Source organism: Vanellus vanellus (assembly GCF_965231255.1).
Source record: "Vanellus vanellus genome assembly, chromosome: 10".
In the NCBI taxonomy this organism is placed as follows: Eukaryota; Metazoa; Chordata; class Aves; order Charadriiformes; family Charadriidae; genus Vanellus; species Vanellus vanellus.
The window spans coordinates 20507949-20645151 of NC_138915.1; the positions used below are offsets into that span (position 1 = coordinate 20507949).

General features: G+C 56.1%; 8 protein-coding genes across 13 annotated transcripts in view; 3 read left to right on the forward strand and 5 right to left on the reverse strand.

Moving 5' to 3' along the window:
• Positions 1-4891: 4891 nt before the first annotated feature.
• PCDH19 (protocadherin 19) lies at positions 4892-61158 on the reverse strand (the record flags this gene model as incomplete). Of its 2 annotated transcripts, none has more annotated exons than XM_082488249.1 (5): positions 4892-5521; positions 29660-29829; positions 32853-32911; positions 55567-55894; positions 59018-61158. In XM_082488249.1, 5 exons carry the CDS (start codon positions 61156-61158, stop codon positions 4932-4934), a joined length of 3288 nt encoding a protein of 1095 aa, XP_082344375.1. In that variant the 3' UTR covers positions 4892-4931. The 2 variants fall into 2 exon arrangements, with proteins under 2 accessions (XP_082344375.1, XP_082344374.1); XM_082488248.1 differs by having other exon boundaries at positions 29660-29832.
• A 25858-nt stretch (positions 61159-87016) lies between these two features.
• Positions 87017-95747, forward strand: TNMD (tenomodulin; the record flags this gene model as incomplete). The annotated part of the gene is given in 8 exon segments (XM_082488383.1): positions 87017-87037; positions 87040-87132; positions 87260-87394; positions 90720-90860; positions 91654-91755; positions 93627-93780; positions 94973-95145; positions 95538-95747. Coding segments are annotated over 8 exon segments (1029 nt in total).
• A 2813-nt stretch (positions 95748-98560) lies between these two features.
• On the reverse strand, positions 98561-104030 carry TSPAN6 (tetraspanin 6). 2 transcript variants are annotated; one of them, XM_082488106.1, is made up of 8 exons: positions 103890-104030; positions 103597-103785; positions 103321-103395; positions 102643-102741; positions 102240-102395; positions 101461-101544; positions 99521-99620; positions 98561-99309 (listed from the first exon to the last, which is right to left on the reverse strand). In XM_082488106.1, exons 1-7 carry the CDS (start codon positions 103974-103976, stop codon positions 99552-99554), a joined length of 759 nt encoding a protein of 252 aa, XP_082344232.1. In that variant the 5' UTR covers positions 103977-104030; the 3' UTR covers positions 98561-99309; positions 99521-99551. The 2 variants fall into 2 exon arrangements, with proteins under 2 accessions (XP_082344232.1, XP_082344233.1); XM_082488107.1 differs by lacking the exon at positions 103321-103395.
• Positions 104031-105751: 1721 nt separating this feature from the next.
• On the forward strand, positions 105752-111219 carry SRPX2 (sushi repeat containing protein X-linked 2; the record flags this gene model as incomplete). Its single annotated transcript, XM_082488202.1, has 10 exons — positions 105752-105821; positions 107693-107779; positions 107872-108063; positions 108180-108356; positions 108735-108861; positions 108965-109086; positions 109204-109383; positions 109528-109661; positions 109741-109862; positions 110167-111219. The coding sequence occupies 10 exons, from the start codon at positions 105752-105754 to the stop codon at positions 110345-110347; spliced, it is 1392 nt and encodes a 463-aa protein (XP_082344328.1). The 3' UTR covers positions 110348-111219.
• Positions 111220-111432: 213 nt separating this feature from the next.
• SYTL4 (synaptotagmin like 4) lies at positions 111433-119331 on the reverse strand. Of its 2 annotated transcripts, none has more exons than XM_082488235.1 (17): positions 119298-119331; positions 118406-118562; positions 118033-118248; positions 117415-117524; positions 117139-117253; positions 116867-116974; positions 116487-116610; positions 116290-116380; positions 116023-116126; positions 115848-115931; positions 115327-115505; positions 115032-115134; positions 113939-114100; positions 113056-113161; positions 112555-112654; positions 111834-112042; positions 111433-111713 (listed from the first exon to the last, which is right to left on the reverse strand). In XM_082488235.1, the coding sequence occupies exons 2-17, from the start codon at positions 118513-118515 to the stop codon at positions 111571-111573; spliced, it is 2064 nt and encodes a 687-aa protein (XP_082344361.1). In that variant the 5' UTR covers positions 118516-118562; positions 119298-119331; the 3' UTR covers positions 111433-111570. The 2 variants fall into 2 exon arrangements, with proteins under 2 accessions (XP_082344361.1, XP_082344360.1); XM_082488234.1 differs by having other exon boundaries at positions 115848-115934.
• Positions 119332-120375: 1044 nt separating this feature from the next.
• On the reverse strand, positions 120376-123499 carry TRMT12 (tRNA methyltransferase 12 homolog). 2 transcript variants are annotated; one of them, XM_082488285.1, is made up of 7 exons: positions 123386-123499; positions 123077-123224; positions 122808-122997; positions 122569-122719; positions 122382-122491; positions 121388-121545; positions 120376-121315 (listed from the first exon to the last, which is right to left on the reverse strand). In XM_082488285.1, exons 1-7 carry the CDS (start codon positions 123478-123480, stop codon positions 120866-120868), a joined length of 1302 nt encoding a protein of 433 aa, XP_082344411.1. In that variant the 5' UTR covers positions 123481-123499; the 3' UTR covers positions 120376-120865. The 2 variants fall into 2 exon arrangements, with proteins under 2 accessions (XP_082344411.1, XP_082344410.1); XM_082488284.1 differs by having other exon boundaries at positions 122382-122997.
• A 664-nt stretch (positions 123500-124163) lies between these two features.
• On the forward strand, positions 124164-131344 carry CSTF2 (cleavage stimulation factor subunit 2). 2 transcript variants are annotated; one of them, XM_082488315.1, is made up of 14 exons: positions 124164-124246; positions 124392-124470; positions 125215-125384; positions 125691-125827; positions 125944-126063; positions 126166-126321; positions 126456-126579; positions 126897-126959; positions 128947-129088; positions 129454-129605; positions 129899-130176; positions 130601-130726; positions 130871-130996; positions 131128-131344. In XM_082488315.1, the coding sequence occupies exons 1-13, from the start codon at positions 124189-124191 to the stop codon at positions 130991-130993; spliced, it is 1728 nt and encodes a 575-aa protein (XP_082344441.1). In that variant the 5' UTR covers positions 124164-124188; the 3' UTR covers positions 130994-130996; positions 131128-131344. The 2 variants fall into 2 exon arrangements, with proteins under 2 accessions (XP_082344441.1, XP_082344442.1); XM_082488316.1 differs by lacking the exons at positions 128947-129088; positions 129454-129605.
• Positions 131345-131985: 641 nt separating this feature from the next.
• The window catches only part of NOX1 (NADPH oxidase 1), a 6251-nt gene continuing 1033 nt past the window's right edge, over positions 131986-137203 (reverse strand). The window contains exons 1-13 of the mRNA XM_082488420.1: positions 137010-137203; positions 135899-135994; positions 135126-135236; positions 134961-135045; positions 134738-134883; positions 134478-134659; positions 134104-134242; positions 133906-133998; positions 133501-133736; positions 133258-133420; positions 132982-133128; positions 132655-132779; positions 131986-132462 (exon numbers count right to left, since the gene is read on the reverse strand). The exon at positions 137010-137203 is cut by the window's right edge and continues 1033 nt beyond it. Coding sequence (XP_082344546.1) covers positions 132336-132462; positions 132655-132779; positions 132982-133128; positions 133258-133420; positions 133501-133736; positions 133906-133998; positions 134104-134242; positions 134478-134659; positions 134738-134883; positions 134961-135045; positions 135126-135236; positions 135899-135994; positions 137010-137054 — 1695 coding nt within the window. The 5' untranslated portion in view covers positions 137055-137203 and the 3' untranslated portion in view covers positions 131986-132335. The remainder of the gene's footprint in view (positions 132463-132654; positions 132780-132981; positions 133129-133257; positions 133421-133500; positions 133737-133905; positions 133999-134103; positions 134243-134477; positions 134660-134737; positions 134884-134960; positions 135046-135125; positions 135237-135898; positions 135995-137009) is intronic.

Below are 137203 nucleotides of genomic sequence, written 5' to 3' on the forward strand. Positions count from 1 at the left end.
GCTCCTCACCATCTCTCCACAGCTTCCAAAGTGCCCTCCTGAAACCCTACGGAAAATAAGTGCCCAGCGGAAAAGAAGTGTGTGTTGGAGGTGTTCCCTACCCACTCGGAGCTGTGTTTCCCCCAAAGGTGAGGGGCTGGCGGTGCGAAAGACCAACACCGTGCCCAGTTTCGCGGGGGTGAGAAGAGGGGCTCTGCCACAACCAGAGCCGTGACGGGGCTCTGAGCCTGCCCACCCCAGTGGGTCACCCACGGGGACAGTGACACCCCCTCCACGTGGCTGGGAAAGCTCTGCCTGAGGTTTGCAGCATCTCGGACGCCGAAGTGGATCAGCCGTGGGAGAAGCGGACGGGGAAAGGGCTGGGGTGGCACCCAGGGGACCACGCGGGCGCCCAGCCATGCTGGACCAGCACCTGCAGCCCGTCAAAGCAAACCCACTTAGGCGTATTTAACCAAACACTTACTTTCCATTTTATTCAATAATTGCTTTAATACTAAAATGCATTAGATGCTCAAAGCAGAGAAACGAAAAAAAAATCACATTTAGGTGGAAAACAAAGTTCTCATCAGATGAAAAAAACCCAATGTGGCAGGTACACCATTTTGAAACAGAATTGTAATAATTTAATAAAGCTGCTTTATCATCTTCATAAAATAGACAGAATGGTGATTCTTTTTTTTTTTTTTTCCTTTTTCCATTTTGTTGTTTACAATGATTCAATCACTGTGAAAATGTACATAACATACATATCAGCATATACAACAATTTATTCTTCATATACTCGGCAACGGAGACACCATGAGGAGAGGTACCGCGCTCAGTGCCGCGGCAGCCCTGCCTGCTGCCGGCAGGCCAGCGGCACCGGCGCCGGCGTTACGGTGCGAGACCCGCGGCTCCTACCTGCAGGGCTGCAAGGAGGTGCGTGCTGCTGGAAACCAGTTTGCGTTGGGTGTGTTTGAAGCTTATATCCCAGTTTAGACCAGCTGAACATCAGCTGGTGCCGCTAAAGGATCTGTCTCAGCAGCGCTTGCAGCGGGATCGGTTGGGCTTCTCCCCGATGGGAACCGCAACTCCCGGGTTGGATCAAGGATTACCCAGAGCTGCAAAAGCAGCTGTAGCAACGAGATCATCAATTTTCCCCAATGACAGACAAATGTGTTTCCATTCATAATTAGATTATTCCCCGCCCCCCCAAGAATAATTTCAACATATTCATCAGACAGTGTGTTCTTTACAAAAGCAACTTGTTTCCTATTTGAAAAAAAAAAAAAAAAAAAGAAAAGAAAAAAAAAGGGAATTCACTTCTGCACAACGTGTGATCCACAGGCCACTTCCAGCGTCACAACAAACAGGGGACGGCGACAACCTCAGCAGGACGGTGCTTGGGGGGGGGGGGGAGGAGGGGGAGATTTTTCCGGCCATCAGTTGTTCCCCCCAGCTCTCCATCATCCCTCCCGGCGCAGCCCGGCAGCCCCGAGGGTGGAAGAGCCCTGGGGCTCCCCCGGGAGCAGGGAAGGGTCCCTGGGCCAGCACAGGGTGGGGGGCACACACACACACACACACACACACACACACACACTCTCCCGGTCCCCAGCCCCGGGGCTGCTCCAGATCGGGTCCCCGTCATGCTCGGGGGAGAATCGCAGGCGGTTGGGGCTCCCTGGATAAAGAGGATAAACAGGGGAGCAGAGCAAGCTTGCCCGGGGGAAACCAACAGATCCCAGCGATTTTTCCTAAACCGAATCTGAGGGCAGGTTTAAGTTATTAAAAAGCACAATAATTGCATCTGGAACCCCCCTCTTCCCCCCGAGAAAAACCAACCCAACCCTGCCCGCCCTGCAGCCTTGAATGTTTTTGCATGGCCAGTTTTGATGCAACTAGGAAAAAAAACCCGAGAGAGACTGGGATTTGCCCAGGAGCCCTGAACTCATCTCTAGTGACACAGAGGGACAGTGACAGGAGTAGCGAAATATTCAGGAGAGGGCCGCGGCGGCGGTGGAGCCGGTCGCTCTCCGGCTCTCCCCTCGGCCCCGCGCAGCGCAGACGTGCCAGGGAAGGGCCCCGCGCTCAGCATCCCTGGCTGCAGCCCGGGTCAGCCCAGAAAACTGGTGTTTAAACGATTTTCTTGGAGGCATAAGGGTTTACTGACCTCTTTAATGCCCCCTTTTAATACAGAATTATTTCACATTCCTTCTCAGCTGCGCTTTTATTCAGAGTGGCAAGGAACGTTTCCTCTGGGTAAATTAGAGAAATGTTTCTTTTTTTTTTTTTTTTTTTTTCTTCCTCTTTCTTCCTTTTCAGTTAGCATCTATTTTTCATCCAAATCGCCGGGGCTGGTGGTGGCAGCTCTGCAGGCAGAGGGCAAACGCTCGGCAGAAATTAATGGCTGGTGCTTTCCGGGCAGCTGGGGATGATAATGATGATAATGATGATGAAGATGATGATGATGATGATGGGGCAGCCGGGGACAGGGGGGACCCGCGCTCCCCATCCCTGTGATGGAGGAACGGAGGGACCTGGGTCCCATCCTGCCAGGAGATGGGGTCTGATGATGGGGCGACGTGGGGCCGTTGCCCAGCAAAGCCAGGAGGATCTGGCAGACGGGGTATCGCAGGCTCTGTCGCTCAGCAAACACATACAAGAAGCTTCCCCCCCCAAAAAAACCCCACCCAGAGCTGACAAAAACAGGTAACATCAGAATAAACCCAGCCTAACAATTACAGAAATTCCCATTACTCCAACAGTCCCAAGCCAACCCCTTTCTTCTTTGCTTGCGTTATAATAATACACACATTTGGGGGGGGGGGGGGGGGGGGGGAAACAAAACAGAAATAAATGACAGCAGTAACAGTATGCAGGCAGGAAACACCGCTGGAGCAGAACTAACATATCCCTGAAAAATGGGCTCAGACTCCAGAAGAGAGGGGAAAATCCCCAGTTCGCCTTCCGGAGGGATGCAGGACATCACGTCAACGCGTGGGATGGGAGCTGAATGAGGTAGTCATCAACACCAGCGAGGGAAGCGTCACAAGTTTCGTTAGACGACCATTTTTCGTCGGTTCTTTCCCAATTCCTGGCCCTAGCAAGCGGCAGGGGGAACAGACTGACGGCGGACCTGTCTCAGACCGGCTGTGGCTTCAGGCAGGATCAATCCGCCCTGAAGAAACAAACGGCTGGAGCTTAATTTTATTTTGAGGATAATAATGACTGGAGCTTCTTTTCTTGTTGATGTTTTTAATTTAAATAAATCAAAGTAACAAATATTTTATCATGATATGTAGAGCTAGAAAGCCTATTTCTCTAGAAACCACTAATTTCAACTTGCTGGTACAGCAAACATTGGCAAGAGCTATATATTTTCCCTTCCATAATCAATTTTAAATTCTAGGAAACATTATTTAGGGTAGGAAAACCTGTCCGGTGAAGGGTTAATAATAATAATAATAATAATACACTAACTGAAATCCTCCTACTTTTCTCATACCTCACTGAAGAATTATCACTGCAAGCGAGCAGAGAGCTGTGAAACCCCTTCCCTCTCTCCCTTCTACAAAATGGCTATTAAAGTAGCTCAATTTTAAAATCAATTTTATATGAGTAAATTTGTACCCCCACAAAAAAGTCCTTAATTATGAGAAAAAAATAATGAATTGCTTTAATTTTTTCTCCATTAAGAAGGCACATTAATTGAATTAGTAGCGTTGTTACCTATCACCTGTCTGCCCCTAAATTAACATCACTATTGCTCATTCCATACTTATTTATGATGCAGGGATAGGAAGAAATCAGAACAGTCTAAAATCCATGCCATGGCGACATACAAACACACTTGGCATAATCACGATTGGGAAATGCTGACGTGGAAGTGTGTGTCTAATTGAGAAGGTAATTTAGACCTCTTAAATAATTCCATCGCTTTGACTTGGAAATGATTGGAGACGGGGGATGTCTGAATCTGGGAACTAGAGAAAAACCAACCCAACCAACTTGTGGAGAAACTTTCCATGCATTGCCTTGAAATTATGCAAAAGAAACGGGTAAGGGAAAAATCCAGCGCAGCGCATCTGACAATTGCAATCCAGGCAGAATTTTCCCCAAAACGTCTTCCCGTAGTGCCCTCTCGCTGCCCCGCAAGAGCCGGGGGTGGCTGCAGGCGATGGTGGGGGCTGGAAGAAGCGCTTGCTCCACCGGGTCTGAAACCTGCAGGTTCCCCAAGGTTTAAGTAAGATGATTGTGATTTTTTTTTGATTTATTTTTTTTTTAAGCTTGAAAGCCTTTTGCCATCACTGGACATACAGTAATTTGCAATATCAAATACAATAATAGTACAGATAAGCGTGTGACAGCAAAAGGATTCCTAAATGCAGGGGTGTCCATAGCAAAATAGCAACATCTTAAAATACAAACAACCTCGTGTTGGGCGAATATTAAAACTCACCCGACTGTCACCTCGAACAGTCGCACGCCAGAAACGGCCGCTATTTTGTCTAAGACTACAAAACCGCCGGGGTGATTATTAAAGATGTCCGAATAAGGAATTTGCCATTCAATTCTTTTCCAGGAATGGAAATTTTATCTTCGCTTTGGAGATATAAAAATATACGAACTCCGAGGAGGGGGACACCGAGCGCTCCTGAGGACCAGGGCAAGGGGGGGGTTCGCCTCTGCCCCCGCCGGCCACCGCCTCCCGGCAAAAGCCAAACACCCGCTACTTTGCTCCGGCTGCACACCCCTGCCGCCTGTTGAGACAAGTGGGATTGTCACATTAACGATAGCTTCATTTATAAACAATACATTTAGGGAAAGCTTTTAAATACAGCAATCTGTGAACCATTGGTAAGCGATAAAAACAATCTGCGCTGGGAGTCGTGCGGTCCCTCATCCTCCTCCTTCCTCCTCCTCCTCCTCCTCCTCCTCTCGCCGGGTGCTGCTCAGAGGACGATGTCTTTTAGTCTCCGGGCGCCGGGCGAGTCCTTTTCCCGGCGTTCCTGCAGGAGCGGGTTGCCCTCCTGCCCTCCGCTCTCGCTGTCCGCCCCGCGGGGCTCTGCCTCCGTCGGCCGGGAAGGACCACTGTTCCCAAAGGGCTCCCGGTCCCGGTTGCCGGCGCAGTGCCCGGCGCCGTAGGGTGCCGCCGGCTTACCAGACAAAGGGCTCTTCAGGTGGAGGGGCGAGGTGACGGGGCTGACGGCCTCGCAGCCGTTGCCCGCCTCGCGGACGGCGCCGCTCACCTTGGGGCTGCAGGCGGCCGGGTCCACCGTTCTTTTGCCTTTGGGGTTGGCGAGCCGCTCCTCGGCCAGGGGCTCGCCCCCCTCCTTGCCGAAGGTGGCGAAGGTCCTTTTTGTGCTGCAGTCTGCGTAAGGCTCCGCGTCCACCGCCGTCGCCTCGATGGAGAGGGCGATGACGTTCCTCCCGTGCTCGGGGGACTTGGCGCGGCTGGGGACGGCGCCGCGGGGCATCCAGCACCTGTCCGAGTGGCCCAGGATGCGGCACTCCTCCCTGCAATGAAATCCTTCGCTCTGATCTGCGTGGAGAAAACACAAGGGATGGTCAACATGGGGTGCCCACCACCCCCCAACCCTGCCCGGGGTGGGGGAGCCCCCGCCGAGCCATCGCTCCCGCCCAAGCAGCCGTTACCCTACCCCGAAACAACGACCGTTTTTAAGGCAAGGTTCGGAAGAGGCGTTTTTTTTGGCTTTTTTACAGTTATTTCTCTGCTGCTCCAAAGACTGGCGTTCAAGTTCCAACAGGTTGTGTGGCATCTGCCACCACCAGAACCTGCCACCTGGGCAACGGAGTTGGGGCTGCCAACCCACCCCGCTGGGCCGTGCCACGTGGCACGCTGCCGCGGGCCAGCGCTCTCTGGGGACGGCAACCAGCGCCCAAAGCCACCGCGTTTGAAGCTTGGTTTGACGTGACTTATAAGCTTGACTTTTTGCAGTGGGGTGAAGGGAGCGGAGAGAGGAAGGTGGCTTTTTTGGCGTGTTTGTGTTTTAACTTTTCGCTTAATCCCCGCTGACCTCCCACACGACAAACGATGCCTTTATAAATCTCCAAGACTGCCCACTCCACTGAAGATTAAATGTGTCATTCCCAGTGCTGGGGCTGGATTCATACGAGAGCAATAAAGATCCCTCCTCTCGACTCGGCGCTGTCCCCACACCACTCTGCGGGGCTGAAATACGGCGCAGCGGCTTAACCCTTCCCAAGGACCTTCCCTGCCCAGGTCTGCGCGCTCCCCGGCGGGTGCAAACCCTCCTGCCCGGTGCTCCGCGCATCCCCGCGCCGCCAGCCGGCCCCAGGGGACTGCAGGCCCTCGCCTCCCCAGCGCGGACGGACGAACCGGGGACCAGGGAAGCAGCCGGGCTCTGCCAAGTGGGAAGCTGGAGAGCAAATCCCGGGCTCTCAACATCCCCAGCCTTTGCTGAGCGTCCCACCGTGGCTCCCGCCGAACACCGCAGGCTCCCGGCTGCTCTTCAGCCTCAGCTTACGCCTTTTCCTTCATTTGCTAAGAACTTATAGTTGCAGCTAGCCCTCACCGAGCACAGCCTTTCCCTACGCGGAGACGTAGCTCCTTCCTATCACAACCTATATACACGCAAAGCAGCGTTAAAGCACTAATGCCATTACCCGTACAAGACCGCGCCGGGTGGGTGCCGGTTTGATGGATCAGAGCCTGCGAAGGTGCAGACTCAGCCTGGGTTCGCTTCCCGTCCGTCTGCAACCCCTTCATTCTGATGCTTTGTACATCTGTGTGCATAACCTCCGCTCCTCAGACGCATTGGTATTTCCACCACATTCGAGCGCTAGGGCGGCTGATAAAAATTCTCAGCACATAACACAATGCACCAAAATATGAGCAGCTTAACACTTACAGAGAATAAACGAGTAAAAGGCAGACCTCAAAAAAAAAAAAAAAAAAGAAAAAAGAGGGATTTTTTTTTAAAGGAGAAGAAGCCAATTAATTGAAAAACGTATGGGTAAAATATACGCTTTTTCTCTACATTAGAACAGGTACCTGCTGGTGTGGAGCGTGGCACCGGGTGGCTGTGCAGGTGGTCTACATTTCGGCAGCCGCCTTTACAGCCGTTTGAGAGAAGGATGCTCTGAGCCTTACGTGTAGAACAACCTGCACCCACATCTAAAAGCCTGTGCTCTTATAGTTTGATTCTGTTACTTTCAAGTACTCCAGCAAAATAAAATAAAAAAAAAAAAAAAAGAAAGAAAAATTGCCCTGAAAGTGTTGCTGTCTGCCTGTTTATCCACAGCTTAACTTCAAAAGGATGCTACAGGCATACAAAGTTGTGTAGTCTGGCTGTGATAGCAGAGGACTTGGTGATGGCTGGAGGGGCTACGGAAATATCTTGGGTTCCCATCCCCGACGAGACACTGATTTGTTGTGCTGTGTGACCTTGGGCGCGTTGCTGGAGCACACATCACTTCAGCCTCTCCACAAACACGAAAGGCCAAATCTGGGCACGCGCTGGGCTGGCTGGTCCAGTGCGGGAAGGCAGGGGGGATGCTGCTCCTCACCTTCCCCGCACAGCCCCGGCTCCACGGGACCGCTGCAGCCCCGGCAAACCACGCTCCGGACGGAGCACAGGCAGCTGTGTGGTGCCTTGACCCATTTATTCCAAGCTGGCACATTTCACGGTTAAAAACGAATCGAGGACTTCACCAGCTACCGCACCGCGAGTGGATATCCCTCAAGCCCTAGAAAGGGACCCGTGCTTTACGAGCGGTTTTACTAAAGACCGCTGGCGCGGTGCCTGTCTGCCGGGGAGATGATCCGCTTTGGACACCAAGATGCTCGTCTGCGCGTCGCACCAGCGGCAGCTGAAATGCCGGCAGAAGAAGAGATGAGAAGCAGCACATTAAATTACACCGTTTCAATCTTTTATTTTATGAAGGGAACGTACCAAGTAAGAAGGCCGCCAGGCTGACAGGCAGGGGGACAGGAGTCACCACCCGTCCGCAGACCTGAAGACAACAGGTAGCTCCACGGCACATCCTGCCTCCCTGCTCCTGTCGCCACCGCACGTCTCAGCTTTGGTCCGCAGTGACCACGTCCCACAGCCAGAAATCATCCTGCTCTCGAGGACAACGCGTGTCCGGGCTGCCCAAACCAGGCAGCAGACCCAGGGACCAGCACAGGGCCCTGAGCAGCAGCCGCTTTGCCATGGCAGAATGAGGATCTCCAGCTACCCACCCATCACTGTCTCAACCCTGCCGTTGACATAAAATACGATTTGTACACCACAAGCATGCCCTGTTGATACACACGAATGCCACACCACTCCTCCCCTATGCCAGGTCCAAAGGCGAGCTCAGAGGGCTTTGGGGTCCTCCAGCGGGCTGATCCCAGGGCTGTCACCTTGAACACTCCTCCTCCTCCTCCTCGGTGGGAGCATCTCCTGCTTCAAAGCAGCGGCCGGCACGGAGCCACCGGCCACTGCTTCCCACGCTGCCCTTTGCAGCCAGGTCTGACTCACCCAGCCCTAATGGCACCCGGGACGGCCATTCACGACCACGGGCTCGTTATTGTACTGTTCTGTCTTTTTTTTTTTTTTTTTTTTTTTTTTTACCACTTTAACAATCGGAAATGGGACAACAGGAAATTCTTTTACAGCCCCAGACCTGCCCTAGTCAATACGGCAGTTAACTGTCTGCACTAAAAAAAAACGTTCTTAATGCAAGGGGCAAAGCCCGGGTAATAACCAGCGCCGCACCGCCGCAGGAGGTGAGGAGTGGCAGGCAGCCACCACGGGCGGCTTCCCACCGACGCCAGGGGCTTGAGCCCAAAATCTCCTTTCAGAGCGCCTGAGGGCAAGGTCGCTTTTAAAATTACTTCTCCCCCCCCCCACCTCAGATGCAAAACATCCTGGCAGAAGCCTCACCGCCAAGAGGTGAGCGGTTACCCTGAAGTCAGGCTTGGCAGAAAAAACGTGTCATTGCTACACATAAGCTCTCACGTAGCGAATACCAAATAAAATAAAACCAACAGCCACCTCTGGCATAAATACGCTCCTCGACAAGTACGGCAAAACCCACGCTGAGCTCCAGATTTCAAACCTTCTCTACTTGCACCGTGGGGGACCAGCACAAAGGCAACTAATAATGACGCCCAGCCAGCCCCGTGCGCTGCCTGCCCTGCCTGCCCTGCCTGCGGGGTCTGAGCCCCGAGAACCAGCGGCTGCAGGAAAACCTGGTGGGAGAGACAACGACACCCGCGGCTCACCTGCGGGCAGATGTGCAGCCATCATCGCTGGCGGGGAATGGGAGCCGGGGACAACGGCGCGGGGACACCAAGAAGCAGGGAGGGGACATTAAATGCCGGGACTGCCCTCAATACTGCCCTCAATTTTGGGCACCTCAATACAAGAGAGATATGGAGGTGCTGGAGCGAGTGCAACGAAGCTGGTGAAGGGCCTAGCAAACAAATCGTATGAAGAGCGGTGGAAGGAGCTGGGACTGTTTAGTTTGAGGAGGAGGAGGCTGAGAGGAAACCTCATCACTCTCTACAACTATTTGAAAGGACACTCTAGAGATGTTGGTGCTGGTCTCTTCTCACAGGTAATTAATGACAGAACAAGAGGGAATGGCTTCAAGCTCCAACAGGGTAGATTTAGACTGAACATTAGGAAAGAATTTTTCACAGAAAGAGTGGTCGGGCATTGGAATAGACTGCCCAGGGAGGTGGTTGAGTCACCATCCCTGGATGTGTTTAAGAGACATTTAGATGTGGTGTTGGGGGATATGGTGTAGGGGAGAACTTTGTAGAGTAGGGTAGATGGCTGGACTCAATGATCCCAAGGGTCTCTTCCAACCTAGACAGTTCTATGATTCTATGATTCATTCCCAGGGCTGAGCCCAGCACAGCACCCTGCTGCCCGCACCCCCAGCACTTCCCAATCCTACCATGGAAGCCCTTGGCCAGGACAGCATGGAGATGGGACGGATGCCCAAGGATGGAGCTGAGAGGAGCCCAGAAGGAGCTGGCAGAGGACATGGGGCGGGCGCCGGAACAACGGAGCCTCCGGCTCGCCCCTGCACGGGGCCTTCTCTCGTTACAAGGAAGGATTAATGAATGTCCGGAGCGTACAAGTGCTTTTGGTCTCCTGTTCCAAGCCTGCGCACCTGCGGCAGAGCAACACGAAGCCGGCGCGCAAGGCGCCCGTTCAGCTCTCGGAGAAATTGAATTATCTCCAGTGGAATCGCAGCACTGGCCAAAGAGACAAAGTTAAATCGTAGCAAGGTGCAAGTGCCTGGGAATGTAATATTCCTGATAAATGGCCAGATGACATGTGCTGTTATACAATCTAAGGTGCAATTTGGGCGATGACAATAGTCCCTGGAGTTTCCATTTTCAAACAGCCGCTCCGTTCAATCCAATCCATGTCAGAGCGGCTTTGCCGAGGTGAGTAAGTAGAGCTCATTTGTGCTATTACATGGGGAGCAAGGAAAAGGAGCGGAGGAGTCGCTTGAAAATGAAAAATAAGAAAGAAAAGGACGACTGGAAGAATCGCAGCCCGGCTGGGACATGCAGGGAGCGGAGGGTGCGTGGGTGAGCATCCCGCTGACGTGCGGGACACGCGTGCCCGGACCTGGGCCGGTACCGCGGGTACCCTCCTGCGGCAGCCTGGCTTTATCTCCACATTTCGGTGTTTCTTCGGCAACCCTGTGATTATACTGTAATCACGATGACACTGCTCCTGGGTACAGCAAACAGCACGATCATTAAAAAATTCATTTCAAAATCTTCCTGGAAGCTAATAAATTTTACAGCAGTTTCAATCCTTTCTCATTGCAACAAAGAAAAGCTTAGTTCCAGACAAATTAAAAGTAAATTGATTGCCTTAGGGGAATCTATTCAAATATCACTTTTCCATGTTAGAAATCTCTTCCTGAAACAAGAAGAGGAAAGCCGGGGAGAGCCAGCATGGGAACGGTGTGGAAAAGCAAAATCATTAAATCTCAGTCCCCAAAACTAAGTGGGGGGGTGGGGGGTGGGGGGGATCAAACTTAAAATAAAATGCAAATGTCTCACTGGGGTGCGGGCCTAACATTTGTGACGGAATTTATGAATAATAAATATGAATAAATAGTAAACATGAAGGGATCAAACACTGCTGTTGATGTTTACTCATGGTTAGCCATCTTTCATGGACAACGCGCAACTGCATTATTTAACACTCCTCTTTCCAGCTACTTTGGGGTTTCTTTTCAACTCCAGCACCTTATTTTTCTCAGGGACGTACACCGCAAGGTGTGAGGCACATCCCCGAGCCCCCGCGCAGCACCCAGCACCCCCGGCCCACCCGCCGGCGGAGCCCACCTCCCCTCCACCCCACCGGGAACGGCAGTTCCTGGCTCGGGAGCAGCCATCCACCCAATTACGCTCCAGATAAAATAATAAGCTCCGGCAAAATATAAACAGTCCCCAGCCACGGGTTCATCATTTGCTTGTAAATTAAGACTCTGCACCTCTCCCTTATCTCCCGTAATAGCATAATATCAGGAAACAAGAGGTGGGGAATAGTGCATTATATTTTTGACCTATGGGCTTTTACAGAGCCTTCTTCGCCTTTCCTAATAAGAAATCTCCAGTCTATGCAGAAATGTAATCCTGGCGTGGCTTCCCTTGCACAATGCTCAGAGGATACTAATAACCAGGGACAGTGACAAATGCTCTTTACCGCAACGAGGAGCCTTTCTTTTCCTCTCCTTCGCCATTGTTCGGGATTTATGCAAGCTAAAAAATGCTGCATTTTTAATCCTGGATTGTCTGTCCCGACACAGGAGGTCAACAGCGCTTGGACAAAGCAAATGCCTGCAAGGAATTATTTTAACGAAACAAGGGATGTGAATTAGATTAATTTATCAGGCAATTGCTGATAAGGACCCATGGCTGAATGCGGCTCATGGGCAGCGCTTTTGTAATGGTCAACGGAGAGATGCGCCGGGGCTCGCTCCCGGCTGCTGCAGACACACGTGGCTCCCGGGAAGCGCCGAGGACCAGCTCTGATTTACACCAGTGGGGGGGTTGGCCCGTTTGCCTCCTCCCCTGCTCTGTATTCCCATTAACGACGCCCTTTCTTCTACAGAATGGTCACAAATGAGGACTGACGCACCGACACATCCGGGGCGCCCGGCCGGCTACCCGCTGGAGGGATAAGGATAGATGTGATGCAAAAGATTTTCTCCGGGAAACCGCCTTCCCAGGCACACCTTTGGAATGAGAAGGCGGCTGTGGGAAGGAGGGCGATCACCCGAAGCAAGAGGAGATGGTGTTTGGGCACGCCGTGCACGACGGCGGAGCCAGACCCAGAAGGTATCACGGGCTGGGATGCAATTTAATGCTGGCTGCCCCCCTTTAGCCCGGACCGCGGGCCAATCCCCATCTCATTCACCCGGCAAAATTAATTCCCCTTCACAGGGCTGGTGGAACACACCATTATAAACTCCAATTAATCCTTTTCTGAGGACTTAAGTGGTCCATAGAGCTCGTGCCGGCCCCTAAGCGGCAGGGATTTCACCTCCAAAACTGCTCTACTCACGCCTCAATACAGGGCTCATTAACATCCGAACCGATGTTAGGATGCCGGATCCGGCCCTCAGAGAGGAGAGCACTCTGGGATCCGATAGACCTTTTCCATCTCGAACCATCACGGCTCCGTAATTCATAGGCACAGCTCCCATTAATGCTAATGGCAGTTACAGTGCTGCCTACATGAGTGCAGAATACAACCCTTCGACTTCATTACTGGAATTCAATTTCATTAACACTGGATACAGAGGGATTGTCCTAAATACACTCTTTCTTATATTTTTTTCATGTTAATGTAACCATTTGAGTATATTATACCCTGCAGAGATGGAAACATTTCTAGTCTGTTTAAACACATTTCCCACAATTGGGAGCAAAACTTTGTCTCCATTTACGCCTTTGACACCAGCTGCCTTCCATTTAATGGGACTTTAGTCACTAAAGCAAATTAATCCAAAGGTTACTTTTAGCCGCTATTGTCGAATCCGAAAACAGAGAAATTCACATATTCCGTCGGGGTAACGTGGGACCAGCCAGGCAGCCCCATTCCAACGGCAGCAATAAATCGAATTATTACCCCGTCCCGTTCAAAATTAGGCGTTGCTCAGAAAATAGCTGCTCGACGATTCTGATAAAAATCCAACAAACCAGAAATTACAGTCGGGAGAGATAAGAAGCAATTCCCAGCCGCCTGTACCCGGCCAGCTCCTGGCCCAGCGCCTGCCGGAGCAGCATCCCTGCCCCTGCTGCATCCCTACTGATGTACACCCTTTGGGGGGCTCACGGCGAATCTGTCAAAGCAACCAGCACCTCCCTTGGCCAGGATGAAGCAGACCAGCCCATCCTCATCCTCTGCCCGCAGGGACACGGAGGGCCAGGGTGGCGGCAGGAGCAGGGGGGATGCAGGCGAGACCCCCTCCTGCGCACCCGCCCAGCGTGGCTCTCCCGTCCCTGCGAGGTTTCTGGTGCTTCCACACAACAAGTGAGAAATAAAGGAGCCGAAGTTATAAACGCTGATACATAATTTACTCCTATTATCAAGATTAAACATATCTTTGCATGCTTAGCATAAAACAACTGCCTTTCCCCAGATTTCTCAAGGACATGCATAAACTTCATTATTATCTAAATAATCAAAAGAGTATTTCAATAGAATATTTAACTGTCTGCCTACTGGAACAGCCTTAATCTAACACTGATCCTCTGTTGTCCTTCATGTAAATATTGTTGGGACGTCAGCCAAAGCCTAGGGAAGTGAGCTTCATCTTGGTGGATGGGAATCTCCCGTGTCAGATACAGTCAGCCTGACTAATGAGACCTACAGCTTGCCAAAACCTACAGCCTCGCTGTCTGTTCCAGCCATTGAACGCGCTCAGAAACCCAGTGGCACCAGCCCAGCAGTCTACAGATCCCAATCAACTATCAATAGCTTAAGTGTAAGTGATTGTGTATGAAGTACGAGCCAAATGTGTTTCCTTTTTCAGTTTTAGGACCTCCAGTATTGTTATTGCACCAGTAATGCTTGCACGGAATTAATCATAGACGTACCCACAAGGCAAAACATTATGAGAAGCTCTTTGTACTTTCTAGAAGTGCGCAGCTCTGAAGAGCGGAGGGAGCTGGAAGGCTTCCCAGCACGATGGGGCGTTCCCCACCATCGGGAGATAGCTAGGGAATTTTTCCCTTTTTTTCTAAACCAAAAGTGTTGGTTGCCGGCCATCCTTCATCATGACATTGACCTCTCGCTCCTCCACCCTGGAGCCCGGCGTTATCTCCTGCCTGGTGTTCTACTTTAACTCTTTCTCAGATGAACACAAGGCTTTTCCGTGCTGGTGGATGCTCTCCGCTGAAGCACAGGGATGTCCCACCATGAGATGCTGGCCTAGGGTGGCGGGTGCATCAGAAAGTCCCATGGGGAACTGGGATGGCCATGGGGACAGGTCTGCAAAAGCTGCTCTACATTGTCCAGCACCCAACAGCACCCACGGCCTGATCCGGCACCATGACTCACTGCGACACAGGGACGCTCCTGGTCCTCTCTGCCCCTGCCACGGTCTACAGGGAGGGCTCAAAGGAGGCTCCAGCTCCACACTGAGGAGGGACAGCAGTGATCCCAGGGGAACACCAGCTGCAGGGTAGACTGGCCCCATGGCCACCAGAAGAGATCACGTCACTGCCAAAGCCTGGGAATCTGGACCATTTAATTCAGCCGAAACTTTGTTCTGGCAGTTAAGTTTACCTTCATTAATTAAGAGAGTGACCACAGTGCATAAATACGCGCATAAAATTACTCTAAGGTCAAAAGTAAAGTCTAAAACCTCATTATAAGCCTAGGGAAATTATATTGCCTGCGAGTCATGGACAAGCTCAATTTCTAGCAATGCAGGTAGGGTCCCATCCCATCTCATTCCATTGCATCCCATCCCATCGGCCCCCAGCCGCGGGGGAGAGATAGAAAACGAGCCCTCGAGTTTGTGGGGGGCTGTCAGCTGAAGAGCTGCAGGGAGACGGCTGAACAACAGGAATGGAACACGACCATACTTCCATGACCTGTGTAAGCACTGCAAGGGAAGCAGTGGGCTCCACGGCTCCGGCCAACCCCCAGGCGCCCGGGCACCGATGCTGAGTCCGACGTGGAGAGTCTGCACGCCGCCCTGGGGTCCTGCCACGCGCTGCCGTCCTGTGGCTCCAACGCCGGGGGCAGGAGGCTCCCGCCCCCCGAGGAGGGCTGCTCCAGCGCTGCTCCAGCACGGCGGACGTCTGGCCCGAGCTCTGCCTGCGCAACCGCCCAGGATTCCCCCGTTTCTGCAGCGCTGCCCCGAGGTCGGGCTTGGGTTGTGCTGGCTCCCGGCGCCGGTTCACAGGGCTGTCAGCTAAACTGCACCACAGCATCGTTACTCCCGGTGGTGGTGTGACAGACAGACAGAGCCCAGCTGCATTTTCAAAAGCTGAGCACTTTACAAGGCATGACAAAAAAAAACCCAACCACCAACCCACAACCCTCAGCCTGAGCAGGTTTTACCTGGAAATACCCAAAGCTAGCAGGTGTAAGACCCCACAAATTCATTCCTTCTGAACCACTTTTCTGACCAAACCTTTTAACTGTCACCGGGAAATAAAGAGCGATAGGTACCAGCCCGAGCCGGCGGTACCTGATTAGTCTAGTCCCCACCGCATCCTTAACGCGGCCTTTCTTCAAAGGGATAAAGCGACGCTGAAATGACTGATGTAATTTGGTGCTTTCAGACAGAGTTAGCGCGAGGAGGAGAGTCAAGTTCATTACATTGGAGTTCACCACAGGGCTGTGACAGCTGCGAAGATGCAGCCGGTGCCGGGGCTGAGCCGCCAGCCGGGCGCCCGCTTCCACGGCAGGAGCGCGAGATGCACCGTAAGCGGGTAAGATTAACCCAAATGCGTCCCTCTGCGGTGGGAATCTGCCTGATTTCCCCCCCGGCCTCCCCCAGTGAGCACAAGGAGGGGATGCAACGGGAAGGCAGGCAACGCGGTCCCACAGTCATTCTGCCGGAGCCTCTCTACAGGGATCCACCCTCGCTGTCTGCGGCACACAGATGTAATGCTGCCTCTTTGCCACTGCACGCTCGCCTCATTTCTAAAACACTTACACATGCAGCATGCATTAGAATTAAAAAACCATTAAACCTCGGAAAGGAAAAACTTTGACAGGATGCGTAATATACTAAGTATAATTAATTAAATTGGATGAGGCACTGGGGGACAAGAGAAGAGTGGATGGAGACTGTTCTTGGAAAAGGGATGGTAATGCACTAATGTTCAGTGTGTGCCATTAAGTAAGAAACAGCCTTGGAAGAGGCGAGGATGAGCGACGGGAGCTTTGAGAGACGGCACCAGCCAGTTGGGCACCTTGGATGCATAGCAAAGAAGGTGACAGCACAAAATGCGGCCATTAGGGCTCTAAAAAATAATGGTAACAGAGGTGGAAAAGGCACCCGAGAGATGGAGGAGCAAAAATGGCATGAAGGCTGCTACACGGCAATACCCTAACCAGTGATATCCTCCTCCAGAGAGCATCTCTCGACGCCCCGCAAGGGCTCGGGGCCATGGACCGCCTTCACCGCCCAGCACCAGGCTCCTCAGGGCAGGCAAAAGGAGGTCCATCCTGGAAAGCGTCTGGCTCTCCGTGAGGTTATTCTTCAGTTATTTGTACCCTCAGGCGCGGTTCCCTCGCGTGGGCAGCACCCTGCTGCCTCCGTCCACCTCGGCGGGCACCGGCAGCAGCAGCCAAAGCCGTGGCCGGGGAGGGAGTATCAAAGGTGGCCCCAACCGACAGAGCAGCAGCAGGCACAACATGATGAGACAGCCACAGCCTGGCTGTTCAGCAGGACAAAGTTTTAACAGGCTTAACAACAGCATCAGCACTGATCATTAGGCAATTACAACTGCTGAAAGTTGACAAAGCACCGGGACCAAATGAATTATCTCCCCGAATCCTGCAGGCAGGAGCATGGAAAAGAGAAAAGTCGTCGTCAACAGCCTCTGATGGCTCACCGGGTGTAGAAGCAGTAACTAAAAACTAAAGGGCTGCTCGTTTACTTGCTGTTTGGAGAGATAAAAGGGAAAGTCCAGGAAATGAGATCTTCAAAAACACTCTCATCATTTAGGGAGCGGTGGGAGGGAAGGTCCTGGAAACACTGATACAGCCAGGATTGCTCAGCCCTTGGAGACGTCTGATTCAGCAAGGAAGGGGCTGCGTGTGTTCGGAAAGGGAAGGCAGGTTTTGGCCGGGGGAGTTCACGCCTGAATCATCCCCGGCGCGGTTACTTGCTTAATCCCGCACATTCTTGCACGGCCGCCAGCGCCGGCCGAGGGGACGGTCGTGAGCTCTCTTCCTCGAGGACATGCCAAAACCCACTCCTCTGGGGATCTGCAGAGGTTAATCCACACGGGACCACGGCGACTGCCTTGCAAACCACGGGATGCTCAGCTTTGTCACGCCGTGCTTCTCAAGCGCGGCCCTTCACTTTGAGTGACGAGGCACGCTTTTAGGAAAAACATGCAAATGTGATTTAAAGACTCTAAGTGATACAGAATATATCACATCCCTTGGGAACCTGTTCCAGGGGGTAATTATTCTAATTCCTAAAATCACGCGTCTCATTTGCAGCTAGAATTTTCCAAGGCAAACCTCCATCCTCCGGCAGCGGCTCTGCCTTGTTCGCTGGATTAGAGCGATGCTCAGCAGCAGCAATCTTCTCCCTGAGTTCCCTTCTGCACACAGGCTTAGACGACCGATGTCTCAAGCAAAGTTCAGAGCACGTCCCCCGAGGATGCTGACTCTCTTGGGTCCTATTTCAAGCCCAATGGTCTCAGCTGAAAGAGTCCTGCTGGATTCAACGAGCTTTGAGTCAGGTCCTAAACCTCCAGACAAAGTAGGAAGCCAATGGACGTGTTCGGAGAGCAAAAGCCAATGCCTTCAGCTGTACCCACATGCTCCTGATGCAGAACAGTCCCCAGAAAGCAAGGGGACATTTCTGCACTGACAAAGCATCTCCTCTCCGCCTGCCGTGCCAGAGCGCGGTGGTTCCTGCAAGGCGCGTCTGCCCAGTGAAGGGCTTGCGTGGATTTTATGGCGAATTAATCGGGACATATCTACCCGATAACAAGGGAGGAAGGCTGACAAAGCAGAGGTCAGGCGATGAGGGGACTGCAGGTGGAATTGTTCATTTTAATTACTGCTCTTCATTAATATGAGGGTCCCAGATCCTATAGTGATGACTAACGGGTCAAAATATTTGCATGAGTGAATGTACTTCCACAAAAAGACACGTGGCTGAAGGGTGGAACAGATAGAGAATTTTCTTTGTATTTCACAAGGATGTCTCCACCACAAGACAAAGTGACTTCCCAGAGCCCAGGAGCACACCAGGGGGAGCAACCCCGGATGCAAGTTAAACATCTTTATGAGGCACAAAAGCGCCCAGAAAAAGTACGGCTGAAGGTGGAAATAAGTGATGAACAAGGTAAAACAGGGGTTATACTCGAGCTGTTTGTGTCTTCCTGGCACTGGAACGAGTTGGATACAAGCGTCACAGCTACCTGTTCTGACAGCACTGAAAGGAAACAAAAGTTTGGAACAAGCCAAACACATTCAATTTACCTGAATAATTTAGGCTGCTGAGTTATCATGTGCTTCATGGACTGTCATCGAGAAAAGCTGTATTGCAGAGGAAAGGTCTGTAAATCAATGCATCCGAGGGACCAAAACTAATCAGAGAGCGGCTGCGAAAGCACCGCCTGTCAGAACAGATGCCGGCCATGGAAGTCAGCCCAGTGTGCGCTGCCGGCAGCCCGGTGCTCCCAGGGACGGCTGCTCGGGAGCCTGCTGGAGGACACGCAGCGAGGCCGGGCAGAGCGGAGCAGCAAGAAGACACGGCTCCTGTTGAAACACGCTGAAGAACAGCAATGTCAGCAGCACAAATAGCTCAGCTGGTCAGTGCAGAGTGAAAACCAAATGAAAGTCCAGTGCGTGCATAGTGCCCAGCCAGGGACCCCCCTGGCTGCACCAGAGCCTCCCCAAGGGCATTTATCATAGAATCGTAGAATGGTTTGGGTGGGAAGGGACCTTAAAGATCATCTAGTTCCAACCCCCCTGCCCTGGGCAGGGACACCTCCCCCCAGCCCAGGTTGCTCCAAGCCCCGTCCAACCTGGTCTTGAACACCTCCAGGGATGGGGCAGCCACAGCTTCTCTGGGCAACCTGCGCCAGGGGCTCACCGCCTGCACAGCCAAGAATTTCTTCCAAATATCTCATCTAAATCTCCCCTCTTCTAGTTTGAAGCCATTCCCCCTCATCCTATCCCTACATGGCCTTGTAAAAAGTCCCTCTCTGGCTTTCTTGTAGGCGCCCTTCAGGTACTGGAAGAGGCTATAAGGTGTCCCCAGAGCCTTCTCTTCTCCAGGCTGAACAACCCCAACTCTCTCAGCCTGTCCTCACAGCAGAGGTGCTCCAGCCCTCTGATCATCTTTGTGGACTCCTCTGGACCCGTTCCAACATTTACGTTCTTCTTGTGCCGTTGGTGTCCCCTGAGCTGGACGCATCACACCAGATGGGCTCTCCCCCGAGTGGAGCAGAAGGGCAGAACCCCCTCCCTCGCCCTGCTGGCCACGCTGCCGGGGATGCAGCCCAGGATGCCAGTGGTTTTCTGGGCTGGCAGCGCATATTGCCAGGTCCTATTGAGGTTCTCATCCACCAACAATTTATACCCTCCACTAACTCACCTACTGCTCCCCAAAACACTTCTGGCTCTCTGACCTTTCCTGAATTACTACTGTGCACAGTTTTGACTTCAGGTTTCTGGCCAAATGCCTCTTCCCAAACAGGAGCTGCCCCTCTATAACTTCTCACTGAGCCATATCAAATCCAGAAGCCCAGTCGGTTGGTTGCACCAAGAAAGCCGTTCCTCGCGCAGGGCGAATCCGGAGGCTCCTCACCCAGATGAGGAGCAATTTGCCTGTTAAACCAGAACGTGCCCGAGCAGACGAGGCGGCACCGTCTGCTGTACTCGCACCAGCCACCCTCCTGCCTTCTATCTTTAATGAAGCTGACTCTTCCAAAGCCATCAGAGGAAATCAACTGCCCGACCTATTTTGGTTTGGGAGCGATGTGGATACCCACCGTCCGCGGGCTTCTCCCAAAAATTCCCAACCGACGCTGTTTGCTCTTTCATTTCTCACCTAAAACGGTGCAAGAACAACCACAAAACCCACTCTTCTCCCGAGAAAGGGCCCAGAAGCTCCTCGCCTTTCACCCCCACCAGCCGCAGGTGCTCAGCACCCCGCAGGAGGTGGCACCCCCCAGCGTCCCCCCCATCACCGCAGGGACCCTCCAGTGACTGTCCCCGCAGCTCCCGCCGCGCGCCAGGGAGGCTCTGCAGCGTGCAGCTCTCGAGCGCTTCCCGAAGACGCAAGGTAGCATCTGTGGTGACATCTCACCAAATGATCCAAGATCGTTTGCTCCAGCTGGGACTGATTGAATATAGCCCGGGCACCGGATGATGTGGGAAATCAGTCGTAGCCGAGCACAAATTGCATGCATAGAGGTAATTACTGCAGCACAAGGTTGGTAGCACCACTACCCACATGACAGTATATCTCAGCAATTTTCATTTCCTATTGCTTCAATTCAGAGATGGTTTTTTTCATCTTTTTTTTTTTTTTTTGTGGTTTGATTTTCTCCTTTTCCTACAGGGACAGATGTTAACCCAGGATTTCTCCTGCTTTCGCTGTATCTAGTCGTTCCATATATATCCAGATGTTCTCCTATTTACAACCCCCGGACCTCGAGCCCAACCCATGTCGACCCGACTCCACTCCCCTGCCCCGGGAGTGACTGTCACTGCCTGAAGGTGAAGCGACACAGTGGTGACCACCGGTCACCCGCTGCCACGGGCTGTCACCCGCAGCCGACTGTGGGCATCGGTAATGAAACACAACGTGCGGGCAGCTAATGAAGCTGGTTACAAAGCAAGTCATTCTCCACACTTGAAAAAGGGTGAAAATACGATAAGGAAAATGGAACAAAAAAGGGTTTCTGCTGAAAAATAAAAACACTAAGAGAGCTAATGCTGCGAGTGGGGAAGCTGATCATTACTATTACAGATACTCGGCAAAACCGGGGCCACATTATGCTTACTGTGATTATACACATTGTGGCTAGCGTATATCTATAATACATTTGCTATAAAGAACTTATTTTCCAAACAGACGCGGGGGTTAAATGCAGGATGGAAAGGGAAACGACTGAGCAAAGGCAAGCCCAAAGGCAGCCGGAGCCCGGCCCAGCCCCGCGCTCCTGCTTCCCATCCCAGCCCGCTCCGCTGCCTACCCGCCTGTCCGCCGCGGGGAAAGGCTGCCGAACCTCCGAATGATTCTGTGACCCCTTTGAAAATATCTCCTCACTGACATTCATGTATGCCGTATGAGAAATAAAACATAGCGCTCGCGAGCTTTGAGTGGCAGCACTTCCCTTAAGACGGATAAAAGCTGCAAGTTCTCTTTGCTGTTTGGTGCCAATTACTAGAGAGTTTTGACTTATATATTATTACCTAGAGCATTTAGTAAAACAACCTACATACAAACCCAGCGGTATGTCTCCCTTCAGCAGTTATCTGCTGGAACCGGAGCAGTTTAGATATTCACTCGTATACACCGTAGGTCCGAGACAGGTGGGCTCCTTGCCCTGCACCCAGGGGAGATGCACCCCCTGCCCCATGGCGCTCAGCAGCGTGCAAGCCTAATTAAGAGAAGTCCAAACGATTTACCTCTATTGCACTTACAAAGTTAATTGCACCACTTTTTTTGAGGGTGGAAAAAGCCAGGCACCCAACTTGTATCACCCCCCCCCAGAGATGCGGGTCCAGCGCCATACCTGAATTTACCCCCCCGCTGAGCTGCCGGGGGCACGTTTGGGTGCAGCAGGACAGGATTGAACACGATGGCAACCGCCCGGGGCCCCGAAGGCTGCTCCGAAACTCACCGTGCCGCCCGCCCCGCGCCCGCAGAGCCGAGGGTCAGCCCGCTGTTTGCCGTGATTATGCCTTTAATAAAGGCCCCTGTATTTTCCAGCGGCTGCAAAATTGATGCAGGTTGCCATGGTAAGCACACACTTTCCCATTTAGTAGAATAATAGACAGCTTTGTATAATTCACTGATTTCAGATGATTTCTCACCCCAAGAGCAAGTCGCTCAAGTTACATAAGTCACCTGTTGTTTAGTCAATCTGGCAATTTTAATTAGAATAAATTTTTATGATTCCTCTTTGCAACACTTCGAGCTGCTCTGCCACCAGAATGCCGAGATGTCTGTGAATTATACGGGCTCCAATCACATCTTTTTTTGCCATTTTAATTACAGTAACACTGCAGCATTAATCATGTAAGCCTCTGTTAAACAAGTAACAGCCATCCTCCATCATAATTAAAAAGAAAGGCCAAGCAAACAGGAGCTTTGGAGTTTACCATATTTCCTCTGAAAATTGTATTTTAACTTAAGAGTTTCACAAACAGTAGTTTTATTTGGCTCTAATTAGTGTTGTGAAGGAAACACCGAAAGGTTAATAAGAGACGGTTAGTTTGTAATGCAAGTTTCCCGGTGCCAGCCCCAGCAGTTCAGTCTGTTTTCAGAGTCATTAACGATGTAGATTGATTACAGGAGGAGATCAGGAAGTGCTGCCTTGCTGCGCTAGCAGAAGGTTCACTTTTATTCATATACCTTCCCCACTGTTAAATATGATGGCCATTACCTTGACCACTTTGCTGGTCTTAACTGCTGTGAGACAGAAAGTGTTAACGGTTTCCTCAGAGGTTACTGGAAAAGGGAAAAAAAAAAGAAAAAAGTCCACGTGAGCCTTTTTTCGGCTTGTTTATAAGGGAAAAGGAAGCTGCAAGCTTGACTGGACTGTTTATTTATCTCAGAAATATTTGAAAATCCAAGTATTGTGCGGTGGTTTTGGAAAAGGATGCTTTGGGAGAGCCAGGGTTAGCGCCGCCCCGTCCTTCAGCTGAACCCCGACAGAGATCTCCTCTGCAAACCTGCTGCTGGGGCGGCAGTTTGGGAGCAGTTAACAGAACCGCGCACAAAGAGCAGCCGAAACTCTCTAATCAGAAATACCACTTCTTCATATCTCCTATAAATTGCTCTCCAGTCACTCAGCAAAAATATGGATAAGCAATAACTAAATTTGACAAAATCTCATTAAAAAGTACAATGAAACACCAGAATCCCTCCAACTTTCTGGGTTGATCATTCATCCATTACAAACCTACACAACGGGGCACGGATCCAAGTTTGAATTTTCCTCTCAGAGTTGCCAAAATGTTCACATCTGGCGAGCGTTTGCTGTGCTTAGATGGAAAGGACTGGAGGATCTAAAGGTTGTAACTCCCGTGACCCCGGACTGAGTAACTTCGGTGGTGGAGACACTGCAAGAATTATCTTTGATGGAAGGAACCTGAAAGCCAAAGAAAGAGTGCCAGGAACTCCGGGGATATATGATAATGCTTCTTGTGCAAACAAAGGAGATTACACATCTGTTTGTTATTTAGTTCTGCTGTTGCAGAAAGGGGATCGGCGCTCGTTTATTGCTGTGGATGTGACTTCAGCGTCACCCCTGCCCCACCATCAGGTTCCAGCGAGGACCTCTCCAAGCTGTGCTCAACGCTGCGGAGCTACGAACCTAAGGCAGAAGCAACAGGAGGGATCCATCCGTGCGTGGATTAAACCTCCCCGAGCGGCCCTGCCCTGCTCTGCTGCGACGCGACGCGGCGGCGAAGGACCGAGCCCATCGGTGGGGCAGCCCGACCCAACTCCGCCTGTCCAGATCACCCACTGACGGTGGACCTGAGCACCGCATACCTGGCAATGATAAGGGTCAACCCGAAGAGGGGCTCGCCAGTCCGAGTGCTTGACAGCTTTTCTTCCAGTGACACCCACTGGTCCAATAAGAGATGTCGCGCCCCCCTGCGAGCCCGGCTGGGCCACGCGGGCAGGAGCGGGCGCTTGGGGAGGATGGACAAAGCGCGCACAAAAGCCTCAGTAGCCACCACGCAGCCATCCGCGAGCTGACTTAGATGCTCAAGACGTAATCATCAGGAAGCGTGGGAAGCGTAAGACAATCGGCTCCTCTTCCCAAAGCCCTGCTTTACCCACTCATCATGAAAATCCTTCTCCGGGGCTTCGAAGCTGACTGCTCCCTCCAGGCTGGCCACTGCAGGAGCACCGCTGAGCTCCCCGAGGCTGCTTTGCTGAGAGATCCAGGCAATAATACAGAAATCAGAAGAGCTGTAATAATTGACATTGCCCTGTAAAGAAAGCTTACAGCGTTTATCCATCTTAAGGGATGTGCTGTCACTCACATATGAATGTTACACTTTATGACTTGTGCTGCATATATGAATAGAAGAAAGTAGGTATTTTTATTAATTTGCAGAAACTTCCAGAGAAATGCAGCTGTATTTCCAGCCTCCAAAGCCCTCGAATATGTCACCTAGGTCTTCACGTACATACAGCTCTACAGAAAGGCTTTTCTGCAGAGTGAAAGGGAGTTGCAGGTGGAACGACTGCTGGAAATCAGCTTAAAAAATCAACAGTTTCTAATACCTGTGTTTGCCTCCAGTTAATACCATTAGTCATGTTCTCAATTCACGACTGAAATGCGCCCAGATACTATGGAGATGAGCATAAGAACCAATTGGAATATTCTAGATAAAACCTGATCCCCTAAATGGCTATGTATCTGAATAATTTGGGATGCAACCAGCGAGAAAAGTTGCGGTGAATATCATGCGCCCGGCTCTCCTTTACATTCAAGCCTATTTCTATACTGTGTGATGGTATAAAGAAGACTTAACGTAAGCATTTAAATATAACCCATTTCTATTCAAAAGAGCCCTTCGTCTTGCTGGAGTTTATGAGACTCAGACACAATTAAACCACCTATGCGAGCAAAGTTACTCAAATGTGGAAATGTATGCAGGATCAGGTCTTTCCAGATGACATTTCACGCCAACCTTTACTGCTGATCTGGCACCAGAAAAATGGAAGTGATGCTTTTAGAAGCAATTCTCTGTAGAGACACATTACTGACATTGCTTAAAAACCCTCTCACTTTGATTTTAAAGCTTTTTCACCATTTTATGGCCGTGGTGACTATTTCTAACGCTGGCTTTTTTTATGATCAGTGTGTTTATTATTTTCGTATTTTCTTTCGGATTCTATCTTTAGCTTAAACAGCAAATCACCGCTTTATTGGGCCAACGATTTTCCTCCTACAACTGATGGTAAAAATACTGTCCGGCACTGGGAATTAAGACAAATTTGAAATCTGTTGCTTCTAACATTACAAACACATTATTTGAAATAATTCCTTCCTGATTTCTATGCTGGCAAGAGCTCCTATGACTTATGGCTCTGGCTCAAGGCAAGGTGAAAAAGGTAACAGAAAACATTTAAGCAGATCTAGGTGCCCGTTTACATCCACACAAAGAAAACAAGCCAAACCTGCACGAACACTATGCTTGGAAGAGGGCGAAGGGATTTAAAAAAAAAAAAAAAAAGAAGTCTCAGTACTCAGTATGAGCAAAACCAAGGGAGAAATAACTACCTGAATCACAAAACGGAGTATCTAGCCTCAAAGATGCTAATTCAGGTCTTGAGGGATCTAATCAACCTCTTTGTTGAAGTAAAGATAAAACTTTTTGACAGCAAATGCTTTCTGATAAAATGGAATTTTCAATTACCCTGCGAAACATCTGGTCCGCGCTGCCATTTCCCGGGAAAAGCACCACCACGCTCGGCAGTGTTGGAAAACATTTCACGCTGAGATTTCCCCCCGTTGCTGGGAGGAACAGGCGTTAGGAGCTTCAAACCCGACGGCAAAGCTCCTGCAGCCGCCGGCATCACCCACCGAGGCGGCATCCATGGAGGCGATGCCGGTGGTGGGTCTCCCGCCCAGCACCACCGCGCACTTCACCCCCTTGCTGGAAATTTGGACTAGATGATCTCTAGAGGTCCCTTCCAACTCTGATAATTCTGTGATTCTGTGAAATCAGAGTTTCCTCCAGTGCTGGACTTCGAGTCAAGGTTCCACCAGGACATGGAGAAAATCTACCCCATATAGCGGTGAAATAGGCCAAGGTACAATGGGGGACCCCAGGATTTACCCCCATCCTCCAATAGACTTCTCCAGCCAACCCAAAACGTCGCTGAGATCCAACAGCCGCTTCAAAACCTCCCTTTCTCAAACAAATCCATTTGGAAGTTCAGCTGAGGACGCCGTTATGATAGGAGCGCACATAAACTTCTAGCAGTGCTTAACACCTCCACAAATAAACAAACAATTAAAACGGCAGCGAGGCAATCACGAAAGGTGGAGCGGCGCCGGTGCCCGCCTTCCTCAGCGTCCCATTTGGTATCAATTAGTAGGGGAAGGAAAACAATTCTGGGCGATAATGAACTCCAAATTGGGTACATATTAGAGCAATTAAAGCCATCTTTTCAACTGATGAATTTATAATCAATAATTAAGATCCTGAGGTAAAGAGGGACTGGGCAGAAGTCCTACTCCCAAAATAAGCGACGTGGCTGAGCTCCAGGCAATATTTCTGATGACCCGCTGCTGCCCACTAAAGCTCGACACCCTCCATGCTATGGTTTGCCATTTTTTTTCTGGAAATCTAGGTCATTTCCAAAGGAAGAGCAAGGGCTCCTGCCAGCAGGGCCGGCAGCTGATGTCACTCCCACCCAAGAGTGTCACCAGGGCAGTGGAGGGGTAGAGGGGCCCGGAGACCACCTGAGCATCTGCAGAGGGTCCCTGGGGATGGCCACATACTCACCCGCAGTACTGGGCTCACGCACTGGTTTAAGAACACTAAAGGAGCTTGGACTCATCCATGCCTACCCCGTGCCTATCTCTTTCTGCAGGAAATCCAGCGTCCCACCAGGTGAAGGCTGGCCAGACAGGTCCACGCTGACCCCCCAGTGCCACCACGGAGGGACCGTCCTCTACCACCGAGCTGCAAGGATTTCTGCCAACCAGCATCTTGCCTTGGCAGGTCCGGGATTACCCACCAAGAAGATAAAGACTGCCCCGTTATCTGGATGAAGTCTGAGAGTTGGCCGCTGACAAAGGACTCGTGGTGTGCCAAGCCGAGGTCCAAGCCCAGCAGAGCCCGGCCATGGGGGCACCTGGCCGGGCTCCCGGGCAGGATCATTAACATCAACAAGCAAACGACGGCGACTCTCCAGACGCACCTCTCCGGGATTACGCGAGAAGCGGATGGGGCAGGGACGGCGAGCAAAGGCAAAACGTGGGGATGCGAGCTGCCAGGCTGCCCTTCAGCCACGGGCTGCGTGCTGGGGGCGGCGGTCAGCCCATTGCCCCCGCGCATCCTGCGCACTGAACTTGCTGTGTTTTCTTCCTTCCCCGCCACTCTGACCCAAAATTGGGTAAAAAATTACCATGCCAAACCCATCACTTTAATCATGCGGGAACCGCTGTTATCACCATCATCTCAGCGTCTTGATTTTCCTGATTATTTTCTGCAGTCCCCGCTCAACAAATCAGCTCAGAAAATAGTCTCTTTAACCTTTTTTTTCCAGCTTCTGTGACAGTCACTGCTAACCCCCCCGCCTGTGCTGCTCCTCTCGTTGCTCCACAAACACCCCGACACCCTCGCAGGCGAGCACCCCCTCCCTGCCCCTCCGCAGCGGGCAGCCTGGGTCCCGCAGGACAGGAGAGCTGCCCCCCGGCACACCCGCCCGCCCACAGGTCCGGCGGGATGGCAACGCAGCGCCGGCATGCCATCTTCCTCCCCAAAATAACCCAGAGCCAAGAGCACCAAGCCTCTGGCCGCGCCGGGACTGGGAGCCAGGCACACAGGTTGCCTTTGGAAGTCGCTTTCTGGAAATTCTCTTGATTTTTGGGGGGTATTTTACATGCAAGAAGGCGCTCTTGTTACAATGGATCGGACCATATTTATTTCCACGTGACTCCTCCGACGCGCTCTGCCTCCAACTCATACTCTTTAACTTATTTGCATTGTTATCTGGTGCACAACAGAGCCGGCACGCAGACTTATCTGAAATGTAATCTCTGTAAAACCCTATCCGCAGTCCATTGAGATTGTTTTCGGGTTTTTTTTTTTTTTTCCTGAAGAAATGTGACAAAAAATTAACAGATGTTGCTCAGACCATTCAATGGGACGGGAATCAATTATGAACATTTTTGCTCCTACAGTCATCCCTTACTGCAAATGCATCTTAGGAAACCCTCTCCTGATCGAAATGAAAAAGCATTTCTTTGTAATAGAAGAATAATAAATGATAGCTATCAGCCTGCATTCTCTGACACGGCACCGGTCCGCGGAGAATTAAACTGCCACTGTACAGTTATATAAATGTTTAATTTTTTTCATCTTTGGCCGCAGTAGGGTTGTCTGGAAATACATTATCGCTGTGGATGCCATCCCTCTCCAATTAGCGTGGCTGGCAGCGTGGAATGGGTAGGTGACCTCCGCGTTCCCCTCCTCCCGGAGTCTTACAGGGTTAACTACGGCTATTTAACAGACTCTATCGAGAATTAATACAGCGATCAGCTTCTCTCCAGAAAAAAAAAACCACCACAACACATTCGGCGGCACAGATGGCAAGAACTCTCTCTCCCCCGTTTGACTCTTTTATGACAGCAAAACAAAGGCTTTTAATGATGTTTACCATGAATTGAATTAAACAGCTGAAGACCAGTTCATAATCACAGCATTTTGTTTTCATATCCTTAAGTCTTTTAGCAGTGGGGCTTCCAGTGGAGCCTCGGCTACAGCTTATCTCAAGATATAGCCAAGCGCCCCGAGGCTCCCCTGCGCCCGAGCACCAAACCGCACTCAGCCTTCTTAATTGAAAAAGACAGGATGTTTGCATAGGATGTTTGCATCAGTCAGACATTAAAAGCGACATTCATGCCCGAGTACAAACGACGGCTTGGGCTCAGCTGAGCTCCTCTGACTTCTTTCCTCCAGCTAATACCACTCTGGTTTCGGAGCAGGACTTCATCCCTGCACGCGGGGATGGGCGAGAGCTGAAACCGCGCTGCCTGTTGCGGGGAAAAGATGCAAACCCTCGCCCACCGGCCTGAGCTAATCCCTCGTGGGATGCCGGACTAATTGCCTACACGCTCCGCTGACCTTTTGGAGAAGTCGCCCGCGACAGCGCCTGCGCGCGAGCTCCGGAGACGGTGAGCAGAGAGCGCAGGAGGGGCGCACCGGCCGCGCTGCGGAGAGGAGCGCCGGCAGGGACCAGCCCCGGTAATTCCCGCCCTAATCCCAACTCCGCCGCTCGCTCGCTGTCAGGCGAATGCCTTGGGTTTCCCGCCTGTGAAACAGAGGATAATCCTAACCGCTCGCTTACCTGACAGGCATGGCGTGAAGATTAATTTCTATCATCTGCCCAGCACTCTGACGAAGCACAGCGTTATCCCCAGCATCCCTAAGCATCCTTATTGTGCGCCCACCCGAGCCACCGGATGGGGCACGTGGGGACCAGGGGGGTGGTGGGCAGCCCCCCAGGACGCACGGCGGTGGCTCACCTTGCTCGGGGCCCTGGGACCCCATGGAGGGGACGCTGGTGTTCAGCACGTCGTTGACGGCCGTGTCGCAGTAGAGGCCCCGCTGCACGTCGTGCTCGCTGTCCGTCTGGTCGCTCTCCTCATGCCCGCTGTCCTTCAGACTGTTCCCCTCCAAGTCCTTGAACGTGGAGCTGCTGGGGGAGACACAGCCGTGACTTACTGGGTTGGGACGAGGTGGCCCCTCGCGGTGAGACCTGACCCCCTCAGCCTCGCGCCCCGCAGGGACGGGGAGGTCCCCCGGCACCCCCAGCGCCCAGCGGCAGGGCTGGGACTGCTCCTCCAGTACGGAGAGCTGGGGAAGGGGGGGCGGGAGGGCACCCCCTGCTCAGCACCCCTGCGCCCCAAAACACAGCATCCAGCCCACGGGTACGGTGCGAGCCTGTGGGGCAGGGGATAGCATGGAAGCAGAGAGCGAAGCAGGACTGGAGAATAAAATGTATAAGCTAAATGAGCTGTTTCTATAACTAGGCTCCCTCAAGTCATATTATCTCATATTGAAGTCAGACAGGATCCGAACCCTGATTTTTTTAGGTTATATGCCAAAGCCTAATCGCTTCAAGTTTGAAAACAAAAGTCTTCCTCGAAACGGGAATTCCTTTTCTCTATGACGGTGCCGTTCTTCCTGTTACAAACAACCCGGTGATTCCGGGCCACAGTTCACACAGCTTTAAGGAGATCTGATCTGCCGTGGAGCTCCCTGACACCCCTGACACTGCTGGGGGGCCCCGAGGGCTGAGCGGCTCCATCGCCCCGAGGCACCCGCCTCCGGAGAGAGAGCTCTCCCCTGGAGCCTCGCAGGCTGCACGGACCCAAGAGTTTCATTTCTGGCTGCGCTGGGGATCCTGCTGCTGCCCTGCAAGGGGGGATGCCCCACGCCGCCGGGCTGCGGCGAGATGCGGCGACGTCTGGAGATGCGCCTGCCCCGGGTGGCACGGCCATCGGGGCGTCCCCGGGGCCACCCACCCCGCGCCTCCTTCCACACCCAGCCCGGGCATGGGAAATTGGCACCCATCACGGGGGGGGGGGGGGATCCACCTCCACCCCACACTGCCCCAAACTTTTCCGCTGGCTGATTTGGTGTGGAACGCCGGTGGAGGAAGCGGCCTGTGCTTTACAGCCCCAAAGAGCCGGAGAATTTCATTACTTTGAAAAGCCCTTTTGCGTCTCCACGGAAACCAAGCAGACCACCTACCATCTGATGCTCTGCAAAAGCACGCGAGGGGGGAGCTCTGAAATACATATAAATCGGTAAACCTTCAAACATTACCTTTTAAATAAAGATGTCCCTGTTGAAGCCACTGACTTTGATTCCAGGCGACATCAAAGAATTTTAAGTTAAGAAAGCACTACAAATCTACAATTCATTTGTGTGCACGTAGATGAGCGAGAGAGGCAGGCAGACAACACAGGAAAAGTACAAATAGATTAATTAAAGTGCTGGATTTGAGGAGATTCGCTCGCCAAAGATAGAAGAGCTACAACATCTTCATAAAGGCAACGGATGAAAATGATGCCACAGTGTGTTACAGAAAATATTTTTTTTTGTTCTTAGATGTCTGCACAACGTTCCCGGCGCCCGTTGTACTTAAGATACAAGACAAAGGTAGAAAGCGAGGGGAAACGCTGTCCTACACGGAGCTGCTGCTCATAATAACGCAGGCAACCCGTGTTACAGCGCATTTATCTTCCCCGCAGTGAACCAGACCGTAATGCAGCAGCCACACGACATGTTTCCGCGGCTGACACTTCTCTAAAGGATGGGCAGGTCTCGGGGAACTGGCGGCAGCAGCATTTCCCAAACAATACAGCCTGGGAGCGAGCCCTGCTGCGGCAGGCGGGAGTGCTGCTTGCCTTTATCTTAGGTGTGAACGAGGAAAGATTAATAGATTTGGGTTTGGTTGGTTTTTTTTTTTTTTTTCAGGATGCCTGCAGACTCTCCGGCGAGGAGCGGCGTGGTGCAGGCAAGCCATCTCTCTCGCAATCGCATTAGCATCGTTAAACATCACGAGCCGCGCAGGCAAATATACCTGCCCTGCGCTAGCTGAACCCGAGCTGCTTAAACAATGCGCTCGCCGCTCCCTTACTCCTTATATTTTTAAGATGTAAACAAATGGGATCTCAGCCAGGCAGATAATTGGATTTTTTTTACTGCTCAGATCGGATCTCAACGGTTCAGGGCCGGCTCCTGCTCTCCATTACGCCTCCGCTGCTGCCATGGCTCCCGCAGAGCCCCCGGGTACGACCCCACCGGGCACGGGGACGGGGACGGGCACGGCTCACCCCACCGCACACCTCGGCCGGTCCCTGGCGAGGAGAGGGGAGGTGGGCAAAGAGCTGCCGGCCACCTCCTGCGCCCGCATCCTGCGCGGGGAGACGGCGGCCCTGCGCGGCGGCCTCCTGATGAGTATTGATCGCGCTGTGCCGGTGCCTTTCCCCGCCTCGGAACCAGCCGGGGAGGCAGCGGCAAGCCCGGCCACCCGCCCCACGGGGGGATGCTCGCCCCTCGTTTAACACAATCCAGTGGGGTTCAAGCGGCTAACCCCGGCGTTAACCTCCCCGAGACATTTCCTCGCCACTGCTGAGCTCTGAGGACACCACTACTTTATCCAAACGGTTAAATTCTCCCAAGGGTAATTGCCAGCTTGCAACTGAACCGATGATTTCCTTTTTACCCATGGAAGGAAAAAGCTTAGCAAAGTGCTGGTTTGCCTCGATATTCAACCTAAAACAGTGAGTGTGTATCCAACCCAATTACCTGCCCGCAAACGAGATTTTTTGGTTTGTTTTGTTTCTTTTCCCCCGCCTCACATGGCAGGGAGTTCTCACCATCGAAATCTATCATTTTATTCCTGTGCACTCAAATAGAATAAACTCTACGAATTTGCAACTTGTCAGGGTAACAGCACTCCTCCTAACTCACTGCAACTTCCCGGTGCGAAGGAGCCAACGAGAAGAAAAAAAGACTTGCCTTTATTGCAAACCAAGAGCGGTGGGACTTAATAGGAAGTAAATACCGTTTTTAAAATCAAATGATTACTCTTGAAACGTTTTGCATATTAAAAAAAGCAAGCGGTATATAACGCAGTAAGGCAGAACATTAAATAATCAGGATTTGGCTGGGCAAACCCAAGCGCTTTCAAGCGAGCCTACGTACCTTTTTATTAAATGAGCTCTGCTGTTCACGTAGTTGGAATCGAAGGAGTAGTTTTCAGTCTGGAAGGAGGAAAAGAAAAGGGAGATGGTTACGAGTCTGGTTTCCCCACGCCTGGGAACAGCACGGGTTGCGGGACCAGGACAAGAGCCCCACGGGAGGGAAGGAGCATCCCGGCACGGGACAGACCCCAGTGAGCAGGACGGAGCCCGGCACAGAAAACTCCAGTCAGTCCTGCCGGTCTTTCCACCAGCTTTCACCAATAAAAAAAAAAAAAAGGCTGGCTGGTGACCACAGAACAATTTGCAGGGAAGAAACAATGTGACTACACTCTGTTACAAAACTAATTGCTTTTAATTCCCTGATGGACTCAGTTCTCTGTGTGTCAATTTGACTGAAAGTTCAAAAGGTATTTTTCTTATTAGTGTATAATTAACATGTTAAAATATTTATTGCATAGATATGTAAATGCCAGCAAGGTAATCCCCTGCCGGAGAATTTAATGTGGGCACTTTTCTTTGTTTTACATCATTTCATTTGCAGAGACAGTGGGCTCTGTTATTAATAAAAAAGCAAACAATGGGTGACATGCTTAAAAGTTGGAGGGGAGTGAAAGCAGGGGAGAAAAGTCAATGGATTTGTCATTTGCAAGCAAAACCCACTAACTCACTCAGCACTTGAAACACCATCTTTTAACCGCAGATTACAAAGCCCCAGATTGTTGGTGCTGGCAGCAGGTAAGGAACGAAAAAAGCAACCAGAAGGCGGGGAAGAGAGCAGGGTGTTACCAGCCAGGAGGCCATGTGGGGAGCCGTGGGGTGGGATGCGGTGGGAGAGGCATGGTGGGACATGGTGGGAGCTGTGCAGTGGGATGCAGTGGCTGTTGCGTGGTAGGATGTGGCAGGAACTTCATAGTGGGACGTGGTGGGAGCTGCATGGTGGGACATGGTGGGAGCTGCATGGTGGGATGCGGTGGGAGATGCATGGTGGGATGCGGTGGGAGATGCACGGTGAGTCACAGTGGAGGCCATGTGTAGGGACATGGCCTGGCCAGGATCCTTCCTGGGCTTTCAGGCATCCAGGAGGATGCAGGTCTCTTTGTATGAGTCGGGCACCCCAGTCCATCCCTCCGTCCACCCAAAGTCCCCCCAGATCCGCAGGGATCCCACCTGGGCTCCCGCCAGCATCACCCCTGGCCCAGGGGATGCTCCTTGGCTCCCCAGGCACCTTGGCCAGCAGAAGGGGCAGACTCTGCTCTGTCCCCCTCCCTCTGGGCTGGCAGCCGTGCCCCCCAGGACAGGAGGGGGGACAGGCCCCTGCCCCAGCAGCCCCCTCCTGCCTCCCCTCTGCTGCGGCTCCTCCTCATCCTGGCCCCGCGGCCGCTCTCCTTCCCAAAGAGCCGCTCTGGGATACTATGGCCTGTTTTTATGGCAATTATGAACATGGTAAAAATAAATGCATGCATCTTTAATGTCTCAATAAATAAAGGAAAGCAGAGTCTGCTGCTAACGTAATCACAACGGCAGGATGCAGGGAGCGGGGCCGCTGCAGCAGAGCCCGACGTGAAATCCAATCGTACCCCGGCAGAGGTTACGCTGCTCTGCCAAGATAATAAAGCAAAGGCAGCGTTGGTTAAGTGTGACCTTTTCTGAAATACAGCACAATATCTAATTTACCAAACAGGAGCCTCCCAGAGAGAAACATGCAAGGAGCTGCGAGCCGGGGGAGTTGGCCTAGTGCTCAGCACAGCTCGGTTATTACTTTCAGATAGTAATTACTGCTGGAGAGTCACGCAGGAGATTTACTGCACAAACTACTGGTCCCTGCAGTTCTGCATCCTCAGTCCTGCAGGACAACTCTGATGGTTAGAGCTCAGGAGCAAACGGACACATGGATTTTTAAAACACACGACGCCGAAGACTTAAAAGCCACCGAAAATGCCCGATCCTGTGTTTATCCATCAATCCTGATGCTGCCATCCCAGGGGAAGGGATGCCACCTCACGGTGTGTTCCCCCAGCAGCCCCGTGGGAGATCACAGCCCCCTAAACAGGCTCGGAGGGAGAGGTCTGAGCTCCTGCCCGCTCCGAGCCGAGCAATGGAGGGCAGGAGGGATCAGAGCCAGTTTTGGAGCAATCCCTGCTCGGCACAGAGGCCCCTCCAGCATCCTGCACTGGCAGACGTGGGAAAGGCTCCAGCAATCCCGGAGCCTCAGCTGGCCCCGTTCCCACGTCCCCACCCCTGCCACCGTGCCCAGAAGCAGCGTGAGACCCTCTGAACCCACCACCACCTGCATCAGCTTCATAGAATCATAGAATGGTTTAGGTTGGAAAGGACCTTGAAGATCATCGAGTTCCAACCCCCTGCCATAGGCAGGGACACCTCCCACTAGACCAGGTTGCCCAAGACCACGTCCAGCCTGGCCTTGAACACCTCCAGGGATGGGGCCTCAACAACCTCTCTGGGCAACCTGTTCCAGTGCCTTACCACCCTCAAAGTGAAAAACTTCTTCCTCATGTTCAATCTGAACCTGCCCTCTTCCAGTTTAAAGCCATTCCCCCTCGTCCTATCACTACATGCCCCGGTAAAAAGTCCCTCCCCAGCTCCCCTGTAGGCCCCCTTTAGGGACTGGAAGGCCGCAATAAGATCTCCCCGGAGCCTTCTCTTCTCCAGGCTGAACAGCCCCAACTCTTTCAGCCTCTCCTCATAGGAGAGGTGCTCCAACCCTCGGATCATCCTCGTGGCCCTCCTCTGGACACACTCCAGCAGGTCCATGTCCTTCTTATGGTGGGGACTCCAGAGCTGGATGCAGTACTCCAGGTGGGGTCTCACGAGAGTGGGGTAGAGGGGCAGAATCACCTCCTTTGACCTGCTGGCCGCACTTCTTCTGATGCAGCCCAGGATACGGTTGGCCTTCTGGGCCGCGATTGCACATTGCTGGCTCATGTTGAGCTTCTCGTCAGTCAGCACCCCCGGGTCCTTCTCCTCAGGGCTGCTCTCCAGCCATTCCCCGCTGAGCCTGTATTTGTGCTTGGGATTGGGATTCATCCCTATGTGTGCGTGTCCATCCCAGCCCCAGGAAAACCAGGAGAGGAATGGGTGGGTGGGAGGACCCGGAAAGCAAATTTCAATATACACACATACATCACAGAGCTTAAAAATGCTCGGAGCACTGACACCACATGGCCCAGGCTTCGGGGGCCAGGGGATGCCCCGGGCCATCTGCAGGGAACGCTCGACCCGGTGCCACCAAAACCCCACCACAGGCTGAGGAAACACCGTGCGTGCCGCCGTCACATCTCCTACCACAACCTAGAGACAGACCTCCGTGCTAAATTCCCCTCTGACCAACATCACCAGGAGCTTTGCTGTTGATTTCTGACCCAAAAAAAGACCAAATCCCAGCCCAACTGAAATCATTCACCGACGAGCAAATTCTCCATGACTTAAGTTTGGTGGACTGGAGCGATGTGCGGACTCCCCGGTCCCCACGTCCCCCCTGCTCAGGATGCTCTGCACCACGTCGCTAACGAGGACACAACCCCCAAGTCCACACGTGAGCGAGCGGGTTCCCGCGGGGTCAGTCACAGCATCCGTTCCCAGGCTCCGAATCCCCCACGCCACCCAAAGCAGCTTGACTAACGCTAATTACTTCCAGATTTCGGACAAGACAAGGAGTGACATGGCCAGAAGGATGGGAAATGTGCTTCTCTGGGCTGGGGGTTTGCAACCTCAGCGAGAGCCGCCTGCGCTGCCCACACCGGCACGGTCCCACCAGTGCACAGGGCAGCCCAGCAGTTTACGAGACCTCAGCCGTGGGATTATCCATCAAGGTTATCTCCACACAGGCTGGGGGATCAAAACAGAAAAATAAAAAAGGAATGAGATTTTTCATGGAGGAGGGCTGCTTTATAGCTTGCATTATTCAATCGAAGTTCGCTTGATTTAATTCTAGTTCATCCTGCGAAGTGCAATCACTTACAAACAGGCAAAACGGCGGGGAAGGAGAACGTCTCCGACATGTCAACATTTTAATTGGGAAAGGACCCGCTCCCTCTCTTAATGAGGCCCAAAGAACAAAGTCAAAGCACAAGAAAAAAAAAAAAAAGCGGGAAAAGGTAAGGCTGGCTGGCACCGATGAAAGCGTGCTTGTCATAAAGTGCATCATCGAGAGGCCAGCCCTCTTCGCCTTCGTTATTTTGGCAGAAGCAAACAACCTGTTACTTTCTCACTGATGAGCATCACTCCTGTAGAAATCAAAGGGGAGCCCAGCCTCGAGCCCAGCCTCTCCTTTCCACGTCCAGAGCCAGGGACGGCAAGGACCCCGCCAGCAGCGCTGCCAGTCCTGACCTCCCGCTCATCCTAACGCCAATAACGGATGCTCACACTGTTCAGGATCAGACCCTCAGCCTCGGCGCTAGGAACAAACAATGCATTCAAAACCTCAGGAAGCACCGAATAACACCTAGAGTAAAGTCTGTGGTCTCCACCTGCATGTCTCTCGGAGCAGAGAGACCCCGCTGTCCTCCAGGCTCGGGATTTGCTTCCCAGATGCAGACGTGTCGGTGTCAATGCCATCAAAGGGAGAGCCCTGGCTCGGCACGCAGCTTACCACCGCCTAATTTGAAAAATGCTTTTAACTGCTGCCTTAGCAACACAAATATAAATATAACAACAGACACACTCGGAATTGAGCAATCAGCAGGGAAATTTTAAACTTTTTTTTTTTTTCCCAGCAGTCGCTTTCGGTTGAGGACTGCCAATTCCATTAAATTAAAAAAAAAAAAAAAAGAAAAAGATGTACAAACGTCAGTACAACTCTTCTTGACCTGGACATCGCAGGGGGGTGACTTCCCCGTTAGCAAAAGGTCCGTTAGCAACAGGGCGCTGCTCTAACGACTGCTCACTCTCTGCCTTAGAAGCAGAAAATAAACCCCGGAGGATTCAAAGGCGGTTTAAGGGGAATTAATGCAAGTGCCAGCGGAAAGGTCAGCGGGCTGCAGCGACTCCAGGCACAACCACTGCTGTGGAGTGATGGAGAAATAGAGGATGCTGGCTGGGATCAGTCCCCAGGGTGGGGGGGACACGTCCAGGAGGCTCAGAGCATCCCTGCCAGCCCACCCGCCTCGGGGCAGAAAAAGCCCAGGATCTGGCTTTTTCTCACTTTTCCCTTTTTTTCGGCTATTTCCAATGCGTTGAGGTATTTTTCCAAACCAAACTCTGTGGAGGTGAAAATCCAGCTTTCCCCGCTGTGTCTGGATGCAGGCTCTTGACGGAAGGTTTGGCTCCTCGGTCTGCACATCAGCCCCCCTAGCAAAGTCCACGGTCTTCCGAAGCTGGACCCATCTCTCCCGACCTGAAGTGACAGGTATCCATCCCTCCGCCAGCCCCCGCCACAGAAGATGACTCTAGAGCGGGTTTTTTTGCCCTTCTTCTCACTTCAGGGTGAAAACATTTCCATCTTTCTACAAATTATTGTAAACCTGCTGCAACCTCCTGCCAAAGCATGTAGGGACCCTTCACAAAATCAGCTTCATAAAAATGACACATTTAGCGCCACTTTTTCAGGGTTATCCCTTGAGCCTTTTCTTTTCCCCTATGTGCCTTGTTAATAAAGCTTGCATGTCACCCTTTATTACTAAAAAACAAAGAGGACCTTTCTCCAAGGCTGCAACGTGCCTCTCTCCTTTTGGGTTTCAGAAAATCCTCCCGAAACACGCAACGGCTCCTCATCCTCCGCATCGAGCTGCCCGTCTTCACCAGGAGCACCAGTCTCCTGACCTTCCCTCCACGCTGCAGGCATCGTCAGGGACCACAGAAATGGCAAATCCTTCCCCAAAATCCACAGGGCCTCCCCGGTGGGAAGGGCAGGGCTTGTAAGACCACTTCTCCTGGTCCTCCTGTCTCCTCGGTCCTGTCCTCCACGGGCCACTCAATCACAGGCTCCAGCATCTGCAATAAAACTGTTGCTGCCCGTTAGGAGATCTCACCAGCACTTACTTCTTACGGTTTGAACTATATTGTGGGTGATATAGAATTCATGCAAATTAAATAAAACCACCGCAGCTGCACTTGGGAAACAGGGGACATTTCAAAGTAAGGGACCAGATCAAATGAAGTACGCACCAGCAATGAGGGAAAGTCATTCTCATTTAGCAAGCTGCTTATTACCCCACAGGAAATAAATAAATGGTCTGAGACTCCTTCCCACCAGGAGCAGGGGCGGTACAAAACCCCACAGAACCCCAAAATCTAGCCCTCGGCCCCGAGAGGGACAGCCGGACTCATCCTGATGCTCTCGCAACCGGCAAGGCGGCCGGTCCCTCTCTGCACACCGGTAGGAGACTCGTCACATCCAGCTCCGGGCTGCAGTGGATCACAAAGGACGTCAGGAGAGATTTTCCCCCATTGCGTGTGACGCCACGTAATTAGTCCCTGTGCTACCGGCTGCTGCTGAGGACGCCGCTGCCTCGGAGCATCGGTCAGAGGCCAGGACCGGCGAACGGAGACCAGCCCGGTGCCTGACCCACTTGAGGAGCTCTGCTCCTCCTTCCCCGCGCTCGCCGCCGGCTCCGCTCAGGCACTGACGGCATCTGCACTGTCTGCAACCATGGGTGAGGGTCCTGAGCGCCAGGGCCACAGCCCGGGAAGATGTAGCAGGAGACAGACCCCTATTTCCCAGTTCCTCACTCTCCAGCCTCAGCACCTCCCGGCATGGTGGGTATCAGAGATGCCAGAGCAGCACCAGCCCAAGGCTTTGGGTTAAAACCCCATGCAAACTCCACCCAAAGACCTACTGGTGGTTCCACCACAGACATGGTGGGGTGAGCGATGCCTGCGTCACCCCCAGGAGCCCACCACCCTCTCTTCCCACAGCCCGGTCGTGCTGTGGCTTGGGGACCCCCGTAGGGTCAAAGCCTTTGGAAAGGACCCTGCTGGCCACCGGTCCCCATCAGCAGGTCCAGCCCGCTCCACGGGCGCGGGAGCACGAGCCGGGGGGATGCACCTCTGCTGTGTCAGGCGAGACGGAAGGAAAACGTGAAGCAATTCGGCTCTTATTAAGGAGCATTTAAGAGCCAGTCACCTGGAGGAGCTCGATAAAGGTTAAAAGGATCTGACCTCTGGCATCTCCCTTCGCAGCATCTCCCCAGCTTACGGCTAAAGCCTGTAACGCAGGAGATTGCAAACTGTAAACTAGCAATATTAGTGTCTCTGAAAAAGTAAGTGCATTTAGCATCTGATATTGATGTTTTATAATTAGATGTAATACAGCAGATCATTTTCCTGCCCTTGATCAATGAAACCAGGGTTGGTTTTGGGGTTGGGCTTTTGTGCAGACGCTCCGATTGCTGCCTAAACCCAATGGAGCAGTGCCTCACTCAGTACAGCAGGAACGAGCAGAGACGAGGATGTGCAAACACAGCATCCATTTAGATTTACTATCCCCAAATATAAACAGAATATTTATTTCTGACCTTTTAAGCACTAATTCCAAATTTAATGAGGCACAATGAACATTCCTCAGAGCCGGACTCCACGGCTACTTAACACCACCAACCCTCTAATTATTACTGCAGCTTAAATAAAGGGCATTCGGTTCTGATGGACATTATTAAACACTGAAGGAACGGAGTCCAGCATCCATTTTCTCTTGATGAAATAAAAAGCATTGCAGAGAAATTGCTGGGAGAGTTCATCCTTTAGCATCACCCCGCTCATCAGAACGAGCAGAAGTATCAAACCAGACTGTATTCCGGCGCAGGCATGCCCACTAATCCCCGCTGAACTCCTGTCCCTCCCCAAATAAATACCAGCTTTCTCATTTTTTTTGCCTGAAAATGGATCGGAGGGCAGGAGGGAAGGAGCTGCTGTGATGTGATTTTTGAAAAAGGGTGTAGGATTAGAAACTCAGATTGAATCCCGAGAGCGGCAGCACACAATGAAGCCATAATTACACTCCTGAAAGCCACAAATAGTGTCACCCGGTTGAATTTGTCAACATATCAGAAATCTACAGGATTGTTATGAAGAGCAAAAATGCAACAATAAAAAACCTGCCTTACATTCCTATGGCACCTATAACCCAAAACCTCTTTGGTGGCTGTGGCACAGGGGGAGCTCCAGCAGCACCGCGGGGGCAGGTACCCACTTGTCACCACCACCTCAAAATCGATCAAAAACCTAAAACACTGACCCAAAAGGGGTGTGTGCTTTCCAGGGGAGAGCATACAGACACCTTCCCTGGACCGTGAGCAGCCAGGAAGCTGGTGATGCCCCGGCAGCTGCCCAAACCGCCCCAGGGCTGGGACAGAAGGGATTTGGGGAGGGGGGGAAGGGGGGGCAATACCTCCCTCCCGTGTGCCCACCAATGGGCACGGGGCCGAGCTCACCAGCGCCCCGTGGCACAGCCTTCTGCATGGGGGGGGCTGCCTCGATATGCCAAGGAAAATTCCCTGTGGGGATGTAATAGCCAATAAACCTAATAAAAGGGTTTTTTCCCATCACCTATGCCTGGAACTTTCAGACGTGTAATGGATTCACGCACGCAGCTTCCAGCCTGGACCACCCCTCCCTAAGTAGTGCGAGAAACAATCTGGATCTAATCAGCAGCCCCAGGGTAATGGGGCATGACTTACAGATTTGTTAAAAAACCTTTCAGAACTGTCCTTTCCCTGCCTCCTGCCATTAGGAATGAAAACAAATATAACAGAGGAACCTTTTTTTAAATGTTCCCATCGCTGGGGCTAAATAAAACTCCTTGTCATTCACCTTCTGGAGCGGCAGGGCAGACCTATGCGTTTTGTGAGGAACAGGAGAAATCACAGATTTGTCACTGCAAAAAAAAAAAAAAAAAAAAAAAAAAAAAAAAGGAAGAAAAACCCAAAAATCATTGCAGCTGAGTTAAAAATAGCAAAGGCGTGAGATGCCACCGCCAGCTCGGCACATCGGAGCGATGCCAGCTGCATCCTGGAGCGTGTCCAAGCCCCGGGGTGGTGGTGGGCACACCAAAACAGGGCCGGGCACCGAAACGGGCCACTGGACTCAGCTGGTGCCCGGCCACCATGGGGGCACCTCGCTGCGCTTCTGCACCCTGAAGGGGATGATGCACCCCAGGATGGAGGGTGAGGAGGCTCACGGTTGCAGCTGGAGGGATTCCCAGTTTTGTGGCTTAGCGGGGAGAAATTTGGCAGGGGGGTGCCAAGACCAGCGCCGTGGCAGGCGGCAGCCCCAGGAGCAGCCGGAGAGGGCAGGACGGGTACCCGGGAACCTTATCCCTGTCCTTATCTCACTGTGAGCCCCATTTCTTCTGAGTTTTGAGCAAGCAACACGCGCTTCACCCACCACCTTATACCCCACAGACCTTTTCATCCTATGGCTTCACCGGACACCTGATCCCATCCCACGTCTGCCCCCGGCACGTGGCAGCTCCCTCCCAGCTTCAGCTAAAATTCCCCAGCAATGAATGGGGGATAACAGAACTGAGGGGAACGCTGCCCCGCGTGCGTATCGTGTGGCCATTGACATTGTCCACCTGTAACGGCGCGGGAAGGCTTGCCATCAGGACAGCCTCGGCCAGCTCCCATCTAAGCCTCAAGGGGACTTTGCTCATAACGAAATTATTTATCAAAACCCCTTTCCCCCAATGTTTTTCTTTTTATTTATTTATTTTCCTTACTTGGGCTGGAAAACGCAGCTCTCCAGCCCACAAAACGACCCTGAAGCCATGAGCCTGACCGCAAACCCCAGCGGGACTGGCCCGGCTGCCATCGCCGTCCTCGGCGGCCGCGGCACCACGTGCGGAGCTCGGGTGGGGAGCGGGATGCGAAGCCCAGCTCGGCTCCCCTCGAAACCCACCACCCCCCAGAGGTGCCACGCTGGCTCCAGCATCCTTGGGGACACACCAGCATCCCTCCGATCAGCCCTTCTTCTCCTCCCAGCCACGCCGCCAGCCCAGGGGCACCGGGAAATGGAGGAATTTCACCCAACAGGAGCCTGTTTTCTCTCAGAATAAAGTGTAGGGAAATAAATGATAAAAAAAAAGCCCTCACCAGGTTAGGGGATCTCTGCTCTGGCGCGAACTGGATGGCCCTCTCCGTCCCCACGCTGCCCTCTCCCCCTGCCCGACAGCCACCCCACGTTATTAACAGCCTGGTAAACACAGCCCGTTGGTTATTACAAAGATGCCAAAACCTTACTACTTCTTGTTCCTTCCAGTTAATGTACCATAGCCGAGGATGAATTGCTATTACAAGGAACTAAAAATAAAAATGTTTCAGAGGCCGTAATTGGCTTGTCTTGTTGGGCTTTTTAAGGAGCCAAAGTACCAGTTCCAGGCTATTAGCCCTAAGGTTGTAGAAGAATAGTGTAAAATATTTCTTCATTAAAACCCTACCTTCTCCATAGAGGTGTTTTTCTTTAGGGTTTCTTTTCCCCCTTTCCTTCTTCATTTTTTTTTTATTATTATTATTATTATTATTCTTTTCTTTTTAAAAAACATGTGTTATCAAACAAGCTTTAGTTAACAGAGGGCTTTGAGAGCCCCGAGGTGATATAAATAGACAGGGCTCGGTGCAGCCGGAGAACCAGCCAGAGCCTTCTCACGTCTATTCAGGTCATTTTTCTACAAAACTTACGTAATATTCCTCAGTCACATCTGTAATCTTGGGCCATTTTTAATAACCAGCACCAAATCTTGCAGTTCTCGGGGAGACGGTGCTCTGTGGTGGTAAGCGCCCAGCCCACCGGCGTGGGACGGGGACCGCGGGTGCCCAGGGCGCTCCCTGGGATGGGGACTATGGGGTGGGTTTTTTCCTTTTGAGGCTCTTTGGTGCTACTTGGTTATTAAGAGCTTTAGTTACCACCATTACTCAATATCGGCAACAACCACCACAAAACCGAGAGCGTGTATTCGGCAAAACCCTTCTTTGGAAAGAAGATGCTCTGCGGAGCGAGGACTGGGCGGCTTGGCACCAGCCGTCCCGATGAGGATGGTGACGATGCACTAGCAAAACAACAACAATTTACAGTCACGACTTTAAAATTGGCTTTAAGTGCTGCCACCTGCAGAGCCTGCTTCGACCCGGGGGAGCACCTTGGGGCTGCCATCGCCGCCCGCACGGGGCCGGGCACGGCAGACACCCCTCCGCGACAACGGTGTTGAGATAAATAATAAAAATATCAATAATGACGCCGACCAATCTCTAGATAACACTGCAGAGCAGGGGAAGCTCAGCAGAAAAATTACACCGGAGCCTTTTACCTCCCCGCCTTTGCGCAAGGAGAAGGATGACACACCGCTTTGCGAAACGACAACCCAAGAGGTATTTACTACTTTGATTTGAAGGCTGCTGCTAGAAGACGACTATTTCTGTTAGGTACAATTGCTATTTTTTGATAGTGTCTAGGCAATACCTTGTTAAAAAGGGCAAAACAACAGTTATTAATTACCCTAATTAACCCAATTCATAAGACACATTTGTGTGGCTGTCATGACAACTGCTTTGACTAACTTGCCAAGAATAGCTTAGCTGTCCATTCAAATAAATCCCCGATAATTACTAGTCTAGTTTACTGGGCTTCTGTGATAATAATAATTAGTGCTACTGTACAAAAGGTCGCGCTAAACAGTTTATGAATGATGCATTTCTCATGGTGATTACATGAGTCACGCAGCGCCCAGCAAACGGACGCAGCCGCGCTTCCAACGTGGCGAGATGCGATTAGATGGGAGCCCGCGGCCGCTCTGCCTGCGGACAAGCACGGCGGGCTGAGAGGGAGAAGTCACTAAGGTCAGAGGAGGAATAACCAAGGAGAAGTTGGGTGAAGCTGTGACGGCCACCGAACTGCCTCCTTGACAGCTGGGGTGTCCATCCACCCATCTGTCCATCCATCCAGCCACCACAAGCCAGGAGATGGTACTCTACTTCTAAGGAAGGCACTGGTAGACATCGAAAAGCTTCCAAACCTGACCTGTCACACGTTGGTATCTAACCTCACCACCAAACTTCCCTCCTCCTCAGCAACAGATAACCACAGTTCAGCACTCCGGTTTTGGCGTACTTCCCCATCATTAGGTTTCAGGATCGATGTCAAAGGGGTTGACGGCGACGCGAGCCAGGGGTGGGGCACTCCAGCCATCTCCATCTCCATCTCCATCTCCATCTCCATCTCCATCTCCATCTCCATCTCCATCTCCATCTCCATCTCCATCTCCATCTCCATCTCCATCTCCATCTCCATCTCCATCTCCATCTCCATCTCCATCTCCGCAAGGAGAAACCCTCCAACCTGCGGTTTGGTCTCCCCACCACCGGCTGCAGCTCCAGCTCATCCCGTGGGTGCTGGCTGTCCTGCGGGCAGCGGGCATCGCTCAGCCCAGCACCGCTGCTCCCAAGGCTCCCCCAGCACCTTCCTGCGCTCCTGGCGGGGCTACGCTTTCCTTCACCTTCCCAACAGGAAATCCAGGCCCGGCAAATGCCATTTTTTCTTTGCTGAGGTTTTAGGGTGAAAACCCACCCGTGGGACTCCCTCTGGCTTCACCCAGGCGGAGGCGAGGGGGGGACGGGACCGCAACGCCCCACCACCAACGCTGCAAAATCCCACAAAACCCCGGGCAGACGGGGCAGGGACAGAGGCAGCACGCTCACGTTTAATACAGAGGACAGCTGTCAGCTCCATGCAAATCTATGAAATTACCCCATTTAGAATAAATTCTGATTAAATACCACATACGGCCCTTATTGCCCGTCCCTTGTTACCTTTCACAAGAGGCATCTGCACGTAAGCAGGGTCTTAATCCGCAAATATTTGTCTGCTACAGCACTCTCCTCCCTCACCCCCACCTGAACTCGCAATTATTCTTATTGATTGACTTTAAGAGAGCACCACGCACATGCCTGGAGCTGCCACGCGCCGAGCAAACAAGGGAGCAACGCCGGGCTCGGCTGTAATCATTACCGGGGCGAGCAATTGCCCTGTCACACATGGCAGGTTATGGCTTCAGACTGGAGGCAGCAAGGCCAGATGAACGCTTAAAACGTCGTTACAGTGTGAAAAGCGAGGATGCAGAAATGACACCTCCTTTCTCAACAAATCTGTTCCCGGAGCATCTCCCAGCTCTGCGGAGATTTCATCGCCTTAAGCCTTGAGGAGCTGGCGTAGCCCTCGGAGGGGGGAAAACGGGCTCGCGTCCTCCTTGGGGTGCCAAAATAAGCTCTGATGAGGACGTCTTCCATCTGGGAGAAGAGGGATTTGAAGACGAAGATGGATTTGAGGTCCCCAGAAGGATTTCAGTGCCGGAGCCTGAGCCCAGGCTCGCCTGCGCGTCACCCGCAGCCCTGGCCAAAAGCACGTGCTAGAAGACGAGTTCCTTTTATCAGACGGGAGAGGAGGAATTAGGGAAACCTGATGCCGAGCAGAACCTTCCCCAGATTTCCCAAGTGAAGTTTGCAGCTCGCTTCAATATGTTAGTGCCTAATGAAGGTTTCCCCCATATTCTGCAGGGTATAATCATTCTCCTCCTAATGAGCATGTGTTAATGGCATATTAATGCTGACAACAACTAAGTGTGGAGAACAAGAGATGAACATATTCCAAAATTCATCTTTTTTTCTTTTTTTTTCCCCCCGAACGAAGGAATCCATGGCGCGGCTGAGCGAGCCCCAGCCCGGCGGGAGCCCGCAGCTCCCACAGCGATGCTGCCGGCTCCGGTCCACAGGCTCACCACGGGATGCAGAGCCCGTATGGGACCATGGCTTTGGTCTCTCACTAACCCAACCCCTGCAATTAATTGATGTACAGGGAAGGCTCTCAGCCCAAATGCGGTGTTTCCCCCAGCTGGGGGGGGGACGGGGGACACGACGACAGGGACAGCCACGGTGGGGGCTGAACACAAAAGCAGAGGAACCACTCGCAAGCGTCTGGAGAAGCATTTCACCGGGCAGACAGGTTTGGGATGCTGTTTCTGAGCCAAGGAGCCGTGTGGATTTGATTACTAAATGTCACCGAAGCTGGGTCCCTGCCAGAGCATCCAGATGTGAATCTGAATATGAAAAGTCCAGGAGGGAGCAGGTGACGGGAGCCGCGGGGGCGGGCACCGAGCCCCCATCCCGGTGCCGGCGTCCCAGCCCAGCTGCGTCTGTGTGACCGAGGTGACACCAGCTCGCAGGCATGGAAAAAGAACAGACAGAAAACGGGTGTTTTCCCGGCTTTTCATCTTCATTTGTTGAAGACGTCTCCGAAAACCCCGACAGCTCCCCAAAAGCAGCACTGATGTGCCCCACGGGTGTGCTGCCCACTGCCAGGCGCTGCAGGGAGGGCTGGAAGCCTAATTCCCTAATTGTCCGACTCCCCCGTGCTCCCACCAGCACATACATTTAGATCCCCAGATCGATAATCGATGCTAGAATCAATAACAGGGAATTTAGCTACATTATAAAAACAGTAAAATCAGCCAATACTGAGAAATGACTATTGAGTCCTGTGTTTTCTGTACTCACTTAGTCTAATAATGGTGAATGATATTTTCCAAGTACATTATTCAGCAATAAAACCGCCGAATTATTTGATCTCTTTCTAACCTTTATGATTCTAAGCACTCTTTTTGACCCAGATTGAATGAGGCAACATCTGCAGAGCCTTTCACAAAATTGTACTCGGCGTGCACTATTGTAGGTCCGCTGCCAAAGATAAATGTTATTATTTTAAAGCCATCATCCTCCTAATAGATGAGCAAACGCGCTGCATTAGCATAGCCTGCAGAGCTCGAGCACGGGTGAGAAAATGCCAGAGGGTTTTCCCTTAATGGAATTTAACATACCTGACTCAGGATGGGTTAATGCAATCCACCAACACGGGAATTTTAAAGCCTGCCCTGTGGCATACACCTGCCGTTACAAAAGATGGTATAATCCGACAAGCTCCAGATCCCCGTGAGAACCACGAAGGGTTCACGGCCAGATCTCCGGGGGCCAACAGGGCGTCGAGAGGAGGACCTCACCTAGACGGCTCCGAGCCACGCAGACCGACACGAGTTACCGCAGCCCCACACGATGCGCTGGGCGGACGGAGGAGCAGCGGCTGGGGCTACCTGCGGCGTGCGGAGCGTTGCCACCAGAGGGTCCATGACGTGCAGCACCAGCGATGCACATCCACCCGCTGCAGCATCAGCGGTCGCCACACTCAAGTCTCTCCCAGCCTAATGAGAACTCACCGTAATTCCGTGTTAAACAGGGAGCCACGTCAAGGCTAAGTACTAATCACTTATCCGGCTGACATAAGCCATTACTTCCTTCCAAATTTAGACTAGAAATAAGAAGGAGACGCCAAAGCAAAGACACTGCGGTCTCTTCTCCAGCAAACCCTCCAACGGGTGCCACAGGCGGGCTCTGTCCCAGCAGGAACAGCGAAATCGGGCGCTGGTGACAGTCTCAGTGTCCCTTTGCTGAGCCCCAGGTGATGCTCTCCTGGGGACGGTGGGGACCGGGACCGCGGGGGACCCCAGGAGACAGCCCGCCCGCAGCCCGGCGAGGGCAGCACCACCTGCAGAGCACCCCATCCATCGCCAATTCAAAGCACGCTCTAATTTAAATTATAATTACCCTTATAAGTACACAGATTACAACTATTTATGCTACAAATAAGACCATCCTGTATTTTAATTAACGGAAAATGATTGGAACTCAACTATAGCCTCTACTGGGAACAATATCTAATCATTCACTGAAGCGGGGCCGTGCCCAGCCCCGTAGGCTGGGAAGGGGGAGCGGGCAGAGCGGGGGGGTCCCGCCACCCCAGCCCCGGCAGGGGAGCAGGAGCTGCTGCCAGAGGGGCGAGAGGAGAGGCCACCCCGAAGGGACGGAGGGCTCCTGGCCGCAGACCCCGCAGGCAGAGCCGGCGGATGGAGGCGGGCAGGGCAGGAAGGTCGGGCACGGCGCTGCCCTTGCCGGCTGATGGGAATTTCGGGAAGAGCCGAAGCACCCTCGGTGAGGGCAGGAGCCCCGGGGACCTGGGAGGGCACCTGGCTGAGGAGCTTCTCCGGCTCAGAGCCCTCAAGGAGGGACTGCAGGAGGCGGCAGCTGGGAAATACGGCTCTCCCGAGGCGCCGAGCAGACGCACGTAAGGTCCTGCCCAGGCAGCGCGCGCTTGGCCTTGCCTCTGCCCGCGCGCGCTTTACGCAAAGCGAACGACTGGGGGAAACCACCGAGTCCAAATCACTCAACACAACAGGAGCTGACTTGGAAACTACTATAAGAAAGGCCATAAATAGCGTGCGAGACCACCCTTTTGATGTAATTTAAAAAAAAAAAAAAACAAAACCAAACAACTTACTATAATTCTATCCTAATTTAAGGGAAAATTCTTATCTGCCATGTAAATATAGTTGCAGGAGCTTTTTTTGTTGAGCCGGCAAGCACGAGACACATCAGAAATATACATCAGAAATTCAAATTTACTAAAAGGGAAACAAGAAGAGCCTCTCTGCTTTCAGCAAAAGTGAACCACAAAACCCAAACCGATCGCATAAAAACAAATTATAGTTTTATATGACATATTATATACTTATTTTCGTAATTAGGTACAATATATAATAATTCTATACACACTCAAATGCTTACAAATGCATCATGTATATTACATAGCATATAACAGATAATATATGATATATAATATACAGTATGCAATACATGATGATATAATCATTATAGCATTATATATAGCTCTTCCCATCAAAGGAGAGGGTTTTAGTGTAAATATAGCTCGGCTACTGCCACCGCACACCACAAACTGGCCCTAATTCCTCCACAGACCCTCGCGGCAAACCCCTTTGGTCCCACCCAGCCGGGACCCCACCGCGGGCTGGAAAACCCTTGGAAAGCTCAAAGAGACGCCGGGACGGGGTCGCAGCCCCCCATCACCCATCCAAAAGCCAAAGCGCGCCGAATGAACTCCAGGCTGGCCCAGGAGGCGGCGCAGCGAGCGTGGCCATCGGGGCGAGACGTGGCTAAACGTGAACGGGAGCTGGCGTAGTCATCCCCGTTGCAAGGTATTCAAATGAATTTTTCCAAGCGGAGAGCTTGGAGCGATTCCATTAGGAGATGTGTAATTTGGTTAGGCTGACCTCGGAAGGGAATAAAAAGCTGCTGATTTCCATAACGCCGGCCTCGGACGCTCGGAGAGGTCAGGGAACGTTCAGCGATACGCAAAACCCTTTGGGAGTGGTTAAGCCGAGGAGGGATTTGCTGGGAATCGCGATTTCGGGGCAGATTTGGAGCGAGCGGGGAAAGCGGCCGGGGAGGTTTGGGGTTCCCACCCCGCGGGCGCTGGTCCAGCGCGGCCCGGCAGGGACCGCCGAGCTTTCCCCAGGGAGGGGATGGCCGACAGCTGGAAAGCATCCCTCCTCTGCGGCGGGCTCTGGGAGAGGAACGGCCGCCGCTAGCGCCGGGACGGGGACGCAGGGGCACCGAGGACAGCCCTGACCCGCGCTTACCCAGCGCGGTGCGCGTCGCAGGCACGGAAAAGTGCTGAGTTACAGTGACCTCCCAAGGAGAAAACAAGACTGGCAACGCACGCTCGCTGCAGTCAGCCTTCCGACTAGTCGAACATCATCGCTGATAACGCTCTAATTATTATCTCTGCCGAAAATAAGCCCGGTTTCAACAGCCTGGCATGTCTCAGCACCGCAAACTTTCTCCGGGGTTGGAAATGATCTCTTTTTTTTTTTTTTTTTCCTCCCCCTGCTTTATACACAGTATTACTCAGAAGCAAGCCAAATCCCTTCCAATTATGTATCATGACGTTTCCCCAGCGTTACACTAAAGCAAGGCCCTTCACTTTTAAATGGCACGGTTTATAACAAATTGTCTGTTATACCAGACAGAAACTGATTTCCTCAAACCCAGCATATTAAAGTGAGTACATTCATTCTGGTTGTAACACACAAAATGTGATTATAACAGACACTTTGGGGGCTTTTTAAGGCTAGCGGAGAAGAGGAGGATAAGCTGGAGGGGAAGAAAGAATTGACAAGTAGAGAAATGACAGAGAAAGAGGAACAGCCACGCCGATTTCATTTCTTACAAAACAAAAATCTTTGTGTGTTGTAGAAATGTGCTTTAGTTAACACCGCCAGATAGCCAGAGCAAAAACTGCCGGCGCCGCCTGAAACGAAAATTGCTCTATTGTGCTTAGAAAACCATTTCCTACAGCGAGGAGAACGCTTTCCAGGTAGTAAAAAGCATATCTGAAACCACCGGGGCCTTATCCTGCAACTGTTGCTCGCTCAAATAATCCCCGCTGCCACAAGGAGCCCAAACGAAATCAGTGTGAGTGAGGATTACGCCGGAGTGTATCAAGGTTGGGGGATTAGACCAGGATTATCACTAAAACCAGTAATTCCCTATCTTACTGATGGTGGCCACCAGCTCAGGAGGCGGCGGATCACCACGCATCCCCCCAGCACTGGGGCCGGGTCTGGCAGGTCCCCGGGGGACCCGAGTCCTGGTGGATCACTGGCTGCTCCACCGTGACCTTCTCCATCGGGACGTACCAAAGCCGCGGCAGAGCAAAGCCATGCCCGATCCTCGCCCTGCTTACGGTGTACCGGCAGCGCTGCTGCTTCCCGCCCCTGCCGCTGCTGCGACGGGGCCACCCCGGACCCCCACAGACAGTCAGTCCTGAACCTCCGGGCTAATTCCACCTTTGGACATCCAACTTCTCGAGTAAGGCTCGTCCCCTCCCATTTCACAGGACCGGCCACCGCTGCGGCCCCGGGTGAGCCAGAGGGGCAGAGGAAGCTGCCGCAGCCCGGGGGATGCTCCTCGTCCCGGGGAGCACACCATGCTGCGGCACCGTCTCCCAAAGTGGCGCGGATTTGGGCTGTAAAACTGCCTCTGAAACACAGACGCAGCCATTACGCACACGTCGTTTTCCGTTAAAAGCATGAAGTCAGAATCCAGGCATGGAAATGTTACCCAAGGGTGGCTGCTCTACATGCAAGCCGTGTCCCGGGGATCCTAAAAGGCTCAGCATTCACACTGGTTTCCACACCACCCCAGTGCAACGTGCATTTTTATCAAGCAAGCTGCCTAATGGCTCCTATTAATTTTGATTTTTAATCTCCTGATACAGCTTCCAGCAATATACATGGCAAAACTGGAAAACAAGCCCTTTCGGTTTCAAAGCTGACTTCTCCTCCGGCTCAGCGGGAAGTAAAAGAAAAGCCCTCGGCAGCAGCAAAGCCTCTGACCGGCAATGCCCTTGCAGCTCCGACATGTCCCGCTCTCCCTCCTGCAAAACATGCCGAAACACTAACGGGGGCCAAGCCTCCCGCTGTCAGCCACGCTCACCAGAGCCGCTCGCAAACGCTTTTTGCCTTCGCTGCCTGCAGCCACAAGGATGCTAAAAGGCCACAGGCAGGGGTCCCCGAGTGGTACCCCAGCACCCAAGGGACCTCCAAGCCCCAGCGGGGTCAGAGCCCCCCCCCCCCGATGCTCTCTTGGCAGCCGAGCCACCCGAAGGAAAAAGCTTTCCAAGGGGCATCTCAAACTTTTTTTTGCATCCTCAGAGCAGGGTTGTGGTCCCCACAGGCACTGCCGTTTAATCCTTTCTGGATCAGCGGGGAGAGGTGGGCAACACCGACCAACCCAATTACCGCCGGCACAGCACGGCACCGCCAGCCCCGAGGCCTGCCACCGCTCATGCCGCTGCCGTGGCGCAGGAGAAATGGCTCCTGAAGCTCCACAAACAAACAACCCATCCTTGGGGACTTTTATTTCAAGGTTCCTGACTGTTAAAGTAAATAAGCCTCACATTAAAGACCAGCTACACTGCGAAGCCACTGCTGCTAGGACAGCGCGCGTCTGCAGAGGCAATCGCTTACTCCCAGCCACAACCATCATATGCTAAGCGACACCTCCAGCGACACGTTTACCTCCGTATTTTATCTTTTATCAACAGATGCTTTGCCTTCCCATCAGGAAAAGTCACTCCCGAGTGGAGCAGCAGCGATATCTCCCCAATGCTGACACCTCGTAAAGGCTCCCGGGGGAAACGCCGGCGGCCTCGTCACCGAAGGCGATTCAAACCAGCCCAGACAAAGTCCCGCTGGATGCACTGCAGGGAACGGTTTGGCTCTGGAAACTCCAGACTTGGGCAGGAATTTAATTTATTAAATGATCATCACCTGGAGATGTACCAATAGTACACTTCATATGGACATCATCACACCATAACACCTGCTACGGCAGCGATGGGCTTCAGTGGGTACCAGGCTGTGATGCTCCTCTGTAGAAGCATCTTTTATGGAGTCCCCATGTCACCCTGCGTGCCAGGACAGGGCTGTCACTCTGGTACTGCTCAGCCTCCTCAGGAGTCACCTGGATTTTTAGGAGCCCACAGAACCCATACCATCAGTAAGATAACTTCCCTTGCAACAGCTGGAAGCGTAACACAGGGGCTCTCTGCCAAAACCCAGAGAAGTTCCCACCCTAAACCAAGCTTCCAAGCAACTTCCAGTTGGGATTTCTCCTCCCCGTGCCCTGGCCCTGCCCTTTTGTCCAAAAGCATTCCCAGAGAGCAAGCAGACCCCTGCCAGGACATTCTGCTCTCCCCGAGAGCTGCTGGTCCCCGAGCAGGACTGGGGACCTCCCGTGTGCTCGCGGGGCTGCGGGAGGGCACGTTGTGAGGGGAGGAACGTGGGCAGCACTGCCTTTTGCCTGCAGCTGCCTGTTAACTTTGTTATCAGCTGAGCTATGATGTTCCCAATGGTCCTTCCCTCCCCTCTGGCACCGCAGACCTCCCGCTGCCGGCGCGCCCTTCTGGCTAATGCCGACGTGTGATGGATTTTACGACTGAATTTTGTCTGCGGCAGTGAATCACGGGCTGACAGGGTGCTCCACTGCTCGGTGCCCTTCACAAGCAACATCCAGAGATGCGCTCAAGACCCCTCTCCAAAGGACACCGCTCCAGGAAGGCCAGAATTCCTCAGGGACGGCTGTCCCCAGCATCCCAACAGCTTGGGTCACCCACAGCCTTGGGATGGGCTCCCCAGGCAGATGGGCACCCTGAGCCCCTGCTGGTACTCAGTGAAGAGCACAGGCAAATCTGAGCATCGATGGGGATCCCCCAGTACGTGATGGGTGGTGTTTCCCACCCCCGGCCTGCCCGGCACAGCGCAAGCAGCAGACGGTTTCGGTAGCAGCTCTTCTGCCTTACTGGAGCAGAGGCAGGCTCATCCCAAACTGCTCCCATCCAGACTCGGATGTAAAGTCCCTGCCTCTCCCCATCAGGGCATTTGGGAGCAGCAGAGCCCGCTCAGCTCTATGGCTGGATGCCTGCAAGCAGAATATATGAGGGCTTATATCCAGGTCATTCCCATTCAGTTATTGCTGAGAAACTCCATTACAGCTTTTCTACCGACACCACAAGTTAAATCAAGCTCTAATTCTCAGGACCGGCGCTCGGTTGCCCACGCCGTACCCTCCCAAACGCACGTGGGCGGCTGTGCCGATGCAGAAGTTGCCTCCTCGCAGCATGTCCACGGGCGACCTCGGAAAGGCAATGCCCACGAGCTGCCACGGAGATCCCGACAACCCCCTCCCCACTGTCTGGTCATTAAAACCTGTGCCTCTGCTTTGAGCAACTGGCACGTGGGCTGGGAGCACCCCAAAACTGGGACGGCACTGGGACGTGGCCTCTCGGGAGCTGGTGCCATAGCCTTAGCCGGGGTTAAACACCAGAGTTCAACGAGTGTTTTGCCAAGGCAAAGGCTGCAGGATCAGGCCCGCCGGCACCAGCCCCCTCCGGCAGCCCTGCAGACGCTCACGGAGGACCGGGCTCTGCTCTCCATACAGCCAGTATAAATCTGAAGCAGCTCCTCCGTCTTCCACAGCATCGTTTTGCATTTACACCAGCACACTGAACGCAAAACTGAGCGAGCCATAAATATTTCAGCTGCTTTTCCAGCTTTGTTATTCTGTTCAAAGCAGGAAACATGACAAACCTTTGATTGTTTTGCTTAATACCAAACAATAATTCAAAGAGAGACAAACAAGCAACATTAAATGATGTCTGTGATGTACAGGAAAGCCGGTGAATTAGAAGAACCTGATGAGGATGGCGTGGATGGGAGCAGCCCCTTCCCCTGCCTTCGGCAGGTCCCGCACATCCCTCCCATGCCGGCCGGCGCGCACCCATCCTGCGCAGCGAGGGAATGGCACCGGGCCGGGTGGTCACACCGGGGCATCCTGCGCCGCCTGCGTCCCCAGCACAACCCGCTGCCTCCAGGGCCACAGCCGCCACCACTACTTTCACCAACCTTTTAAAAAACCTCCTGCGAAGGCAACGAGTGTCATCACCCTTGAGCATCACCGCACTCCAAATCCACTTGCAAAACAGCCACCTCCAGCCTCCCGGCACCACGGAGGCCTGGCCCAGCAGCGCCGGCATCCCCGCCTGGGCACTTCTGGGGCGCTCGGCAGTGCCCGGGGGGCGAAACAACCACCCACCACCACCAGTGGTGCAGAACCCAAAATGTGGGTGCCCACCACTCCCCCCTGCCCTGGGGTGTCCGACGCACAGAAAACACCACTGAAAACCCATTTGCTCCACGCGTGGTTTCGGCAGCACTGACACCGCCAGACCCGCACGCCACGCACACGCGCTCCACGTGCAAAGCCGTTAGCGATGCCCGGGGACGGGGGCTGCCCGCCCACGCTCACCTCCGGCAGCGGCATCCCGTTGATGATGAGGTCGGGCTGCTGGGGGCTCTGCCCCGTGAAGGTGTGATGGTAAATGTGGTTGGAGCCGGCGTTCCTGTTGTTCTGGCTCTCCACGTTGAGGAAGGTGCTTTCGGAGCGGCGGCAGCCCAGCGGCAGGGTCTGCTGGTGGTAGTCGAAGTAGTTGAGGGATGAAGTGAGGGAGGAGCAGCTCACAACGTTCATTTTATCCGTCTCTTCCACGTCCCGCGGTACCAGGCGGATATCATTCTTGCTGATTTTCTTTTTCTTGCTTGATTTCTTTTGATGCCCGTAGGAGTATTCTGCGATTCTGGGGGACAGAAGGAAAACGAATAGCTGAGAGCATCCCGAACCCTGCCCCGCTAAATACACATGCAGAAACCCGGAGGGCTTGGCCCCCGTCTCCATGTAGGCTTCTTAGTCATGCACATTACGTCACGTTTTGGGTCTGGTGGCACGACACGGTCTTTAGCTTATTTTCACATGCTTTCGGGTCAAATATGAAAAATAACGGGAAGGGAGAATGCCTCTGTTTTTCTCTAGTGTTTATAATTGCTGATATTTAGTTACTAGGAGTAAAGTCCAGCCTGCAGAAGAGAAAAATGGAGATGTTAAAATCCATGAACTGAAAGGGTACCTGCATTCATTTCCATGCATAATAAGGATTTTAAAAGTGATTTAATTTGGTCCCCGTAATGAAAATTCAAAATGAATAGTGGATTTTTTTCCCAGTTCATTTTCCATAGCAGTAAATAAAGCAGACCCAGAAGCAGTCCTAGCTGGCACGCTCTGCTCTCTCACACTCCAAAGGCTGTTCGTTTATTAATGCTTTATCCAAATTGCTGGTGTTTTGACTATCTCCTGATAATACCTGATAACTCGAAATCTTTTCTCCAACCACATCCTATCCCTCCCTCGCCCCCGACACACACCCCCTTCTGCTGGGAAATGCTTTCGCCTCCTAGAAATCGGAGAACAACAACTGTGTTTTGCAAAGAGAAATGATCCTTTTTGACCTTTTTTTTTTTTTTTAAACTGCAAGCTTGTTTTTCTCTGCCTTTCTTTCCCTCTTTGCTTCCCACCTGCCAAAAGAATTAACTGACGGAGTGCCTTGAATGCCTTCTGCAAAACACAGCAGGAAAAAAGTTATCCTGAAACAGCACCCGAGCAAATAATGACAAATACGATGATGGCACCTTGCATTAACTGGGTATGCTCGGCTCAGGGTGACGGTGGCTCCTCTTTCCACAGGGAGCAACACAGCCCCAGCCAATGCCCCACAGATGGATCTGTGCACGCACAGCATTGGGCAGCTCAGTATTTCCCAGGGAAGCACATCAGATGCTACCCACGGTCAGAAATACACATTTGAAAGTCGGGACTTTGCTCCTCTTCTTGTTACGATAACAGCATTGGAGGGGAAAAAAAAAAAAAGAAAGAAAGAAAGAAGAAAAAAGAATTCCAATAGCTGCAACAGAAATAATGGGATGAATAAATAATACAGTTTATCTAGAAACACAAATATTGGACAAATATTCTTGTTCCAGAAAGCTAATTGCCTGAGCATGAAAATGCCACCAAGTCGAACAGCTCTCATATAACCTTATGGGCCTCCTAAATTAACACATTTTACGAAGACTCTCCAGCAGCTGCTGTGAAGAACCTCTAAAATAAGGCACTGGCAAAGCCCAGCAGCAGTCACCCAGCGTGGGGAGAGGGTGCCCTGCGGTCGCAGCCGCTGCTGAGCCGACCTGGTGCTTCTCTACCTCCGCAGCTGACTTCTCCTGCTCAGACGCTCGCTGATAACAGCCCGAGCATCCCCCCTGAGCGCGCAAATAAATCAGGGCAAGGCAGGGATTTCTGTTGTGCCAACAACCTATATGCTGCTGACTCGTCTAAACAATGCTTGATGAAGCTTTAATTGTTTTGTTTACCTAAATGTTTAAGTTTGGCAATGCGAGAGCCCAATTATTTCCCGCAGGCATTCATTTTGCTGTCCTTTCTCTATTGACCAATTATTTAATTAAACTGCACTTCATTAATCCCTAAGCCGTCACAGCAAACCCAGGGCTTATACGTATGTGTGAAGCTGTTAGGGGCACCACCACGACGTGGTTTTTATCCATTCAGGTCCTATTCTTGTTTAATGGGCCGAGCTGGCAAGAAATCTGGTGTATGAGCTTTCACTTGAAGCTAGACATCCCATAATACAGCACAGACCGACCTTTATTTGCAGACCATTTTTCCTCCGTCGAGCAAAACGGCTTATAAACGCGCTTTGCGCAGTGAAAACGGGGTATAAAACGCGAACTCTCCGGCATTATTTCTGCATAAATAAAACTTTAAAGACCGCACATCCCCCTGCGCCGCAGAATCGCCGGGGGCCAGCGCGCGTTTCCAAGGTAGAGCAAAATTAATTTCCATCCCTCCCCTCTGAAACGACTCGGTGCCGAAGGAATGGAGAAGTCATGGCTATTTCACCAGTAACAGGATTAAACCATTTATGAGGCATTGCAGCTGCTCTTTTATGGCATCTGATTGATATTCATGTGTGGTTAGCATTTGTCTCCTAACTTGTGTAACACAGAGAATAGTAAAAGAGAGACAATAATCGCCGGGCTCTTACATATTCAGGGGACTGGATTTCCCCTATCAGCCTTTCAGCGGCTCCGGGCGCAGGGCTGACCTCCCCTCCGGCATTTCGGACCCGGGAGCACCCATTCAAGCCAGGGCAAAAATACCGCACAGCGCTGCAAAAATCCTCCCTCACCCCATCGCTCCCGGCCCAACCGGCCGTGCCGGCTGCTGGAGTGGCGAATCGGGGAGGGGGGGGGGGGGGCGGGAACTGGGGGATTTTTGCCACTATTTTATCCAGTTGGCCCCACCGCCAGCCGTGGCGAGGAGCCGCCATCGGGCGCACAATAGCTCTTTTGAACAGCGAGCGAGGGCTTAGGGATGCCGGGGTGGCCACTCGCCCCGTCTGCTGCAGGGATGCTGCGGTGGGGGGCTTTTCCATCCCCCATCATCGCGAGCTTGGGGAGCTGTGCTGGGGACGGGGGGCTGCCCACGGGAACAGGCTGGAAAACTGTTCTCCCCCCACCACCACCCTTTCCTGCGACGGAGCGCGTAAAATCAAGGGTGCTGCAACAGATTGTCAAGCCGCACAATTAAGTCGATCCATTACTCGGCACGAATTTCTGTCCTCCTCCCGGAGAACAATTTTTCTAAGTCTTTGCAGGAAACATCCTTAGAGGGATGGGAACCTCACTTTTGTTCCCAAAGCAAATCTATCCCCCTCCCCTCCCCTCCCCCCCCCCCCCCCCCCCCCCAAGCTCGTCCCCCCCCAAAGTATACAGCAGCAAATGGAAAAGTAACTGTGACGGCAAAAACCAAAGCAGACCCGGCAGGTGTACAGAAACAAAGATGTCTTTACCTGCAGTTGTAGGTCCTGATTTCCTTGTTATCCCTTTTGCACTTGACTGCCACGAAGATCATGGTGACAAAAAGAATGGCTGCGATAGACCCCAGGGCAATAATGAAAATCAGGGAGAGGTTAACAGATCCTATGGACTCCTGCGCATCCAGGGCTGGAGACAGGTATATCAAAATCAAGGCAGAAGCCGAGAGAGATGTTTTTCCATGGTCGTGAGCCACCACGATCAGCTCATAGGCTGTCTTTGCGTTCTCCCCAAAAGCTCTGGTGGTCCTTATCTCGCCATTGACCTGGTCTATCTCAAAAAATCCTCTGTCTCCTTCCACCATTTCATAGGAAAGTCTGCCATTTTCACCCTCGTCATAGTCGTCTGCCTTGACCACCGTCACCAAGTAGCCGACCCCCGCATTCCGGGGGATGTACACCTCCGCGGTCCCGTTGACCAGCGGCGGGGCCGTGATCACGGGGGTGTTGTCGTTGACGTCCAGGACGATCACCCTGACGGTGGCATTGCTCTGCAGAGAAGGATTACCCCCGTCTTTTGCCAGGACCTTGAACTCAAAGGCCTTTGTCTGCTCATGATTGAAGGACCTCAAAGCATAGATATCTCCAGAGTTGGGGTTGATGGAGACATAGGTGAAGACAGGCATGTCCCTGACTTGGGAGGGCACGATTTGGTAGGAGACACTGCCATTGAGGCCCAGGTCAGGGTCCCTGGCCGAGACGGAGAGGAGGTAGGCCCCTGGGGTGTTGTTCTCCTGCACGATGACCTGGTAATAAGGCTTGGAGAAGTGGGGATGGTTGTCATTCTCATCGGTGATCTTGACAGTAAAGGACTTGGTGGCCTGCAGGGAGGGGACACCGTTGTCCTTGGCCTGGATGGTGAGGTTGTACTGGTCCCTCTGCTCCCGGTCCAGCCTCCCATCCACCAGGATGGTGGAGAAGCTCTCATACTCCTGTAGCCGGAAAGGCACGTTGCCCAGGAGCTTGCATTGCACCCGCCCATTGGCCCCGGAGTCGCGGTCGGAGACCCGCACCAGGGCGATGACGTACCCCGGCGGGGCGTTCTCGCTCACCTCCACCAGCTCACTGTTGACAGAGAGCAGGTTGATGAGGGGCGGGTTGTCGTTGGCATCCTGGACGCTGATGGTCACTTTGCAATGGGCAGGGATAGAGTTAGGCCCCAAGTCCTTGGCCTGCACGTCCAGCTCGTAGACGTGACCCTCCTCGTAGTCGATGGCACCGCTCACTGTGATGAGGCCACTCTGGGGGTCGATCTGGAAGAGCTCCCGGGCCCGCTCGGAGACGTAGCTGTGGAATGAGTAGAGGACCTGGCCATTGGTGCCCTCGTCCGGGTCGGAGGCGTTGAGGCGGATGACCGGCGTACCTGGTGGGGCATTTTCAGGCACGCTGACGGTGTAGGCCGGCTCCTCGAAGAGCGGGTTGTTGTCATTGGAGTCGATGACGCGGATGCTGAGCTCCACCGTGCCGAAGTTGGGTGGGTCACCACCGTCCAGTGCCGTGATCACATAGCTATAGTGGGACTGGGTCTCGCGGTCCAGGCTCTTCTCCACCACCAGCTCGGCAAAGCGGGACCCATCACCCCGTGTCTTGGTCTCCAGCCCGAAGAGGTCGTTGGGGGTGATCTCATAGCTCTGCACACCAAAGCTGCCCGAGTCTGGGTCGTAGGCACTCTCCAGCGGCACCCGGGTGCCGGGGCTGGCCGTCTCTGAGATTTCCAGCTCAATCTGGTCAGTGGGGAAGCTGGGCGCATTGTCGTTGAGGTCCTTGATCTCCAGCTTGATCACGCAGATCTCCATGGAACTGGACATCACCTCCAGCGAGATGACGCACTTGGGGCTCTGCCGGCACAGAAGATCCCGGTCAATCTTCTGCTTGGTCACCAGGAGCCCGGACCCGGGGCTGATGTCCACCAGGTGGGGGGCCGAGTTGGAGACCACTCGGAAGGCGGTGGGCTGCCGGGGGTCCAGCACGAAACCGGCGTCCCGGGCGTCCTTGGCAACGTTGGCGATCACCGTGCCGGCCCGCTGCTCCTCCTCCACCGAGTACTTGAGGTTGACGAGGGCCCCGGCGCCGGCCCACAGCAAGGCGGCCCCCAGCAGCGCCGGGAGAGCCCCCATCGCCGCCACCGCCCCCTCCGGCCGCCGCGCCGCGCCGCGCCCCGACGGCCGCTGGCCGCCCGCCTCAGGGGCCCGCCGCCTTCATACGGGCAGCGCCCGCCGGGCTGTCCCGGCGGCGGGGGGGCGGGGGGGGTGCGGGCACCGGAGCCGCGGTCCCCCGCGCACCACACCAACGCCGCCCGCTCAGGCGCTCCGAGCCGGCGGCGCGGCGGATGGGCCGGGCATGGCGAGCTGGAGCGGGGTGCCGAGAGCCGAGCGGTGCCCGAGCCGCGCCGCGCCGAGCCGAGCCGAGCCGAGCCGAGCCGAGCCGAGCCGAGCCCGCTCCCGCCGGCGCTCGCTGCGGCGGCCGCACGCCACTGCCCGCAGTCCGGAGCGCCGGCGGGCGGTGCGGGGGCGGGCGGCGCGGGGGCGGGGGACGGCGACCGGACGGCCAATGGGAGAGTGGGGGCGGGGCCGGCGCGCCGCGCCGCCGCCAATGGGGCCGCGCCGAGCCGTGCTGCCGGCCGGCGGGGCGGGGCCGGAGCGGAGCGGCGCGGAGGGGGCGCGGGATGGCTCCGCCGCGCCGGGAGCCTGTTGCCTCTCGGCGCCGGGTCCGCCTCGGTGCCCGGTAGCTGCGGGCGCACCCGCGCTTTGGGGTGCCGCGGCAGCCGCTGAGGGTCACCGGCGGTTCCTCCTTCAGCCCCGCGGGCGCGTACAGGGCGGCGGCGGGCCCCTGCAAGCACCGGGGCGGGGACCCCCGGGTCCGCGCTGAGCGCCCCCAGGCCCCTTCAGTCGCTTTACTTCTGGGGCGGGAGTTGAGCCCGCTCCGGCTGCGCCGCACCCCGCCCCGCCGGCGTCCCCCGGGAGACGGCGTGGGACCCGGCCGGGCCCGGCTCTCCCGAGCGGCTCCAGTCCCGCCAAAGGGGAAGGCACCGCGATACCTTCTTCTCCCAAAAACGAAATAAAACTTGTCCATGTGCCGGTGCCTTACCTCGGGTCTCCGCGCACGGCACTCACGTTCCCGAGCTTTAATTAGCGGGAGCGGCGGGGGGCGGTGCTGCCCCCGGCGGGTTGCGGGTGCGCCGCCGGCCGGTGCGGGCGGGGGGCTCCGGTGCTGGCGGCGCTCAGGTCGGAGCCTTTCGGCTGCAAACCTCCAGACACGCTGTTCCCCCCCGCCCCCCCGGCTTCAGCGCCGAGGTTAAAAAAGTGCCGCCCCGGGTGCCGGCGCGTCCCTGCGGCAAACCGCCCCGGGAGCCCGCCGGTCGATAGCGGCGAGCTGGCGCCGCGGCGGGAGGGGGGTGCCCGGTCGGAGCTGCCGCGGCACAGGCCCCGTCGGGACGGTGGGCAGCGGGAGCCGCCGGGGCGGTCACCCCGCGGGCACAGCCCGGGACCGCCCTCCCTTTCGGCGGCGGCTCCGTACCCACCTCCCCGCCCGGCCCCGGCCGCGCCGTCGGGCCCCACCGCGCCTTCCCAGGCATAAGGGCGCCATCTAGCGGCCTCTGCGGGGAGGAGGAGCGGTGGGGACCGGCGCGGACGGTGCACGGTGAAGCCGGAACCCGCCGGGCCCTGGGCGGGCCACCACCGTGCGGTGCCTCGGCGGCTCCGGGGCGGCACCCGGCTGGAGGGCGGCCAGGACACCAACCCCTTCGGGGGCACCGTCCCCCGGGACAACATCCATCCAGGGACACCACCCACAGCGACACCGCCCGTCCAGAGACACCTTCCGCCGGGACAACAACCATACACGGACACCGTCCCCCGTGACATCATCCCCCGTGACAACATCCGTCCAGGGACACTACCCCCTCCAGGGACACTATCCACCGGGACAACATCCATCCACAGACACCATCCCCCGGGATACTCACCCGTCCAGGGACACCACCCCCTCGGGGGACACCTTGCCCCGGGACACCCGAGGGGATCCCCCGTCCTCCCCGGGGGGACACGGGAGGGGCGCAGGTTCCCCCAGCTCCTGGCAGCGGACTCCCGGCGGACTGGGAGCACAAGCCAGCGGAGAGAAGAGCCTTTTTGCCAGGCTTTTCTTCCCCTCTCAGCAGCGGGGGTTGCCGTGACCCACGGGGGACAGGGGGTGGGACGTGGAGAGGCTCCAAACCCTCTGCTCCCTCCGTTCGTGAAGTCTTCCTTGGAAAAATTAATTCTGATGACTTGAACTGTGCCATGTGGGTTGAAAACCTGGCTGAAGGATCATAAACAAAGGGTAATTAGAAACAGGGGGAGGTGTTTATGGGGTACTGCAGGGATCTAGGTTAGGTCTGCTCTCATTTAATACCCTCATTAATGACCTGGAAAGAGAGAGTAAACTACACATTAATGAATTTGGCAGATGATGCTATATTGGGAGGTGCTGTGGGCTCCAGCAAGCATAGAAAATTAACACAAAAAGGGCCTAGTGAGATTAGAAACATGGGCAGGAAACAGCAAAAGGAGCCGTGCCTTCCACAAACGTAAGTGAGTGCAGCTGGGAGGCAAATGCAAGTCCGAGCTGACAACAGAAGGGGCAACGATGGCTGAGCCAAGCTGGCAGCACCGCACCGGAGCCGGAGCACCACCGCAGGGAGGGACCTGGGGCTCAGGGGACAGCGAGGGGGACCCAGTATGCTGCTGAGCATAAGGGCATCCGCTGGTGTCCGAGGATGGCGTGGAGGTGCTGGGAGGCTCAGGTGTGGCCGGGGCAGAGCACGGGGCTCCCTCGGCACAGACGCGTTGGCAGCAGTTCAGAGGGAAGCCACACAAATGATCAAAGGCACGGAGAGACTGATTTCTGAAGGAAGATTAAAAGGCTTAAATATATATATTGCTTGGCTAAGAGCTGTCCATGGGGAGACAAACTAAGAGCCTTACAGAGCTGGTTGGTGTAAATAGCGAGGGAGGGAAGGAATTATTTAATAGAGTACAAGGGGCATCACCAGAAGGGATGACAGGAAATGAAGAAATGGAGCATTTAGGTTGAATGTCACAGGGGAAAAAATCCCCTCTGCTGACAGCGAAAATTATGAGGCTGCGACGTGGTTCCCTGGAGGGAGAAAGTTCTGCGGCTTGAGATATTTAAAACCAGACAGGATCAGTCTGAATATAAAGGCGCCTGGGATGAGCCACTGGCAGGGGACGCGCGGAGGAGTGGGAGCTGGGCAGGGACGCACCTCATTTGCCAGCTCTTTTTCCACTGAAACGTTTCTTTATATAGCACATATATAAAAGATATATATTGCATATATATATTTCTGCTGCTGTAAAGGAAATCATTGACATGACGGATGCTGTGCCAGGCACCTTGTAGCTGGGCAGGGCTGAAAAGGCCCTGAAATCACAGACACTTCACCTCCTTATAGGTACGTACGGAGGGGGATTAGAGGGGGGTTAAGTAACTGGCACAAGGTTGCTGTGCGGGTCCATGGTATATAAACCCAGCGTCCACGTCCCTGCACAGCATGACATGCCCTGGAGCACAAGGTCTCCTTCAGGCTTGCCTTCTGTAGAGCATCTCGTATCTCAATGGCTTTCTGCAGAATGCTCTCCAGGTGACCAACACTCCATCCTTTCACCCCCAGCTAATGCCGGGTTTGCCAGAGGCTGTGACGGGATCCCTTTGGAGCAAAACAGGCATCGATCGCAGCCCCACCCCTCCCCATCTCCTGCCTCGCTGGAGGTCTGCAAGTGCTGTCAACAAAATGGATTAATAGTCCTATTATCAGTTCAGATGGATGGCCAGGGTGAGGAGAAAACATCGCGTCCCAGGGAACTCAAGTAGGCACATTAATAAAGATGCCACATGTTGGCTCTGAAATCTAAAAGCTTCAGCTCCACTCCTTGCAACACAATTAGTTTATCCAAAGCCCAACACTCCCATCACGATGTGCCTGCTGATGCCCCCAGCATGGTGGCCCGGCTGGGAGGGAGGGGGTGGGTGGCATGGGGGTCCCCACGTCCCCCTTGGCCAAACCCCATGCGAGAACTCTCCATGCAAGACAGCAGCCCATTTTGTAGCACCCTCCTCCTCCAGTCGTGCTGCCATGGGGGAGCTGCAGCGTCCCTTTTGGTGCCAGTTTGCTGTCCCTTGACACCAGGTTGGGGTCTTGGGGGTCTGCAGGGCCAACCCAGCCCCTCCCCACTGAGGAGCTGGTATGACAGGGTGGCCCTGTGACCTGCCACTCGGCTAGCTCATTGATGGGTACGGGCAGCATGTAACAAAGGTTCTGGTTCTGCCCACGCTGTAAAATAAGGAAAGCTTTTAATTAAAAGCAAGCGGTGCAGCTTGCAGCCCTTTGTTTGAGCACTAATGTGAATGACTTTACTTCCCAGCCCGGCATTTATAGCTGTCTCTCTTGTACCTGTCAAAAAATAAATCTCAGGATCTAAAACATGTATATTTAAAACTATGGTATCAGCGGGCTGTCAAGGCTGGGGTTTTTTATTAAACATTCTTTGTGCAGCAGGTGAAAGGACGAGCACAGGATGAGGCCAGCAAAGCCATTGCCCGCAGCCAGGGCAGCACAGCAGCCTCATCTCCGGCCCCCACCCCTGCCCCTCCTGGGATGCGCCGCTGCGGGGGCTCCATGCACGCCCCACCTCCCTCTATAGCAAAGGTTTCCCGCTGGTACCCTGCCCCGATGATGGTGGTACCCAAGCCACCACTCACATCCTCTTCTACAGCAAGCGGGGGGGGGGGGGGGGGGGGGAGAGCAAAACCTGCTCAGACCCAGCTCCCCCAGCACCCCATTCCTCCAGGTGCAGTGCAGAACCAGAAAAAACATGCACAAAATGGTTTGAAATTTTGAAATTTGTTTTAAGCATCAAAGAGGAACTTTATCTTTTTAATTTTTCAGAACCTTTCTTTTAATTTCACATTTCTGAAGTGTTGTTTTTCCCCTTTCCGGCACCTCTTCCTTTTAGCTACTAGGTGAAGTAAAATAAATGATGTAGGTTTATTTTTTCCTTTCTTTGCTTATCCAGGTCTGCAAAACTTGAAAGCTTTTCAAAGCGTCTCGATGTCGGGAGTTACAGTTTAGGTTTGTGCTTTTTTTTTTTTCCCCTAGCAATGTTTCTAATATCACAGCAAAGTAGAAAAAAAACTCAAAACTCTAGCACAGAAAAAGGAAATGAAGAAATAGGAAAACTCAGAGCAAAATCCCTAGACCATTCAGCCGTCAGACATCTGCTGTGTGCGGAGATAGGGAAGATCTAAAAAGGAGAAAGAGACAATATTTTAAGTTTGGGGGGGATGTTTGGAAAAATAAGACAAAATATTCAGGTTGCAATTAAACACACTTCCCCCCCACCATATGGGAATTCAGCGCATGTCCACTCTCAAGAGATTTGGGAGTGAGGACAGCCTGGCCAGCTCTGCCCATCAGCCCTCTAAGAGCCAAACTTTATCGAGCATCCACGGGACTTGCAGACATCTGTCCGCGTACCTCTGTTAGCAGTTTGCCCATAATGCAGATAAGGGGCCGCTGCTGTAAAATATTGAGTCTTTAAACTATAAAAAACTGTCTTTCTAAGCTGAAATCTAACTTTACTTGTACTCCCGCAATTCCACCCAAGTCAGCAGGGTTTCCTGGCTGTTAGCAAGGGCAGCGTCTGGCACACTCCTTCCACAGGAGAGGTTAAAGTGCCAAAGAGAGGACAGCATCACTCTGAGGAATTCGATAAACTCCTATCACTCAATAGTTTAATTCACTTTTACTGATGCAGCATCTTTTATCAAAGATTACATAATGCTGAATAATCATGAAGCACATAATGCAGAGCCAGACAGGCAGTTATAATCAGATTTAAAGCCTATATTAAAAAAAGTGGCAGGTGCAGGGCTAATTCTCCGCTCCCACACTGGTGCTGGTCCAGAGGAAGCTCGCTGGGGCCGCTCCCGATTTACACAGCCTGCCTCAGAGCAAAGCCGGGGGGGGGGGGGGGGGGGGGAGATCACAGGGTGGTACTTTCCAGAGGTCCCTAAGGAGCCAGGCAGGCGCATCCCACGGGAGCGAAGACAGCGAGGAGCCGGGCAGGGGCCAGCTCTCCGCAGCCCGCACCGGGCAACATTAAGGCGGAAGGCAGGCAGCATCCTCAACCGCTCTTTTTCCAATACGGACTATGAAGATGTGAAACAAAAAAAAAAAAGCTGTGCGGTTCAGTGGGCTGTCAGAGGCGATGCAGTCTTCCCCTCGCCTCGCGGGCCTGTGACCCACCGGCTGCTTGCCCACATTCATTACCTGGCGGCTACTCGATGGCCTGTGGCAAACGAGCGCACTGGTTCTCAGGCCACTTCCCAGAGGGCACGTTATGAAGAGCTACTGCTGGAATGGGCATCTCTGCCAGCTGGGAAGCACAGCCCTGCCACGGCCAAGGTCAGCATCAAGCACCAAACAGCATCCTCGCAGGTGACCGACAGCTGACCCGCCCTCCGCTGCAGGATCACACCAAAAAACTATGCAGCTTGTTTGATTTAATCCCATCTTTTACAAGAAACCTAACCTGAGGGTCTGAAAAGAGCCTATGCCCCGGGGCCGTTGCAGTACCCAGCGGTGCTGGGAGCAGAAGCGTTCCCAGGCAGCACGGTCCCGGCAGGTCTGCACAGCGGAGTGGGGCTGCGAGGAGTGCTGTGCCGCACGGGGTGATGGCAGTGGCAGGATGCTGGCTCCACACGTGCTCGGCCGCTCATGCCAGCGTGCCCCACGTCACGGAGGACCTTGTTCATTAAGATGCCCCCGCGCTGAGTTCCTGCAGCACGCTCAAAGAGCGGTGAAAGGAAAGCAAATTCCACTTTGCTGATGCCGCAAGTTCATGTTGCATGCCTGCCTGGTCCCGACCCGGGAGCGGAGCGGGACCACCGGCCTCCCGTGGGCACCGGGGCCGCTGGACACCTTCCGAGCTGCTCCCCCGGCCCCTCGGGTGCAGCAGCACCACTGCATCTGGCAGCCTGCGGGGAGACACACGTTTCAGCCACGCTGGCTAAATATTTCCCATGCAATCAATTCCAGCGTATAAACCCATCAAACAGGATAACCTTGTGATCAAATGGCCAACAGAGAAAAGTGCTTAATATTATCCACTCCAGATAATGAGCTGTATTTCCAGCACAGGCCCCAAACACACATCACCATGCACTAAATGCCACGCAATTGCCTGCACAACAAGTTAAGCAAAGATTAAAAGCGAGGAGGAGAGAAGAGGGAGGGTGGAAAATGAAGCACGAGGAAATTGCAATCTGTGCCGTCAGCGCGTGCAGGAGCGGAGCCGGGGGAGCGCTGCAATGCAGTTCAGCGCACAATTGCGTGGTGGACCTTCAGGACAGCGCATTGGATGCCTGCCTGCATTTACAAACCGTGCGTGCTGTTACCCACACAGGTGAAGAACAGACGGCCTCAGGGTTTACAAGACAGCAATGCCACGGATGAATTAAGAGGCAACCAAACTTCTCTCTGCTGGAGATCCGCCTGCGGGCGAAGGTTATCCTAGGTGATGGGAGAATCTTGACTCTTTCTATCCAGCTTACAAACAACACGTCTTAATTCAGTCACCAGGTCTTTGCATGGACAAACAGATTGAGAAGGTCGGGGGAATAGAGGCATCTGGGGAAGGACAGCAATTTAGAGAAACAGAAGAGCGCAGTATCTCTGGTCTGAAGGGCTGCACAGCTAACACACAGAGGTTCGCAAACTCTGCCCAGTCGCTCCAGCAGCATCCATTCAGTCTTTCAAAACAGTCACAAAAACAACTAAATCACATATTCTGCAATTTTTCTTTCTTTTCTCCCCCCTTTAATCCAGGCACGCTCCTTAGTCTGCTGCTGACACCGTGGGATGGGAAGGAGACTGCGATGCTTCCTTCTTCCAGCAGAAATTAGATCCCTGGCACTGGCAGAGAGCTGACAGCTCCCAAACATTCACTTGCTTTTACACTTGAGCCACAATCCCCCCTGCCCAGCACGCCAACAGGCAGGAGAGAACATTTCTGGAATACGCAGCCTCCTGCCGCAGCACTGTACGCCAGCTGGGAGATTTCGGCAGCGTTCCTCAGCTGGAGTGATTTTCCCCAGCTCCAGAGGAGCTGATGGAGACATGTAGCACCAGCTGAGGAGCAGCCACAGGCCCAGGCTCCAGCTCCATCCCACCAAGGTGCCCGCATCAGGGAATCTGGCTCTGGTTTCTCACTGGTATGGACTTAGCAGCATCCCACTGTTTGGCGTTTCAGACACTGCCTGCCTGTATCCTACACCCGGCAATTAGCGGTCCAGGCACTGATCCCAGCATGCTTCCCTCCTCCCTTCCCGCTTCTGTGACTCCAGATGTAGGGAAACTGCAGAACGCACCCGTCAAAACCCCAGCTCTCCCCCAGCATCCCCGCGTGGATCGTTTTCACCCACCAAACTGAGATTCGCACGTTATGGCACCCCGCCTGTGCTGGCTGCGGTGAGCCTGATGTTCCCGCACCGCAACACAGCCGGGCTGCTGGTGCTGTTTCGGCAGAGCCCTCGGAGATGTGAATGTCAGGGAAAGCGATATGTCACATAACATTACCTATGAGAGAAGGGAGAAGAGGCTAGAAAAATGCCTAACAATTGCTGTAATTACGGCCTCTTCAAATGGCGACACGATGTTAGACACAGCGCGGGGGAAAGGGCTGGCATAGCTTATCATAACCGAACCCGGGGTGGATGCTGTTCCAAGCCAGTGATTAATAGTCTGCTAGGATTTGTTTTGGCATGGCAAAAAACCAAGCACGGTGTCTCAGAAAGATGCCAGATGGATGGCCTGGAGCAGAGCCCCCCCGGCCAGCCGCCGGCACGCCGCAGCGCAGGTACTGGCAACGCTGGTGCAGGTGGTCACCCTGAGTCACACGGTGCTTGCTCCTTATTTGTGGGGTAACTGCATCCTGGCAGAGGACCATCTCCCACGGGCTCCTCGAGCTGCTCCCGGCGCCCTGAGGAGCAGGCGGAGCGCTGGATGCGAAGGCCAGCGTGCAGGGAGGATGGCTGGCTCCCGTCCTCCCGCAGCGCTGGCGGAGGCTGCTGAGCAGCACGAGCACATGAAGGCAGCCTCATCGCCATCCTTGCATCAGGTGCACCTCTACAACGAACTTCTGGACCTCATTTCCAGCAGGAGTGCCAGGATGAAGCCTTCTTCCTGCAGCCCGGGCTGGTCCTCCTCCCCTTCCCCAGGCCACAGACTTCATTTGTGCGGATGAGACATCACGCTCCAGGCAGCCCAAACGGTGCGAAAGCATGAAGCGTGGTCCCTCGAGAGGCCACCCCCCCACCATGGAGGGGGAGCACAGGGTGCCCAGCCCAGCATGGAGCTGCCATCCCACACGGGACCCCAGGCCAGCATGTCAACGCAGCCACAGCCAACGCAGACCCTGTCCTTCAGGGGAGGACACGACCGGGAGGTGGCAACTTCACGCGTCCAACAGCTCACATCACTCATCCCCTTGGACAGCAAGAGGCAGATCTTGGCTGTTCACACAATCAAGTACCAACATCTCATCGTCTGCTGATGCCAACATATCCTCCAGTGTGAGGCTAAGGATAAAAGTCAGTCCAGCTGGGCAACAAGATATATTGTTTGGATCAGGCTGAGAATCACTTATATGGTGTTTTATTAACCATAATGGATAGCTGTGCCTGGTAAAATGAGTAATAATCTTGTTTAAGGGATCGCTCCTGAATCACACAGTGTTGCTGCCAATGCTGCAAACTTTTCTCACCAGTCTGCAGGCCAAATCCTTTCCTGGAGCAAGTGATGCCCAGAACAAAAGAGCACAAATCAGGAAGAGCTTTCTGCCTTTTTGCCTTTTTTTTTTTTTTTGGTTCTTTTTGGGGTTTTTTTTTGGTTCTTTTTGCCTTTTTTTTTTTTTTAAGAATTGAAGATAATATGACAGGTAGCATCCTCCATCTCACAGTCCCTCTGATTTTCACACTTCATCTCGTCTCAGTCCATCAGGAGTACTATCTTAGCTAGCACTTACCCAGCCTTCTACTCCACATCCAGCTCGGGCGCTTCCCAGGGACAGAGCTCTGCCTGGGGTAAATGGTCGGCAGCTAATGGAAGGAAATAGAGGAAAAAGTAATTTACATCAGCTAAGTATTTATTCTGTACGCTGCTATTTTGTGATCATCTGTAATTTTAATCTATTAACAGTAAAAGATGCATCTGTTCTCTGGGTTCATCTTGTTTACAGGTGATGTGATCCTGAGGGACTGGTCTGCTATTTGAAGACATTTTTGGAAATTCCATATTTCCACAATTGTGAGCAACCCCTGAAAGCGGGAGGAGTGCCTGGGGAGGGACAGCATCCTACCCGACAGAGGAGATGCTTTTTAAGCAAGATGCTCTCAGGACCAGCCAAGCGTGCTGCACCGAGACTGCCAGCCAGCTTTTGCAATGACGAGACACACCATTGCCATCATCCCAGCTCTGGTTAACAAGCAGCGGGTGGCAGCAGCCTGGGAACAGACCCCCGGACGCTGTGCGGTGCTGGGAGCAGAGACCCAGGCTGGGGGACCCATGGGAAATGCACTGGGATCCCAGAGAACGCAGTCGCCCAGAGCGCAGCTCTGCGTGGACATCATCCTGAAACATCCTCTCCCCGGTCCTCCTCCCAGCACCCAAGACCCTCGCGCAGCCGAGCCGAGGCCGTGATTCAGGGCACCAAGCTTTCCTACAGCTGGGGGATAAACAGTCATTAAAGTTAAAGCAAATTCCACATTCAAAGGGAAAAGCAGCAATTACAGCCTTAGACCACGTGGCAGGATTACGTGATACGCTACGTGAAAAAAAACACCCTTCCTGGTAGAGATTTAACATATACCCCAACCCTGTCATCATAATTTACTTTAATTAGCAGGCTAATCAGCTGACGGCACTGCAGAGCCAGGGCTGGCAAGGTGACAGCTGAGGGTCCTGATGGAGAAAGCTGTTGGCGTCACCCACGCCGTCCCTCGGCACCCTACGAGGCTGTTAAGCTGGGAGGGGTGCGGGCGGGGGGGCTCAGCACCGCAGACCCCCGGGGGGTCAACCCTCTGTCTGGCCGCGGGGAGAAGGTCTGAGCAACCAGCCCGTGACCGAGATCGGGTTCCCAGCCCTGAAGAATGAAAACGGCAGCTCGTTGAAATTCTGCCTGCCTTCGCAAACAAAACCCGCTGCCGCCTCTGGGCTGGGTGCCACAGCCCTGCCTGCACAGCCCGGAATTCGGGCTCACCCCGCACCCGGATGGGGGTCCCCACGTAGCCAGCAACGTCACTGCTCAGCCTCCTGTAAACAACAAACACAGGGAAATAAATACCAAATAAATCTCTTGCGACGCACACAAGTGCCACGGGGACTGTCCTCTCTAACGCAAGCCAGTTTCCCCCCGGGAGCCTTCTTTCAACTCTGTTTTCTTCCAAGCCCAGGACTATATCTTCCCTTTTCTCACCGCTATCGAGGCCAGCGGCACGGGCGGGCTGTCCCCTGCTGCTGTCCCCAAGGGGATGTTCCCGCCCGCGCGGGGACATGCGACACACTTGCTCGGATTTTGAATAAGTCACCAATCTCCAGAAATCACAGCCACCGCCAGCAGCCCTGCCCGCTGGCATCTGCCTGATGCCATCACTCCCGCACCGAGATTTTCCATGGCTGAGGGCACCTGCAGAACCTGAGCTGGAACGGATGGAGCTGGCTTAGGCATTCCGTGAATTTGCAGCAAACACTTTATTGGAAACATTTAGCCCCCTTCCCGTTCATTAACGAAGTTCAAACATACTTTGATTTTCTTCATATTTGCTCTTTATTTGAAATTGCACAGGGATGGCTTTAACGGGGGACGTTTCGGAGCGGGGACTGCCTGCCCCGCTGTTCAAAGGCAGGCAGCCGCCGCCGCGCATCCCTGCTCCGGCCCCGACACGCTCAGCGGGACGGAAACCTGGCGAGGATTCAGGCTCCTACCACCACCACCACCACCACCACCCCCCCCCCCCGACCTCCTCTTTCTGCAAAGCAGACTTTCCTCCAGACACAGAAGCACTTGCTGAGAGCAATTTAAAAGGGTTTGCAAACACCAGCATGGTTCTTATTGAAACAAATATCTGCCAATCTGCGCCGTGCTCCGAGAGCGCCAGCTCTGGGAAAGATCACGTCTCTCCAGCTGGGTCGGACACGGTGCCACGGCAGCGGTGGCAGAGCCGCTTGGCCACAGGCAGCCTCCTGCCAGCCCTGTCTGAGCCGTGGGGCACGCGTCCCGGCCACCGTGGGACCACACTGCCAGTGCCAGGGGGATAGGGGGGGAGGTGAACGCAGCTGGAGGGCACGAGAGGACACCCCATCACCAAAATGTCCCATGTGGTAGGAGCATCCAAGCTAGGCAGTGGGGTGGGAGGTCATCGTGGACACCAAGCACAGCTTCAGGGACAGCTTCACCACACTCCCATCAACACCTGCACAGACGGCAAAGCTCTGTGCCTGCAAGACCACCACGCAGGCAGGAAAACGCAGAGCGGGGCTATGGGACATCTCCCTTCCCTGCTTCTTCAGCCACCGGCCTGACCCGGGCCAGGAGGTCTGAGGTGACCCCGGCTGGTGTAATCAGAAGGGAGAACCATGGGATAAGCCACAAACCCTTTGTTGATCCTGGTTACATCAAGCAGGAACATCGGTGATTCTACCACATCTGCCACCCTGCAGAAGAAAGTCTCACACTGGGTGCAGCGGAGCTTCCCAGCCCTGGGAGGAGCAGGCACCACAGGCGTTTCCAAACAAGCAGCCGATACCACCCAGCAGAAAGCTTTTGCGTGGATGCTCCCACCACTGCCAAAACTTCTGCGGCCTGACTATTCCAGACCTGCTGTAACATTTGGGTATTTCAGCTATATCGCACAAGCCCAGTTTATTTCAGGAATTATATGGTGATGGATAGCTAGATGCAAGGAAAGGCCATTATACGCTATAAAAAGCTGCACAGTCTTCCTGCCTGCTCCGTGCTCTGTGACAAACCATCTGCTTTGCCTGCACCTCCCTTTGTTTATCCTGCTCAGCTCAGCTGAAATTAAAATTGACAAAAGCAATTTCTCCCGATCAAGTCAGAAAGATAAGGAGAGCGGCTGCTGCACACACTGCCATAGAAACCTGGGCTACTCCAGCGCCTCATCCTCATCCTCCTCCTCCCTGCGCAGCAGCTAAGCCTGTGAAGTGAAGTGCCCAGCTGCAGTGGGAAGATCCTCCTGCTCGCGCCAAAGGAGAAACACAGATGGATTTAGCCACGGGAGATCCATCTCGCAAACACAGCACTGAGAAGGAGTTTTGTTTTATTCGTGCTCCAATCCCCTCCCCTTGGATTCAGAAGTACAAAGTGGCCCCTTTGATTAGAAAAGCACATTTGGATGAATCTGGAGTTATTTCCCATTCGAGGGAAGGGAGGGGAGGGAAAGGCAGTGTATTTTCTTGGAGGACATTTCTGGAGCCTTTGAGAATCTTCTAGGTTATATCTGCACCACTAAAGCACTTTTCAGCTCAAAGCACTCTGCGAAATAGAGGTCCGGGCTGCAGAGGCAGCTGTAGCTCAGCTCTGGCACCAAGCCTCCAGGATTCGGTCCCCCAGCACTCAAGCCCAGCCTCCGACAATACACCTGCATGGGGCCATAAAAGCCATAGGATGGGACAAAGCCCCTCGTCACCTCCTCCCGGGCTCGGGGACCCTCTCCTCGAGGAGCTGGGGCCCAAGCCCTCCTTAAAGCGCCGTGAGGTCAGCTCCTGACACGTATTTGCGTCCCTCGGTGCCACGCCGCGTGTGCGAGAGCCAGGAGCCGGAGGCAGAGAGTGCAGCTCTTAAAAGACAGGGGACCTTCATATTTCTACATCCAATTTCTTTAGACATGTTAATAGCACCAGGCCTCTTTTCTCCGAGATGCAGGAGCAGCTGCTCAAGTCTCCGCTGAATTAAGCTAGGGGCAAGTTTTACGTTTCGAAGAGAGATTTTTCGGGGGTCTGTTTTTTTTTTTTTTTTTTTTTTTTTTTTTTTTAAAACCTGAGAGCAAAGAAAGACATCAGAAAAACATCAAGCTGCGAGACATGCCATTTTCCCTGTGCTGTTATAAGTCAGAAGTAGCCGAATAAAACCGCAGCCTGTGTTCCTGACAAATTCCCCGGTGGGCTGAGTTAAGGCTGGAGAAATTCCACCCCAGAAGGTAATTGCTTTTTTCTTTTTTCTTTCCTTCCTGAAGTCATTAGAGTTGCAAGAAGGCCCTGAAGCAGAAGCCCCTCGCCTCAGCCCTGTCGCAGGAGCAGCGGACCTGGAGCCCGCTGTCGTGGGCTGCGCCTGGGGCTGGTGGGCTGCGGGGACCAGCTTTGGCAGGGCAATGAGGCAAAGTAACGGGACCATCAGATGTCATGGCCCTTCTGCTCACTGAAGTCACAGGTAGAGGAGGGTCAGGAGACATCCAGGGCCTGAGAGGAGACCAAGGAGCGCTCCAGGTTGGAGCGGGAGCCTCACCTTCTGCAGGCATCCACGGCTCGGTGACCACCTTCAACAGCAAAGGAAGGCTCTCGCAGCTCAGGTGGAACACGAAGGGAGGGCGCCTTGACTCCCAGCCAGCATTTAACCTCCTCCCTCCATTGTGCCAGTCTGATGTGGGAAGCCCCATCGCTCCGCAGCCAGAGGCGCCAGGCACTCACTGCCACCAGTTAATCAAGATGACCGCTTTGATTGCATTACACGTCACGGGGCAGATAACGCCGATAAACCCCCTCCGCAGCAAGGCAAAAACCCAGAGCGACGACGCCAGCAAATCGATAGAGCGATTCTGGATTTGCACAGGATGTGTTACCTTAGGATCCGGATCTGCTCCTGGGTTTGTCCAGGATAAGCAAGATTAGATCTGGATCAATCCTGGGCTTACCGGGGCTAAGCAAGATTAGACCACGGATCAGCCTCCATATTGATCGTATAATTTGTCACTACTATGCTTGGGGGAAAAAAAAAAAAAAAAATCCCCGTGCAGCTGACGGAGGCTGCACCAGCACAAGGGAGTGGAGGTGCCAATCCTGCTCCCTTTGCTATATTCATTAGACATGTCATTCACTCGGCACAGTCATTGTTTTCTGTGATAACGTACTTAAAATTCAGCAGCACACACTTCCCCACATTTAAATAGAAACAGAGATTTACCCCCGGACATATATTATGCATTAAAATGATATTTTAGGAATTGGAGTAAGAATTCACCTGACTCCTCACTTATCCGCAGCTAATGAGGCTCCACAAATCAACACCCCAAGAACGCTCCCGCCCAGACAGGAGCCAGAGGGACCAGGACACTGGCATGGCATGAGCAGAAGGAGCAGCATGCGGCCTGGGTAGTAACTCGGGGGAGAAGCAAGCCCAGCATCCGAGGAAGCCGGGTACACAAAGAGAATGGGGAACGATCCACAAGGCCACTTGCTTGACAGCATCTGCCGGCGTCGGCCGATGCAATGTGACATTTTGGTGTCTGGGATGGGGATGCGACTTCTTCATCTAGACCTTGCTAAGTTGCCCTGGGATTTTGCAGTGTTTGATGATAATAATAACTGGTTGTTGTTTGGATTTTGGGTTGGTTTTTTTTTTTTTTTTTTGCATGATCTGCTTTTTATGCGTCCCTGACTGTAAGACTGAGAAGGAATCAAAGGCTTTGCAAACCTTCTGGCAGCATTAGGGATCGCAGCCCACTGCGAGCAGGGAGGAGAGGGAAGAGCTCTCCTGGCCTCTGAAGTCTGCTCCTCCTCGGGGAGCAGCGAAAAGTTATTTCTGCAATATTGCAACTGGATCAGCCGAGGAGGAGATGACACGAGATTAATGAAATAATTGTGCTCTGTGGGCTGAGCAGGGCAGGATATTGCCCCGGCAATGCTCTTGGCAGCCAGCTGAGCATCAGGCAGGGGAAGCCACGGACACTGACCTTCTGCCTCTGACTTTTTGCCTCCAGCAGCAAGGATTTCTGTCTGCATCTCTCCTGTGCCCTTGTCCCCTCCTGGGCAAGAGGGTCATTTCCAGGTGCAGGGATGCCACGTTACTCAGTTACGGCTGGTGCAGGAGCACCACAGCTTGCTTTGCTTGCAGCGTGACGAGTACAGTGCTTGGGACTCATTTACCCAAACAGAAGCCACCCTCAAAATTCCTCTGCAAATTTTCACGAGGTATCCACCTCCCTTTCTTATTGACTGCGCTATTGAAAGGGTTGTCTGCTGCAGCCAAGCGTTCTGGCGTGCGTGGTGGATAACACCGAGAAATCACTAGGTCTCGCTGCTGCCGGGGGGGTTGTGCCAGGGAAGGGCTGCAAGGGCACCCGGTGATGGGTTTGTGCTCCTCCCCCCCCCCCCCCCAGTCTCCCCACTTCCCCCTCTCCACCCCAGGCTCGGAGCAAGGCCAGGGTTGCTCTTGCCCTGCCCCATGCACCAGCACCCCCCGAGGGCTCAGCCACCTTCCACAGACACCGGTTTCTGCAAACATCTCCCATGCACCTTTTTTTTTTTTTTCTCTCCCCTGCTTATCCCCAGTAAATATGTTTCAGTTAATCCAATTTGCTCTCACATTGAGTAGCGTCAAACACAGCAGCTGCCAACCAAATATTAAAAATACAAAAAAAAAAAAAAAAAATGTCGCTCCAGACTCTTGCTGGCGGTTTGGGAGAGAAGGCTCAGCGCCGGCATCCGCACAGGACGGAGGGTGAGCAATTCTCTTGGCCCCCTGAGACACAGCTGGGGTATGCTGGCGACCAGCAGCAAATAACATAGGGGCAAAGGACTAAATCACATTTGTACATCCTCCTCCCCTGTGTTTCTCTGAATTATTTAAGAGAAAACATGTTCTCTTCTGGTCTTTATTCTTTCCCTTTTGCACTCAGTTCCTGCTGCTGGTGAGTCAACTAAATCAAACCCTCCAAGCCCAGGTTTCAAAGCAGCATGAAACTACACTCTGGGTCTCATCCAGGCCTAGAAAGTCGCCCCAGTTCCTGTGGTGGGACAGAGCCGGCTCTCGGCTCAGACAGACCCAGAGCAGCACAGACCCAGGCTCAGCAGAGCCACCAGCTGCCACGCACTGACTGGAAGCCCGGAGCCCAACACTTGTAGCTTTGAAATGCAGATCTGGGTCCAAAATCTACGAAAGAACCATGCCCAGGGCGCAGACACATGGGCAGCAGCCACTCACTCTGCCTGGGACCATCGCAAGCATCGAGAAGGACCAAGACAAAGCAGAAGCCGCCATGGTCAGGCGGCGTTTGGAGTCGAGGACAGGCATCACCATGAGCCCCAGGTCCCCCACACTGACTCTAGCAGACAAGACCACGGCACTTGCAATTCTATGTAATAACGGTATCGCACCAGCCTGCCTAGACACCCCACGGAGGAGCCCATGAACCCCCCACACCCTCACCGCACCAGGGCTTCACAGGAGCAGCATCGCTGCCCCCAGCAAAATGACGCCTCACCTGCACCATCTCAGCAGACCCCACAGGCAGGAGGAGGGGAGGGGGACAGAGGGGCAGCCCCACACATGGCCAGGGGAACTGCTCCCCACCACCACCACCACCTTGAGCTGCAGGCAGGGAGAGGATTCTGCCCCCCCCAGGGCACACGTAAGGGTATGAGGTTAGAGCAGGCGCCAGCATCTCTATTGGAAATCCTACCCCTGCAGAGCTCAATTGATTTTTTTAAATTAATCTATTTACAGCAGTTGGAGTTGAGCTAGCTTTAGGTGCTATTTAAGCTGCTTTCCCTGCGCCTCGCGTGCAGCATTTGCATGGTGGGATTAAGTCAGCCAGGGGGAGCGGGAGCGGAGGCGCCGGCACCTCTGGGTGCTGCTGCCCCATACCTGCATGCCCAGAGAGGGACCTGAGCCTGGCAGGAGCCGAACTTTCTCACAGCCCTCCATCCTGCGTGCTCAGCATCCCCCCATCAGGGAAAAGCTGGAAAAGCAGTGAAGGAGCCCCAAAAGCTTTGGGGTGAAGCGTTGGAGGGCCAGACCAGCCCAGGGTGTTCCAGCCCAGCAGGACCCCCAGCAGCCTCCACCAGAGATCCTTCAAGCTTTGGAAAAAAAGCTTAGTGGGAAGGATTTCTCCTCTCTGTCATTAACCTGACATAATGTCTTTCCTGCTGGCAGCTTTCAGGCTCAGCAGGTTTGTTATAAAATTCATTATCAGATATTGCAATCACAGTCACCTTTATTGGGCTCTGCATTTACAATAATTAGGCCAATAAACACTGATTTATAAAAATGACAAACAGGAACTCCCAGTAAGCAAGAAAAATGTGCTTTCTTTAGCAAGCAGTTTCTCACAGGACAAAAAAAAAAAAAATGTAAAAAAGGCAGAAACCAATCACCATAGCTGACAGCAAAGTTAAGCAGGCCCTCCTGAGGATTTCTACTTTCCAGCTGAGACCTTTCCAGGGACAGACCCGGGGTGCAGACCCCATGGCCAAGCAGCCTGGCATGGGGCAGGGGCTGCACCGCTGGGGTGCATCCCCCTTCCCAGGGGCCGCAGCCCCCTCCTGCCGCAGAGCCGGGGAGATGCCAGGGCTGCAATGGGAGGAAAGGATTGTGGCAGGTGGCTTGGAGAGGGAAAGAGCAAGGAGGGGGTGGGAGGAACCAGGAGGGAGAGCAGGAATAAAGCAAAGGAGGAGAGGAAAAATATCCAACAGAAGGGAAGCACCTTGGCAGGGAGGGAGGAAAAAAAAAGTCCCTGCCAGGTATAGCAAAGGGATAGCAGAGCAATAGGAGAGGAAGAGGGGGAGATGGAGCTTCAAGCCTTAATGTTAGGCAAGAATAAGAGCCTCAGCAGGAGGGAAGAGAGAGGAGAAGGGAGGCATCACCTGAGAGGAGGCAATGCAGATGCTCTCTGCGTGCCCGGATGGCTCTGAACACACACGGGGCTGAGCTCAGCCCGCTGCAGATGGGCTGCGGGGGGCACAGGCTGAGCCCCACTGCAGCAGCCCCTCGTGGGTGTGTGGGGTGGGAGGCAAGGGCAGACACCACACACAGCAGGAGCCTGCAGTCACCGTCCCCAAGGCTCAGCGAGCAGAGGACAGAGCTGAGCTGCAGCCAGCCCAGCCGCCAGGGAAGGGGTCAGCAAGCTTGTAGGGCACAGAGTGTGGCCAGCCACAGCACCAGTGGCCCAGCACCAGTGGGGTGCAAGCCAGGCCCCCCACAAACCCCAGGGTGGGCATTAGGAGAGCCCCATCCACAGGCTAGAGTGCTGGGACTTGGCCACCTCTCAAGAGGGCAATAGCCAAATCACCCAGGTTTAGGCAGGGCACCTGGCCACCGTGGGACATCATCTCCTGGGACAATCCACAGCAGCCCCCAGTGCCACCAGACACAGCCCTGGGGCACTGTGAACCCTCCAGCTTGCCACCAGTCAGGCAGCAGCCCTGGGACATCTCCAAACGCTGCTCACACAGGGTGCCCGGGCAGGAGGGAGCCCAGCAGCAGCACTGTGCCCGTGGCCCTCGGCAGCCAGCCCGCTCACACGGGCACATGCCACAGCACATCATCACCAATATGCTTACCATCTCCCCTCCACACCCCCTTTGCAGCCCATCTGCGATCACACATGGCTGAGGCAGAAAGGAAGCTGCAGAGGAGGAGGAGGACCCCACCACCATCACAGCACGGGCACGCCACCCAGCCTGGCACAGGTGACATTGCCCTGCAGGAACGGGGCTGGGTGATGCACACAGCCACAACCCCACAGCTCCCACCTCACCTGCACACACCGGAGCCTCCTCCTTGCTCTGTTTCCTGCTTTTTTCATCTATATTCATCCCAAATTCCTCTCTCCAAGCCTCAGCACCCCATGCTCCTGCAGCCCTCCTCTGCCAGCCAAGGGCCAACCCCCCTGCAGCCACCCCACCCCCTATATACCCTCCCAGGCAGGGGCAGCTGAGCAGCATCACCTCTCACCGCTTTTGCTCATGGGGAGCACCTGGTGCCCCAGGTGGAAGCACATCTGGATGGATTGCCCACCCCCTCCGAGCCTGGGCACCCCCGTCCCCCCCCCAGGTGCCGGTGAGCACTCGGAGGGGGCCAGCCCACAGCAGCACCAGCTGATGTCCCCCAAAATTCATAGGCTTGCAGAGCCTTCCACTGCTTCTTTCTGTTTAGGGCAGAGGTGGGAAATCATGCTGACTTTGTTTCACTTTATTTATTTTATTGATTTTTAAAATAGCTGCTTTTTTTTCCAAAAGGACCCTGGAGGCGCGCACAGCTTGACTGTACGTATGAGTGCTGAGGAAGGGGCAGCAGCTGAGCTCCAGGCGCAGGGGAAGCCTCTAGAGCTGCATGGAGACACCACTGAGAAAGCACCAGGCAAACCCCCTTGTCCTGAGCCTCAGGGTGTCCCCAGAAACCTCAGCGCACCCAAGAGACCAGGGCATTCATCCTCCCGTCGCTGGGATGCTGTGCGTGCTCTCAGAGGACGAGGGAAACGATGCTCACAGCATCACAGCATGATTAATTGCAAGGGCCATCAATGGGAGATTTAATGACAATCAAAGAAAAATTAACTGTGTTGAAATTCTTCGGTTTAATAGATTCCTTCTTGATTAATCGCATTTAGGAGTAATCTCAATTCTATCTTCACTTGCTTTAGTAAGTAAACAACATTAATGTGTATATCAGGCGACAGAGTAAAATAACGCAAGAGCATATGTGAGGCTGAACTGAATTGATTCAGCAGGAAATGTTTAATATGTTAATATTAAATATTTTAGGTTTACTAAGCAGTGATAATACACTGGTTATTCCTTTCACATAATCCTAGCGTGATGCAGCCATTTTTACCAAGAATTTTCTTCTCTGTGCGGGTTTCCCACTGCTGAGTTCGCGACCGCAGTGAGACCCAGGCCCTGACGTCCCTCCAGGCGGAACCTGGTGCCTCTCTGCACTCTGAGGGGCTTATTGCTGCTGCCGGAGAAACCCAGAGCATCCATCCATCCATCCATCCATCCATTGGTCTGTCCGTTCTCCAACGGACCTACACACCTACAGCACGACACCTGCACCTCCTCCAGAAACTAGCCTGCCTTCGTCCACCTCCTTCCCCCCGCGCCTTTAGACACGGTCATCACAAAATTACCCGCTCCTAACTAAGCAGGCTGGCAATTAACGGCTGCCAGCGGAGTGCCTGCCTCGCCCCGAGTATCCATTTGCTGCTGTGAAGGTGGAACCCCATAACAGCACCCGTATGGCAGATTTGGGCGATGGGCACCGGGGTGGTGGTTACTGCGGGGCAGAGGGAGACACCGACCCCTCTCTCCCCAAGTTATCCTCTTGGTTTCCTTTCTCGCATCCAATATTCCTTCAGATCTTAACGACCCTTAAATTATTTTTAATAAAATGCTTTTCTGTGTGACACCAATACACACGGAGCTTTCAATTACATTTTAGCGCTCCCAGTAGGAAGTGGCTCTTTATTGGGAGAAATGACTTATGATAGTGCAAGATTATGGCTTTGGTCTTCGCATTACAGATATTCAAAGCCTGGTGAAAATAAAAACTGCTCAGCACATATTCTATAGACGAGCTAAGCCTCGTGCACGGGGAAGCACTTTTGAAGAAGTTAAGTGTTTGAAATAAAACCGTGTAGTCATCTAGTAGAACAGAGACATGAAATTGTTATTTATCAAGATGAAACCAGCATTTGGATAAAATTCTCCGGCGCTGTTAATAACTTCTGTTGACGAGGGAGTCACAACAGCAGCAATGAGGTAGACGTTCCCCGGAGCTCGGAGGAGCGGGATTTTTCATGGGCTGTGAGCAAGGAGAAGCGTGTGTCTGCAGTAATAACTTTCTGAGTGGCTCCATCAGAACGGCCACCACGAATTTATCTCTTTCTATTCTCTCCAAAAGCTTTGTCAGCTTTGAATTATCTGCTGTGGCTACAGACTGCCAGAGTGCCACATGGCCACGTGCGTCTCCAACATGAAGTCCAACTCCCCGAGCAGTTTTATCATAATGATTAAGTTTCTTAACTTAAATCAAGAATGTCTCTGGAGTTCCCTACAACAACGTGAACTTAAGATAAACAATGAATGATGAATAGGCCAATTACTGAAACCTCCCTTCAGCTGAGGCCATATGTGGCTAGTTGATAAGAGGAGGTATGCGTCCTCTCATCTGGCAAATGTTACAGAAAATGGGATGGTTTGAAGCAGAAACGGTTCTCTGTAATCAGCCACTGGCTAATGAGCAATTTCCTTTTATATGATTTTTTTCTTTTCTCCATTTGCTGTCCGGGATGTTGGAAGCGGGGAGGGAGCCAGCAGCCCGACCCACACGCGTGCAAGTGCTCCTCTATGGGGAAAATCACTGCCCTCTGCCTCCACTGCAGGTCCTCCTCTGGGACACCAAAGCAGCAGGAGATGGCTAAGGGCTGCGTGAATGTACTGCACGTGTCTCCTGAAGGCGAGGATGACCTTTCTGAGAGATTCACCCACACGAGAGGAAGAGACCATCTGTAAATCTACTGGCAGCCTGCTCAGAGCTCTGTGTATGCAACGGCAAAGCGGGACAGACACCTTGGACTGTGGCTGCAGGACCAAGGGACAGCCACCTTGGACCACAACTGCAGGACCAAGGGACAGCCACCTTGGACCTTGGCTGCAGAACCAAGGGACAGACATCTTAGACTGTGGATGCAACACGCCAGGGAAGCTGTAAGCCAGCCCTCTAGATGTATTTTGGGGCTGAAGCACCTAAAAGAGCAAAGCAAGAGGCATTTCCCCTACTGAGAGACACCCTCAAAAAGCACCCAAGGAGAAGGGGCAAAGGCTGGCGGGGGCGGGTGCAGTGGCCTCCCCCTGGGTGCTGCGGCTCCATGTCGCTCCCCCCGGCTCCATCCAGGAGCGGGTGCCACCACCACCACCACTGACACCACATGAGCCTGCAGCGAGGGCCACGAGGTGCCACGTCCCACAGTAAACGACATGATTTACTCACTACCTATGGAATTGCCCAATTAATTCACTATCCACATTAATATTATGGCTCATTTTTAACTTTACTGCCTCCATTGTTCCAATTTAGTGCTGCTCAGAGATGCTGCCGCTGACCTTAATGGGTTTTTCATTATAACGAAGAGCGCCATATTAATCACGATGGGTTTTCGGCTGGAGGTTGCTGCCCGAGCCCCAGTGCTTTGTGGAGCTGCCTTTAGCAGTTCAGGGACCTATTTTATTTCTGCCGGGCTTCTCGCTCCCCCTCACGCTGTGTGCGAACCTCCGCACTGTCCGGGAGGAATTCCTCGGTCTAACATTTCTAGGCACTGAGATTTTATGCGGCAGTCAAGCCACGCTGAGGATATGATAGATTTTTCTGGGCAAATTGGAGCAAGAAGTAGAAAACCAAAAGGATGCAGCAGTCGTAGCCAATGAGCCTCTTATTGTCCTGTATAAAAATCAAATGCCTTTTAATCATTTCAAATGTTCTTCTGGGTATCAATTAGTCACACATTAATATCAGTATTGCTTCTCTTCCTCAGTTCACATAGATTAAATTCTCCCCTGTCATATACACTCGCGCTCATTAGCTTCAAGGAAAATTAGTGATTGTTCCCTCTTCATTGGCACTGATGGGAGATTTCCATCGGAAGCGCTTTTTATACAGAGAACCTGATTGTCATCTTAAAGAGTTTGAGGTTGTTTTCCCCCAAAATTGCAGCCTTTTCATGGAAAATCCTTTTTTTTTTCTTTCTCTGAAACCCTGAATGCTGAACCTGAGCACTGGGGAATGGGGGGAAAAATAGCCCGTTCCTAACCAGCACGATTCTGTGGTTTCTTTCCCTCTGCATCCCAAGCATCCATCTCCCTATGGGGACCCAGCGGCTGTCGCACAGCCCAGGGGAAGGACAATTTGGGTTGCACCGAGTTTTGCTGCCGCCAAACTCCCCCCAGTTCAGGACTGGATATCTATAACGCTCTCTGTGGAGAGCAGCAGTGAGGCTGCATGCATGCACGCACATGTGTGCGCATCCCTGTGTATGCATGCATCACCCCTGCTCAATCCCGCTGCTTCCCATTCCTCCTGGCCAGCAGTGCCCAATTTTGCAGGCTGCAGCAAAACGAGGTCTCCAGCCCAGCGGCAGGACCCCCCCGCACCTCCCAGCCCCTCCGTCCCCAGCCCTCGCCCAGCGCTGGAAGGGACCGATGATATTTATGGAGTTTTATTAACTCCCAGCCCTGGGAGGTTCTCACCTCTTCCAGCTAATTCAGACGCCCGACTCCTGCCGGAGTTACAGTGATTGCCATTAAAAAGCTTGACATTTACCTTACAACAGTAATAAAATAATAATGCCTAATTTGGTTTACGAGTGGTATTTGCAGTGTTTCCTGTGCCTGGAGTGGGGGATATTGTGAAGATCGCTACTCTGCTGATCAATTATGTCTGCTTAACGGCACTGCTGTAATTCTTTCCTGTAATCATAACCATCTTTCAGTAGAGCTGCTCCAAAGTTTTCCTTTGAAACTGTGATTTTGACAGGAAAAGCAAACGTTTTCAGATACTTCAGTTTCCAGTGAATAACAAAAGCTTTGGAAGTGAAACTTTCTGGTGAAAAGTGGAGAAAGACAAACCCGGTGTCTGCACAGATTTGCTGCATTTAGATTTCCAAAGTCTTTCAGATGTTTTCAAAGGCTGCCTGTGATTGCTTTCCATTAAAAAGTGATTTTTTTCTCTTCCAAATAACCTGCTGTCTTTCACTCGTCGATATAATTCCCTTCTGTTATTGGCCTCTTAAATATTAAAAAAAAAAAAAAAACCAACGGTGTGTTTTCTATCCCCGAGTGATTGCCACCGAGTTAAGGGGCCCTGGAGCAGCCGGGGGGCTGCGGGGCGAGGAGCCCCTGCCACCCCGGGGTCAGGGACCCCAAAGCCCTTTGCAGGGAGCCGATACGCACCGGGGCGCACACACACCCCTGCGCACACACGTGCACAACACTTTCCCCGAGATATTCCGCAACTCCGCTTCTGTCCCGCTTGGATGTACCCGCAGCTTGCAGGCAGCAGTGCCGCGACACACTCGCAAAGCCGGCGCCGGACCCACCGAAAGCCCTCTCTTTTTTCTTCTCCATTTCTCACCCCGAGCAAAACTCGATATGGATTTTTCTTCTTTTCAGTGCAATTTTAATTAGTGCATGATGCGCTCTGGGTTTTTATGAGCTTAAACAGCTTGGAAAAAATAGTGCATGCCAGCTCCTCTACACCAGGGAGTCTCATCCTGTTCAGACCAGAAACTTCACGCTGGATTTCTGAAAGCTTTCCTTAAGAGGCGTTCATTGCCATGAAGAAACGGTACGATTTCAACAAATGGAAATTTTTGAACGTCAGAAAAAAAAAATAATAATAAAAAAAAAATTAGTCAGGAAATTCCTGGCTTGGCCGACTTTGGGGCGAAGCTGCGCGCAAAGGGGGTGCGGGATGGCAGAGCCCTCTGCGGGGGAGAGCTGGGGCTTGGCACTGCGCTGGTGAGGGCTGGCAGCGAGTGCAGGCACGCACACACACACACACGTATGTGCATGCACACCCATGTGCGCACGCGCACACACACGCACGTGCCCGCGGTGCCCGCATCCCCGCAGCCCCCGGGAGGTCCCTGGCACAGCCTGGGCACCCCAGCCATCAGCGCCGGGGCAGAAGCAGAGGGCAGAAGCAGAGATTAAAGGGAAAAAATTGGGATGCTGGATGTGGCCGACGGACACGGGGCGGCGGAGCTCGGTGCGGGCTCGTTTCCGAAGGCGCAAGGGATGGCTTGCGCCCTGCACGCAGAAAGCGCTGCGGGAGCAGCCGGGGCCCGGCAGCGGCGGGGGGAAGCTGGCTGCCGCCGTGGTGGGGGCGGCGGTGACCCAGCCTTCCCCGCCGCATGTGCAGCCCACAGCCTCTGAAACTCCACCTCGGCGCGGGCTGGCGTCCTCGCACACGGAGGAGACCATGGGAGGGACGGCTCGGGAGAGCCTGGAGGACTGCCGCTTTCTGGACGTAAGTTCATGGCTTGCTTTGCCACCGGGCAGCTTGGCAGGGTGATAAATGTCCGATGTGCACGTGTACTCGTCCCTCCTTGAACCACCAGCCAACCTCTGCCTGTCCCTCTTTTGTCATTAATTAGGCAGAAGCATCCAAGACGCGAAAGAGGACCTGCACCAGATACCAGATCTGCGGACTGCTCCTCGGCGTGCTGCTCGTTTCTCTCATTCTGATTTTTTTTGGTGCCAAGTATCTCTGGAACCCAACACCCAGAAAAGTAAGTGAAAACTCTCTGATCCAACGTTTCTGAGTGCCACTTCCCCAGACAGAGCTGTCCCCGTCCCGTCTCCCCCCCCCACCTCCCCGACTCACTGAAACTTTTAACTACCCCCCGAAACCCAGGCAGCTTTACAAAGTGCATTTTCTTAGACCACAAGTATTCATGGGACTTTTAAAAATCTTTGTATTATTCATAACTAGCTTTTACTTTATGCAGGCTGGTTTTTTTTTCCTCTGTCACCGCATTCTTTCCCTAACTGACAATTACAGGGATGGGAGCTACGCCATGAAGAGTTAAAGTTACTCTTATTTCACCGGCAGCAAATTTTATGACAAGTAAGAAAATATTTTCCATTTCATTTCAATTATCTTGCCAGAAACTGGTGGAAAAGTCATTATGCCACCGCATAAAGAGGGGAGAAAGCCAGGACGCAGCGGTGATTGATTGTCATGGATTATATTTCTTACTTTAATGTGTCTGCAATGTGAGGGGACGGTGAGATGGATTAGCTTTTGGAGGAGCTTCTGCTAACTGGATTGTGCTCGTTTATTCCCAGCTACCCAGATGGACGCTGCTGTAAGAGCTGAGCGTGCCGGGGGCGGCACCTCTGCCCGCTCCGGCCAAGATCTTGGCAATTCTGCCAAAACCCTTGGGGTTTCTTTGTCCCATACTCCAAGAAAATCACTTAACCTTGAAGCCAACAGCCTGCCCGGTGCTCCTCATCCTCTCCTCCTTTGAGTTTCCGTGCTGATCCAGGAGGCCCCGCTTCACACCCTGCTGCCGGCAGGTTTTGCTGACTCTCAAGAATGTCTCCAAAATTCCCGTGCGCAGCCAAGGCGGCCTCTTTTCCCACGGTGGCATCTCCTCTCTCCTCCCTGCCCCACGCCGGAGCCACGCCAGCCCGGCCAGGCTGCCCTCCCGCCGGGCAGAGGAAGCACCCCGCTCACCAGAGACTTTGTCTTCTTATCAGCGGGTAGAAATAAATACCCCCAAAAATAAAAGGAAAAGCAATAAAAGCCATATGTGCCTGCAGGCTCCTGCCAAGACGGTTATAAAGTCTCCACTGTTCCTCGAAAAACAGGGTGCGTGCCAGCCGCGGGGGGAAGAGGCTGTTAACCCCCGGAGGGGAGGTTTTCTCTGAGCTGGTGGCACAGAGCCATTGCCGCAGCCTCGGAGGGGTTGTCCAGAGCACCGGCCATTGGCATCCTCACCAGTGGGTGTCCGTCAGTATTTCTGAAAGCCCTTCGCAACGCCTGGTGGGTGGGCAAGCACAGCACGACGTCGCAGGGAAGCAAAGGTGTTCTCACAGTGGAGCAGCACGCTGATGCTCGGTGTCCGGAATCGCCGTGTCCCCTGCGGCCGCAGGGCATCAGCTTCTCCAGTTGGCCCAGGAGTCCTCTGGGAACGGCAGGATGGAGGAGGCTGGAAGTTCCTAACGCTCAAAAATATAAACCAAGGGGAATTAAACTCTTCAAAGAACAAAAAACCCTTCAAGCTCCCTTCATGCAACCGGAGAGCGGAAAGGATCTTTAAAGACTTGTTCCTCCGAGGGGTGGCCTCGGACACGGCGCTGCCCTCTTGCACAGCAGCATCCGCGCCGGCCGGCACTGCCGGCGAGCGAAGGCAATGAGTCAGCTAACGAGGGGCTTGTCGCGGCCTCGCAGGGGGATGTATTTCAACGATCCGCGAGCAAGTGTCATTTTTAGCCCTATAAAACATCTCGCAGCTCTCTGAGCAGCACAGAGCCAGCCAAGCCCAAATGGGTTAGCTGGCCACTGCGCTGGCAAAAGTAATTCTTCGTAAATGGAGAGGCACTTGAAGGTAAGGTGCCACCCGGGATCCTACCCTCCTAGAACTGATTTACGGCACCGTGCGCATTTTGTCAGTCAAAACCAGCAGCCTTCCAACCATTTTAGGCTTCAGACTATTTTTACCATGCCATAAAATCCATTGACAGCCATATATCTTTATAAAAGCCTCCTGCTGACTAACCGGAGATGCGCATGGCTGCCAAGGCGCACATCGCTCTTCTAAGCAGGGGCAAAGGTACCCGGCAGTTCTGCGCCCAGGCTTCCTCCGGAGGTTGCAAAACAGGGGATGCTGATGCTGAAGATATTGCTAAGAGGCTTTGAACCCCGTGATGGGGAGGCATGTGCAAGAACCAGGGGACCATGAACGGGGTGGCTTTAGGTTGGGACTGCAGGCAGAGCCCCTGCCCCTCACCTGGGCGCTGCTGCAGGGTCGGGGTGTCCCTTCCCCGGCTCCACAGCCATGCCAGGGGACGAACAGAGCTTTCCCATCCCCGTGCCTCCATCACTCCCTGCTGCCCTGTGGACTTGAAGGCTTTTGCACAAGCCCTTTGCTTCCGCACGACACCGTTTGATTTGGGAAACGAGACTCCCCAAGGCTCGCCAGCTCTCGCTGTGCCAGCACAATCATTTTTGTGCTTCAAATAGCATCTGCCACTACTCATCCTTTAAGGGTCAGGCATCCACGGAGACTGGAGGGCTGCCGGGCTGGCTGAGTACGGCAAGCACCTGCAAGAAGGAGAGGGCTGATCCACCCCCCCGGCACTGCTCGCCCCAGCTCCCCGCAGGGATGAGTGCCGCCAGGAAGCCGGCTGCTACGCCCCGAAGCTCTTCAGCAGCCCTCAAGGAGGGCTTTGATCCGCAGGCAATCCCTGATCTCCTCCAGGCAGAGAGAGGCTTTTACCTCTGCCTTTCCAGGAAAAACAGAAGGTGCAGAGATGGAGCAAGCGGGCTGGGGATGACGTGATGGAGCAAGCGAGCTGGGAACACAGTGATGGTGCACGCGAGCCAGGGATGCAGTGATGGAGCAAGAAGGATGGGGACACAGAGGTGGAGGAAGCGAGCCAGGAATGCAGTGATGGAGCAGGAAAGTTGGGGACACAGTGATGGAACAAGCAAGCCAGGGAGAGAGGAAAGCGAGGTCCCTCGGGCTCAGGACTTCATTCCAGCCTGAGACATAACCAGGCTCATGCCACAGAAAGCACCGGCAAAGGCTGAGCTGTGGCAAAGCTGCCGGTGCAAGCGTGGGATGAGCATCTTCTCCCCAGGCTTGACACACATGTCCTCCCGCAGCCTGGCCCCATCCTGCCCTTCTTCCCAGCCCTGGTGCCTCTCCCTGTGCTATCCAGACGATGGTCCTGGCTCAGAGCCGGGTCGTGGGGAAGCAGCCGGCCCCGTGGCAGGGTACCCAGCACCAGGGGTCAGGCGCCCAGCACCAGCCTGCTCACCCACCGGCCGGCATGTGAAATCAGGTGGGGGCAGAGCCAACCCCTGTGCCGTTTTGGCCCTCACAGGTTTACGACATGGAGCACACGTTCTTCAGCAACGGTGAGAAGAAGAAGATTGTGTTGGAGATCGACCCACTGGCCAGGACGGAGACCTTCAGAAGTGGGAACGGCAGTGAGGAAATCCTGGAGATCCACGACTTCAAAAACGTGAGTCCGGCAGGGTTTGTCCCCGGCAGCCTGCCCACTGTCTTGCAGCAGGACCAGCAGGATCCCTTAGGACACCACGGGGTCGCTGGAGCAAGACCTAGGATGATGAGGGAGAACGATGCCCAGATGCACTCTCTAGGGATGCTCTCAAAGGAAAGGAGATGTGTATCTACATAAGCTTCCACCGGTATTTAATAATGGCGTGGTTCAGTTCCAACGAAATACATCTTAAAAGCAAGACCTAGTTATTGGATTTACCCTTGAAAAGGAACGCAATCATCATAAATCTATCCGAGCTCAGTACATTTGTCTGTCTGGAGAGCATTAAAACCTCATGACAATGTTGTAGGCTCTCTCTGAAACCTAATTAAAATTTGTAGGGAAATACCTTGTGCAGTGACATATGGCAGAATTTTCAGCTAATAGCCTAGCAGGAACTGGGGGCTGAATGTTCATATAACCATAACGGTCAGATGCTATTCTGCATATTTTTATTTATGATAACTAGAGCTTGTGATAGTTATAAGGAGAAGGGGAGCAAAGTAAAAATTTTATGACTGTCTGCCTTCAAATATTTGTAAAAAGCCCAATTCTCCCAAACCATAAAATGCAATATCCCTTAGGAGAACCTGTTAGTACATCTTAGCACCGCTGCTGAACAGAGTTTGCACAAAAACACCAACAGGAAAAATACAACTGAACCCTCCTCCAGCTGCACCCTCTGTGCGATGGGGTTATTTATCATCTTGCTTTGCCCTGATGGCTTTTTTTGGCGTTTGTTTTGATGCTGTAGGGAATAACTGGCATCTTCTTTGTGGGACTTCAAAAATGTTTCATCAAAACCCAGACTAAAGTCCTACCTGAGACGACAGAGGCCAAGATCCCCGAGCTTGAGGTAGGTGAATAAAACAGGAGACCCCTTTGCCCCGGTGAAACCCACCCCTCTCCCCGGCGCTGGGAGCATGGCCGCTGTCCCCACCGCCCTCCCACCTGCTCCAGCCTTCCCAGGGATGCTGCAATAAAGAACTAATGAGTTGCAACCGCTTCATAAAATTATCTTATTTCAGAGGATTGCCTCTAAAAACAACAAGTGGAAAGAGACGGGATTAGACAGGCGGCAGACAAAAACCTCTCGGCACAATACTGGAGATCAAGAACAATAATCCTGTTGTAGTCAAAAGGTCGCAAGGCAGCTCAGGATTAGCAGGCACCAAAAAGTCAATCAAATTGTTTTCTTCAAGAATTGAGCCTCACGTTCTCAAGCAGAAGGAGGCAGAAGTAATGAATTTAAAAGAGCAGCCGCCTTTGAGAGATGCGGTTTGAGAAAGCGCTTGGCGTACAGCCCTGGGATGTGGGACGCGCCAGGCTGGGGCCACCTCCCTGTCCTGCACGGACCTCCCTCCCATCCACGTGCCTGATTGCTCCTTACGCCCTTTTCACTTTTGCCCACCGCATCCTGCTGCAAGGAGTTGCGCACTTTGCATGCTGCGCGGACACAGTGTTTCAGTCCATATTTTAACCCCTCTCTGACTGCGTAACCTGGGCTGATGGCTCAGTCCCTTGAAAGCAGTTGTCCCCTGTCCCCGTCCCCATCCCCGAGGCCCCGGCCGTGGCACAGCCCTGCGGCACAGCCCTCCCACCTCCCCGTTTGCAAGATGAAGGCTGTTAGCAGATTGAATTCCCCCCCAAGGAAGCTGTTGCAGATAAAATGCCAGCAGGACACATGTTTGAAACGAAGCGTGGGCAGAAACATTTCCCTGAATCATGACCCAAATTCCCAGACACTGCTTCTTTGATTATGCCGTAAGAAGCTAATAGATCTTTTCAGCTACTGTCGTAAAAGGGATATGACTTCCCAGGCTTTAGCAGAACTTAGCCCCAGGTAGAGAGTCGAAATGTAAAACCCAACGAGATAAATGCAGATTTAAGATGTAGTCATCTCCTCCCAGAGCCTGTGCGCTGCCAGGTCCTTCAGGCAGCACCTCCCCAGCCCCGCGGCTTTCAGCAGAGACTCCGAAAACAACACAGACTGGGTCAGGTTGTGTTGGCGCTTTCCTAAGACTTCCCAAAGCCATAAGGAAAAACTCTATAAAAGAGAAATACAGCTCCAGACGCCTTCTGGAGAGAAAAAATGCCATTTGCCAGCTTGCTCTATGGGCTACCACCACCAACATAGACAACGTTGCCTTGGCAGATAGCTCAGCGCAGACCCATCCAATAATCTTTATATATCTCCCTCCCTAAGCGCCTGCCAAAACACACCATGGACTAATGCAACGGCAGAGACATGTGGTATAAATTACAGAATATGGCCGTGCAAAGAATTTCTGCAAGGAATAAATTAAAGTGTTCGATCACAAAATCAGTAGCAGAAGGAGGGAGAAATTAAGTAGTAAGAGCAAAGCAGAGAGGAGATGTTTTAATCTTGGGTTTGAAATGAGCTGGGGCGCTCCAGAAGGCTCTTCCAGATGGTAGGGACTGCACAGGAGAAGGCTCTTGGAGCACGATGAACGGAGGGAGGAGAGAGAGGGGTGGTGTTGGCTGAGAGCGGGCAGGAAAGATAAGGCTCATGATGGGTCTCCCTACACGAGGACCAGCGGGATATTGTGTGTGCACCCAGCAAGCACCACAAGCTGAGGCAGATGAAGCCCAGCTGCTCTCTGGGAGGGGAGAGGTGCCTCTGGGTAAGCCAAGGGGAGGGGAAGCAGCCTGCGGAGGGGAGGGGGTTTCTCACCACGTCGGGGTGAAATCTCACTCTTCTTCCAGGGAGAAGAAATCACAACCACCTACTTTGAGCAGTCTGTGGTCTGGGTGCCTGGGGAAAAGCCCATTCAGAACAAGGAGTTCCTGAAGAGCTCCAAAATCTTTGACATCTGCAGAAACGTGACCATCTATTGGATCCACCCCACACCAATAGCAGGTACAAGGAGACATCTCCTCCCTGAAGCACTCATGAGCCCCTTCGCCTGGAGCAGCCCTGCCACCCACCCATGTCCCCCCTGCTGTTTGCCCTGGTGCAACGTGGTGGGAACCCATTTCCGCAGCCTCATTGTAGGTCTCAGACATCAACACAATGTTGGCCACAACCGCGAGAGAGCATGGCCAATGCAATAGCAGGGGCTGAAGTTTCTCTCTGCAAAGCCCTTGTCTTTGCCGGCTCCCCACCGCCCGGCGCTTTACAGAGTGGCCACCCTCCTCATAATAAGGCAAAAAAACCCAAACCCCTTTGTACCTGCAAAGAAGACAGCCCTGCTGGAAACTGGGACGCCTAAATTCTCATCACCGCATGAACATCAGAGCATGAGCAGACACCTGCATCTAAATCACACAACGGGGTTGCCACCTCCAGCTGCTCACTACACAGCCCTCGCAGAGGTTGCGGCCTCTGAGATCCGCCGGCGTAATTACCCGATCTCTCTAACCCAATTCCGTCTGAATGAGCTAGTTTAAAAACTCCTACCAAGAAAACTCCCTCTGCTCTGCAGCCACAGAGGTGCAGAGGCACGTCTTGTCCCCCGAGAGTACCAGTCAGCTCACGGCCATCGATGGTCCCAGGAGCAAGTGGCCATCAGAGGTCCCCAATGCGGAGGGAGGCTGCTGGCCCCTCTGTTTCCTCGGTCCCTGCTGTTAAACCCTGCTGCAAAGAAAATTAATGTCACTGTGGGTTTTACCTAAGCCACCAACAGGGGCTGTAGCTGAGCATAATCTGCCCCAAGTCACGGTGCTTTGCTGGGGCTCAACAGCAAACAGCAACAGCCCCAACAGCAGCAGAGCCCACCATGAGGATGTGCTTCCCCGCACCCACAGCCCCATGCAGGGGATGCCAACACCACCTACAGGGACCTGCCACCTATGACCACATGGAGGGGACGGGACATGTCTCCTCCACTCTCTCCTCTTGCCATATTCTCTCCTGCAGCCTTTCACCCAGGCTTAGTAAGAGCAGAAGGCAATGGAGCGGAGCTGGTTTGCTGGTGGGGCTGTAGGTCAGAGCAGTTTCCTCCTCTTCTTGTACCACGGCACCAAATTTTGGTAGAGACATTAATGCCTGCTGCTGCGTTTGTCTCCCTGCTCCCTGGTTGTTGACAGCAATGTTTGGGCTCTTCCTGTAGCTCCTGAGCTGGCCGACCTCGAAGGGACAGAAGAAGAAGATCCTGAGCTGCTTGTGGACAACCAGAGCTGGTTGGATGGGGGAAGTGAACATGAGGTGGAGAAAGACGTGCAGCCAGGGCCCAAACGCCGGGCACGGCAGCTCACTGAGGAGGACCTGCCTGTCAACGACTACGTGAGTGCGGGGAATCACACCCTGGGGTGCCCTGGCCATGGTCCCAGGGTGTCCTGGTCATACTCCTGGGGTATCCTGGCCATGTTCCTGGGGTGACCTGTCCGTAGCTCCTTGGGATGTCCTGTCCATGCTTCTGGGGTGTCCTGGCCATATTCCTAGGGTGACCTGTCCATAGCTCCTTGGGATGTCCTGTCCATGCTTCTGGAATGTCCTGTCTATGCTTCTGGGGTGTCCTGGCCATGTTCCTAGGGTGACCTGTCCATGCTCCTGGGGTGCCCTGACTGTGCTCCTTGGGATGCCCTGTCCACGCGCCTGGGGTGCCCTGGCTGCCCTCCCAAGGTGTCCTGGCCCTACATCCCCCTCGCTGTGCTGACGTTGGCTCTTCCTGGCAGTCAGAGAACGGGCTGGAGTTCCACCCCTTGTGGGATGAGCGAGGCTACTGCTGTGCCCAGTGCCGCCGCGCCAACCGCTACTGCCGGCGGGTCTGCGAGCCCCTCCTGGGCTACTACCCCTACCCCTACTGCTACCAGGGCGGGAGGGTCATCTGCCGCATCATCATGCCCTGCAACTGGTGGATCGCACGGATGCTGGGCAGGGTGTAGCACGCCCAGCACCCAGCGCTTGGGTGCTGTCCTGCACCCCCCTGCCGCGTCGCCACCCATCCGGATGCATCCTGATGGAGCCGACGCGCAGGTCGTTACCTGCTTGATTGCCGATGAGCAATGTGAACCCACCGGCCACGGCACCCTCACCGTGCCTGTCTCCCCAGCATCCTGCGCTGCTTCTGCGGGGCTGGAGGAGGCCGTGCTCGAGTGCATCGTCGCCACGCTGAGCAGCAAGAGGCAAACAATAAACGTCTTGTATGAGCGATTGCAAAGAAAATGGAAAGTCGTTTAGTCTCAGTCTGTGATGCTTAATGGGTCTGAGAAGTGATCTAATTGCTCGGCTGCCTTGTCACGAGCATCCATAACTCAGGTACCAGGACCGCCGGCGCTCGCCTCGCTGGGAACGTGCGGAGGTCCCTAATTTGCTCCCTGACGGCACTGGTAGTTCGGCACGTCCCAACCCTCTGTTCCAGCGTGCTCTGATGTGCTCAGCAGTTACCAGTGACAGCTCAGGGGTGGCACCGGTCCCCTGGGAACCATGTGCAGCATGGCAGTGTGCAGGCACCGTGGAGACAGGAGCGGGCACAAGGAGCCCCCGGGGAACCGGGCAGTCAAAGCTGGAGGGAGCGGCAGTGCAGAGGACCCCAAGTGCCATCAGCTGTCCCCGGCCTTGTGACCAACAAATGGGCAAAACTCAAGCCGTAGGAGGCAAAAAACCAAGTCCCTGACATGCAGCCGCCCTGAGCGGGACAGTGCCTGCAGCAACACTGAGGGCTAACGGCCAAAATCCCTGTGTGCCCCCCGGGCAGCCTTCCCCCGCTCATGGCCTCGGTGCTCATGCCAGACCCCGGGTTCCAGCTTTCATCCCAGGGAGCCGGCTGCTGCCCAGCAGCTTTGGCATCCTGCGGCTGTCACCGGGCAAAACTCCTTTTGGTGTCACCGGGCATCCTTTGGTGTCACCAAAGGTGATGCGCTGCCATGGCTGGGGCTTCCCAGGCAGGACGAGCCAGCCCAGCCACGCACGCAGAGGAGCGAGAGGGGGTCGGGCTCTGCTCTCTGCCACTGTGCCGGGTGCCAGCCATGGTGTCCCCAGGGCTTCCAGGCCCTCCCTGCATCCCTGCGGCTCCCATGGGCACACGAGCACATTTTAAGGGCAGTCCCCTCCATCCCTGTTCCAACGTGGTTAAAATGTTGGGAGCTGCCGGGAGAACGGTGCGGCAGAGCTCCCCGCAAGGCGTCCCAGGGGGCACCAACCAGCCCTGGGGACACCAGGCGTTTCTGACAAGTCCCCTGAGACATTTATTCTCCTGAGATAGGAGGTCCAAATGCGGCGGGGACATGTGAAACTCACCCAGCCACAGCTGTTGCAGGGAACCAGAGCTCTGGGGATGGCCAGTGGTGCTTGTGTCCCGGCTCGGTGGGTCTGGACGGGTCGCCATCGCGCATCCAATGCCTTTGACAAGACAGTGGCATCCCAAGTCTGCCTGGCATCTCCCCCAGCACGTGCCTGTACCTGCGGGACATCACTATGTCTCTCCAAATTAAAGCGAAGTGTCTACACAAGCACTATTTAACTCGCTAAGATCCACACCCGCTGATGGCCGCAGCGCCTGTCGCTGGCCGGGGGGCCAAGCAGGCTGGACAAGCCTCCCTGCTCCCCATGTCGGCATGGACAGTCAGTGCTGGGTTTCCTGCAGCAGCTCGGAAACCTTTGGGCTCCCTGTGCCACCCTCCGCTGGCCACATCCTTGCCCTCCCAGCATCACCTCCCCCCGGCCCCATTCCCGGCCCCGGCGGCGGCAGGGGCGCACACCAGTGCAGGGTTGCTTCCCTCAGCCAAGCTTTCTGATGAGGATGGATTTATCCAAACCCGGCCCTGCTTCTCACGTGTTCCTGCCCTGTCTCCATCCATCCATTAATTGCCGTTGGCTGATCTCTCCACCCCACTTTCCACGCTCCAACGCGCTCTGCCTCCCCGTCCCAACCCAGGGGCGAGCCAGGCGCTGACAACAGCCTCATTTACTCACCCGGGTTAAACACAACGCAAGGATTTCAGGCGTTCCCCTCCTGGTTCCTCCGTCAGCAGCCAGGCTGCCCTGTCCTGGGTCACGGGCCGCACCGCGGGGCGGTTCGGCTGGAGCAGCTCACCCAGCACTGCAGCGGTGTTTGCCAGAGGGCTGACAAAGGGCCACCACTCCTACCTACGGCTTAACCCTTCCTTTTGCGCCTGCCTCCTCCCCGGGAGCAGGACAGGCAGCCCTGGCTGCTCCAAGCAAGCGCACAGCCCTTGCGAGTTGGGCGCTCGGAGTCCTGAAAATCCCCCAAACTGGGCGGGAGAGCAGCTTCACCGCACCGCTGCGGCATCACGCCCAGCAAGGCAAAGGCTCGCTGACAAAACAGCCCAAAGATGAGCAGTACCAAGAGAACACAAAAAAAAAAATCCACGTTTTTGTCACCCCTGGGGAGAAAGCGCTGCCCTGCCCTTGGCTGCCAGCGAGCGCCCGCCCAGCCGAGGATGCACGCGTTTGCACGGGGCTGAGCTCATCCACCCGGCTCCCGGGCTGGGATGCTCCAGGCCTTCTGCTTCAGCACTGTTACACAACTGCTGTTATGAAGAAAATTCAATTACAGGAGTTATTTGTAAGCACAAGCGCACCAGCGAGCACGGGAGAAACGCGAGCTGCGGTGGTCCCGAGGTTATCGGCTGGCCTGGGGCGAGCGGATTACCTCCCGGGGGGGTTTGCTGCTCGTTGCAGCAACTCGAGCAGAGGAATTTCCAGGAGATGAAAAGAAAAGCCAAGGAGGTTTCATAGAGTAAAATATCTTAATATTTATTGTGTCTCGGGACAAAAAGAGTTCTACTCAATACACAAAATGAGATAAGCAGCATATAATACTGACAATCAAGTCACAGCTGACTCGGTGCAAGGACACCTACCAAGGTAAAGGCACCAGGAGCTACATCACCAAACCTCGCTACAGCTTACAAAGGATCACTACAGCCTGTACTTTAAAAAGTACAACTATAAAAAAGTATATAAAACCCAGGGCAGGGAGGAAAGAGAGCTTGGCAACAAGCCGAGACCTTGCTGAACCAAGGGCTTCAGGCAGGCAGGGTCCCGGTTTTACAAGGCAACAGCCCCGTCTCGAGAGCAACCGTGTCCAGAGAGCACGGGGACATCAAGGGGCTGCCAGAAAAAAGGGGAAGCATCGCTTTCCCAAGGGAGGCACCAAAGGTGAGCACTGGGAGTCCCACGGGGCCGCCGGCACGGTCGGCTTCGGCACAGCACTCAAACGCACCGCCGAATAAAGAGCCGGGGGCTGCAGCGCCCGGAGGAGTGCGCTGGCTGTAACCACCGCAGCTACGCTAATTATCCCACGCGGTGGCACAGCAGAGTAGTGTTAGGACAAGTCCCTGAGTGCACCAGGACAGCTGCTGCACTCATTTCTACGAGCTAGTTGAGAAGAAGATCAGTCAGTTCAAAGCAAGATTTCACGAAGCGGCGTCCAGAGGAAAAACTGGAGGTGGTGGCATCCTCCCCGGCCACGGAGAGCACACCCTGCAACGCACAAGCCAAAGCATTAACAGACAAGGCTGGATTTATACACAGCTTAAAATGATGTAGCAGACACGGTCCTGCAGTTGCCCTCTATCCCCATGTGCCCCCAAAAGTGGTACCCGCCACCACGCTGAAGGTCCCCAGGGGCGAGCAGGCAGCAGCCAGGGATGCAGGAGCAGCCCACCGAGCTTACATCACCGGACAGACGTACCCGGCCACAGCCCCGGCGTGCTGGGGGCCAGCTACACCATCTCGTACTGATTGTTCGTGATGTACTGGGACAGGCAGCAGGCGAGGATGATGCCAACCAACTGAAAAAGAGGAAAAAAACCCCACATGTCAGAGGTAGCCAAAACCAGGACACGGTGTTTTAGGGGAAAAGCCTGACAAATTGCTCCAGAGCGTCACGTCTTATAAATTCCAAAGATGGGATTTACAACTCACAACGCGGGCTGCCATGCCCTGCTTCGGAGTAACCAAGAGGGGCTGAACCAAGAGGGGATCCTGGCAAGTATGAGCCAAACAAGCTCCTCACAAGAGATTCTCCGCGTCCCGTCCCGTTACTCTTTTTGCTTCACGAAGCATCTACTGTTTTATGGCAACTTCGGAGATTACACAGATATCAGGAGCGTCACAGCCCATTACACCGCCACTAGAGAACAGCAGTCGCCTCTCCCTTTTGCAAGGACAGCGGGGAAGCAAGGTTGCTGGTTTTGCATCAGCATCCGAAGGACACGCTATGGTTATCACAACGTGGCCTCCCAGCCCCTGCGCAGACATTTAGGACCAGATCCTGCAGGAGCCTGACCTACACAAGCAAAGTTAGAGGCACATTTGCATGACAGGTCCCAGCCGGCCGCACAATACAGCCCGGCGTGCTAAATGAGCAATAAAAGCCAGGAACCGGTTACAATTCCCAAGCCTGGCATCAGCCGAGATAATTTTGCGGCTGGGAGTGTGCAGCACACTGTTTGTGTGTCGGTCACGTCTCGGTAACCCCACGGCGAGCACAGCTCAGCTAAGGAGGAGAGCGGGGTGAGCGGCTCCGGCTCTCAGGCTCTCCCAGCCGCAACCGAAAGCACTCGGTAGCACCAACGGCAGCCCGGAGCTGCTGGCTCCCGCCTCTCTCCCAGTTCGGTCCATCCGCTATGGGAAACGCACGGCGACACGCTCATTACGGGAGAAATATCTTGCCAGGGTTCCTTCTCCCCACGCTGGCGCGCTCAGCCGGCGGTCCCGGGCGGCAGCTCCTTGAAGCTCATGCCACGGCCGCCGCGTGCCGGATCAAGGGGAGGCTGAACTCAAACCCCTCCGAAATCAAAGCCAGCCGAGCTCCCTCCGCAGCCGCTCGGCGCCCAGCAAACTTCCAACTTAAAAAGAAAACTTAAAAAGAAGGGCCGGCTGCGCATCCCTGCATCGGCAAACCCTCGGCGCCTCGGGAAACCCCACGGCGGCGTCAGCGTGCCCAGCGCCCAGCACGGCGGAGCCGGGAGAAGGGGCCTCTCGTTTCCTGCCGGCATTAAAGCCCGCCGGAGCAGGGGGCCAGCGAGCACGCCGCCGCTGCTGCGGCTCCTGCAGGAAGCGTCCTACAGGATATAGTAAAGGAGCGGTTGGGAAGTGGGAGGGAGAGGAAGCAATCGCAGGGTGAGGCGGCGTGCGGGGCGTGAGCCGCCAGCACCAGCGGTGCCCTGCGAGCGCCCACGGGGGCCCAGCCACGCAGAACTGATGCCAAAAATGCCTCCCTGGCGAAAAGGGAGGTGGGTGGGTAGGAAAAGGGAAGGCGCAAATTCCATCCCTGCCAACAGCAAACGCAGGGAGTTCACCCAGCACAGCACAGGCTCCGTTTGGGTTTTCTTAAAAAGTGTTTTGTTGGTTTTTTTTTTCTTTTTTTTTTGTCAGACAGGAGCTATTCTCAAATAACCTGGGCTCACAAAAACAGAGCCGGTGCTTCGGCCCTATCTTTAAGAGACTGGAAACTGCTCAGTGGTGAGATTAAACCCAAGGGGAATCCGCAGAATAGCTGCTCCTCCCTGGCTGAAACAGGCCGTGCCTTTTGTACACACACCAGACTTTGCACAGAAATTAAATACCTCCGGAGACACACTAGCTTCCCTCTGCGCCCCCCCGTGCTGGCCAGCAAGGCAGAGTTACCTGGAAGCACGCGATGCCAAAGGAGATTCCAGCCACAACGCTCATTTTTGACTCCATCGTTGATGTCACCAGGAAAAAACAACCCTGCAGAGGGGGGAAAGCGAGTATGCGGCTGCAGTGCTTTTCACCCCACCCCGGAGCACAAACCAGCACCTCCCCAGAGCACCAGGAGAAGATGCTCCTGCGCGGGCAGCCGAGGGCTTCTGGCTGCCACCTTCCCGCCTGACCTCGGCAAAGGCATTTCCCTATCAGCGCTGCGCCAACCAGCCTCCCAGCCCAGCAGCCTTATCGAGGGGAGCGCTGCCCTTGGGCTGTTCCCAACGGGAGCGTTGGGTTGAGCAAGGTGACTCATCAGAGGAACGTCCCTTGCATCACCCGGGCTGTCGCTGCTGGATGAGGTCAGCTGCGCTCACCACCGGGTCAGGACTTTGCCCGGCAGTCGAGAGACATCAGCTCTGCCGAAACTAACTTTACTGGGAAAGTACCTCCTTATTCACCTGTTCTCGCAAACACACAGCCCTGAGCACAAACACTTGGGTCTAGCTGGTCCCAGGGCTCCAAGGAAGGAATAGTGGGGACCTCAGGCATGAGGGTAGGCTCGTTCCTCCATACCCTTCCCCCACCTCCAGGCCAGGGGAGTCCCTGGGCTGCAGGGTGTCTGGCATGGAGAAAGCAGTTCTTTCAAGCCTCCCAGGGAAGGGCAAGCCATTGTGCACCCGCCCAGCTCTGCCCTCCCCACCTGCAGGGCTGGCAGAGGGATTTTTCTGAGCTCAACTTACATCCACAAACACTTTCAGCTTGGCTTTGCTTGGGTCTTTCAGATCCTCCTCCGAGCAGTCATCCTGGCTCTTGCAGCAGCTCCGGGGGATGCCCCTCTGGGTGAAGTACTCGGTCCTCTCCCAGTCCGAGTAGTTTTGCACCCCGCAGCAGTGCAGCTGGAGGGGGAAGCACGTTTGGGGAGCACGGTCACACCAGGGTACTCACCCTCCAGTCCTACCGCCGCTCCTCACCTCTCAAGGAACTGCCCCCATCTCACCCAGCATCTGCTCCTAAACTCAAAAGCCCGTGGTGCAAAAGGATCCCCAGCACCGCCAGGGGGATGCTGACACCAGAGGGGGTCCCAGGGGATGCCCTGGGGTGAGGCGAGCGTGTCCCGCACCCCCAACAGCCTGCGGCACTCACAGTTCTCTGGATGGTGTCGACGGCCTCGCTGTGCCGATCCGCAGTCACGTTGTAGTCCCTCAAAGCCAGGTTGAGGTTACTCTCAAAGTTTGTCTTAATCTGCAAGAGAGAGGCGTCTGCGGTGGTGTCGTCCCCTCCCACGCTTCGGGACCCACGGTCCCACATTAGTCACCTCTCGGCGACGGCAGGAATGACTCCGGCCGTGGCCAGCAGACATTCCCCCGGCCACCCAGGCAATTAAACACTGTATTAAAGGGCAAGCAGGGATGCGCTGCGGCAGCAGGGATGCTGCATGTAATAACAAGGACCTACACGCTGCCAACCGCCCCCCAAGCAGGCTGCGCCGCGGCACAGGAACCCTCGGAGGAGCTTTAATTACAGAAATTATTGCAGAAGGTAGACCGAAGCCAGAAATTAAAGTCCAGGGCTACTTCGCCTGCTCTGGCGGAGGGACAGCGTGCCGCGCTGGGCAGACCCTGCACCCAGCCTCATCCTTATGGTGACCTTACGGGGGCCAAGCTGCTCTTTGGGCTGTTTTAACCCCATTTTAGCTAAACTAAACACCGCTCCCAGCAGCACTTCTGTCCCTCCAGCGACATCTGCAACTGCCCTTGGGTTAAAACCAGTGCCAAACTCGCTCTGCAGCATTGGGAGACAGCAGCAGCCGCCCAGACTCACCTCGTGCCTGAAGACGAACCCCACAACGGCGGCCACCAGGACGATGAGGAAGATGAGGGACAGGAGCATGGCATACTGCGGGCAAAAAGGGTGGGATGGGACGGGATGGATGGAGTTAGGATGGGATAGATGGGGTTAGGATGGGATGTAACGGACGGGACGGGATGGGTTTGGGATGAGACGGGGAAGGTTGGGATGTGTTGGTATGTGTCAGGACAGGTCGGGACGGGTCAGGAGTGGATGAGACCCCATCCTGCCCCGTCCAGGGCCACCCACCAGCTTGAGCATCCAGGTGCTGCCGCGGCAGGTGGCGAAGCAGCCGAAGGTGCCCAGGAGGACGACGACGGTGCCGGCGCCCACCAGGACGAAGGGGACATTGGTGGCCTTCTCATCCAGCAAGGAGAAGTAGACGGCCAGGCTCACCCTGCCCCAAACGCCCACGGCCAGCAGCACGATGCCCGACACCTGGGGAGAGGGGAAAGCCGCCGTGGCTCGCGCCTGTCGCGACAGAGCGGCGCGGACGCGACATGTCGCGGGGGTAGTGGGGGGCGAGACGGGGCGGCGCTCACCCAGAAGACGAAGGTGTAGGTGAGCAGGACGCTCTTGAGGCAGGTGATCACCGGCTTCGTCTGCAGCCGCCGCGACGGGGACGCCATGGCCGACACGGGCCGTCTCCTGCCGGGACGGGCCCCGCCGCGCCGCGCCGCGCAGAGGCCCCGCCCCCCACCCCGCCCCGCCCCGCCCCGCCCCCGCCGGAGCCGCCCGAGCGGCGGCGGAGACTGCCGAGAGCTGACGGAAATGGCCGAGCACGCCCGAAGGCGCCGCGCCGCCCAGCGGGACGTCCCCTGCCTGCTCCGTGCCGCCGCCTGTCTGTCCCCTGTCACCTCCTGCCTGCTCCGTGCCGCCTTCACCTGCCCCATGTCCCCTGCTGCCTGTCCCTTGTCACCTCCTGCCTGCACCGTGCCACCTCCAGCTGCCCCAGGCCCCCTCCAGCTGCCCCAGGCCCCCTCCTGCCTGCACTGTGCCACCTTCGCCTGCCCCATGTCCTCTCCTGCCTGCCCTGTGTCACCTCTGCCCGCCCCATGCCACCTCCTGCCTACATCATCCCACCTCCACCTGCCCCATGCCCCCTCCTGCCTGCACCGTGCCATCTTCACCCACACCATGTCCCCTCCTGCCTGCCCCAGGCCCCCTCCTGCCTGCACCATGCCATCTTCACCCACACCATGTCCCCTCCTGCCTGCCCCATGCCCCCTCCTGCCTGCACCGTGCCATCTGCACCCACGCCATGTCCCCTCCTGCCTGCCCCAGGCCCCCTCCTGCCTGCTCTCCTGCCCCAGCGGTGGGTGACGCAGCCCCGGCATGGCCACACTGTCCCTGCCCTGGTGTGCCCCAGCAGAGCAGGGACCAGCCGGGGCAACCACCTCGCACCGCAGCACATGGCACAGCCACCATGCCAGCAAGCGACGGGTGGGCATCCTGCCCGCCACGGAGTGAGCGCCCCGTCCCCTCCTTGCAGATGTCCCCGGGCTGCGGGGGGGCTATGGGCTCCCCACACGCTGCAGCAAGCAGCCCCTCGCAGTGGCCTCCCGGTAGCACTCTCCTGCTCAGGACAGCTGTGTTATTAATTTGTGCGCTTACCGGCCTGGCCGCCACATAATTAGCGCATTCAGGCAGCACGTCCCCCCCCACCGCCCCGTGCCAACTCTCCTACCTGTCCATGCCAGGCTCGTCCCTCGTCTCCCCTTGACCCAGGTGGCCCTGTGCCCCAGAGCCAAAACCCCGGGTGGCTCCAGCTCCTCCTGCCCAACCCCGTGGGTCCTAACAAATGTGTTTCGTTACCGCTGCCTCGCGGGGGCTGAACTTCAGCTGGAAAACAGACCCCAGCTGGAAGCACTTGCCTCTGGACGGGTTTCGGAGCCCGCCGTCTGCAGTGAGGTCTCTCCCTCCTTCCTGGCAGGAGGTGGAGAAAGGGTTCTGGCTCCCGCGGTTTTGTCCTCAGCCCTCCAAGGACCCCCGTCCCCGGAGCCCGGCACGGCTGGCACAGGCTTGGCTACCCTCTCCCCTGTGGCAAAACAGGCTCCGGGCTCTTCTGCTTGCAAAGAAAAAAAAATATCTGACAGCCTTTTAAAACCTCGGAGAAGCAGGAGGTGCGTTGGAAAACGGGTTGATCCTGGGATTTATTATTTTTGACAATCTCATCATTTTGGGCCTGACTCACGGCTTTTGAATGTCTGGGACGGGCAGCAGAAGGGAAAAGTAGGTTTGCTCAGCACAGGCAGGAGGGTCCGGCGTCTGTGCAGCGACAAGGCGACGGAAGGGGCTGTCGCCCTGTTTCCAGCCCCTCTCGATCCTCCTTGGGGCTCGCGGCCGCCCCCGGACCCAGCACGGCAGGCAGGCTGGCCAGCCCCCGGCCCCCCGGCCCCCCGGCATGGCACAAGAGGCAGCTCCAGTCCTGCTGGTTGTCCTCGCCAGGCTGGTGTCATCCACGTGGCACGAAGGTGAGTGCTGGGGTGTGCAGGTGAGCGGGGCTCCCCCCAAGGGGGATGGCAGCCCGCAGGGTCCCGCTCCCCTTAGGGGGGCTCTCGGCAGGGGAGGGAGGGAGGGGTGTCCTGGTACGGCGATGCCGGGGAGAGCATCAGTGCCTGCAGGGTATGGGGTGCCTGCAGGGGTGTGCTATGGGGTACGGGGAGGAGAGGAGGGGGTGCTGGGAGGCATCCAGAGAGGAGAAGAAAACCAGTCTCTGCATCACACCCCTGCCTGCAGGAGCACAGCTTTCCCGCTGACTCCTCGCTCCCGTGGGGGCCATCGGCCGGCAGATGTTTGCCTGGACGGAGTGCTTGGATCCAACCCCCCGCTGCAGCCGGGCAGCTGGGTCAAGGATCAAAAAAGCCTGTTTGGATGGGGCGGGGGGGGGGAGATGTTCTCCCTTCCCAGCTCCCATCCCCATGCCCTTGCCACGCTGCTGGCTGGGGATGCTCCGGCCCGGTGCAGCCGGGGCTGCGAGCTGGCCCCAGGTGAGAAGGAAAAGGCAGCGTCTGCATGAAAAGGGAATATTGCAATTAAACGGCACATCTGCCTGTGGGGACACAGCACAGCCCATCCCCGGGGCCCCGGCAGGGAGCTCAGCAGCCCCCCCGGGAAGCAGCCCCACTCAGCGGGTCACCAACACATCCCCATCGCCGGCCCCATGGATGCCAGCCCTGCGCTGGCCCTGGGCCCCCCCGCTCCCCAAGACAGCCCTGGCAGCGTGGGAAGGACGTCGGGATAAAAAGCTTTGTGAAAACTGAGTGGGCGCCCTAACGCAGCTTGTAGGAAGCGGTGGGAAGTTGCTTTGTAGTAAAGTTCATATCGGAAAGATTTGTAATGGAGTTTCCTCCCTGTGACGGCGGGGCTGCTGCTGCTTGGATCAGTCTTGGCAGATATCCCCTTCCCAAAACCCGGCGCAGGGGGAAGGGGAGATGGGTCCAGCCGCAGCAGGGCTGCTGCTTCCCCCAGGGTCCCTTCCCGGGCTAAGCATCCCCGCCATGCCGGAGTGGGGACTGCGGTGGGGTGGGCTGGCGGCGAGGAGGGGGCAGCGGAAACGTGGCGGAAACGTGAGCTCAGTGTTTGGGAATGCCGTGGCCGGCTGAGGCGCCGGGGCCAAGGGGAAGGACGCCAGCCCTCTCCCCCTGCACGGCTCCCTCCCCACCCGCTGGTCCCTTGCCTGTGGGAGCACAGCACGGGCCAGAGGGTGACCCGCAATGCCATCCTCCCCCCCCATCCATGGGGCCAGGCGCCCCTCTGCACGGCATGAGTGGCATGGGGCCAGCAGCTCCGGCCAAGCCCCTCCAGCACCGTCCCTCCAGCAGCTTCGTCCTTCCCTGGTGCCCAAGCGAGGGGCTGCATCCCCGCCAGCCCCCCGGCGGGGTGGCCTGTGTCTCCTCCCTTGCCTTGGCCAGGGGCTCCACTGGGACGTGCAGGAGAGGGCAGCTTGCTGCCTTCCCTTGGGATGCTCGATGGCAGGGACCGTGCCACGGGAGCGGGTGGAAGGAGGGCTTCCCGGCAGCACGGAGCCAGGGGTCGGTGCCAGCCCACACTGCGCCAGCACCCGTTTCCTGCCGTAACCGCGGCTGCTCCTGCCGCTGTTTAGTCTGCGGGCTGGTGCCAAAGCACACCATGTCGCTTGGGGACCGGGCTCGCTGTCTGCCCGGCTTAACCCTTGACGGCAGCCCCACGGGTGACAGGACAGGGTCTGCCGGGGGATGGGATCGTTCGCTGGGAGTTGCGGGATGTTTCGGGGCTGGAGGGTGGTGGTGGAGGCATCATCACTTAGGTGCTGCTATGGCCACAAACCATCACCCAGCCCCCTTATCTCTTTCCTCTTCCCCAGGGTCCGGCTACTACACGGCCGAGAGCCAAACCAATGAAGTGTACGTGGAAGAAGCCCCCCCTGAGCCTGCCCTGGACTACCGCCGAGGTAACGGCACCCGAGCCCAGCCCTCAGGTCCTCACAGGGAAACCGAGGCACGGCAGGGTCAGGTGTCCCCTCACCTCCCTCCTCTCCCCCAGTGCCCCAGTGGTGTGCCACGCTCAACATCCACCGCGGAGAGGCCACCTGCTACTCGCCGCGGGGGAGCTCCTACCGCAGCAGCCTGGGCACCCGCTGCGAGCTGAGCTGCGCCCGCGGGTACCGGCTGGTGGGACCCAGCGCCGTCCAGTGCCTGCCCAGCCGCCACTGGTCCGGGATGGCGTACTGCCGACGTGAGTGTGCCCCAGCCATCTGCTTGTCGGCATCCCCGGTGGCCAGTCCTGGGTGGTCTGCCCACCAGCATGGCCGGGCAGCCGCTTCCCTCCTCTCTTTGTTTTCTGCATCCCAGAAATCCGGTGCCACGTGCTGCCGGCGGTGCTGCGGGGCTCCTACGTGTGCTCGGCCGGCGTGCAGATGGATTCCCGCTGCGATTACACCTGCCTGCCCGGCTACCAGCTGGAGGGCGACCGGAGACGTATCTGCATGGAGGACGGGCACTGGAGCGGGAGCGAGCCAATCTGTGTAGGTAAATTCTCACCCTACCGCCCTCCCAGCCCCACGCTGCTGGGGCACACAGGGGCAGGCCCCCCTCCATCCCTGGGGTGCCTGCAGGTGTCACCCCCTTGTCCGACCTGGGCATTGCCGGGTGCCGGCTCCTGCACCTTGCGGCAGTGGGACTCCTGTCCCCGCTGCTCCCTGAAATGCCGTTAGCCCCGAAGCACGGGCTGGTGCAGGGCACGTTGGTCCAGGATCGGGGCACCTGGTGCTGGTCTTGCTGGCTCTGGGGTGCCCGGGCTGTGCTCAGCATCCCTGGGGCGGCCAAGCGCCAGGGCCAGTGCCTGACTCTTGTAGCCCGGTCCCGGCACCTGCAGGTTCCCCGACACCCTCTCCTCCCTGCGGGCAGATTTGGAGCCTCCCAAAATCCGCTGCCCAGACTCCCGAGAGCGGATAGCTGAGCCAGGCAAGCTGACCGCCACCGTCTACTGGGACCCCCCCCGCGTGAAGGACTCTGCCGATGGCATCATCAAGAGGTGAGGGCGGAGGTGCTGCAGGCACTGCCAGCGAGGAATGGGGGTGCCACACTGGGTGCCCCCTCCCAGGGCCCTGACAGAGAAACCCATCTGCTGGGTGCAGGGTGACGCTGCGAGGCCCGGAGCCCGGCTCCGAATTCCCCGAAGGAGAGACCGTGATCCGCTACACAGCCCACGACCAGGCGTACAACCGAGCCAGCTGCAAGTTCAGCATCCGCGTCCAAGGTGAAGCCCAGCTCCCCTGGGGCTGCTGGCTGCCTCCCCCTGGTTCCGGGCTCCGCACCCCACAGCCGGGGCTGTGCCCCATCGCCCCCAGCCCTCACCCAGCCTCCCCCTTCGCAGTGAGGCGCTGCCCTGTCCTGAAGCCGCCGCAGAACGGCTACATCTCCTGCACCTCAGATGGCAACAACTACGGTGCCACCTGCGAGTACCAGTGCGATGGGGGCTACGAGCGCCAGGGGACATCCCTGCGGGTCTGCCAGTCCACCCAGCAGTGGACAGGCTCCCAGCCCCTTTGTGCACGTAAGTGGTGTGGGGAGGACCTGCCTGCAGTGATGCCCGGCGCTCAGGGCAGATGATGCCCGGCAGGGCCAAGGGGTGGGGAAGGGGTGATGGAGGGGGCAGCTAAACGGCACCTCCTCGTTGCACGCTTGCCTCTCGCCCCAGCCATGCAGATCAACACAGCCGTGAACTCGGCCGCCAGCCTGCTGGATCAGTTCCATGAGAAACACCGCCTCCTCGTCGTCTCGGCCCCTGACCCCTCCAACCGCTACTACAAGATGCAGATCTCCATGCTGCAGGTGAGGAGGCCCTCCTGCTGCCCCATCCCCTTCCCACCTCCACCCCCAGCACCCTCTCACCGCCCCCCCTTCCCTGCAGCAAGCCGCCTGCGGGCTGGACCTGCGTCATGTCACCACCGTCGAGCTGGTGGGGCAGCCCCCACACGAGGTGGGACGCATTCGGGAGCACCAGCTGTCCCTTGGCATCATCGAGGAGCTCAGGTAGGGGGGGACTGGGGGCCATCCTGCAAAGCCAGGTGCCTGTGCGAGGGGACCAGGGATGGGGACACATCCGGGGTTCGTGGGCAGCCCCGTTCTGCTACGCCGGAGGGGTTTGTACAGTGTGGGGATGTCCCCAGCAAGTCTGAATGCAGCGTGGCCAGACCCTCCTGGGGCTCACAGTCTCGAGGAGGAGGTGGGAGCCACCACCCCAGGAGGACTTGAGCATAGCTGTGGGGGTCGAGCAGGCTTGGCCCCAACCGCAGGCCCCCCAGTCCTGACCGTCGGCTCCCCCCTGTACCCCCAGGCAGTTCCTGCACCTCACCCGCTCCCATTTCAACGCGGTGCTGCTGGACAAGGCGGGCACCGACCGCGAGCGCTACATCTCCCCCGTCAGCCCCGACGAGCTCTTCGTCTTCATCGACACCTACCTGCTGAGCGAGCGGGAGGCGGCGCGGCGGGCGCAGAGCGGGGACCCCTGCGAGTGAGGCAGTTCCAGGGAGAGCCCCCCCACTCCACCACCGCTGGCCTCAGGGGACAGACACCTTCCTTTCTGCTTTTCTAGTCGCCCACTGTAGAGGAGGAGCAGGGTGCCGAGGACCTCCAGGGGAAGGGGAGCCCCTCTCCAGCTGCGCTGGCACAGAGAGGCAAGCAGGGACAGGGACAGGGGCCATGTGCCATCAGTGTCCCCACTGCCCAGCAGCAGTGTCCAGCTGTGGGGTGGGATGGCTCAGCCCGGCCACCACCATAGCAGGAGACACCGGAGTGTCCCCTCCCGGGCAGGGGGGAGACGGGGAGCCAGACACTGGGCTGCCAGAGCAGAGGAGAGCGGACAGGGCAGGGCGACAGCCTCTAACGCAGCAGCTTCACCCTCCCCACAGCCACCCTCGTCCCATGCACAACCCGAACCCGCTCCCTCCCCACCTGGGGCAGCCCTGCCGGGCAGGCGCTGCTGCTGGGGTCCTGCCAGACAACCTCCTGTAAAAGCAAACGGCCCCACGCTCAGCGAAGCCAGTAGCATCCAGCCAGCATGCAGCCCCCCACCACCCCCCCCAACTCGAGGGCTTGCCACCCCCACCCTGCCCCTCGCTTCCCCTTCCACGGGGCACCCTTCCTGGGAACTGCTTTGGCAGCAGAATATTAACTCAAAATAAATAAATTTGTATAAAAGTCAGTGCTGGCTGAAGGTGTGTCGCAGAGAGGCCCGGGAAACGCATCCTTCCTGGGGACCGCTGCCCGCAGCCCCCCCAGGCGGAGCCCGCACGGCTCCATCCCAGCCCCGCAGCCAGGGCCGGGCTGTGCAGGGCTGCCCCGGTCCCAGAGCCGGCTCCATCCTGCGGGAGGAGGGTGGGGAAGGCAAGGAGGGAGCAGACTGTGGAACACAGCGGGTGGGAGGAAGAAGAATGGAAAGAAGAAAAAAAACCCAACCACGTTTCAAAGCATTTTGCCCGAGGGGGGAAGAAGGGAGGGTCCACAAGGACTCCAGTTCAGCCTGAAATTTCGTGCAAAGCCTAAGACAAAAAGAAAACCCTTTAAACAAAGCTAGGCCAAGAAGACTTTCTGCCCAAGCCTGTTCCAAGAGGGTCATGTTTATTAAAGTATAAGCAAAGAAAAATAACCAGGCACGGCAGCTTTGCAGGGCCGTGCAGCGAGCACGGGTCCCGAGCAGCGGCGCTAGCCCTCGGCCACGTCCCGGTGCCAGTGCTGCAGCCTACGGCCTCAGCTTGGCCATGGTGGAGCGGAGCTGGAGCGTCCCCTCTGCCCAGGAGCCCGGGTATTGGCACATCTTCTGCCACAGGTTCAGCTCCTCACCCGTGGAGTCCATCCAGTCCACAGCCTGCCCGTTGCTCATGCCTGAGAGAAAGGATGGACGCGGGCAGAAGTCACTGCCGGAGCAGCCTCCTGCCCACAGCGAGGCAGCCCCAAGCAAGGCCACTTGTCCCCAGGGTTTGATGGGACCCCAGGGCTCCTCACCATTGCCCACCCCCAGACGGACACCCCCGAGGAAGTCGTTGCTGGACAGTGGCTCCCGGTCCCAGACCGTCAGCTCCAGGCAGATGTGCTGCAGGTCCTCAGGGCTGATGCCATTGTAGACAAAGGTGTGGTTGTAATGAGGGTTCAGGGTCTTCTTCACCACGGGCGTCTTCCTCTTGGAGGCTTTGTTTTTGTGTGGCAGGAGGTAGCTGGGGGAAGCAGCCACTTGGGTTAGCAGCACGTGGGCAACTGCCATCTGCCCCAGGGGCTGGGTCATCTCAGCACCTGGTCTGGAGCCCACTTTCCCTGACACGACCCAAGAAGGGCCACAATGGTCTGCAAGGGGCTGGGTCTCTGCCCTGACTCCTGAAAAGCCGCTCGGCCAACTGCAGGTGGTCTAAGGAGGGGAGAGGGGCAAGGACCACAGCCTGCTCACCCCCAGCCATGCTGCCCCATGCCTTGGTGACCTCTGGGAAGACAATTTGATGGCAGCTGGAGCTGTGCCCTGCACACAGCCTCCCACTGCGACCTCTCAGCTGGCCAAAACCCCGGAGAGCGTTTGCTACCAGGAGCATCCCATCTCCAGGCAGAGACAGGCAGACAGTGACTTTTGGGGTACCAAGACAGGCGGCGCAGGGCAGCCAGCGGAGAGACCTATCCCTCCCCAGGGTGGCTCTGGGATGCAGCCAGGGAGGACAGCGCAGCCAGGACACACACTCACCCCTTGACAAAGCTGTCTGAGGTCCCGCCAGATTTAGCAGCCGTGAGGTTCTTGGCTTCTTTGATCCAGACCTGGAGTTCACCGCCTTCCCCTGTTTTGCCTGGGGAAAAATGCAACACAGCAAAAAACAATCAACCTTAATTTCCAGCACTGCTGACCTTCTGCAAAGGTCCTGCTGAACAGCTTTACATCGCACAGGCAGGTACAGATCCCCAGCTGGTATCTCCTCCTGCCTCCTCCCTTACTGGTCCTGCCTGCTGAGGTTACAGCAGACAATTGTTCCACACGATGCCCAATGGATGGTCCAAGCTGGTCCAGCCCCAGGAAAGCACTGGGACCCCTCGGCCAGCCTGAGGACAGCCAGGTCTGCCTCGACCCAGAGCAGCCTTGCAGCCGCTACAGAGGAGAAGGCACCGCCCAAGAAACCCACCCAGACCCAGCTCACGTGGCCGCGAGCAGGTCCCACAGGCTACACAGAGATGCTGGAGCTCCAGCACTCACCCTTCCTGCTGCTCCCGGCCCCAGGATGCTTGGAAGATGGGATGTACTTCATGGAGACGACCAACTCCCCCTTGTACTGATGGAGCCCAGCAGCATCCGCCCCAATCTGCAGAGGCAAAACTTATCAAACACTGCTACAGTGCCCAAAACAGACATGGTGATGGCCCGGTCTGCACGCAGCACCTCCCCGCCCTGGGCCAAAGGGCTTGGCTTCTCCTAGAGGTGGTTTAGCCAGCACAAATGCCTGCAGACCCACCCAGCATCACCAGGTCAGACTCAGACCGGCTCCTTTGGGATCCTACTTTGGCTCAATCACCTCCCTTAGGAAACCCTATTTAGGCTGCTCAAGGCCCAGCAACGCCGAGGGCTGAGCCCGCAGTACCAGCTAGTCAAGAGACCCAGACCCTGAAGCCTGGCAGCAGCATCTGCTGTTGCCAGCGAGCTGCACGAATTCCCTCACTGCACGGCTCTGCAGCCCGCAGCCGGATGTCCCAGCCAATTTCCCCCATTTGTTTCCCTGAACTTGGCTCCAATTCCTCCCGGCCGGGAGCTGGGAAGATCTGCGCTCTTGCGGCAATCAAGCAAGCAGAATGAAAATACCTGATGGGGCAGAGACACGTCCCCCTGCATCCCGTAGGGGACTTACTGAGGAGGAACAGGGAAGCTAAGCTCAAGGCAGAAGATGTGCCCTTTTTTTGCTGCGACAGCAGCGCTATCTGCTTCCGAGGTCTCCATTTCTCCAAAAACTTCACTCAGCACAAGCCTTTTGGCAGCTCTTGGATGAGTTCTCTGTGCCCCTCTGCCCATGAGGGCCACCCCCCGCGACAGGGCCAGGCAAGGGAGGCTGCTGGGGGCAGTGGGGCTGGGGTGGCAGGGCCAGCACCTTGCCGTGCAGGGGCAGAAACTCCTCCAGGTGGCTCTCAAAGTTCCAGGCATCCAGCGGGACCTCCACCTCCCCCAGGAAGGTGTTGCGGCCAAAGCGATCATGGTGCCAGACGGAGAACTGCAGCGTCCTCGCAAGCAGGAGGGACTTGTTAATCTCGTACTAGGAAAAGAGACGGAAAACCACCAGTGAGCAGGCAGCACCAGGCTTGGCATACGCCATCAGCCACAGCTCTCGAGCAGGAGAGGAGACAGGCTTGAGGAGCAATGGAGGAGACTGCTTGTCTTCCTTTCCAAGCCTGCCGAAACCTCAAAGCCCTGGGGCAGTGGTGCAGTAGCCCGTGCTCTCCAGACAAGTGGCCCTCAGAGCCCGTGCAGAGCCAGGACCAGGACTCCTGGCATCTGGCCACCCCACCCCATCCCACCGCAAGCAAAGTTCTGCCAGCTCACCGAACCTCAGGTGGTCAGAGCGAGAGAGCTCAGCAAACCCGGGGCTGTGGGAGCCTGGAAACCCAACCACAGTTCCCACTTCCCTCCTGTTCGGAGAGCGCCTGGCCTCAGCGATGTGCTGCCGGGCTCGGGGATGGAGCCAGCCCTTCCCACCACCCCGTGGTGGCTGCAGTGGGGACTGTGAAGGGCAACGCCAAGTGCTTCTGCCCTGGGGCCCAGAACTGCCTTATCTCTGCCTCTGCAGCCACGTTGTCTGCCCTCCTGCCAGCACACCCTGCCTGCAATGGCCCAGGAGCCTTCTCCACAGAAAGCAATGTCCAGGGTAAGCAGAAGGTCCCAGTGCTGGGGGATGCCACAGGAGCCAGGAACACGGGCTGTGACACACATTCACATCTGCAGCTGTGCATCCCCCCTGGGCACACAGGGCTGGACACCGCAGCCACATCAGGGCAGCGACCCAGCCTGGGGGCGGGTTTTTCCAGATTGTCGGGTGCAGCGTCTGGACATGGGACCTCTGCAGAGCCCCCACCTCAGGGCCTGGAGTCCATCCCTCCCCTGGTTTGTTCCAGCAGCATCCCCAGGGCTGAGCACCTGCCCGGCCCCGCAGCAGGGAGCAGGCTGCGCCCCAGCCCATCCCTGCCCACCTTCAGCAGCTCGTTGTACAGGGGGTTGATGGTGTTGCGTTTGATGGTTGTCTTGCGTTTCCCTTGCCGAGATTTGTCAGGCAGGAGGTAGGTCTTCACGTACCTGAAGGGAAGAGCAGGCAGCATTTCACCAGTCTCCCCACAACCAGCCCCCCCGAGCCCCCCAGGGCAAGACCACACCTCCTGCCTGGCCAAGAACCCCCACTTACAGCTCCCATCTCTGGTGGGCACCCCACAACCCAGCTGACCACCACAAGCAGTGCCACCGGTTATCTCCCCCCTCCCCAGCTCTCACGGGTTGGAGCGCTTCTTGCCCTCGTCCCCGTAGGCCAGCTGGCGACACTCCTTCACATGAATGAACAAGGTCTGCGTCTTCTGCTCGTAGCTCAGGGAGAAGGAGATTCCCCCAGTGACTGCAACGTTGCCGAAGTCACCAGCCTCGCTGTAAATGCTGACCATGCTCCCCAGCGTGCTCTGGAAGACACAGCAGGGGCTGAGCCGGGGCAGCATCACTTGATGGTCCCCTCTTCATCCTCAGCAAGACTACTGCCCGTGCAACCACCGCACAGCCCCTCTCACCCGCTCCGTGCCTGGGGATGGCCCCCCAGTGCCTCCCACCCGCATGCAGGCTCCCTGCACGAAAGCTGAGTCTCCGTGTTTCCATTCCCTTGAAGGGGAGGAAGCCCCCTCACCCCAAGCTCTTGCCATCACGACCCAGGAGCTGCCCACCCTGCCTCCCTCCCACCCAACCCTTCAGTGCTGCCGTTCATCATTTCTTCCCGCAGAGCAGAGCACAGCCACGCCACGGGGACTCACCGAGGAGGTGCCACTGCGCATGCTGCCCCGGGCCACCCTCTGCCGATGGATCTCCACCAGGTTATCGATGTCCTCCTCCTCCTCCTCCTGTAAGGAGAGAGACAAGCCGCCTGCGTGGGGAGCAGCAGGGCACAGCGCCCAGGCAGCCAGCTCCGTGGCACACCGAGGGTCTCACCAGCTCTGTGTTGAGGCCAGGGACCGACTTGCTCCTGTCCCCCAAAGAGCCGCCGTCCCCTACAAAGTCCTCCGGGCGCAGGTCAATCACCGATTTGGTGTAGTCTGCACGAGAGACGGTGGCATGGTGCAGCAGTGGCAGAGCCAGGGGCTGCCCCAGCCTCTCCCACCTGCACCGAACGCCCACCACAGCCTAGGGAGAAGCAGCCGCCCACCCACCCCCTGCCATGTCAGCACCCCAAAACCCCTGCACCCATGCGGCGCTCACCTGCAGGCCTCACCACCCGCCGCGGATTCTTCTTAAATATTGTTTCGTGCTCATCCACCAAGGCACTGCTGCGGCTTCCCACGGTGGTATCCTGGGGAGGAAGGGTCCCTTCAGAGGAGGGCGGAGTGGGCACCCCACGGGGCTGCCAGCCCTGTGCCCCAGGACAGGGCTGAGCCCACCGGAGCAGCGGCACGCACCCGTCCATCCGAGAGAGTGTTTTTGGAGCGGAGAGGGAGGGTCAGGCTGGAGGCAGCGGGTCCTGCCGGCACAGCAGCCTGTTTTCCATCTCTGAGAGGGGCGGCTCTTTCCAGGGAATTACTCCTGCAGAGGACACAGGCCAAGAGTGCGGCTGGGAGAACAAGCGCTGGCTGGGAAGCACCATCTTCCCACAAGCTCCCCAGAGCCACGCGAGCTCCCTGGAACACCCCAGCCTGGAGAGCAGAGAACCTGCCTGCCCAGGGACAGAGGAGCCAGCTCCCCTCCTCACTAGATCGAGAAAAAACACACTCGAGATGAAGGTGCTCATCCTCTGCCAAGCCAGCCTAGCCAAGGACAACCCACCCAGGGAGCCCCTCACCTGCCCCTCATGCCACCGGGACTAGGTCTGTAGCCATCCAGGCTCATATTTTCCATGGATTCTGTGTCACTTTTGCCATCCCGAGGGTCTGAGGCATCCGGAAACAAACTGCAGACAAACAAAACCACAAGTATGTCCTGTTTGGCAAGGGGGGCGGTCTGAGAGAGAGCTTCTGTGCCACCAATGATCCAAACAGGGCGGCAGCGTCCCTCCTGTCCCCGCAGAAGGCGAGAGCTAGTACCCAGAGCACAGGGGACAGCAGGGATTCTCACCTGGTCCCCTCCCGGGGTGCCGGGGGGCTCGGCTGCTGGGCTTCTGAGGAGCTTTTGGGCTCGCCAAGCTGGGCTTTCTGGAGGAGGGTTTGTCCCACAGTCTCTCTTTTGCTGGCTGGAAGGAGAGAGACATGAGGAGGACCACTGCTCCAAGCCCATTACTGGAGCAGAAGCTGCTCCCAGCCAACTCCACAATGAGCAGAGGAGTGCCAGGGAAAGATGGAGCATCCCGGAGGGCTGAGCTGTGGGTAGGGGGCATCGCTGTGGCACCCCTACCTGCCGACCTGTGCCGCAAGGACAGCCGCACCATGTCGCTGCCCAGCCGGTTGGCAAAGCGATTGACTCTCTGGTCGTAGAACCAGTCACCCGTCGTCTTCTTCAGCTCGCTGCAGGACAGGGGGGGGCAGTGAGGGGCAGTTCTGTGCTCCCCACTGCCACCCTTGGTGCTGCCATGGCCAAGGAGAGCACAGGCACCATGGACATGTTCAGCAGGTGGCTGGGCAGAGATGATGCACTGGGCAGACAATGGGCACGGATACATCCCACAAAAAATGGGGCTTGTAGGGCAGGGGAGGCCAAGAGGGAAGAAACCTGGGGTGCTTGAAACACAGGCTGTGCGAGGGGCATGGGGAGATGCTGGAGTCAAGTAATGGGGAAAAAGGAGCAGGGTGGGCATGAAGACCCAAGAGTGGGGCATGATCCAGCTCTCCATCACCCAACCATGGGTACCCACCCTGGGAAGTGACAGCAAAGACAGCAGCTGCCCTACGCTGGAGAAAATCATCTGAGCTAGGAAAGGTTGGCCGCGGGGCATCAAGCTGGGGTGACTGGGAAGAGGAACGGGACAGTAGGAATGTGCAGAAGGTCCCTGCCCCTTTGTCCCCAGGTACTCACGCCTCCTTGGTGCAGACTTTGCAGCGCCAGGAGCTGTTGGGGCCATAGGAACGGCAGTCCCGACACACCAAGTGGTTGCAGCCCCGGCAGGTGTTGGCCTTGGGGCTGATGCGGCCCAGGCTCTGCTGGCAGCGGGCACACGTCCGCTCGCTGTAGCGCTGGCTGCCCCGCTTGGCCCCCTTGCGCCGGATCTCCAGCAGCTCGTTCTTCAGGCGTCTGTTCGGACCCCAACACCAGGAGCTGTCGGAGCCGTGCAGGGACCCCCGGGGATGGGGCAAAGCCCCAGCCCCACCGCCCACACCCTCGCCCCTCCGGCTGCTTCGAGAGCAAAGCAGGGAAACCTGTGCTCTGCCTGGCCCGGCCACATCCTCACCTGATTCTCCTCTCCTCTGCTTTGCGCAGCTCCTCGTCACGCTGCAGGACCTGCAGGATCAAATCCCTCTCCGCCTCGGACAGGAAGGACAGATCCACGGCCTCCGACATCGCTCCCCCCGGGGACCCCTCGCCACAAGTAGCCGGACACGACCTTGCTGCGAGCAAAACCCCACCACGGGCTCGCAGCCCCCAGCTCGGCCCAGCACCCCCACGCCTGGGCCGGCTGTCCCCGCATCACCGCGCCCCCAGACACCGTCGGGGCCGGCGCCCGGGGGGGGACCCGCACCCGTCCCGCCCCGCCGCCACCTCCGCCGCCCTGCCCAGGGCACGGCGCTGCTGCGGGCTGGGCTGCGGGCCGCCTGCCAGCCCCGCCGACCTCAGCCGGCTCCGTGGGACCGCGGCTAACGCCCAGCACCCCCGGGCACCCCCCGGGGGAGGAAGGAGCAGCCAGCCCTAAGCTGATGCTGCTGCACCCTCAAACGCACGTCGGGCTCGGAAAGCTTCAAGTCCCGTCCCCCCGTCTCCCCCGCCACCCCCGGAGCCGCCGCCGGCGCTGACAGCCGGACCCCGGAGGATCGCGGCAACTCCGGCCCCGACGGAGCCGGGCAGAGCCGCGCTGCCGCAACACCCGCTCGGGGGTCCGCAGCCCCCCCGCGGGGCTCCCCCGCTCCCCGCCCGGAGACGGATGGCGGCTGGACGCGGGAGGGACCTTCCCATCCCCGCGGCCGCACGGCGCCTCGGCGTGGGGGCGGCGGACCGGACCCCCCCCGTCCAGAGCCACCGGGGCAGCTCCGCGCCTCACCGGCTCCGGCGGACCCTGGTACTCCCCGTACCCCCACCAGCAGAGGGACCCCTCCCCGCTGTGTCCCTCCCCATTCCCCGCCCGGTACCTGCCACGGCTCCGGCCGGCGCCTCCCGGCAGCAGCGGGGCGGACGGACGGACGGACAAAAGGGAGGGGGGGCGGTACCGCCTCCTTAAAGGGGCCGCGCTCGCCGCACCTGCGGCCTCGACGGGGCGGCCCGGGCAGGAGGCGGCGCCCGCCCCGTCCAGCCTCCGCGCTGCGTGGGGCAGCAGCCCCTAACCGGAGCTCCTGGCCCCGACCACACGGGGCTGATCCCCCCCCTTCTCCCCAGGCACAGCTGCGTGCCTGGAGCTGGGCGCTCCGCCCCAGCTCCGTGGGGTGCTTTCCCCATCGTGCTCCCCGCAGCAGGAAAGCAGCTCCTCCCAAAGAGCACACACACACACACACACTGGCACAAAGTCTACAGCCACCCGCACTGCTGGGGTGCCCTCCCGGGCTGCACAGCACGGCGGCGGGTGAGGGACCAGGACACGAGCAGCATGGCCGTGGTGTTCTCCCAGCTCTGCCCCGCGGGAGAGGATGGCCCTGCTGCAAGGCTCCGGTCCTCCGCCCTTGTCCTTCGTGGGTAGAGATATGGTGGCGGCAGTGCTCCTTGCACTCTGCCCACAGCAGTGCAGGCATCAGGAGAACCATAAGCACACATGGCAGGATGAGGTGTGGGGCTCACATCCATGGGAAGGCAGCTTCTCGCCACGCAGGATGGCGTGGCTGTGTGGGAGGCTGGCTGGGAGCAGTCCCAAAGCCAACACAAGAACGCAGCTCTGCCCACACTTTCAGCTGTTGCCATGGGACAGGGAGAGCCAGAGGTTCCCAGGCCTGCAGGAGGAGATGGGACACTGACACAGGGGAAAACCCACAGGGGCCTGGGGACACCAAAGGGAGCTCCCTCCCCAGGCTGGGGTTTGTCTGCAACGGGGGTGCACACACAATGCTCAGGCAAGAGGGCTTTGGGCTCACAGACAAAACTGAGGGCAGAGGATGCAGGCAGACGCTTTGCTCCCCGACCCCCTCCATGTGCCGCTAGGGGACCCGGCGTCCCCAAGCAGGACCCTCCAGTTTGCACTAGTGTTCGCATTTTAACTGGACACCAACAACAAAGGAAGGAAACATCCTTATTTCTGCAATAAGGTGAGAAGAAACCAAGAGGAACAGACCTGTTTCCAGTACAATAAAAAAGCACGTTGGTAAATATAAGCACAAAGCCTGTCCCTGAGCCGCTGAAACGAAGCCCGGCAGGAATCCGAGGTTTATACAGCTCTGTGGCGCTCTCCTGCATGAAAATGGGGCTGAAAGTGCCACCACGTGTCCAAGATCCAGGCAGCAACAGGCAGAGACAGGGCAGGACGCGGGGCGCTCAGCCCCAGCTCACCCCAACCTTAGGCTGGGATACAGCTCCTAGAAGGATCTCCCATGGGAGCACGCCCCTTGGTGCCCTGGGCATGGGCAGGCACTGCTGGGCAGTGCTGCCACCCAGGAACCAGGCAACGTAAACCACATCCAGGCTGGCAGCAGGCAACGGGTAGCATCTCCTGGCCACGGATGCTCCAACGTCAGTATTTCATGGGAGCTGGAGCCACGCTGGGGTCTGTGACCAGCTAGGCGGGCAATGTCGGCCGGCACTCAAGGTCCAGCACAAGGTGATGCACGTGGGGAGCATAGGACTTCACTGCCTCAATGTGCAGGATGCTGGTGCACCATGGCTGCCTGTGCAGTTCTGCCAGAAGTCCCCGGATCTGTGCCGCCGTGGCTTCAGCCCACCTCTGCCACTCAGGCCTGATCCTGGCCCCCAGTTTCTCCTTCCCACTGTCATCCGTTGGGTGCTGCGCCTCTCCATCAGAGAGAGATGTTTCCCTTGCAGACCCTTGCTCAGCCTGCAGGACCAGGATTTGTGTTGGGGCTGGTGTGGGGAGACTCTCCACGTTGTGGTGGATGTGGAGAACCCCACCCGTGCCCTTCTTCAAAACGCGGCAGGCCACCGGCCAGCCTTCCTCCGAGCTGGGAATCAGCCCTAGGTTCACCCGGTCCGCTACATCCCGCAGCTCCAGCTGGAAGGAGAGGGGAGATGAGGGGGATGCCATGTGGGGCTGGAGGGGCCGTTGCCGGTCAGCACTGCTCACCTGTCGGCTGTCCCCGTAATGGACACAGCAGCGGTCCTGCACACCGTTCAGCACCAGGTTCCTCCGCAGGGCCTCCACGGCATGGCTGTTCCACTCACAGGCGTGGGCAAAGGCAGCTGCTGCATGAACCAGGTACGGCAGTGTGAAATAGCCGATGCCTGTGGGCAGAAGAGGTGGCAGCGGCTGAGGGCAGGGTCTGGGCACCAACAGGGGTCTGTGCTCCTTCATGGAGACAGGGCAGAGTGCAGATTACCACCCTGGCTCTCTGCATCTGATTTGCTCCAGGTTTGAACAAGCCCAGATGCTGGAAAAATGGAAATTCACCCCCCTACACACCTCCTCCTGAAAAGCAAAATCTGTCTTGAAAAATGGTTACAGAGGAGCTTATTTCACCTTCAGTCTTTGGCCATTAGCTCAAGACCTGCCCTGCTCTGCTTCCACTCTGTGCAGAAGTGCCCAGACTACCATTTATTTCAATTAATCCACAGCAGTTTTGAGTGCCACATCCTTTCTGTGTGGTATAAGTCGGAAGCCCTAACTTCCCTAAGCACAAAACAGCAGCTCTCTTGACATGCAAACACCTGACATGATCTCCCCACACATCTCACAACACAGGACACTTCAGTTAGCTCCAGCTTGTCATGAAAGCACATCAGTTCAGGCTCAGGACATCTGTGGAAGCTTTTCGGAAACAATATCAAGGGCAAATCTTTTCCATGGATCCAAATGGTTGCCACAACCAGCACTAGGCACAGAGCAGTGCTCTGCAGAGCCTGAGTGCAAGGTCATCCTGAGTGTCCAAAGGCAACAGGGACACAAGAGGGACAGCAATGCCAGGTTAGCTGAGGGATCATGCACGGGCCAGGAGCTCTAAGCCTGGGTATTTTTCCAGTCCAAGCTGGAAATGACATTTCACATACATGTGGATGCCATCAGTACCTGCATCACTGCTCTGCCTGCCTGCCCTGCCAAACCCCGCCGCTGTCCTTGTTACCTGCATACAGATCCACCAGGACCTCCCCGGAGCAGGGCAGAGAGGCCACCCGCAGCTTCTCCGTGATGTTGCCCGGTGAGAACATGCACTTGGTCACATCAAACGTGTACCTGGGAGATATCACCAGCCTGATGAGGGCAGCCCCTTCCCCACACTGGCCGCGTCCTGCACCATGGCTCCTGCTTACCTGATCCCGTTGTCTACATGCTCCACCCAGCCATCCTGGCCCAGCAGCAGCGTGACCCTGGGGGACCGCATCCCATCTGGCAACACCCGTCCTCGCTTGGCCAGCCGCTGGGCACCCAGAGCCGAGGCGACCGTCTGCCAGAGCAATGGACCTGCAACATACCCATTCCAGAAGCTTTGGGAAAGGCCAGGGCAGCTCTGCAGGCAGGGTCTGGGCAGACAGACCCTGCTCTCCCTTACCCAGCTTCTCCCATGACGCAGCTCTGAAGCTGTCCTCACTCAGCAGGACCAGATCCCCATGTCGCTGCCAGGTGCGGGGCACATCACACTCCAGCTCCTCCGACCAGCTCTCGCCCAGCAGCCGCAGCAGCTCATCCTGCAGCTTCTGGGCAGGCGTCCGCCGGCGGGCTGCCCTGGAGGGGACAGGGTCCTGCAGGAAGGATGTGGCATGTGGGGCTGAGGACCCCACCACCCCACGGCAGGGCTCGGGGCGGGGCATCTCTCCCAACCTGGATCTGGACCAGCCCACAGGGCATCTCCTGGGGCAGCCGCAGCTGGTCGAGCTTCTCTTCCAGCATGGGCAGGGCCACCCGGCCCCCTGGCACCTCCTGCAGCCGGTAGCGCCTATCCAGGAGCTGCTCCTGTTCCAAATACTCCCTGCAAGGCCCAGGCATGGTCAGGGCCTCCTCCACAACCCACCCTACCACAAGGAAAAGAGCCCCCAGGGGTGCAGGGCTGGCCCAGGTCTCTTCCCTGCCAGCCCTCCCTGCATCCTGCTGGAGCAGTCACAGGGCTCTCGTTCCCCCTCGCAGGCTCACCTGAGGCGCTGGGCGAACCGCAGCTCTGTGGCCAACGCGGGGATGGAGATGGGGACATCCATTGCCTCCATCCCAGGAAAGGGGGATGTCAGCATCTAGCAGGGACACATCCACCTACCAGGGAGGCACAGGGTGTCAGGCTTGCAAAGGAAAGAAGGGAGCTGGGGCCGGTGGGGGTGCCTGGCACTGCCATGCTGGGGGCATCAGAGCCCCGGTTGCACCCCCGGGCAAGGGGCTGGCAGCCCTCGCACTGCCATGGGGTGACCGGGGAGGTGGGGTACCGTAGGGGATGTGGTGCCCTGGGGTGGGGACTGAGCATGGGGTGCTCCACGGAGTGGGGTGCCCGGCGACGGGGTACCCAGGGTATTGGGTACTCTAGAGATGGGTTATCCCTGGGGATAGGGTGCCAGAGGGAATAGGGTACCCTACAGGAGCGGGACGCCCTGGTGTGGGGGGTGGGATACCCGGAGGACTGTGCCTCAGGGCCGGTGCCCGGCACCGCACTCCTGAGGCCGCGGGGCTGCCCCGGGGAGCCGGCACCCCATGGCTGGCTGTCCCGGGAAGGGCTCCCCGAGGACGCAGCGCGCCCCGGCCGGCTGTCCCGCTGTCCCGCTGTCCCGCCCCTCTCCCCGCTCCTACCGAGCGCAGCGCCCAGGCTGCAGCGACGCAGACCTCTGTTTCTCGCCGGAGCGCCTTTCCCGCCGCGCCTTTCCCGCCGCCATGTTTGTTTGGGGCGGAAGCGGAAGCGTAGGGGGCAGCGTGGGGTGAGGGACCGGAAGCGGCGGCGAGGCCCGGGCGGCGGGATGGCGGGGCTGTCGGTGCGGGACCCCGCCGTGGACCGCTCCCTGCGCTCCGTCTTCGGTGAGAGCCGCAGGGACGGGACGGGACGGGACGGGGCGGGAGGGCCGGCGGGCCGGCCGGCCGAGCCCTCCCCGCCATTCGGGGCCGGTGTCCGCGCAGCCCTCGGCCTCCGCGCTGAGCGGCCGCCGCCGTCTCTCTTCCACAGTGGGGAACATCCCGTACGAAGCCACCGAGGAGCAGCTGAAGGACATTTTCTCAGAGGTTGGGCCCGTGGTCAGCTTTAGGTGAGGACGGCAGCCGGCCTCCCCGCTCCCTGGTGCCCCGGGGCAGCGCGGACAAGGCGAGCCCCGCGGGTGGCGTGGCGTGGGGGGCCGCGCTGTGCAGGGCCGGCCCTCCGCCGGGCAGCGCAAGGCAGCGCCGAGCAGGGCGGCTGCTGGGGTTTGGGAAGGGGTTTGTGAGGCTGTGGCAGCTGTGCTTTGGGGGGTGCAGGGCCCAGGTCGCCCGGAGATGTAGAGCCCAGCCCAACGGCGTGAACGTGGGCAGGTGGCTCCAGGCTGGAGGCAGCTGCCGCGGGGTGGAGCTGGGGCTGAGCAGGAGGGGTCCTGGATCAAGCCCTGTGCAGAGAGATGGGGGTGCAGAGCATTCTCAAGCGAGTGGCTCTGAAGGGATGTTTTCCTGGCAGAGCTCTCAGTTAAGGGCTTGGGAGCTCCAGGAGCAGCCAGTCCAGTCCTGTGTCCCCAGGAGCTGCCTTTATGGGGTCATGGGAAGCACAGCGCTCACACTGGTGGCTTTCTTGGACACCAAAGCTCTGTGAACACCCATCAGCCAGAATCCAGGAGGACTTTTGGCTCAGGCTTAGGGCTGGCTGTTGTGCGCCTTGACCTGACCCTGGTGCCTTCACTCTGCTCCCCAGCGCTCCTGTGTGGTGTACCCCAATAGACTCCTGAGCGATGGGGAGCTGTGGGCACCGCACGCTGCTCGATGCCTGCACTGCCCTCAGCAGTGGTGGTTCTCTCCTCGCTGTGCAGGCTGGTGTATGACAGGGAGACAGGAAAGCCGAAGGGCTATGGCTTCTGTGAGTACCAAGACCAGGAGACGGCTCTTAGTGCCATGCGTAACCTGAATGGGCGAGAGTTCAGCGGGAGGGCCCTGCGCGTCGACAATGCTGCCAGCGAGAAGAACAAGGAAGAGCTGAAGAGTGAGTCTGAATTTTGTGGTGGAGAACACACTAACGTTGTGTTGGGCTCAGCCTTTTCAGCATTACAAAGCATGCCTTTTCTGCAAGGCTGGCGAGGTGGAGACCTTGCGGAGCTGACCTCCTCCAAGCAGTGTAGCAAGTAGTTTTGCAGAGGGATGCGTGGCCTCAGCTCTGTTTTCTCTCCCAGAAGATCTCCCTGTTTTCACTGCCTCCCTATCCCCGTAATGGTGTGGTGCTTCCCTTTTGATGACCCCGTTAAAAACAGATGGTTCACATTGCCGTAAGAGGTCATAAACTCTGTTGCAGGCTTGGGCACAGGTGCACCCATCATAGAGTCACCCTATGGGGACCCGGTCAATCCTGAAGATGCTCCCGAGTCAATCAGCCGGGCAGTAGCCAGCCTGCCGCCCGAGCAGATGTTTGAGCTGATGAAGCAGATGAAGGTGAGTGAAGCGGAGGGCTGCACTCTCTGCATCAGCACAGCTTCTACCACTGTTGCCCATGCCCTCACAGCCCCTGTCATGCTTTGCCAGACTCTGATCTGCGTGTGTCTTCTCAGTTGTGTGTCCAGAACAGCCCCCAGGAAGCCAGGAACATGCTGCTCCAGAACCCCCAGCTGGCTTATGCCCTACTGCAGGCCCAAGTGGTCATGAGGATCGTCGACCCAGAGATCGCGCTGGTTTGTCCCTTGCTGCCTCATCAGGGGTCGGTAGGATATTGGTGCCAGCCTGTTGTGGAGGGGGAGTAGAAGAGAACTCCTTTCTCCTTCTTCTGCCCCTAGAAAATCCTGCATCGCCAGACCAGTGTTCCTCCTCTGATCCCAGGCAACCAGCAGCCTGTGCCAGGGCCGGGGCCAGGACCAGGACCCGGGCCTGGGCCAGGGCCAAACGCCCAGCTGAACCCACAGAATACCCCTTCGTCCCAGCCACAGCCCATAGTAAGAGCCTACGTGACGCGTGTGCTGTGCAGGGAAGAGATGGGCATTGCCACCTCCAGCTCTCACAGCTGGGGTGCGTGTGCCCGGGTGATGGGGCTTCCCTGAGGTTTCTCTCTGGTTTCTCTCCTGGGCAGGGTGGGATGCACGTAAACGGCGCTCCTCCACTGATGCAACCACCCATGCAGGGAGGAGTGCCGGCCCCAGGACAAATGGCAGCCCCTGTGCAGGGCCCGGGCCCCGGCCCCATGGCTCCAGGAGGTGAGTGCGTGGGTTTTGGCCGAACGATGCCCTGGGCACATGGGTCCTGCAGACAGCCCCCCTCTACCTTCCCCCTAACTGGCGGCTTGGCCCCGTGAGAGCACGTGTCATCCCATAACACGTGTTGTGGTTGTGGCTGCTGCCAGCTGCAGTCCAGAAAGTTGGCTTATCTTTGTGAGGGAACCAACACCAAGAAAATAAACCTCTAGATTCTCCCCCCAGGAGCTGGGAGGGGGGAGATATTTGGGGCCAAAGGAATCGGTTAGTGGTGCAGGGATGGCCGAGGAGGAATCTGATCTCTGCCTGTCCCCTCTCAGGTGGGATGCAGCCGCAGGTTGGGATGCCAGGTGGAGGGCCTGTCCCCTTGGAGCGTGGACAAGGTAAAAAAGACATGGGTTAGTGCTGTGTGTCATGGGAGCCTCGCTCCAGCAGGGGCCCAGGCCATGGGTGCTGAGCAGTGCTGTGCCAAGAGGCCCTGACAGCTACCTGCAGCCTTGCCATCCCTGGATCTGGGGCAGCTCCTGCAGCGCTGGGCTGCACCCGGGTTTGTTTGCTTAGGCGCAAGGTTATGGTAGCAGCTCTCCTGCTTCCAGGGCCCCAGCCCACGCACTGGTTTGCTCCCAGCTTGTTCTGCGCCGTGTTGTGCAGACATGCCCTGGAAGTCAGGAGAGCTGCCAGTCCCCGCAGAGCCCCAACCGGGTGGGACGTGCCTGTTTTCCATCTCTCTGTGAGCCCGTGTCTGTCCCTGTGCTTGTGCGGGCAGGCAAAGCTTGCTCTTCTGTAGTCCCTGTCCTGCTGCTTTGCTGCCTGGGTGCTGGGAAGTAGCTTGTGCCGCCGCCGCATCTGCCCGCGTCTCCCAGTGCTCCCCACGCCGTGCCCGGCAGAGGGAGCTGGGCCTTCGCTTTTGCTTGCAACAGTGAGTTCGAGGCTTGGCAGGGAATTTCCCCGTGAGTGATGGCTTGGCTTTCCCTCCGCAGGCACGGTCTGTACGGCCCAGCCCCGGAGCCGGATTCCTTACGGTTCACATGTTTGTGTGGCCGCCCCGTCAAGCCGTGCGCCGGGGTTAGCACAACGAAGGCATTCCTGTTCTCCCAGTCATAAGGCATGCAGGCAGTTGACACCCCTATTGCCTTGACTCATACTGTAGGCCTTGTACCAGGAACATGGCAAACCTGTTCTGAGATCCTCTGGTCTTAGGTACTTAGGGGCAGCTGACTGTCATTTTCTTTGGGGTGGGCACTGTCTTCCTGAGAGCAAACTGGTAGTTCTTGGCACCTAGAAGGTTTTGGAGAGCAGACAGAGCGCTGGAACTGGGGAGTGCCATGGGAAGCTGCAGGCAAGGGCAGAAGCAGAAGCTGACTGGTTGTGCATTGTGGGGCACAGCGTGGCCCCACACAACACCCATTCTCTCAGCAGGACATCCTCCTGCCCCGCACATTCATGCGGTGAGTGAGGAAAGGGCTGTGCCAAGCTGGCTGTCACGCCTGTGGTGGCAGAGGTGGCATTAATGGAAGAGATTGATAAAGCCAGACCTGCAGCAGGTGGCATCTTCTCTGTAGGTTTTCCGGGGGACTTCAGGGAGTGGAGGTGATACTGCAGGCAGCACTGTCCCCAAAGCTGAGTGCATGTGTGCATACACTATTTACGTGTCTGCTCTTCTCCCTCTTTTCCTGCTGCTTGCCCAGGGAACCTGCAGCTCTCGCCCGTGGGACCTGCCAGGCCTGCGTCTATCGAACGCGTTCAAGGTATCCCGGCACCCGCCAGCTCCCTTCTCCCGCGGAGCTCGTTGTGGAGTGTGCAGAGAGCAGCTTTCACCCCGCTGTTCTCAGGGCCGGGGACTGGCGTATCCCTCTGCATAGCCTGGCAGGGTTAGGAGGAGGCAGGATTTCCTCCAGCGCCGGAGGAGGGAACAGGCTAGTGCTGTGCACAGAGCCACTAGGGTTAAAGGAGAGCCTGCTCAGAGAGGGCCTTTGCTTAGGATCCTGCCCCCTTTGACACCTTGCTACCAGGAGCCTTCCAGGTCTTGCTTTGCTCCTGCCCCACGTCAGCAGTGTGTTTATGCCCACGCTTGTAGGGATCGCCATGGGGGCACCCACACTTGGTTTGGCCACCTGGTGCCATAACGAGCCTGAGGCAGAGCCAGAGAGGGAAAGAGAGGGATAAAATCAGCAGCCAGGGAAGGGGCTGTAGTGTGCTCCGGCCTTGTGCGAGGGGCTGCTCTCCCCGGCGGTCAGCATGGCTCACCCGCCTGCGCGCCGGGGAGCAGTGAGGCCACCCTGCACCCCAGCCCCGAGAGCACTGGGGGACAGTCTTAGCACAGCAATGGTCATGCAGATCCTCACGAGCTCTTGTGTGTCTCCCTGGCAGTGCCCATGCCAGACCCGAGGGCCCCTATGCAGCGTGGACCTCTACCTGCTAGTGGCCCGCCACCCCGAGGCCTTTTGGGAGATGCCCCGAATGACCCTCGCGGAGGGACCCTGCTCTCAGTCACTGGAGAAGTGGAGCCCAGGTGAGGGGAGAGGGAAGGAGAGGAGCCCTTGGCACTGTCCCCTGCCCAAGGGTGACCTCTCGCTGAGGACAGGGATGGCACCAGCCTTCCGGGAGTCACCACTGCCTGGTTGGAGGCCCTTGTGCTGCCAACCGCGGGGGCTGGCCCATTTCCCCGGGGACGGGGCATCCCCGGTGTGATGGCAGCAGCCCTGTGGCATGGGGCTGACAGCACCCGTCCCTGTGCCAGCCTCATCCTCCTCCCCTGCGGCCGGCTTCGGGGGAAATCCCAGCGCTCTGCCCAGACCGTGCCAAGCCAGCGTCTGATTCACACTCTCTCGCTTTTTCTCCTCCTCCTGCTTTGCTCTCCTCGTCTCTCTGCGTCAGAGGTTACCTTGGGCCGCCCCACCAGGGAGCCCCTATGCACCATATGCCTGGTCATGACAGCCGTGGCCCCCCTCATGAGATGAGGGGGGGACCCATGGGAGAACCCCGACCACTGATGGGAGAGCCGCGGGGGCCCTTGATGGATGCTCGAGGTGAGAGAGGGGGCATGAAATAGTGGGTGGCTTAAAGCGTACCGACAAGAAGTCAGAGTGGAGCCCACTGCCCCAACACGAGGCATAGGAAGGGGGTCTGGGCAGTGAAACAACTGACCTCAGGGCAAGGAGGGACAGTCCCATAGGGCGAGGGACTTCTTCCAGGGATATCCCTTCTGTCCCCAGCTCTTCTGGGTGTTTGCTAGCCCCCAGGCGAAGAAGGCAGTGGGCTTGCTCCCACACTCCCTGCGGCACTGCTCCCTTCAACACCTTGGCTTGTCTTTCCCCTGCAGTCGGAAGAGATCCCCGAGGGCTGGAGCCACGAGGATTGGAGCCGCGAGGGCTGGAGCCCCGGGTGATGGAGGCGCGAGCCCTGGAGGCACGAGGCCTGGAGCCACGGGTCCTGGAGCCACGAGTGCTGGAAGCTAGGGCCATGGAGGCCAGGGTCATGGAGCCCCGGGGCCTAGAGCCTCGAGGGCCTGGTCCCAACCCACGTGGCCCCATGCCTGGTGGGATACAGGGTCCTGGGCCACTTAATATGGGAGCCAGTGGCCCTCAGGGGCCCCGCCAGGTACACACACCACCTCTGCTCAGCTGGTTGGGCACCGATGGTGTCTCGTAGATTGGGACTGGGTGAGGGGTGTGATCGCATCCTGCAGCAGCTAGAGGGGGGAGGGTGTCCCACAGAGCACAAGGCCTGGGTCGGTGGCTCTCTGAGGGGTTTGGGGCAGCTTTCCCATCTCCCCAGGTACTGCTCATCTGCTGGGGATGAGACGAGGCTCAGGCCTCTCTCCACCTCTTCCTGATGTGCAGGAAGGAGTGCAGGAGATGGAGGGAGAGCAGAGCGCATAAAATGCTCGGTAGTCTGTGTGTCTTCATGCTCGGGCATCTTCAGGCTGTGAGGGCATCCATCTGATCATCTGCTTTATATTCCTGTATTTGTATGGTGGAGCCCGGAGACCCCTTGGTCCTTACCCCTTCTCTCATGCCTGCAGGTTCCTAACATGGCAGGGGCAGGCATGCAGGGAGGAGGCATTCCTGGGGCAGGGGTCCAAGGAGCTGGTCAGCCCGGAGGCTTTAGCCCTGGACAGAGCCAGGTCACCCCCCAGGATCATGAGAAGGTGAGTGGACAAAAGGGAGAAGGTGAGACAGCGGGAGCAGCACTTCCTACGTGCCTTACTGTGGTGGGGACAGCCCCTTCCTGGCTCTCGTAACCTGTGGCTGCTCTGGCAGGACACGGCTCTGATTCTGCCCTCTCCCCACAGGCAGCCCTGATCATGCAGGTTCTGCAGCTGACGGCAGACCAGATCGCCATGCTGCCCCCAGAGCAACGGCAGAGCATCCTTATCCTAAAGGAGCAAATCCAGAAGTCCACAGGGGCACCCTGACAGGTGACATCCTTAACCTAGCCCTGGCCTGTGCCTGCTCCCCTTCAATAAATCGGAGAGCTGCTCAGGATGGGGCTCTACCTCACTCTTCCTCTCCACACCAGGGCTCACTCTCTTCCCTTTCCTTCTCGCAGGCCTGGCAGGTGCGTGGTGGAGACACCGTGTCTGCCTGGGCAGAGGAGACATGGCAGCTGGTCCCGTTGCTGTCTGAGTTGATGCTGCGTTTTGGGAGAGGTTTCTCCTTCCCCCCCCCCCCCTCCCGCCCCATAACATTGTCCCCTCCCATTCATCCTTTTTTTCTGTGTGTATATTTTATGATGTTTGAAATAAAGCAGGAGAAGGATTTGAGTAAAGCCATGTCTCTGGCTGCCTTGTTTGGTCTCTCGTGGAGGCTGGAGCGGGACTGGGGGGTTTCTGGGAGCAGTCCTGCCTGGCTCCAGGCTAGTCCAAACCACTCACCCTCCTCCCATCTCCCCAGCACTGGGGCAAGATCTATTCATGGGGTTTTACGTGCCGGGCTGTTCACAGTGCTGTAAGGGAAGGGCAAGGATGGGGAGCTCGTCTTTCTGTCCCTGCCGACCGGGCGGGGAGGGCTCCGTATCCGATTGCTGTATCGCTTACCACACCAGCCTGCTCGGTGAGGGTGTTTTTTTTCCCCTCTTTTCTGCATGCGCTTTAGCAGAATGTGTTGTCTTTGCGTGAGCCACGTTTGAAGTCGGCCTGTGTGCTGGTTAGTGCCTGGTGGGTGGCGCAGGCTGGCTCTGGGTGGTGGCAGCGAGCCCCTGTGGAGGGGGAGACACCTTACCCTGCACCCCAGGAGATGTGTAATCAACCAGCTTTTCTATTGCAGCCCTACAAGGGGGAAAAGAGTGGGCTCCCTTCGCACCAGCATGGACTAAGTCACCACTGTGGCTTTTATTGCAAAGGAAAGCAGGTTTAATTTACCCTTTTATGCAAAGGACTGTTTAAACCCAGAGGGACACATTTAGCCCCCAGTGCCTGCTTGGCATCCTTGTGTCCTATCCCGTGGTCCTGCCCAGCCCGCTGGGCGCTCCCGCTGCTCCAGCAGCATCATCACAGCACCTGCCTCTGGTTTCTCAACAGGGGAACATGTGGAGCTGCAGGTCCACTCCCCCCATGAGGACCCCTTGTAGACCGGGTCAAGAAGGCAGCAGTCTTTGAACCTGGAGTTTCTCGTGGAGGAGTACCTTGCCGTGTCTCGCCTGGCTTCAGTATGTGCACTCTTCAGCAGATGCTTATCCCTGGACATGCTCTGGCATGGGGGGGCGAGGTGAGACTGACAGGGTCCCCTGCCTGCTGGGGTTCCCAGCCTGGCTGCCACTTAGAAGTTCTCCTTGTTGAAGTAGAATTTGACCTTCCTGGGGTCCAGGCTGGAGTGCTGGTGGCAAGACTTCTGCAGGCTCTTTGCCAAGGGCCCCGGCCCACACAGGAACACGCCGACCACCGACCTGCATACAGCATGGGGCTGTCAGCGCCGGGCAGGTGGCTCACAGATAAAGTGATTTAAGAGCTTTTTGGGCTCCCTGCAACCTGCAGGGGATGAGCACACCCGTCCTAAAGCCAGCGGTACCCAGCCCAGCGCTGGGGAGGATGGGGTGTCTCCTGGCTCCCACACCCTGAACCCCCTGCCCAGCTCTCACCTGGGGTGGGCTGCAGCCACCGCCGCAAACTCGCTGTTCCACATGGGCCGCCCAAAGATGGTTTTGTGCCTGAGCCCCGTCACCGTGTCCGTCGTGGTGTCGAAGCGGAGTGCCACGTTGTTGGCCTGGGCAGAGCAGGGATGGTGAGGAACCTGGCCAGCGCCCACCAGCCCACCTCCAGTCCCTCACCACAGAGGAGCACCCATCACTGCTGCCCATCAAGAACCACTCCTTGACTTTCTGCCTTCAAGCTCACCCTGTTTCTCCTGCACAACTTGGCTGCCCTGTGTCCCCCTTTGCAGTCATGCCTGCCCATGGCCAACTCACAATGCTGGCGTTCCAGCCGGTGAGGAAGAGCCGGTAGGTGAGAAAGTCTGCCTTGCCTGACTCGGCCATCTTCTGCTCTAGCGAGGCAAGCAGGTCGTTGAACCAGGCAAAGGCCCCCGTGTCCCGGCAGAGCCAGTAGAAGTAGATCTGGGATGCAGGGGGAGAGGGGTTGCTCAAGGTGGAGCACAGCAGGAGGGGTGGAAGGATATGATAGGTCAAGGACTGGGAAGCCCAGCATGGAGAAACCCATAGCTGGTCCTGCAAGACACACCATACCTTCTTGGTCTTGAGGGTCTGGTCAGCCTGCTGGAACTTGTACCAGATGGACTTCAGGATGGAGGCAAAGGGGGTGACGCCGATGCCCGCTCCCACCAGCATGGCCACCTCGTACTGGAACACGTCTTCGCTGGCTGTGCCGAAGGGGCCGTCTACCTCGATCCTGGCCAAGGGAGGGCCTGGGTAAGAGGTACAGCCTCCCCAAATCCCCAGGATGGTCCGTTCGGGCACTCCCCAGCCTACCTGGGCATCTCTGCATTCTGCTGCTGGAAGGTGTCGATGAGACGCTCCGTCCAGTCGCCGGCCGCCCGGATGTGGATGGAGAAGAAGTCCTCCTCGGGTGCTGAGGTGAGGGTGAAGGGATGCCACTCCAGCAGGGAGATGGCAGGGCAGTTGACAAAGATGTACTGCCCCACCTCCATGCGGAAGCCCTTCTTCTGCATCTGCAGCTCCAGCACACGGGCAGGGTGCATGACCACCTGTGGTGCAGGGACAGGGCTCAGCGCCCAGCCTGGCTCCTATCCTTGGGCAAGGAGTTTTGGCCATGGCCCTTGCCCACCTCCCCATGGCCACCCTGGCAAGGAGCTGCGGCACCGATGGCTCCAAGAAAAGGAGCCAGCGGTAGGCGTGGGCTCCCACACCACCCACCTTGGTGACGATCACCTTCTGCCGTGCACGCCAGACCCGGAGGATCCGCTCAAAGATGTAGAGGAGGAGGGGGGCCAGAACCCACTTCCAGGACTGTGGGGATGGAGGAGAGCAAAGGGTTGGGGGGAGCCAGGGCTGGAGCACCCCAAGGGTGAGGCAAGACAACCTTCCCCCACAGCTGTCCCACTGCTGCCCTACCTCAGCGGGGATGCTCCCGAACTCAGGGGCTTTGCAGCAGTCATGGCTGCAGTCTTCATCCTTTTTTGTGAGATACTGGGCGCAGCGGTGGGGGTGCACCTCCTCCATGCTCTCCTCCGTCTGCCCACGCACCAGACCACTGCAGGGAGGTGACAGGTGAACCTGAGGGCCAGCTCCTGAGCCCCTGGCCGGGGCTGAGCTGTGCTGCATGGGGCCAGCTGGGCTAGCCAGCCCTGGGAATGGAGAGCCCACAGCCCCAGTGGACCTCCTCTGGGGCTGCACCGCTCCCCCAGGACAGGCAGGGCTGTCCCATCAGGGGTCTGCGGCCATTGCCCCACGCTGTCCTGCCTTCAGTGAGCAGTGAGGAGCCTTACGCGATGCCATGGATGACAAGACCGGCAAAGTAGATGAGGAAGAGATGGTGCGTGTACCAGAAGACCTCAAAGTAGTTCCTGCGGATGAACTCAGTGGAGGACGTGACCATGAGGATGAGTGCCAGTGTGATGATGACCCCCGTCAGCCCCGGGATGGTGGTGAAGGCCACGTACTCAACGGTCTACAGGGGGAGTAGGATTGGTTAGGGGGGCAGGGGACAGGCGGTGGTGGAGGGCTGGACGCCGGGGCTGGCACTCACCGTCTGGTTGGAGTGGATGGGGTTGAGCCACTTGTTGCTGCCCTGCAGGTGCATCTTGGAGAGGACGGCGGGGAGGCTGCCGTCGGTGGCTTGCTGGCTGTGGTTGTAGCGCTCCAGGTTGAAGAGGTGGGCGATGGTGTGCACGGCTGGGCAGGAGACAGGCAGTCACCCGCTTGGCCGCCTCCCCGTCCCCACCGTGCCCCAGCCTGGCGCGGGGCGGTACCTGTGAGCAGGGCCAGTGCGTAGGCCACCAGCTTGTGGAAGGTGAGGTTGTGGTCCAGCTGCTTCCGCAGTGTCCGCCTGCAGCACTGCGGGGAGAGACGGTGACGTCAGGGTGGGGATGGCGATGGGGACGGCCACACAAGCCATGCCACCACAGGGCACTCACCGAGCAGGTCCCACGGAGGAAGGAGAGGAGGTTGCGGCAGACGGGCAGCAGGATCAGCATGCTGTTGAAGTTGAGGCACTTGGCCGATGCCCGGGCCCAAGCCAAGGCGGACTGGAGAGAGGATGGGGGTTGAGCACCGCTGTCTCATGCCACAGATGGGCACATCTGCCTGCGGCCACGCTGTCCCCCATGGCTCTGCCCAGCACGGTGTAGTACTGGGACAGGATGGGGCCAAGTGATGCTGGACTGGGACTGGGGCTGTGGGGTGCTGGGTTAGGTACTCAGAGGGAGCAAAGGGAGCAATGGTGGGCTGAGGACTGGGAGTGGGTGATGGTGAACCAGGAGAGGAGGGGGACTGGGAGGGGGTGATGGTGAACCAGGAGAGGAGGGGGACTGGGAGGGGTTGATGGTGAACCAGGAGAGGAGGGGGACTGGGAGGGGGTGATGGTGAACCAGGAGAGGAGGGGGACTGGGAGGAGGTGATGGTGAACCAGGAGAGGAGGGGGACTGGGAGGGGGTGATGGTGAACCAGGAGAGGAGGGGGACTGGGAGGGGGTGATGCTGAGCTGGGGCAAGGTGATGCTGTGCTGGGACCAAGACAGAGACCAGCATGGAGCAATGCTGGGCTGGTGACTGGGATGGAGCAATGGCAGTCTGGAAGAGGGCAGGACAAGGAAGGGATGTGGGGTGCTGCAGCCCCCCACCCCACTGAAGGAGGGCTCTGAGGGGCACATTTGCCCGGGCAGGCAGAGTGCCATGGGGGAGCACCTTACCCCGAGGATGGCCCTGGTGTAGAAATACCGCTCATCCCGGTCAAAGAACAGAAAGTAGTACGTGAAGAGGAAGATGTTGATGCCCAGCCAGGCTGCCTGCGGGGGAAAGCCGCGGCCTCATGAGGGACCCTGGTCCGGGACCCCCCTCACCCCACAGCACTCAAGTACAGCCAGAGGGCGTCAGGGCAGCATGTCCCCTCCTGCTTCTTTATGAGCTGTGGCCGCACACACGGGGCTGGGACCCGGGGCCAAAGGTGGGGAGAGGCGTGGGAGTCTTGCAAAATAACTGTCTTGTCACCCATGTCCCTGTGCATCATCCACGCAGGAGGAAGGAGGAAAGGCAGATGCAGGCAACGCCTGCATGGCGGGAGGGCAGAGCCGGAGGGTGGTCGGGGCTGAGCAGGGCAGCAGCGAGGAAGGCTCCAGGAGGAGGAAATTTGGCAGTGAGACGGCTCACCCAGCCCCACCGCGCTGCCGTCCCCTGCCTAACCCTGCTGCACCCCTACACTGGCTCCTCTCACTGCCATCGATTTTTTGCAGAGCTCTGAAAACCGCTCTGCCTTGCATTTGGTGTTGATTTTTGGTTGGTTGGTTGGTTGGTTGGCTGTTTGTTTTTTTAAAGTAAATTAAAAAAAAAAAAATCAAAATAACCCAACCTTCTGCAAGCCCCCATTTTCCCATGCGCTTGTATCTCCTCACGCAGCGCCGAGCAGCTGGCACGGTGCCGGTCAGGCAAGCCCCGTTACACCAGCGATGCCGCAGCACGGCACCGGTATGTCGTCCCTATGGTGCAGACTCCTCACCCCGGCGTGGGCTCTCACGGGAGCCTCCTGCTTCCACGTGGGGAGAAGAGGCAGTGGGAGACTCCTGGCCAAAGCAGCGGCATTTTTTAAGTTTTGCAGCAGGACCCCCCCCTTTCCTTTGTGTTTTCCTTAAGACTTAATTTCTCTGAACCCCCCCGGAGGTTTGGAGGTTGGCTGAGCAGAGGGGCTGCTCACCCCTCCCCGCAGCCCAGCCCCAGGACAGCCCAGCAGCCCCCATTCCCCCCCTGAGCACCCCCAGAGCCGTGTCCCCCATAACCCCCCGCATCGCCCCAGCCCCACACACTCACGAGGACGGCAGCTGAGAACCAGTGGTCGACCAGCCAGTTGCCCATGACGTGATGTCCCTGTGCCCCGTCTTGCCCGCGCGCGCCGTTTTATGGAGGCAGCAGGCGGTGCGGGCAGTCCCGGCGGCGGGACTGGCACCGCGGGGACTTTCCCCCGAGAAGCCTTTGAGGAAATGCCGGGCGGTTTCAAAGGCCAC

Bases quoted from the DNA above. Each gene is read 5' to 3' on its own strand.
- TRMT12 (XM_082488284.1), bottom strand. From the start codon at position 123,480: ATGCTGACATCCCCCTTTCCTGGGATGGAGGCAATGGATGTCCCCATC. The intron at 122,998-123,076 runs GTTGGGAGAGAT...TCCTTCCTGCAG, and splicing joins GTGGGCTGGTCCAGATCCAG to GACCCTGTCCCCTCCAGGGC. The intron at 121,546-122,381 runs GTAACAAGGACA...TTCTGCCCACAG, and splicing joins CCTGGTGGATCTGTATGCAG to GCATCGGCTATTTCACACTG.
- TSPAN6 (XM_082488106.1), bottom strand. From the start codon at position 103,976: ATGGCGTCCCCGTCGCGGCGGCTGCAGACGAAGCCGGTGATCACCTGC. The intron at 102,742-103,320 runs GTGAGTCTGGGC...TCTCTCTTGCAG, and splicing joins GGTTCGTCTTCAGGCACGAG to ATTAAGACAAACTTTGAGAG. The intron at 99,621-101,460 runs GTAACTCTGCCT...CCTCTTTTTCAG, and splicing joins TTGGCATCGCGTGCTTCCAG to TTGGTTGGCATCATCCTCGC.
- CSTF2 (XM_082488315.1), top strand. From the start codon at position 124,189: ATGGCGGGGCTGTCGGTGCGGGACCCCGCCGTGGACCGCTCCCTGCGC. The intron at 129,089-129,453 runs GTGAGGGGAGAG...TCTCTGCGTCAG, and splicing joins ACTGGAGAAGTGGAGCCCAG to AGGTTACCTTGGGCCGCCCC. The intron at 130,727-130,870 runs GTGAGTGGACAA...CTCTCCCCACAG, and splicing joins CCCCCCAGGATCATGAGAAG to GCAGCCCTGATCATGCAGGT.
- SYTL4 (XM_082488234.1), bottom strand. From the start codon at position 118,515: ATGTCGGAGGCCGTGGATCTGTCCTTCCTGTCCGAGGCGGAGAGGGAT. The intron at 115,935-116,022 runs GTGAGACCCTCG...CTCTCCTTACAG, and splicing joins CTGGCCTCAACACAGAGCTG to GAGGAGGAGGAGGAGGACAT. The intron at 111,714-111,833 runs GTGAGGAGCCCT...CCTTTCTCTCAG, and splicing joins CCGTCTGGGGGTGGGCAATG to GCATGAGCAACGGGCAGGCT.